General features: G+C 50.0%; 4 protein-coding genes and 1 long non-coding RNA gene across 9 annotated transcripts; 1 reads left to right on the forward strand and 4 right to left on the reverse strand.

The window, feature by feature from the left end:
- The first annotated feature begins 1,252 nt into the window (after positions 1 to 1,252).
- Positions 1,253 to 16,150, forward strand: LOC122391330. The gene is made up of 39 exons (XR_006258333.1): positions 1,253 to 1,344; positions 1,525 to 1,589; positions 1,760 to 1,817; positions 2,089 to 2,165; positions 2,474 to 2,579; positions 2,761 to 2,803; positions 2,985 to 3,058; positions 3,330 to 3,515; positions 3,725 to 3,780; positions 4,067 to 4,104; positions 4,281 to 4,355; positions 4,738 to 4,833; positions 5,006 to 5,141; positions 5,467 to 5,569; positions 5,765 to 5,874; positions 6,303 to 6,350; positions 6,527 to 6,654; positions 6,831 to 6,922; positions 7,124 to 7,189; positions 7,520 to 7,612; positions 7,788 to 7,839; positions 8,029 to 8,096; positions 8,274 to 8,534; positions 8,723 to 8,830; positions 9,108 to 9,205; positions 9,417 to 9,460; positions 9,830 to 9,971; positions 12,207 to 12,284; positions 12,475 to 12,530; positions 12,712 to 12,821; positions 13,171 to 13,240; positions 13,414 to 13,474; positions 13,666 to 13,722; positions 13,907 to 13,982; positions 14,228 to 14,339; positions 14,545 to 14,837; positions 15,013 to 15,078; positions 15,376 to 15,438; positions 15,697 to 16,150. It is a non-coding gene; the product is annotated as an uncharacterized LOC122391330 (long non-coding RNA).
- Positions 16,151 to 18,610: 2,460 nt separating this feature from the next.
- On the reverse strand, positions 18,611 to 69,260 carry LOC122391331 (transmembrane and coiled-coil domains protein 2-like). 4 transcript variants are annotated; one of them, XM_043385133.1, is made up of 14 exons: positions 69,049 to 69,260; positions 40,336 to 40,495; positions 38,339 to 38,411; positions 33,833 to 34,055; positions 31,801 to 31,954; positions 30,162 to 30,387; positions 29,575 to 29,619; positions 29,244 to 29,288; positions 27,403 to 27,485; positions 22,296 to 22,394; positions 21,559 to 21,893; positions 20,169 to 20,276; positions 19,639 to 19,820; positions 18,611 to 19,232 (listed from the first exon to the last, which is right to left on the reverse strand). In XM_043385133.1, the coding sequence occupies exons 3-14, from the start codon at positions 38,371 to 38,373 to the stop codon at positions 19,052 to 19,054; spliced, it is 1,716 nt and encodes a 571-aa protein (XP_043241068.1). In that variant the 5' UTR covers positions 38,374 to 38,411; positions 40,336 to 40,495; positions 69,049 to 69,260; the 3' UTR covers positions 18,611 to 19,051. The 4 variants fall into 4 exon arrangements, with proteins under 4 accessions (XP_043241068.1, XP_043241067.1, XP_043241066.1 ...); XM_043385132.1 differs by lacking the exon at positions 38,339 to 38,411; XM_043385131.1 differs by lacking the exons at positions 38,339 to 38,411; positions 69,049 to 69,260 and adding an exon at positions 53,679 to 53,778.
- An 891-nt stretch (positions 69,261 to 70,151) lies between these two features.
- LOC122391333 (double-strand-break repair protein rad21 homolog) lies at positions 70,152 to 84,372 on the reverse strand. 2 transcript variants are annotated; one of them, XM_043385135.1, is made up of 10 exons: positions 84,210 to 84,372; positions 82,584 to 82,687; positions 81,336 to 81,487; positions 79,991 to 80,220; positions 78,688 to 78,877; positions 75,746 to 75,908; positions 74,996 to 75,406; positions 73,432 to 74,327; positions 72,810 to 72,968; positions 70,152 to 71,319 (listed from the first exon to the last, which is right to left on the reverse strand). In XM_043385135.1, exons 3-10 carry the CDS (start codon positions 81,477 to 81,479, stop codon positions 71,194 to 71,196), a joined length of 2,319 nt encoding a protein of 772 aa, XP_043241070.1. In that variant the 5' UTR covers positions 81,480 to 81,487; positions 82,584 to 82,687; positions 84,210 to 84,372; the 3' UTR covers positions 70,152 to 71,193. The 2 variants fall into 2 exon arrangements, with proteins under 2 accessions (XP_043241070.1, XP_043241071.1); XM_043385136.1 differs by lacking the exons at positions 82,584 to 82,687; positions 84,210 to 84,372 and adding an exon at positions 83,551 to 83,629.
- A 5,249-nt stretch (positions 84,373 to 89,621) lies between these two features.
- On the reverse strand, positions 89,622 to 90,470 carry LOC122391338 (ethanolamine-phosphate cytidylyltransferase-like). The gene is made up of 2 exons (XM_043385141.1): positions 90,335 to 90,470; positions 89,622 to 89,751 (listed from the first exon to the last, which is right to left on the reverse strand). The coding sequence occupies exons 1-2, from the start codon at positions 90,463 to 90,465 to the stop codon at positions 89,622 to 89,624; spliced, it is 261 nt and encodes an 86-aa protein (XP_043241076.1). The 5' UTR covers positions 90,466 to 90,470.
- Positions 90,471 to 109,988: 19,518 nt separating this feature from the next.
- On the reverse strand, positions 109,989 to 137,325 carry LOC122391334. Its single transcript, XM_043385138.1, has 5 exons — positions 137,133 to 137,325; positions 113,160 to 113,291; positions 112,421 to 112,553; positions 112,021 to 112,081; positions 109,989 to 111,593 (listed from the first exon to the last, which is right to left on the reverse strand). Exons 2-5 carry the CDS (start codon positions 113,224 to 113,226, stop codon positions 111,015 to 111,017), a joined length of 840 nt encoding a protein of 279 aa, XP_043241073.1. The 5' UTR covers positions 113,227 to 113,291; positions 137,133 to 137,325; the 3' UTR covers positions 109,989 to 111,014.
- Between the last annotated feature and the right edge of the window lie 6,236 nt (positions 137,326 to 143,561).

The following is a 143,561-nucleotide window of genomic DNA, read 5'->3' on the forward strand; positions in this document are numbered from 1 at the left end:
GACGGTCAGTGGTAGGCCGATATATGAGGCACCACTCACCACAGTTTTTTATGTAGGGGAGACCCGGGAGGTATGGGCCGGTTTTGTGAAAAGGCAATTTTCTTCCAGTGGGCAGTGGCTAGACCCGGTTTTTCAACTGTGTATATGAAATTGCCTTTCGCCTGCAACGCGTGCCTGATGTTAGGCATCTGGGATCAACTATTTTGTTTCCAGATAACTTTCCATAAATCATGTGCTTTTTCGATCCATCAAAATACACCGGGAGGTATGGGCCATGGCCCGGGAGGTATGGGCCGGTGCCATGTTTCATATTCTTTTCTCGACAATGAGAATAATACTCGTAGCTGGTATCTACCTTGATCTCTCTTGGAGCCCAGGAACCGTATAAGCGGCCAACAGCTTGCTTCATGGAGGTCACTTTGGCCCATATGCATTTTGGAAAACTCAATCATGCACCATGAAATAAGATCAATAATATTTTTCTGTTCGAATGAAATTTGAAGTTAAATTTTCGACCTTGCGCGACAAAAAAACTTGTTGACGGGGACATTCAATGAAAGCATCTTTTTTATTTATTTAGGATCAACGGGGTGGGTGGCCCGTACCTCCCGGTTAGGACGTCAGAATGTGCATAGCATCTCAGCTCATAATCTTGCAAGAAGGCTTCAAATTGTGTATCCAGTCTAAATTTGCATGCTTTAAACTTAATGTTAGCGATCGTTTGACATCATAAAACGAGCCTGGTTCAAATTTGTTCCGAATTTTCTGTATGTACCGTATTTTACTCGAAGAGGGCAAAAACGCTTTATCACCGCTCATTGCCAAAGAAGACTGAGGAAGATTATGGAAATCACGTGGGTTGTATAACAGAATGGCTGCTACCAGTTTACGCGGTCAAATGTGTAAAAATACGCAACACTTCTTCAAAACTGCGATGGCCCATACCTCCAGGGGGCCCATACCTCCCGGGTCTCCCCTATTCTTCATCAGTAATTAGCTGAATTCAGTAGCCATGACTGTTTTGCGGGCTGGTTTTTGCGCCGGTTGATCCACCATGATTGATCGTGCTTCGCGTCGGCCCAACATTAACCCCTTCGTCTGGTACCGTGACTTGTCGCATGACAGGTCACTCTCCAGGCAAGGGATACATTGTTACGTTGTGCAATTAATTTGGCTTTTTTGAAAACCTTCAATTATCTGACCTTAAGTTAAAAGTATGTTGATTTAAAGTTAATTCTTTTTTCAGATGTATCTGGGACATTTTATCTGATACGGATGACTCCAGAGAAGATCATCTTGAAACATCAGAGTGTACTCCTGGCATTCAACTTCTGGTGCATATGGGTGAGTCAACTACTGACGTCCGTGATCTTAGCTGAAAAGTGATATTAGATGATGATAAGATCAAGGACTCGTACAATTCGTGACGATTTGTTTACATGCACTACCAACTGAGGTGTTCATTCCTTATTGCTATTGATAACACATCCATGATTTATTACTTACGCTCTTTCTTTCCCACAGCGGGGGAGCGGCAAGTGAAGAAGTCAGATCGTTCCGCACGCGTCACAAATGCGACAATCATTGAGGTACGATGTGTGATCTGTTGCCACACAATTTACGTCTGGTTTAATGATGTTCATGCTTGCCGAGGTTTCTATGACGACCTAGCTCATCACCCACTTTTGTCTGATGTTCACATTATTCCAAATTTACTTTCGGAATAGTTGCTTTTTTTTAACCCATGAATTTGTTGCAGCTTCGGTGTGGATGATAGAATATGTAGGCGCTCATCTGGATTTCTCTCATTTACGATGGTAAGTGGTCGTTGATATCCTTCCCAAATAACCGTAGCGAGGAACAGAACTAATTACTCGCTCAACTTAGTTTTTGAATACGTGCCGATTGTCGTTTCAAATTACTTTGCATGGTAGTTTTTATGCCGTATAGAGTGATGATTCTTAGCGAACGGGCGGACATAGATGCCTTACAGCAGTGCTGAATGTTCCTCAACTGACCGTAGGCAGCGTTTATTTTGTATGCATAGAAAGGAAGCGGCGTATTACAAAAATAAACTCCACCCCACAGGCGGATGAGCAGCTGAGCATGGATTGGGGAGCACTTGGAACAGTGCAGCTTCCGCTACACGGACTAAGAACAAACTGGTAAGTTGAGTCTGTAGACGTCCTCGCCTTTCTGCATTGTTTGGCACACATGATGACACTGTGATCCATTTTCTGATCGCGCCTCCGGCGCCGGTGGCCGCCACGTGGGCCTCGCAGTGGCGGCGTGCCGGCAGCCGTGCCGTCCGCTCGGGTTCTCTGAGCGGACACGCCGGCCGGGGCCGCCGCCGCCACCGCGCCGAGCGGCGTCCGGATTATAGCCCAGCCGTCTGATAATCAAAATGTCGCGCTTTGCTGCTGCTACAGATACACGTGAAGTCGTGACTGAGGATGGTTGCTTGTTCTTTCAGATGCGCTCTCCAGACTTCCAGTTTGCTGTCTCGCCACGTTGAAGTCCTTATACTTGATGACAGAATGTTCGATCCGAGGGATGCGACTGCAGCTGCTTGCTTTAAGGTACCTAACCATTCATTTGGAAACCACTTTCGGTGCAAATCGTTTTTTGTGATGATCAGTATTTGCTATCTGAGTCAACTGATTACAGAATACTTACCACCAAGATCTCTGAATATGTTCAATGCTAACATGGTAGTAGCGTGATGTTCATGGCATCTGACGCACATCCCTACCTTTTCAGCTGTTTGGATCTATCGTCATGGCTGATACTTCCCAGACATGAGGTAAGGTTCCTGTAATACCTTTGAATCGAACTGATTCATTTATTGATGTTTACAATGCTTCTGATGATTGAATATTTTTATGAATTCATTGATCACATAATTTCGCCCCTATCTGAGATACAGTTTAACTTAACGAGCGAGTATCCTCTGGGTATTCTGCTCACGGCCCTCTCTTTTGCAGCAGAATAGAGTTGCGGTGAACCGTCCTTTTGAGACGGGCGTGACATCGAGACGCTTTGGACTTGCACTGTTTCGGTACGCTCCAAGATTGGTGGGGATCTAAGTTGGCTCTGCAGTCTGCGATGACAATGCTTATACATATTGCCGAACTTTTGTTTGTCTGCTTGGTTTGTTAACACCAGATTTACATCAGTAGTCATGTGTGATATGCGAGCGATTATGATGAAACTTCCCGTCTGCCTCCTGATGAAGGAATTTCCTCGTTTCTGATGTTGGTCTTCGAATTTTGAGTAATGGCTGATCTTGAAACGACTTTAAACACGTTTGCTTTGTTTCCTGTGTGCAGGGACTGGCAACGCGCTCTGCTGAATGATTTCGTGCAGAGATCAGCTGTGCTCACTGGTGACCAAAGAGTATCCTCGTGCCGTTGTTTACCGGTGAAGTTGAAGCGACATGCCAACTTCTGTGTGGATGGATCATTGATTGGAGAAGTCATTGGGATACTCACGCGGCTGTCAACCGTCAACGAAAGGTGGGTATTTTGGTTATTTGTCCGACAAATGTCCCAATATCGTAAGTGTATTTTTTTTTTAATTACTGAACTGGCACTGCTTATGATGAGACATCATGCACCACTCTGAGTTTCCTGACGAGTATTTTTATGTTCTGACTGCTCATTGTTCACGCTGCTGTAATTTAGGACAATCAGGCTGTTGTTTGTGACTAAATGTTTGTTTTCAGGGCTTTTTGAAAACTATATTGTATGGAGTGGCAAGCAGTAGCGCATTTGATTCAAGGTAAATATGACGTGATCTTTCATTTATCTAGTTAAATGGCTTATTTGGTCTTCTTTTTGCCTTTTGTTCGGTTGAGCACCAATTTAATTTAATCTCGCGCCGTTGCATTCCAGCAGATGCTAATTTCTTACCGCTGAATTGACGTGGCCATAAGACATGATGAGAACGAACTGAGCTGTGAGTGTTCGATGAAGCACTTTTACATGCACTACCAACTGAGGATTTATTTGAAACAGGACTGTTTTCGCTATCACTGCACGCTGTCTGATTGACTTTTGTGTTTCAGGTGGCCCTGCTTCACTCCGTAGTGATCATTTCCGTCAGGTAAGCGGGACGTGTTGATAATGGTTGAATTGCTGACTGTTGTTTAATCAGAATGATGAGTTACATGCACCACTCTGCGCTATCTGATGACGATTAATGTGGACTGAAGAAGAAACAGCCGTCATAATTGTTAACGAAGAACCTAGGATGCTAACGAGTGCTGTCTTTTTTTTCAGATTCTGCTGATCAAGGGCGAGCCACGACTGAGATGTGCATCTAGTCTGGCATTTCTTAACGTTATTTTTCATAAGGTGAGGGAAACCTAAGAACCGAGCACGTCATTTCCGTCGTTTTGAACTTGCTCGTTCTAGTGAAATATGCTAACAGTAAACAGGGTGCTGATAAGTTTCAAACATTTTGTGATCAATGGTATACATTAGTGGTGCTGGTGTTAATTCCGGGCTGTATTTAAGCATTCTGAGTCCTGACCACTGGGGCAGAGTGTCAAGCAGCAGTCCGACATCATATCTGGCTCCAATAGCGGCGTCTGATCACCTCTGTCAGGCGCGGCAGCAATGCACTGGTACAATCGATAAAATCGGGCTTGAAAATAGTTTGGGTTTGATACAAGCACTGAAGTTTTGGTCTAGTTTTGTTTTCTGCTTAGATTGACGACCTTTCCCCTCATTTCAGGTGTTTCTTACAGCTGACTTGAGGTACTGCTGGGCTATCACTGAGACACCGATGTGACTACGAACATCTACGCACAGCTAGGCTACACAACACATGGTAAGTCAGGCCCCGTGGAATAGACCCTGAATCTGCCTGGTACATGATGTCCATGCTTGCTGAGGTTTCTGTGACGACTTAGCTCATCACCCACTTTTGTCTGAAAACTGACTCATTTCATGTCCCCAGTCCATGCTGCTTTGACGGCGCTAACGCGGTCTTTATTTTGCAGCTTCCTCTTGAGCCGGTGGCTTCTTTCGACTGGCTTCTAAAGAACACCCGAGCGATGCGTTTGAGATCGGTGTACCATAATTGTAAAATGATTGGATGCCTGAGCCTCAATGATCGGCGCTTTTCGACTAATGAAGGTGAGTTGAGAATGGACTGCGTAGTGCGTAGAATTATTTTTTTCCGTTTGGGGCATTAATCGATACCGTTCTCTCGTGCGTCATCTCCCGCCATTCAAAGCGTTTCATGCAGGGCGCTGCCGATTGTTTTGGTCTGGCCTGTGGACCAGAATGTGTAGCAGCAGCCCGAGAGTATGTCTAGTACTAATAGCAGCGTCTGGTCAGCGTGCCAGATGCTGCCGCTATGCTCAGATACATTTGGTACGTTGGCTTCCATAATTCATGTAATGGACACTCTGCTGCTCAAATTATAATCGTATTCACAACTAAACCTCGTCCGTTGCAGGCAGGTGCGGACCGAAGAGTGGGTATCAGCTGACGGGGCTCACCGACAAGCTCGGTGTTCTGTGGTGGCTGATAAATGAATCAAGTCGCGAACACCATCCTGGGTAGGTGTCTCATGGGTCTTTTTGGCTGGATAAGTATATGTTCTTACGGCAGTGCCTTTGTGAATGATGTTCATGCTTGCTGAGGTATCTATGACGACCTAGCTCATCACCCACTTTTGTCTGATGACGTTACTGAGAGTGAGAAAAGGCACGGTTCTTATCATATTTTTAACCAGGATGTTCTTACTCTTTCAGGAACGCTGGTTCTCGGGTCAAATGCAAGATTCGGGCAGTATAAACCAGACCAAATAACAACCGTGTGAAGTCGCACGCAAGGGGACAGCCTGCTAAACCAGTGTGTGCAGGTTAGTGACAACGGAGAGTGCACTGCAGTGTCGTTATGTTTGGGCTGTTATAAAGCGCACAGCATTCCTCCCATTGGATTGTCGTGCTTCGCGTCGGCCCGACAGTATTTCACACCGTCGATATTTCGGACTGTCCGATGGCAAGCCGATTTCAAAGTGGGGACAGATATTGTGAACATGTATCGGCAGATGGCATATGATGCCTGAGTAACTCGACGATTTTTATGTGGCTCGCCGTGGAGAATCGCATTTGTCAAAGCCTTTTCCTGGGCTAATTGTGCTCAATGTTTAAATTGAAGAAGTTGTGACAGTTGTTAAAATACGAACGGCCGGTAGCACTTGCTACTGACAAGCACTTCCTCGGTTTCGCTGGGCCTGATGATTTTATCTCAATATAGACTTTCATTCAAATGATGTTCTTTTTTCAGGTTTCGGGGACCTGTTGTGTAACAAGATCCATCCATCTCTGATGTTTGGTAAGAAACATTTCTACCTGTTCGTGTCGCTGATTGTTCGTTTGTATATTATGATGTTTGATACTTTCGTTCTTCCTATTGCTAGTGCTGGAAAAATTAATCCTCTGATTCGGCTTTTGCCGGCCGGCGATCGGCGTGCTTCCCCCGGTGTGCTCAATTTATGTAAACTGTTCCAGGTTCGGGCTAGCTATGGATGGACCCATCGCAGCTGTGGAAGTCGTAGCACGCTGAACTGATGCGACGGATATTGCTGATTCAATATCAGCATTTGCTGGCTGCACTGGTAACTGCGGAAATACCAGCGGTAAGCAAACTATCTGAAATTTTCTCGTGTGATGCCTTTTATGGTGAGATTGTGATGAGTTTTGTCTACTGTTCGCGCTCTGACAGTGTGTGGAGACATTTGTAGCCCTGATCGGTATGTTCCATTGCACATCTCATCAACGTAACTGGTTTTTAAATATTCCAATTCCCTTACAGGTATACAAATTTGGTGGGAACGCAGCTCCGAAGGCCAGCTTCGATAGTACTCAGTGCGGAGGCTGCGGACGTGCAACATAGTCATTAGTCATGTAAGTTCCAGTCGAGCACAACTTCAGCTGACGTTCATATCATATTTTACGACTGCGTTTTCATGATGCACACTCGATGGTATTGGCTGACAAATCCTGTTGATTCGCCGATAATGCTGCCTTCCTTCTGAAGTTTGTCCTAGGGCAGTAGCCGTTCTTGCTGTGACGCCCACGGTCTAAAACGTTAACTTTTGTTGGCAGATGAAAGTCGGATCCTGCTGTCGTTCGTGCCGATGTTACGGCCGAACAACGCTGGGCCAATCCATGGTGCGTGAGTAATGGGTTGTTTTGTTTTGCCTTATCGATGTTAAATTTATCGCACTTGAGGCTCGTGTTCTGTAGATTACGGGATGACAGAGCTCTTGGCTCTGATTATCAGTCTCAAAGTGCTTAGCTCTGAGACTCGTGATTAGTTGTTTTCTCTTTTCAAAATAATTGCAATATCTTACAACTTCAAAGTGATGTAGAATCAATGGTGTTGGCTGAAAACTCTTGTTGATTCGCCGATAATGCTGCCTTCCTTCTGATGTTAATCTTTTTGACAAGAGCCTTACTTTGTCAGTATGGTTCGGCTGAAGTTATTTTATCTATTTACAGGTGCGAACAAACCGATAAGCAGCATGCGGCATTCTGATCCGCGATAAGGCGGCCCTTCACTCTCCAGTGTCCACCGCCAGCGGAACATGTTCGGTAAGCATTTTGGTCCGAATGTTTTCTGTGTCTTTTAATTACTATGATGAGAACGTCCTGCAATTTTGACGCATTGCTCTGGAGATAAAACGACGCGGCTGATCGCTCATTTACTGTCGTATTTCCCAGTACAAGTCGCTGCCACCCAGCTGATTACCCCGATCTGTTTCCACAGTCTGGCGTCATATTGCCGTAGTTATCATAGGAGGAGCCGTTAATGCCGACTGGTAAGTATCACGACCCTTCCTTCTTTTGTCGGGAAAATATCTGTTCACATGATGATACCACTCTTGATCAAACGGTTAGAAAATATCGGAACCTAGTGACGATCCTAGGGCGGACTGAGCTATCGTACAATTCAATCTTGTTATGTTGAATGTGCAATTTTTCTTACGCTTTCATTGTTTCGTTTTCAGACTGGTCAGCATTCATCAGTGGTGAACGGTTGGACGTCAACGAGCGTTCAGTAGCAACCTGACTTGAGGTAATAAATACTGCTATATTGAACTTGAAGTCGATATCTACATTTTTACTGATGAGCCTTCCCAACTGCTCACTGATGATTCAATGAACATTCCTCGTTTCTGAACATATAAAATATTTACTTATACATCCTATATGGACCCTTCAGCCGTGTCTGACATATACTTTCGTCTTTCAGGCTGCCAACGGAGTGAATCTCTGTGTAGAATAAATGAGCAGTGCCGAATATTCGTGTGGAGCAAGGTATATCGGTAACTTGGCAAATAGCACTGCTTAGCGGCGCACCCGGGCCCATAACTACTCATTCATCCATTCGGATGCAATTAAAAAAAAAAACGTCCACTCTCACTGAAGCTGCCAGGGAGCTACTTGCCACTCGTCCGGCGCCGCAGGTCGTCAGAAGCTACAGGCGTCGCCGCGGCTGCCGAGTTTTATAAAGGTAAATATAGCATGCGCCCGGCTTTCTTGGGTTGGGTGACTTATGATACATTCATTCGTTTTTTCATGATGAATATTCCCATCTGCTCCCTGATGAGTTTGATTATTCCTCGTTTCTGACGATTATACTGTTCACAAGTGCAGCCGCCCTGTAATTGCTATGCCTCACGGCCCGATTTTCCTCGACAGGGCGGTGAGCAGATGTCGGACCATGCCCCGGACTTCGACAGGTCGACTCAGCTGGGTGCAATGCCGAAGATATTGTGCTTCCGCCAATGAAATATTGATTCATGTGAAGTAAGTGATGAAACATTTTTACGCGAAGTGGAAGTAGTTAGGGAGGGACAGTACCGATATGATAAAGTTCCTCCCGATGAATGCGCGTAAGAGCGCCGCGCTTTTGAACATAAGCATCTGCGGCTGTTGGCCATTTTTATGTGACTTCGTTCATGATGAATATTCCCATCTGCCCTCTGATGAGTTCTATCATTCCTCGTTTCTGACGACTTACTGTCAGCTATCGTATAACCCTGTCGAACCACATATGCCTCACAATCTGATTTCTTTCTGACAGGGTCATGGCTGATGATGTGCCGGGCCCGTGAAGCGCAGTTCGCTCGGCTCAGTGGAATCCAGCTCTGCCGTTTTTCGACTGGACTTTATCGCTTAAAGGTTAGTATAAAGTATTTCAATGGGTCTAAAGTAAACTGCACTTCATGAAATGGTCCACTGTCGACACTGCGTAACATCTGCCAATGATGAGACATCATGCACCACTCTTAGAATCTAATGCCGAGCTTTTTATGATCTGAGGATTCGAGCGCAATATGCAATGTGTTGTTGGTTTTGCTAGTCCTTGATACGATGTGTGTTCTTTCCTCAGGTGTGCTGAGAGACTCGTTCAAAAGATGTTTGCGGCCTGGCCAGGTAAAAGTCCTTGCAACATTTGCGTGTTGTTTTTGCACAACATGTCATTGCTTTTCGAGACGTCTTCTCTTCCAAATGGCTGAGATGGTTCAATGTTTTGTTATATTTGAGTTGCTTGTCGAATTGCACTTTGAGTGGCATGATGTGGATCGCTGGAGACATTCTGTAACCAGTACCATTGGTGCAGGATGCATTGAAGCGGTCCTACATTATACCTGACTCACTAGCTGCATTTGATCAGTAGCTTTCAAATGCAGAACATCAACCAGGTACACGACTCTTAGTGTTAAGATATCGTGGATCAAACAATATTTTAGCTGCACCATGACAGGTCTTAATTGTTGAAAGCTCGAATGATTTTTTTTTCAGATTGATAAATCTTATCATGAGCGTGGAAGTCCCCGCGTTCTGAGGGAGCCCTTTAGCTCGCCATACTGAGGTCCGGATAAGGCATTGCTCGGAGAGCCGCCCTGAGGATCACCGGCTGAATTGACCAGGACAATATTGTGAGGTGAGAGGCGTGACTGGCTGGTACTGATTGATGGCTGTTGTGAACGTTAGCTGATTATTTTGTTTGTTTGCTCTCGAGATCTCTTCGCGGGCTGTATTTAAGCATTCTGAGTCCTGACCATTGGGGCAGAGTGTCAAGCAGCAGTCCAACATCATATCTGGCTCCAATAGCGGTGTCTGATCATCTCTGTCAGGCGCGGCAGCAATGCACTGGTACACTTGATAAAATACTTGGATGGACCCTACCATCTTATTGTTACATTTCGCCCTGCGTAGTGTCATGACATGAGAAACAGTTGGGGCATTCCACGATAGATCGTACCACTTTTTTCCAATTTGACACCCTCATCTCTCGGATTTTAACGATAATTGGTCTAAGGGGTAATCAGGGGCTCTGAATCCTCCTGTAACAATTTCAGGCTTACCAGATGAGTGGTTTTTGAGTTATAGTGTATAACATGTTTTGGATCTTGCGTTGCAGCCCTAAGTTTGGCGGGCTGTAACTCTAAGACGGATAATCCAAATGCCAAATGCTATACGGCATTGAACTTGCATTGAAACAAAGAATAATATGCATTTTTAATATTTTGAAATATATACTATTTTTGATATATAACACCTCGAGTTTCCTTTCATTTGCATTTTTATGTCTTTGGGACCAAATTTTTTTGAATTTTTATTTGCTTAAAAACATTTTTGGATCATTTTTAAGTAGTATGCAAAAAATTAGGAAGGTGTTCTTTCTATAAATGTACTTATTTTGCGTCACCGTAATGGTCTCGAATTGTAATTTCGGAAGAGAGCCTACAAATGGTGTGGTAAAGCTGCCTAGTGACATCACTGGCTACTGGAAGTTCAATTGAAGTCATTTTTGCCTCACTTTTGCATTGTTGCGTCACTTTTGCGTGACGTCATTCGTACGTCACTAGGGTCATAAGAGTTTTTCGTCAATAACTCTCGATCAATTTGAGCTAGAGAGACGGGAAAGCTACCAATGGATTCGGGAAGACCTTGCGAATCGAATGATGTGCAATATCATCTCATTCACCCAGCTTCGTGGCCTGACCTGACTGTTAACCATCTCTGTAGCGGCGCTGTTTGTCCAGCGCCGCGCTGCTGGTTGGCTTTGCCGCGGACTCGGGACGGTCACGTGATGCCCGAGGGCTGGCTGCCGGCTGGGCCGCCTGGTCGGAGCGCGGAGCCAAATACACGGCAGTGTGCTGACCCGAGGTCAGCGACTTAAGCTGACTTCACCAGAACAAACAGTATACCATTCGACGCGCCGGAGCTAGGCAAACACAAAAATGCTAAAATCGCGGCTCTGTGACCATTTGTTGCGAAGTTATCTATCAAAAACCGGACCCGTAACTTGGGTCACTTGAAATGACCTCAGGGGTCACCAGTGAACACGAGACCTTAAAATGTGGTATCATTCGATGCATCTTGTGACGGCGCACACGCTCGTTTTTTCCGCAAGGTTCTAGCTCCATTAGAGGCGAAACGGCGAGCTGGGGTCGTACCGACCCCCCGGAAACCCATTTTGTATACATTTAAATGAGGAACTTATAGAAAGAACACCTTTCTAATTTTTTGTATGTCGATTTTAAAGGACCTGAGGTTTATTTTGAAGAAATAAAAATGGCAAAAATTTTGGTCCCAAGGGCCATTATAGACAATTCAAAAAAATACTACGACTTTTTTCAATATGTAAAGCTTTTCTTTCCAATTTTAAAAATACTGTATTAATCTTTGATTCATCGTTAGTTCAAAGCTGTTTACCGTTTGTTGCTTGCTTAGCTCGTTTTTGAGTTATAGCTCATCAAACTCACCCTTACAATCTGAAGTTTAGAAAATATTATGCAATGTAACTCAAAAAGTTTTCATCTGAGAAGTCTGATATTTTGGCAAGTGTTTTTGGAGCCTATGATTACCCCTTGTACCAATTTTCATTCAAATCTGAGAGATGAGGGTGACGGGCCTGGTACGATCTATCGTGGAATGCCCCAGTTGTCCTAAATATGGACTGTTTCTTTTTGTGTGCGTTCTGAGCGCGGTTCATGTTCAAAGTGCCAGCAACAGTCCGATATTATATCTTGCTTAATAGCTGTGTTTGACGGTATTTTGCCAAACACAGAACTCAGCCTTGAAACATGTCGATGTCGGCCAATCTAGCTCATAATAGGCATTTGTGTTTTGTGTAAGCAACGACTCACATATTCAGTGCTTGCTGTTTCAGGTGTTTCCACCAAGTGATGCTTCATTTTCTAACCGAAAGCGGTCACGGCCGGGGATCAACGTCCCGCGCATTTGAAAGGTACGTCTTACGTCGTATGCTATTTTGGTAGTCCGAAATAGTTTTGGGTTTTCCTTTGGTGAATGATGAGAATCACAAATTGCCGGAATGTAAGTGACGATTTCTTTACATGCACTACCAACTGAGAGGTCGCCCGGTCGACGCGTGTCGGCTGCCGCAAGGCCACTCCTGACATGCTGTCTGTTTGCAGGTTCAATGCTGCTGATGGAATTGTGTCGAATCTTGGACCCTCGACCAATGCCCGAGGTGAGAATATAAATTAGTTTGAAGTCCTTCTGCATTATAGCACTAACTAGGATGTTCATGCTTGCTGAGGTTTCTGTGACGACCTATAGCTCATCACCCACTTTTGTCTGATGTTCATATCATTTTGGTTTAAGTGGCATATCAATGACCTGTAATGATCAGAACGTTTTTTCTTCTTCAGAGGTCAAAGAAAAAATGGGAACGGTTGACCAATGAGATCATCGGTCAAGATTACGCCGCTGCTCAATGCGACCGGCTAAGTGAGCGGCAGGAGCAGCTGTTTCGGACCCTGTAAGTCAGTTGTGCTAAAAGGGCGTTTCCTTGCAGTCTTGTACTGCAGATTCATCTTGGGCTGGTTTTTGCGCCGATAAATTATGTTGATTTTTCGAGCTTCGCGTCGGCCCGACAGTGACTCCCGTGCTTCGTACCGCTGCGTGGCTCAGTTGGGCTCGTGGCTGTCGAAGCTGGGAAACATTGGATTAACCCGCTGTTGCTACGTTTAAGTCTCGTATTCCGTCTTACTTGTAATATTATTAAGCTGCTTTAAATAGTTCATATCAAATTTGACTGCGAACTTGAATTGCTATAACTGGTCGAGCATATGGCCCTGTTAGAATACTTTTATTCTGTCTGTCTTCAGATAGCCAACTGCTGATTATGTCGCCGAATGGAATATGGCCGGGCATTGCTCTCGCAGTTGCATTGTCAAGGTGAGTTTCCCATCTGTTATTTCACTAGCCATCGAACAGTAGCTTGCTGATGAAACAATTACCTGCCATTTTGACAGTATACCGTGGAGACATTTATCGTTGCTGATGTTTATTTCTTTTCCATTTTTTGTCGTGTTTGATGTGGTGCACTCATGTTGATTCCCCGTTTTCAGCTCCAATCTGGATGGCACTACACATCTGCATCTCGTAACACATCTTTGCTGGTTGCGGAAGGTAAGTAGTGCATGGACGTGACTTGGGGTTTTTACGAGGGTTCCTTTGCTCTGATGATACCACTCTTGATCAAACGGTTAGAAAATATCTGAACCTAGTGACGATCCTAGGGCGGACTGAGAACGATTGGTTGGCCAATTGTTTCGCGTTCTCCCTACGTCTTGCTCTAACTTTTCCATTTTCCTTTACAGTCGCTGATGGGGCTAAAAAGGACTGCGGAAGTCTCCCGATACGGCTCACATTTTGCGGTAAGCACTGAAGTCATGGAAGATTTTTCTTACATTCGACATCAACTGTGTTTTAGCGTGATGTTCGTACATGTTAGACTGTTGACTTCTTGGATGACACTAAATCTGCAGCTGATCTTGTGCTGTATAGAGCTGATTTGTGCGCCCTGTGGAATGTGGTTTCTGATGGCACGCTTCATTGCAGAGGACGTGCTCTCGAGAAGATGTGTGTGGTCTCCGCAGCATGACTCAAAAACATCAGCTGCACTGCAGACCTGGAGGTGAGTAGCTGAAACGTTCGGTAAAGGGCTAAGCTGTTGCGGATGCTGGCTCTCGTTGGCTGTTCAGGTTCACTCCAGCTTTGTTCGTTGGGCATTACATAAATTTGTTACAGTCAGCAATGATGAAAAAACTTAACGTGATCAGAGATGATCTATCAAATCAAAAGGATACTGATAAAATGTGCTGTTAAATACGACGTATTGCTTCTTCAAGTTAAGTGTTAACCTCTCTCGTCCTCTTTCAGCCACAGCAAAACAATTTATCGATGCCGAGCGAAACGTGTCATTCGGGGCAAGTGTGGAACTCGTCCAACTCACGAGATACTTGCGGATTATACGACCTGAACATCGGTTTAGGTGCGTTTGCAGTTTGTAATTTTTTGTTCAATTGTTAAAAAGCTCATTACCTAAATGATGTCTTTCCAGTCGATCCTTCACTAGCCTGCATCTCGCTGGCGCTGAATGATACTTCTTTGTACTCTCTGATGTAAAGCAAGAATTAGTTTTGTTTCTCAATGGTGTTGAATGTTTGGCTGACTCTTTTCGTCCATCTGATCCACAGGTGTTGGTGACGCGATTTGCCGACAACCAATCCTGTGAACCAAGTCCTAATTGGAGCTCTCCGTCCTGTTGCGGGGCTATAGCCTCGGTGTGTGGCGAGCCGCCTGTGCGCTGTCGGATAACAGGCACGTCGTCGACACGACTGGAGTGCTGGAGGCCACGCCCGTCGAAATGTAACGCTCCACTGAGCCCAGGACCCGCGGGCGTGGCCAGTCGGCTACGGTGTCTCGCACTGACCATCGCGCTTCAGTTTCCATCGACCAGAAACGGCTACATACACGGCATAATGCGAAGGTTAGTATTCCTTTTTTGTATTAACTGGCTGGCTAATTTCACTGTTAATTGAGCTTGATGAATTATGTTCTTTTTCGACACCGATATTGGGGACCTCAAGACGGGACTGACCCGTCCCTACCAACCTACGTGGTTGGTGGGTCTTCGCGGTACTGACTCCTCTTGTTGTCCACAGGGTTACGGTGAGACGAGCTGATGGCAACCAAAAGCTCCTACCGATTGCGGCGCATATCTTCACTAGGTGGGTATAGTGTGGGCTTATTCGTATATTCTCTGATGACATGATGACACTGTGATCCATTTTCTGAGCGCGCTGCCGGCGCCGGTGGCCGCCACGTGGGCCTCGCAGTGGCGGCGTGCCGACAGCCGTGCCGTCCGCTCGGGTTCTCTGAGCGGACACACCGGCCCGGGCCGCCGCCGCCACCGCGCCGAGCGGCGTCCGGATTATAGCCCAGCCGTCTGACAACTGTTTAAATCAGATTTAATGTCTCCGTGCGATGTGTTCGGTGTTGTAACTCGTACCCGTTTTGTTCCGCAGACTTGTATCGTGAGACTCGTCTGACGCACTACCATCTGGATTGAAATTCTTCCCAGCCAGCAGGTTAGTAAGATGCGCTGTCATTTCTCTAATTAATAGTAACGTCACCCGTGCTGCTCCATATTACTGCTTTCAGTTAATTTCTGTGATATTCACCTTACTCTGATAATTTAATCGATCCATCATTGACTATGATGATCACATACCCCATCTGTACAACCGTGACAGTATTCAAGCTCAACAGGTCTGACGTTTAGAGGGCCATCCCTTACCGTAAAGTGATGGTGTGCAGATAGCTGAACTGGCGTTTTTATCCGACAGGGCTCCTATGGGGAACTTCTGCTGGAGCAGTGAGCACCAGCCAGCGCTCCGTGACCTAGCTAATTGAACGTTCAGAAAGATCTTCGATCTGTTCCTGGCGTCGGCGTGAAGTCCGATCGCTTTCTTTAATCGGTTAAATAGTTATTCATGGTAAGTATATGTAAAGTTTATGTATATGTAAAGTAAAGTATATGTAAATATGTTAAGTTCAATAAATCGGAAATATTACATTATAACACATTTCTCATTATCAGGACTTACTGAATGAAAATGCAGTTGTTTACAGTAAACTGAATGAAAATGCAGTTGTTTACAGTAAAAATGAGTTTTATTTAATCTTTCGTTGGATGAGCTGCAATTGTTATGCGGCTCATTTTCTCGGCTCAGGCTTTCGCGCAAAGTGAACAATGAACATGCTTTGTGGTGTGGTCTGCCAATAAATGCTGATACCTTACTCGGGTGTTTTGTATCGAGAGGAGTATGAAATACACGATACACTGGTGATTTTTGGATGGTAGATTACTTCCCTTCGTAGAACGCGGCCGAGCGGCAGTGGACACTAACACTGATGTAAACGACACCGTCCAGCTAATGGCGAAGTGATCTTATCTCCGCCACTTGGCACATCACCCGCGCACGTTACACTGGGAGACCCCAATGCTCTTTATTACCATGCGTTGTTCCCTCACTCCCGCCTGTTCCGGGCGAAGAGCAGCAGAGTGGGAAAGATGCATATCGATATCACAATTATTCCCAGCAGGTTATAACCCTAGCATTGAGGGCGAACATTGACAAAAGCGTTCAATGAAATTGAACAATTGTACTAGGCGTCATCTGCGGAATATCTAGTTGCGTGCGAACGAAAATAATATGTAGTCTATGGAAAATAACATTTGTGTATCCGTGCCACACTTGTGTACCTTTCCCTGCTGCCGCCAATAGACTTGAACGATCAGAATGGGCTACCGGAAGAGCAGATAATGGGGAATTTTTTTGCCGTATTTTCGGTTTTCACGACGGCCATCTGGTACACATTTGGTGCAGATAAGTGCATATTTGGTCATTAGGTTCAGTGGATTTCTTAAAAGCTATTAGTTTAGGCTGCACGGACGCTTAGATGCCTCATTTTCAAATTTTCTGGCATTATTTTTAATTAAAACAAACATGATACGAAAATATTTATTGTAAAAGTGATATGGTGCAGATTTGGTCAAATAAGTGCATTCGCCAGATAGCCCGTCGTGAAGACGGGCTATAATTCGGCTCTCAGGAATTAATCGCTGGTGAAATGCAGAAACGGCATCACAGCAACTGACCTCGATTTTGGAAGCTGGATCGAAGGTTCTCAGCGTTTCGGTTGAAACTAAACAGCACGAGCTAGGACGACGTCAAAAAGGTAGAGCTAATAAAAATAGGGTCACACCATGGCAAGGCAGATAATGCTGCTGATCAGCCATTCTTTCATCCTTGGGTGAACGACAGGCGTGTGGTCTCTTTAGTGGCGTGTGGCAGCGAACCACGTTAATTGTCCGCTCGTAATGCATTGCGCATACGGATGTTGACTTAGTCACTGAGGGCTACCACAAACGATCATCGAGAGACTTAACCCGCGCCCCACTGGGGGGGGGGCTATTTATAGCCCCCCCCCCCCTCCCGTTTTTCTGCAATAACTTCCAAACCGCTTTACGAATCGACGCCAGACTTTCAGTACCTTCGGCTGCATCAATTTGACACCTTGTGTCAAAATTTGAACTTCGTAGCTACTATAGGTCGGCCGGAAATGACGTCAGAGTGACGTCATGTTCGTCCGATTTCGACGCAAAACATTGAAACACGGCAATCGCTCCCAAGAGCTCAGTTTTTAAGCTAGATCCAATTTCTTTGCATGAAAGAACTCAGAATTGACCGCGCTATCAAACTGCTATCTCGGATTTTCAAAATTTTGAAAATTTCGAAAATTTTATAAAATGATATTCAAAATTTATATTTTTATATTTTTTTCAAAAAGTTTTTGACTTTTCGAAAAAACCGGAATATATGTGACAGAACGCATGGTTATGACTAACTGTAGCAAGTTTTAGCTAAATATCTTCAAAAATGGCCAAGTTATACGCATTATTGCAAAAAATTCACAATTATTAATTTTTCAAATCAATTTATCAGTACGTATTTGGCATCGTACACCAATATAAATGGCACCATCGTGTTCCTGAGCTCAAACTGCATCCAATAGACACCTTTTTTGTTGAAAAATTTCAACTTCAAAATTTGACCTTTTTTGACCTGAAAGTGACCTGACCTAAGCTAATTTCGACTCAAAATGACCTTGAATGACACAGACGACATCAAATTCGAAATCTATGGCCTAAATGGACCATAAAACATGTGTCACGTGACCGACGCATGATATAATATTTTCGTGACCTGTGATGACCTGACCCTGACCTGAAAATCAAAGTACAAGTTTGGTACCCTCAAGGTATCTAGAGCATCTGTTCACAAGTGTGGAAACCAAAAATGAGCCTGATCTGACTTGTAAGACGGCGGCCAGCGCCCAAAATGTGAACAAGCCAAAGTGCTAATAATTTTTACTTTGACCTGACCTGTGACGTCATCGGTGACCTCGAGGTCAATGAAATTAGGTTTCGCTCGACAGTTTTTCCGGGGCTATCAGACGCCGTTTGAATTTTGACGATCGGCCCAGTAGTTTCGGAGTTAGGAGGGGGGGGGGGCTATGAATAGCCCCCCCCCCCCCAGTAGGGCGTGTTATACACAGACCCCAGTGGGGCGCGGGTTAATAAGTCAAACTGCAAGATTTCAAAAGTAGCTAAAGTTCCTACACCCGCCCGCCCAGTCATATCCACGACCACGTCAATTGTAGCCGGGTCTCAATTCCGAGGCACAAACAACGCCAAACAGCTTGTGCTATATTTCATCGCATCACATCCTTAACGAAACATCTGAGTACAGTCATGGTTACCACAGGAACACATTGACGCGAGTCGAAGATATCGTCCTCGTGCGCTCGCGCGCGCGCGCCGGCGCACGTGGCTAAAATAAAGGCTTTGGTTTGTGGCGCTGGATGAGCGGCTCGGCTCGCAGTTCGATGTCCGGTCTCCCGTCCCGCGCGGCCCCTCGTAACACAGACAGGTGGAGAGCGCAAAATTAACAAACACTACCGAGCTGAACACTGCCGACGCTACATGATAGTCGTGTTGTGAAAACAGGACATTTTCAGAAAATACACACCGTTTGCTAGACATCGGTAAAATTGTCTGTACCTGCTGTCGTTTAAAACAGAACGTGGAATTTCTAGCCTACCGGACGCCGCCGCGCGTTCCCACCTCCTTTGGAGCTACTGAGAAGTGTGTTGCGAGGGGCCGGGGCTGGGCGCGGAGCCCGTGAGCCCCGTCTGACCGGCGCTCACAGTCCGCACATAGTTGACGTAGTGATGGAAGAGATCGCTGAAATCGCCCCATTGCCGCACCACGAACACAATGATCACAATCAGCAGCACCGTCGACAGCGTCCGCACCCTGTGAGCGGACAGCAGAGGGACAGTCAGTGGGCGCGGCGAGATGGGAGGCAGACATGTTTTTTCCTGGCAATCTCTGATCTTTCAATAAACGTGACTGTATCCTGACGACTCCGGGCCACCGTGAAGAAGACGGTGGTGGCGACGGTGGCCAGCAGGAGATCGTGAACTGATGACTCACTAGAACGGAGAGAATACTAAGCAGAACTTAAAACAAATCCCTGTTTTCGCCCAACTCCTACCTCATTCAGCTCAAGACTGAGATCAAGATAGATATAATTTTGCCGTCCGACTTCACCTGTCATGGGTGCAGGTCCATTGTTGATTACTTAATAAATAAATAAATAAACAAATCACCCCCCCCCCCCTCCACAGACACAAACGTTATACTCCACACGTCGTCTCACCTGGTGCGCAGGAAGGGCATGGTGATGTTGGCCAGCGTGGCCACGATGAGCAGCACCACCTGCAGCACCGTCAGCACGATGTTGACCAGCTTGACGACCAGCGCGCGCGCCTGCGAGTTGCCGATCACCTCGATGTTGACTAGCTGCTGGTGCTCCACCTGCTGGTGCTCCATACGGGAGATCTGCCGAGAGGAGAGATTGGCAGTTAGAGGAGCGACGGGGCCTGTCGATGTCGATGCTGATCGCCGATGTGTAGCTATGGTGCAATGTTATGCAATACAGACCATCATACAGACGTCATCTCGCTTGAATTCCACTGCATTTATGGCAATTAAGTGAATTCCACCTGTACAACACCTGACGGCACGGAGATATTGCATTATATGGCAAGCCACCGGCCGGCTATGGCTGTGGCGTATCTGATCAGCGCTGAAATGTCAACGGTACACAAACTAACACCCACATTCACTCCTTCCTCACAGGCAAAGATCTGCCTCCTCCCCGCTGTGTGGTAAAGCCGTGTCACTCACCCGAGTATTACACTTGTCCATCATTTCGTGAATGTCTCTGACGCGTTCCTCGCTCTGGTACTGCACCTTCTCCTCCATGTCATGCATGTGCTGCCGCAGGTTCTCCACCTGAAGCGGCGCGAAACGGGACGGTCACGGTGGCTGCCACGGGGGTCATGTCACCGAGGGACGCGCTAAAACATGCCCTGGCATGAAAGATCCTTGACCACTCTTCGTAGCGGTCACGCAACATTGAAACATGTGTAAGCTCGGCAACGTATTATCCCTTGGTATGACATGGTAATATTTCGCACGCTATTTTAAAGGGACTATCCCACCTTCAAAAAAGTACCATTTAGGATTCGGAAATGTTACTCATGATATTGTGACGAATTCTGCAAGTTTTTACGCGTTTTCATTGTATACTTTTTGAGATATTGCGACTTTTATATTTCATCGTGACGTCATTTAGATCGGATCTGTGACGTAATGAAGGATTTACTTCATGTCAATGTGGGGGAGATTTGGCAGCAAATATAGGTATTTGCTCTCAAATATGACGCGGCTCATACAATAACAAGTGTCTCTGATTAGCTTATTCGTAAATCAAGTGAAACTTCACATGCTGGCGTTCAAAATGCAAATGACGTCATCAAATGGCCGTTAATAGTTAAGAGATAGGGCCTTAGCTAACGCCCACTTTTCAAATGAAGGGAACGAATTTCTTTAACACCACGAAACTGAGGATATTGCGACCAGGATATATGTATAGTGGTTTCTGAACCTGGCCGCCAACTTGGCTATCTCAACTCAGAACTAATGCAAAGGTGGGACAGTCCCTTTAAAGGGACTATCCCACCTTTACCATGGGGTTTGAGTTGAGATAGCCAAGTTTGCGGCGAGGTTCAGAAACCACTATCTATCTAGGTTGCAACCCCCGCGGCCTCTTGGTGTTGAAGAAATTCGTTCCCTTCATTTGAAAATGGGCCTTGTACAAGGCCCTATCTTCAACATGGAGCGACCGTTAGTGTGACGTCACCTCGTTTAGTCATTCTGATTTAAGTGGGTTTGTTCGTTGAAAAATCGCTTAAAACTTGGTCTGAACTTTGTTGTGGTGCCTACAGAGTAAAAAGAATCAGCTTTATGACAGTAATGTGGCCTGGGGAAGGAGGTAATTTTGGGCTGTGACGTCACATATTTGAAAGTTTGTGTTTGGAATATGGGAAGCCTAAGATGTTTAATGAAAAATAAATGCCAGAACCGTGTTCCTGGTCATCCAATCTATAAAGTCGGGCACAATTTAACTGGTTTTAACAACATTTTAGAAGGTGGGATAGTCCCTTTAACTGAGCGCATTGATGACTTTCAAATCGTCAGTCAGACACAGGCCCATCGCCGACCAGGCACCCACCTCGTTCTGATGGAGCTCGATGAAGTCATTCATCTGCTGCTCGAGCCGGTCGTAGCGGAACCTCTCCTCCTGCAGGGCCTGTGAGAGCAGCGTGATCTCCTGCTGCAGGGTGGCCTTGATGGTATCCACGTCCTCGCGCAGCCTGTCGCACTCCTCCTTCCGCTCCCAGAGCTCGGAGATGAGTCCGGCGCCGTCCGGGGGCCCGCCGCCGCCGCCGCCGCCCCCGCCGGCTGACGAGACGCTGGCCTGGTGGCGCGGGGAGGCGGCGCCGCCCAGCGCGCCGGCGTCGCTGGCCGCGCTGCTGATATCGCTACCCTCCTCGGACCGTAGCTGACCTGGGATGGGAGACGCGAGCAGTCGGTACGGGTGTGTGTGTGTGGGGGGGGGGGAGAGGGACTGCCCTCTGAGGGGAAGTCCCTGTCTCCCTGGGAGGGAGACGCGAGCAGTCGGTACGGGGGATGGACAGGGGCTGACATCATCTGACCGCAGCTGGCTTGGGAGGATAGAGAAAAGCACGCAACGTCGGTATGGGTAGACGGAAGACGGGTAGGAGTGCGAGAAAGGGCGAGATTCTTCGGAAAAGTGAGATGTTCTCTGAACAAATCACGGTAATATACCGGTCTTTATTTTCGTCCACCTATACAAAATAAGTACGGACAAAAAAAAAAAACTACTTTATGGTAAGGACTAAACTGAATGCGTATTTGAAGACGCATCGATGGACGCGCGTCACTCACCGACGCTCGTGTTGCCGCTGACCACCGAGGAGGGGATGCCGGGAGGTAGTGTCGAGCTGCCGTGGTGACTCCGCGTCGGAGTCCCCTCCGACGAGTCGTCTGCAAAACGACGGAGGGGAGACGGGTCAGTCACCGAGTAAATATGCAACAAAAAGCAGCACTCGATACACAGATTCGAAAGGAATATGATGATTGTTGTAGAAAACCGAGCCACCTCTCACACGCTGTATTCCTTACGTCATCGTGTCGCAGCGCCAACTGCCGCCGCGCGCCCGAGCCCGGCCGGAGGTCCACAGTGCACACACAGCTGTGCGCCATAAAACTAGCGCCGCAGGCGCAGGAAATGCGGCCGCCGGTCCCACGGCCTCGACGCGCCCACACAAACACGGTCCTAAGCACACACGCACAATACACACACGAGGCACGCTACATTCTACTAATTCATAACACAATTCTATTACACTCCCCCCTGATTTATAAATCACCATACTGCGTCAGTGTAGCGGGACGCCGCTCCCGCGTGCTCCTGCGAGCAGCTGCCGACTCCTCGCCATCGTGCGAGGCCCCCTCCGACTCGCCTCGAGCCGCAGCGTCGGGAGTGACACGCTGCTCATAAAAGATAATTGGGGCGCCCTCGTCGTCACTCTCACTGATCGGCGGACTTCTGCCCTCGGCCGGCTGTGGGAGAACGGCCAGCCTCAGGTCCCGCACATGGCGCGGCACTCCATCCACCTCAACACACTGTACAGACACAATACGGCTCACCGTCCCAAGTGAACTGGCCACGTCACAGCGGCGGCTCGGGTCCCTGACCCAAACCTTGTCCCCGACCGTAAAGCGGCTGATATCGGCATCAGCTGGCGTGTCTACATCTGGGACTTTCACTCGGTAATTAAACAGCGTTTCCATGGGGCTGGAGCTCTGATCCTCCGCGCGTGGCATCACGTTATAGCGATACACCGCCTCCACCACCGAACACTTTTTCCTGGCCGCTAACGTTTTGATGGAGCGGTGGTTGCGCTCCGAGATGCCATTACCGGACGGGACATGAGCTGCTCGATATCGAACGGAGACTCCCCACCGACTGACGAACTCATTGAACACGGCACTTCGAAACGATGGATAGTTATCCGTCAGCAGCTCAGTGGGAGCGCCTCGCTCCAGGAAGATTGACTCGAGCTGCGCAATGACACTCTCAGCGTCCTGTCGCTTTAGGCGCCTCCAGATCGCGTAGCGAGACGGCCCACAGTCCACTAGGGTCGGGTAGAGTTGGTTGTCGGCGTGACAGACGTCCATGCTCACTCTTTCCCAGCACTCGTTCACCCCTAGCGTGCCGCGTACCCAGCGCTGCGGCGCAGGGTCGACCGATTGGCACGCCTGACACTGGCGGATCACGGCACGCACCTGAGCCCTGGTGACGTCAGAGCTCTGCCTCCTGCATAGTCTCAGGGTTCGTGTGATGCCAGGATGGCCGCTGGTGTGGTGAATCCGTGCGATGTCGGGTTCTGTGACGACGGCACCGCACACCATCGACGCGCCCTGCGGGGTCAGCCACTTTTTCGGCACTCTCGTGAGCGCGTCGGCCCGGTTCTCAGCCGATGGGACAAATTTCACGCAGAGTTGCATGGCATATTCTTCACCCAGCTTCTTCACTGTCTCAAGACGCCTCCGAATTAGCATCTCGCTCGCTGCCTTGGTTTTTACACGGGCTCTGCCAGACAGGACGTCGGACAGCCAGTGATAGACGGTTCGCGAGTCGGTCATGATCGTCACATTCTTCAAATTCCAGGACAGTGCCAGATTGAGCCCTCGTATCACAGCATCTAGCTCTGCGAGATTGATGTGGGTGTCCGAGCTCTTCCGCAGCCAGCAGGCGTCTTCAACGACGCAGTCGTTGATCTCCAGCACGGCCCCGATGGCGAGGGAGCTGGCATCGACCCACACCACACCTGCACCGTCTCCAGAGACATCCCACCGGCCCCGCGCGGGGTCAGATGTGTTCACACGCTCCACCATCTCAATGACCATTGCACAGAGCTCCGGGTCAGTGACCTCGTCATCCCATCCACTGGACACAGCGGTGACACGCCTCTTCAGATATGACGCGGCCACGCGGAGCCAGCCGGCCACAGGAACAAGACTGGTGAGTCGTCCGCACAGAGAGAAGACTGCCCGTCTCGTCAGTTTAGGGGGCGGGCTGATGTCGGTTCTGTCGCGCCTCCAGAACAGCCCGTCTCGCTCCCCCCAGACCCTTAGGCCAAGCACACGGGCACCATCGATCACACTTTCTGGCGCTTTGCAGTCCAAGCCATGGTTCTCGAGATGGGCCTTCACCTCTGCTGCGGTGGCGACCTCCTCATTCACAAATATGTCATCGACGTAGGAGGATGTCGCGCTGTCTATTCTCTGGTCCAGCCCGAGAGCCATGCTGAGCACTTTTTTCATCACCAGCGGCGCACAGCCGATTCCAAACCCTAGTCTCGTCAGACACCACCTTTTGCCCTGAAACACAACAGTCTGGTAGGGCCACAGAGACTCGCTCACATGCACCTGCAGGTAGGCGTCTTTGAGATCCAGAAGCGACACGTTCCGTCCGAACCGGCGCCACTCGCGAATTTTCTCGCTACACACGTCTGCGGCAGCCGTATGCGAGTCCAGATACTCATTCAGCTCTCTGAAGTCCATGACCGGGCGCACTTTGTCTTTGTTCGGCTGAATCACCGCCATCAGCGGTATTGTGCCCTTTGCCTGTCCGTGGACACGCTCGTCATAGGGAACAAGCCATCCGTTTGTCACCCACTTTGTCAGCTGTCGCTCATACTCCTGCCTGGCCTCTGATGGTATTGAGTACTCCTCCGCTTTGTTGAACAACTGTCCTGGCTCATCCCCACACCATTTCAATTGCATAGACCACTTTTTCTGGCTCTCATCGTAGCTCACAATAAAGTCCTTCTCCTCCTCGCGCCATATACCCGCCGCCGCCTCCGGCGCCGCCATTGCCCGCGTCTCGGTCACTGTCAGGGCCCCAATTGCCGCTGACCCAGATTCCGCCGCCTCGGTGGGTGCAGTCGACTCGGCCAGTGCCGCCGTCTCAGCTGCCACAGGCGCCGCCTCAGGCACCCGTCTCTCAGCCGCCGCCGCCGTCCCAGCTGCCGCCGGCGCCGTCTCGGGCGCCCGTCTCTCGGCCACCGCCGCCGGCGCCGTCTCGGGCGCCCGTCTCTCGGCCACCGCCGCCGTCCCTGCTGCCGCCGGCGCCGTCTCGGGCGCCCGTCTCTCGGCCACCGCCGCCACCCCGGTCGTTTCAGCTCCGAACCTCACATGGTTCTCAGCACTCACCGTCACGCCACCCAGTGCACTCACGCCGTTCATCCCCAGGATAAACTCAAAGCCCAGCGGCTTCCGTGACACCACAAGCACGCGCACTGATATCGAGTCGCCAGATTGCGATCGCACCTCCACGACACCCGTTCCCTCGCACCAGTATCGGTCACCGCTCACCGTCATCACGCTCACTGCGTCTCGACTCCAATTTCGACACACCGACACGTGCGCTACACACAAGCTGCATCCCGTGTCCAGCAGGGCGTCACAGGTGGCGCCGTCCACCGATAATCGCACAACGGGCAGCGCCCCGCTCACTGGAGACCGGGAGAGGAGGCTGGCGCCGAGCCCTCCTCTCCACCGTCGTTTTCCGGACAGGACGAGGCGATATGACCGGGCCGGTTGCAGCGGAAGCAGCGCACACTGCGCCGACCGCCGCGGGCCCCGCCGCGCTCCCGCTGACCGCGAGCAGCGAGACAATCCCGCGACAGGTGGTTGGGCTGTCCGCATGAGTGACAGGTCACGAGGGGTGGCGCCGCCGACGTCCGCGCTGCTGCTCCCGTCGCTGCTGCCATGGCAGTCTCTTCTTCATCGGCGAGCACAGCTCGGGCCCGGCTGATTAGCTCGCTCAGCGTCATGCTTTCGACGCGGCTTCCTGCACGAAGCACACGGCGGGTGGTCTCCGGCAGTTTTGCCACGAACGCGCAGGCTAGGCCGCCGTCTGACATACCGCCAAACAGGCTGGACAGGCGACGCAGCTCTGCGACGAAACCATCAACCGGCTCGCCTCGACGGAGCTTCATCTTCTCAAACCGGTCATAGGCGTCAAACTTATCCTCTGCGAAAGCCGAAATCAGGCCATTTTTGATGGTCTCGTAGCCAGCCTTGTCCTGCTCGTCCAGCTGCTGATAGACAGCGAACGCCCCGCCAGTTAAGCGGAGGGGAACGACGACGTGCAGCGCGTCGATGCCACGTAGACGGCACACCAGCTCCACCTTCTCCAGCCACTCTGTGACAGGCTGAGTCGCTCCGTCGAACTCAGGTATGAGTCGGAGATCGGCTGCAGCGTCCGCCGCACTCGCCGGCTTCACTCCACTCTCAGGCGCACTTTTCTCGTCCTTCATGGCTCTTACTCTCTGTCTCTCACACAAAGCCGAAATAGCTTGTGGAAAACCGAGCCACCTCTCACACGCTGTATTCCTTACGTCATCGTGTCGCGGCGCCAACTGCCGCCGCGCGCCCGAGCCCGGCCGGAGGTCCACAGTGCACACACAGCTGTGCGCCATAAAACTAGCGCCGCAGGCGCAGGAAATGCGGCCGCCGGTCCCACGGCCTCGACGCGCCCACACAAACACGGTCCTAAGCACACACGCACAATACACACACGAGGCACGCTACATTCTACTAATTCATAACACAATTCTATTACAATTGTCATTTGATTCAGCATTTAGAAGCGACAGTTCACCTGATTTACTCGATTATGGTTGGTTACATATTAGGTAGTGATGTGAGGTATCTATCAAATGCAATTCTCTCCTTAGTGAATTCAAATCTTTACGTGTGACCAGCAAACGACACCCTAGCTACGGGTAGCACAGCTGGCAGGTGCAGAGCCCAACAGTCGCCCAACACATACACGTCGAGTCTTTCGCACAATGTCAACAGACTGTGTGGCAGCACACATCCGGCCCTCTTTCTCCCAAACCGAGCGTGAGAGAACACGGTGCCATGCACAGTGGCCCTTATCTTGTGTGTGCAACAACAAACAGCAGCGATTACTCACTGGTGAGGGCGGTAATATTGTCTGCGCTGCCGAATTTGTTCTTCAACAGGTGTGCAATCTCACGAGGTTTGGACATGACTGACCTGGAACAGCAGAGAATCACGTCAGTTCATCGCAGCAGTGACTATTGTGTGTCTGTGTAGCTAGAGATGAACCGATATCAGCACTCTAACGTCAGATGAGAGATACACAAACGAATTCCATAGTATCACTGAACCCCGCCGTCCTCTCCCTCACGAGTCCAGCGTCCATGTCAGCACGGCCTGCTCCACATACAGACAGGCGGGCAGACGCACTATCGCATACAGACAGACCGACGAGCAACAGGCAGCCGTCGGTGCTGACACGACACCTAGGCGGGTCCCCCGCGGAGTCTGCCGGCTGACACGGCGTGCTGCCAGCGCTGACCAGCACACTCCCGCTCCCATCGACCAGACTGAACAGTCAACACTACATACCAGCCGCCACGACTGAACGCCACAGCACTAATGGCACTGGACGGTCCGTGTCGGCTGCGGTAATGCACTAACCGTTCACCGCACCGAAAGGAACACAATGGTATGATAATGAAAACGTAGTACGAGGCAGCGGGCGTTCACGGTTCGACAATCACCGGGGTACAGCAGTTAGTTTCTGCGGCACCAAAATGTTCCTCACAGTCACAGACCACGCTAGCATGGCACCGATCACCACCGTGATGCATTTAGCTCACGCTGCTACAGCTAACGCTACCCCCTGTCCCTCGTCTGGCCCTATACACGACCACGCGTCAATTGTTCACAGCTGAACTTGCTGCTAATGACTGTATGTAGATTGCTGACCAACACAACCGCTGCAGTCCATCCTCCACTTTGCACTGAACGGATTCCACAGTCAACCGCCAAACTACTGCCCCGGCCCACCGTCTTTAACTGTCCAGTGTCCACAGAAGTACACCGTTCACATGACTCTAATGTCCACTTTCCACCATCCACTTCCCACCGACCAAGAGTCCACAATCAACCACCAGCACACTTCAACCCACCATGCACGACGCCCCCACCGCCACTGCCGCCACCAGCAGTACCTCACCTCTCTACCCTCACTGTAACCTCCACTCCAAGACTGAGCTGCCATCCGGTATGCCAGCGACACTGCTGTCCCCCCCCCCCCCCCCTCCACCGGTCACAATGCACACACAATGGAACAAACGTGACTGAACACACACACGGGTCGACCGGTGGAGGCCGGTACACTGCCACCAATGTAACAGCCGCTGCCACCCCGCGCCCCGAGCCAGCGTTCAGTGACGAATGAGAGGTGATAGCCGCAGCGACATAGGACCGGCGGGTGCAGGCCACTGAATTCCGAGCGCCGTGTGAGGTCGGGGGGCGGCTGGCGGCGGCGAACGGGTGAAATGATGATTGGAGGGTAAAACGAGTGATGAATGGAGCAGGATGTTTTGTGTTTGGCTGTGCACCCGGTAGCAGTGGAATGGTATGCAAACTGTACAGAGCGTAGGACAAAGGGGTACCGCGGCTCACCGGGTCACGAATGGAGGACATTGCAACAAAACCATTTGTACAACCTGCACGAGCTACTGTCAAACAAACAGCTTGCACAGCAGCCATGCATCGATGTAACTATGGAGTTGTCTCATTCACAACACTGTACAATGTTCACATGGTGCCATGGCACTGGCGTCTGATTTCTCTTACGCAAACACACTTTTATCAAGACACAGTTTTAAACACGCCCTCCTGCCATGTATCACAAGACGACTACCAACTTCACACTAAATTGGCCATATCAATCTATTCTAACATCGCGTCTTTGAGCGTGGGCCAGCGTTGGATACTTACTCAGCGGCTCCCTGGATCCCGCCCTTCATGTTTCCAACCACGGCCCTGGAAACGGGAAAGGAATGAACGTTAGAAGAGAGTCTGGAGAACGAAATCAATGCAATCGTAGGTACTCAACGCGGTGATGGTGCAATGATAAATATTATAAATCACTAGTTTGGACCGACCAAGGAGGCTGACGGCTGTATTAATCTATCCATGAAGACGGCATAAAAATCACCCATTCACTGGGAAGACGGTAGAGTCCGAAGCAACATAAGACATTTAGTGAAACTATTTATACAAAACACCCCACCCAGCCCCGCGGCCATGCTTCAGCGGCAGTTCTTACCCGGACAGTCCTGTGATGCCGTGCCGAATGTTGCCACCCACGTTCCTGCGGCAAACAATGGCTCCGTTACTGCCTGTCGGGCCTCTCCAAAGGTCACGGGCACTCACCCCGTACAATATGGTCAGAGCGGGGCAACATTCAGTGGTCCCACGGAACAGGGAACGATTTATAGAAAGATCGATATGTAAGAGAGGCACAATGAACTCACGTACCGGTCACACTGTAGTTTGTTAAAATGCTTCTCAGTCTGCATGCATCCGACATTTCCGCGCCGTATTGGCGTATTTTGTAGTTAACCCATTATTACAGCAATAGTCCGACACAGCTACTTAATGCAACATCACAACTACCTAATACGCCAACAGGCCAATATTCTGTCACCACCGAAGCAACTCCTCTCAGCAAACTTCCCTAGCTAATCCCTGGTCAGCACCACTTACACCGCACCTTCCCTTCACGTTGCCGTTATTGTCTTCCCCTCCCATCTAGCTTCCTCGTCCCCAAGTCTTGACTGCCCTCCGCGTCCCCACCCACTATCTGCCAGCATTTCTCTCGCCCTCCCTAAACTCCAACCTAGCGACACCCACCTAAGTCCCTGCCCGACATCCTTCAGCATCTCCTTGGGCGGCCGGTACGGCAGGCCCGACGTCTCCAGGTCCTTGGCGCGCCGCGTGTACGCCTCCAGCTTGCGCTGCTGGTGCGCCATCTGCTGCGCCGCCTTCTGGTTCTTCTTCTCGAAGAGCGCCTTTAGCTTCTGCAGCTGCGCCCGGTCCTGTACCGTCGCAGTCTGAATCAGGTACTCGTTGACGTTCTCTGAAAGAGACGACGGGTAAAGTTAATGTGAATCTCCCTAGAGGCTTGGAATGCTCCCAGCAGAGCACAGCTAGGTGTTCAATAATTTATTGTGTATCAAGTGCAGTGATTTTGAGCTGATCACACGGCGCAGCTAACGAGAAGAGAGAAGAGAAATGTCGCAAAAGTCCGGAAGACAGCGAGGTCTATGGTTTAGGTGGCGCCGCTCGACAGCGATTGAGCCATTACTTGTGTAAGAACAGCTCGATAGATGGCGGTACCATACGCCGCGTACGGTCAGCGCGAGCCGACAGACAGCACAGTCGCCACAAATAGTCTCGCATCCTGAGATGGCGACGGTCCGCTGCCAAGTGACACAGCTCATCGCCTGTTAGCGAGAAAATGAAAGGCATTCCGACAAAAATACCAACAGAAGACATCCGCTTAACATAGCTGACATCTGGCTAAAACAGTGCGCGCTCCGGCTAAAACGGTGACTTTTAGCGCATCCGCGGCATTCCTACACAGTAAATACAACGCCAAGCCTTCAGCCCCACGTTCCCACAGCAGTTCACTTCCCATACAGCTCCCATGACCGGCCCAGGAAGCGCTCCACGCCGCATCTCTCCCACCCCACCGGGCGGAACCGCACATGATCCGCTCGATCCCACCGTCCGCCGACCAAGGTCGGGGTCTTATCAAGGTCGCTGTTCCGAGAGCGGCGCAGGTCTGACCCGCGGTATCAGTGCGCTATCTGCCGCCCTCTGTGACCTACCTGTCCTCCACTCTCAGAGATCAGCGAGCAGGTGCTCAATGAACCTCTCCTTACACCAGGATAGGGAGACCCGCAGTGGAAATCCACCTAGGTGGTGTGAACACTGAGTAGCCCTTTTACTGTACTTATTTTAGTCGTTAGCATTGAGTAGCCCTTACTGTACGTTTTAGATAACAACTGATACTCGTGCGTCTATCCGTGTATGATATCTGTACATCAACAGCTGTTTCAGCTCTATACAAGTGGAACAGCTGATCTAAGCAAGCCTTGTTGGGCTGTCGAGCTTTGTGTTTGCGCTGCGTAGTAGGCTGCTCGCGGTCATCCGATCACATTCCGGCACGACACCCAGCACGCGTGTCACGGCAACTGTGCACGGTGAAACGTCACGTTTATATAAAGTCCCAATGCCATCACTGGATTGTAGCTCCCGACTCCAGCTGATGACCATTTATTACAACAGCTTTCGCTTCTTCTACCAAGGAACCAAAGCTTGAACGCTTGAATGAGACGTCCTAAAACTTTCCTAACGAAATCGAACCTAAACTGCCTAACACTTAAATGCTAATTGCACCGGCGTTCAACCACGACCTTGTCGGTGTCAGGCCCCTTCGACTCACTCAGCTCCCCATCCCCTTCCCTCCTATCCCATCCTCACGTACCATCGCGCACTCTCTGCTGTTGTTTGATGGCCTCCTTGCAGCGGGCGATTTTGGTCTGGACCGTCTCGGCGGCCTCCCTGACGCGGGCCGCCTCGGCCGGCTCTAGGTGGTCGACCTCGTCGACATCGGCCCCGGCGCCCACCAGAGGCGTGGTCTGAGGAGACGGGCAGAGGTCAGGTCACAGGTCAGTCAGGGTCACCGCGTCTACCAGAGGTGTGGTCTTAGGGGAGATCAGAGGTGAGGTCACCAGATAGCCAGACAGGGCATCAGCGCTTACCAGAGGCGTGGTCTCAGGAGAGGGGGCAGAGGACAGCGGTCAGGTCAGAGGTAAGGTCAGGGTACAACGCCCGTCAGTAGCGTTGTCTGATGGAAAGGGCCGGGTCAGGTTAAAAAAAATTGTCAGCATGTCAGGGGAGCTGCAGGCCAAACCAAATACTTGAATGTCTCAACATAAAAGGTTTGGCGTTGGCCACTCATCACACTGAAACCACTACAATTCGTGCAGCGGATGTCGTATCGAATTATAGTTAGATAGATATGTCCGGTTGCATCAGTGATTGCAACATGAGTGATACGGCATGTCAACATGTTTGACAGGCGTCGTATCGAAAGTCACGAAACTATCACGAAATGACCAGTCTCACATCCGAACCATTCGTCATCTCTCACGGCCACAAATTTAATCAAACTTGGAAACACGCGAGAAGGTTAATTTGAGTGAAGTGCCGAATTCGCTGAAAGGTTAGAACAAAGGTCGGGACAGGGCGATAAAGGCAATTAACGTCTGGGGCGTGGCCCCGGTGTAATATAATCCATAGGTTCGATTACAGATGTGCCCATAGATCATATGAGCTGCTAACGGTGCAACCCACAGGGTTACCCCAGGTGTCAGGTTCACCCCCTCAGGGGTCAGCGTCAGGTCACGTCAATACCCGCCCTCATCCAGTCAGCAGAGAACACCTGATGAAGCACGTCTCCGGGCAAGTGCGGTGCAGATTGGTCTCTGTTCAGACCAGGTAACAAGGCACGAGCAGGAAAGGCGAGCATCGCCGGGTCAAAGTCCGCGCCCTGACTCACAGAGCACAACCGCAGCGCGTGCTCCCAGTTGAGTTGAGGTCTCGAGACGGGATAACACCTGATCGACTCCGTATACAAGCGTTATCAATCGCAGTTTGATGCCGCAAAAAGTATTCATATTTATTTATATCGCCCCATGTGGCGTCATATCAAGTGCTCTCTTATGGTGATCGCAAAATCCATCTAACTAAGTCATTACACTACACAACCGATAAGCTCACGAATCCACTGCGGTCATTGACTACACAACAGATAGGCGACGACAGCCGTGTAATCCTGATAGCAGCGACGATCGTCGACCGACCCTCGTCCGATCGAGGCGCGCAGTGGAAAGTGCTGTCATCCACAGAGCAGCCAGGCAGGATCGAGGGTCAGTTACGATAACCGGGCAGATAGGGAGAATACAATCCACTAGCGACTAGCGACGATAGCGGGAAATGGTTACAGTCACCGCGGCGACCGCAGACGGAAATAGACTGACACGGAGGGGCAAATGTACAGTACACGGGATCAGAGTCGGAAGTACGTCTGCTGATGGCCTAGGGGTGTTGTGAGGTAACGAATTCAAAGTCCTCAGCTCTCACCCACGCACAAGCATTGCCCAGTTCTTTTTTGCCTTTACCAGAGTACGTCGCAGACCCACGCGTATTGGAAACCAATGGCCGGCGCTCCATAATTAGGATACATTACCCCACAATCAATCTCAATGCAGCCTACTCCATCCTTTCCGTTCCCGCCCCCTCGCCGTCGCTCCACCTACTCAACGCTTACTTGGACTCGGACTCGAATTCGGAGGGACAGACTCAGATTCAGACTCAGCAGACTCCGGCACACACTTATACTCAGACTCATACTCGGGCTCGACACACGTTTATACTCGGAGACTCGGATTTAGACTCAGACTCCGAGATTTTGACTCAGATAAAGAATCATTAAAAAACACCCTCTGACTCACCGACTCATCGTCATCGGCGGCCGAGTAGGGCTCGTCTCCCGAGTCGCGCCTCTGCCGCAGGGTGGCCGCCGCGTCCAGGTCGGAGCGGTGACGCCAGGCGGCCGGCGCGCCGCCGCCGCCGCCGCGCGGGGACCGCCGCCGCCGCGGCCGAGACGGCGTGCTGGCGGCCGCCACGCCACCGCCGCCCGTGGAGGAGGGTGCCGTTGACTCGGAGCCCCATTTGCTGCCGGCGGTGGGAGACGGTCAGTGGGCTGGAGACGATCAACATACGTAACTTGGACAAATGGCGCTACCCAGAGAGCAGCCGGTAATGATGGGCCACCGGCAACCCGGCAGCGCACGGCGCAAGTCAAGTGCATCAGCAAAGTGCAGTGGCAAAAACAGTGACAAAGCAAAAACGGTAGCGTGACGCTCGCGCCAGACCCACTTAGGATTAACGGCCCAGCAAGTAGATTCGACAGTAGATGTGACAGTTACAGCACGAGTGACGGACGGATGTCAATCAGTGACCCATACGCCGCACACGTGTCAAACACTACAAAGAGAGAAAGACCCCCCCCCCCCCCCTCAGAGAACAAACTCACTACAGAAGATACCATGTTAGTGAAAGTTCGGCCCGGCCCGCATACACGGGCACGGATAGGTGTTAGAAAACCCCACCGCTACCACTATCTAAAAACCCATCCTCAGCGCATCGTGCAAACTGCACGGCTACGAGAATAACTAGGTCGCTCGATGGATAAGTGGGACGAGGCGACATCTGTGCCGTCTGCAAAGCCTCTGCACGGATCCTCGCTAGTTCTCAGAACGTGTGGGAGACGACCGAGGTTGAGGGCGGAGGGTACATCTATCCGACAAAACTGCAACGGTACAGGTGTGCGAATCGCCGCTGCAGCCGCTGAACATTCTGTATCCAGCTGGGAGGAACACGGAATGCATACCGATGACTCGTAAAAAGCAGCGGAAAGGACTCTTCGTGCGTGACAGTGACTTGGGAGCGTGACACTTTGTATCATATCGGTTCAGCCTCGTTTATGTGAGAAGCATGTTTAAATGTTGTGTCAGCAACGTTCTCATGGTTATTTGTGTGCCAATATGTTGCAATGCTAAGCAAGGAGAGGAAAAGCGCCGCTATATGCACGGGAGGTAGCTCATGATGTACTACGTGCACATTCGATGTGTGGCCTTTCATCACATGGCAAATAGAATGAATAGCGGATCGCTGCATAGACAGACCTGACAACTGTGAATGTAGAATGAATGAACGCCAGCGGGTCATGTGGTACAACAATGAATGTTATCGGGATCCAATGAAGGGAGGACACTGAAGACACCACAATGGTGAAAATGGCAACTGATAACAGGGAAACAAACCGCCAGGAAAACAGAATGCATCGAAATGGAAAGCGGTCAGATAGACGTAACAGTATAACACAAAGAAAATATTGTATAATGGGCAGATGAAGCATGAATATGAAACAGGAAAGTGAGGTTGAAAGTAAGGTCGCAGGCGTAAAAACGCCTGGTAAACAGTCGGCAAACAATGGGGAACAATGGGGAGTGGTAAAGGTCGAGAAACGGGACACGGGCGAGGGCGCAAGACCATGGAGGGAGAGGGAGAGAGAGAGAGAGAGAGAGAGAGAGAGAGAGAGAGAGAGAGAGAGAGAGAGAGAGAGAGAGAGAGAGAGAGAGAGAGAGAAAGAGAGAGAGAGAGAGAGAGAGAGAGAGAGAGAGAGAGAGAGAGAGAGAGAGAGAGAGAGAGAGAGAGAGAGAGAGAGAGAGAGAGAGATCCGCCGCCCACGATCCGGGCCGCGTATCCCCCTCCCACCAACATTCCTAATCCTCACAGCGCACCTAACATGTCACCCAACACCATCACTCGTGGGCGAAATACGCGTCCCTCTGTAGACGGATCTGCGTGCCTCCCACGTGCCATACATACAGGGTGTCCCAGAATTACCCGGACATTTATTTTCTGGCTAAAAGTACGACTGCGCTCGCTTCTAATGATATACAAGCATCATACTTTTATAGGATATCCCTTAGCTATCGAGATTTAGGACTGCGTGCTTTTGGTGGCCGGTAACGACTCGAATCAATTGTTATCCAGAGTCAAGTAAGAGTAGTCCTTTTCCGTTTTCAGCTTAAGCCACTAATTAAAACCATGGTGAATCAACTCCCGTTCTCAACTTTGTAAACGGACTTTCGGTATGGTTTTTGCTGGAGAGCTTCAGCAGCTCATCTGCAAGCAGTTAGGATTGAGCAAAGCGCAATTATATCAGCTAACGAAGCCAGAGAGAGCAAGAGATAAACCTGATTGACAAGCTTGGGCTCGGCCAAAAAGGGCCATGCACTAGTTGTCAAACAAGTGGTTGCTTGTCATAGACAACAAACGTCACCGATCTAGCTAAAAACTAGCTAAACAATAGATCAGGATTATCTACAAAACATTAGTCTACTTTGCACCACTATCTTCGACAAAATTTTGGAATTTGGGGTCCTTCGCCAGAAAAATATGCGAAAACTACGGGAAAAGCAGCGCAAATCACTACAATTCATCCCAAAAACATAACATATACAACAAAACAGTATATTGAAGCACACTTTGTGGTCTAACGAAGGTATTATGTCATTTGAACCGCCCAAAAAAGGCGTGTGTGAACGTCCGATGGCTACAACACCCCAACAGCAGAGACGGCCAGGCACCCGTCGAAAATCAAATTGTGAGACATTTTGAGCCACCGTGCACTCATTGGGCTTGATATGATGGCCCAAAGACAACCGTTGGCACAGAGTACTACTGCGGTAATATTCTACCAGTGCGAAAACTGGATGCCGTGAACCAAATGGCCATGAATGGGTTTGTTTTGTAAACCAAATCTGTTGGAAGCCAAAGGTTGCGCAATGTTCAGACATGGAGCTTCTCCACTCCAGATGTAAAAAACGCAGCAAAAGTGGCGTAGGCAGAAATTTTTGTTTTGTGGGATAATACCTTATGGCCTGGGAACACTCTGATGTCAAGTTTATCTTATATGATCGTATTATCCTCCGGCAAGAGGTCAAAGAAAACAGGCCTACACCCAGTTTCGGGAGACCCGTAAAACAACTGAGACCAGCAATGGCTGGCATTTTCCATCATTGTCGGCTGATCTTGTAACAAGCGTATCTATTGCATGTGCTATTTCACAGCCACCCTAGTTGACTATATAGGACGGTAGAAAGAAAAAAGCGCAATCATGTTTGCCTTATTTTATACGCTAATTAACAATGTCCGGGTAATTATGGGACACCCTGTACGCCCCAGCGTTGCCGCCTGCCAGCGCGTGTAGATCTGCGCTCGGCACCCAACAAAAACTCCAAATCACTGGCAGCAGCTGTGGCGGCGGCTGCAGCAAGACAGAGATGCATACCGCCGCTGCCTGCCCCTTACAGCAGCGACTGCCGAGCAACTGTGTGTAGCCGGGTGTCTGACTCACACACAGCGCACTGTGAGCCCGCACAAAGGCGCACACAGAGCGGCGGAAAAACGCGCACCAACCGACTGATGGATAGACAAGGAAGGGCGGACTGACGAGATGAAGGACGGAAGTGCGGGCGGACGGGACGCGTGGACTGACGGACGGACGGATGGACAGGATTCCGTAGAACTTTCACGCTATTCTGCAGAGAGGCACAAGAAGTGGACAAAGAAACAGACAGGGGGCAAAGTAACAGGACAAGGTGCATAGGAAAGCCAGGCAGGGCGGACCGGCCGGCCGGCGGAGGCGGACCAGTAAGCTGGGGAGAGTGGCCGGAGCAGGACAGAGCAGACGGGGTCGGGTCACCAGGGTCACGGGGGCAGACGGCTGGGCAGTCAGCCAGACAGACACGTCTCGCCAAGATCCGGCACCGTCCGCGAATCCAGATAGGCGTCCGCCGGTGCGCGGAAGGGGCGATAATTTGAGTCAGCGAGGGGCGGTGACACAGCGGTCCATTATCCATGGCCGGTGACGGGGCGGACCGGCCGGCTGCCAGAAAATGACGTCACAGGGGCCATAGTGACGTCACAGGAGGGTCACCATAATATCCAGGGAAGGCGTATCTGCCATAGGGAATAATCAGTTCGTCTTCACATGCACGGGTTTGTATTTGGGCGTGGAGTTGAATGCAGCACACATCAAGACCACAGTGGTAGCAGTGGTAGAAAACAGTCGCTAAATTGTCGACAGATGAGAGTGGTATCGGTGCCAGGCCGCCAGGCTGCTGGGCGCGTGCAGGGCAAACGAAACACAGCGGGCGGCTACCGAGGTAGCAAAACTAAACCGTTAGCGAGAGACCAAACGAGCTGAAAACAGACATAACTCCACTACTACGAGCTAACAAAGGGTCGCCAACGGGCGGAGAGCGCCATTCCAACACAGGGCCGGCACGCCGACAAAGAAACCAGCAAGCGCGTGAGAGAGTAGAGTGTGCTGACTACACCAAGCCTGACAGAGAGACAGAGACTGAGGGAAAGAGGGCGCATACCTTTTGAACAAGGGTAAGCTATGCTGCCTGTTCATGGCCGACGGCCGGGTGGCATAGCAGCCGGTGGCTCGGGCTGCAAGAGGGTGAGGTTCGGTCACAGGGCGGCCGGGCCGCGGCAGCGGCAGGACGGCGCCACCGGGCCTTACACGAACCAATGCACAGTTACAGCCACGGACAGCGGCCCGAGAGAGCCTGAGCTCAATACCCGCAGGAAATACACAGAACTGACAGCAACCGCCTGCAAACTCTCAGAAACTTCCAGAGTACTGCTGTGGCTGGGGAAGCGACGGAATTTCATTAGGCACAGGAACTTTCGTACAAGTTTCGTTAAAATTAATTCTGACTGCTTGCTGAGACAGTGATGAAATGGGTGCAAAGAATGCAGTCGATTACTGTCACCTACCTTCGTATCTACCTTTTCTTAACTCCGCAATTATTCCACGGGTCCTTCACACGAGAAGGAGAAGTTAAACACAGAGTTATTAACTGAGAGAGAAGAACACAGCCAACCAAAACATTAGCCGAGCGGCTACACAGAACAACACACAGAAAGCGGGTTCCGCGCGGCATGTTACGCCACACAAACACACACAGAAGTAACGGAGGGTCGACGGCCCATGCAGAGACTAGACAATTAGTCACGACTGACAGGGCCGATAACAGCGGTGGGCTAACGCGCCGCTGACACGCGGGCCGCTGGCTGAAGCCGTCAGTGACAGGCGGTACGCCGGCACGGGACCCATTGACAGACACAAAATGAGTCCATTTGGACCAGCGGGAAAATGAAAGAGACGGCGAGAAGCGAAGCGGGAAGGTGGTGGGGACGAAGGAATGCAGTCCCGACTTGTAATTTAGAGAATGTGTCTGCATATACTACGAAATATTCCCTGGAGATTAGGCATTGCTCTGTAACAGAGATGCATCTCAAACTGACCAGACGTGCTCTGTCAGGGAGATGTCGGAGTGATGAGTCACAGGGCTGGTATGGACCAAGACAGTGCACGTAAGGACCGGATAGGAATGATGTTTATTGCGTAATCTATGTCAGACGTCAATCCGAACAGACTGAGTGAACCGGAACAGACAGGTCCGGTCAAGACGGAACAGGATCCAGCCTGGACCGGACCAGAACATGTCGCGCCACAGGTAGCGAAAGTGATTATTGCGTGGGTATATGGCAATAGGAGTACTACCTTATCCGGTATGACAGCAAACCGTCCTGCCTTCGGCATGTGGGAATGTGAATCACACACTACCACAGTCGCTGACCACGGCCCACAGATGTTCCCGTACGGCACGGCACACCTGTGCCGTGGTGTGGTGAAAAATGGGACACACAGCACCCGGGTACGGTTTGCTCAGGTGTGGCACACTCATGACGGACATCAGGTGGTATGGAACTGAAGCAGGGCGCAGGGTAGATAGGGACGGATAGTGGGACACTCAGCGGTTCAGACTGATGCCGACGGGTTTGGTTTCGCCACTACCACTCAACTAGAGTCGGTCTCGGAAAGGGCACACATTAGTGGTCACGCTAGGGTCTGTCTCGTTTAGGTTGGACCGGTACTGTCACCAGTGGTTTGTGTCAGGCTGTGGCGATGGCGGGGTTCACAGAAGGCACGCCACTCAGCCGCGGCTCGGCTCACGTATCGAGCGGACTCCACATGGCGAAAACCGACGGTGAAAGGGTGAAAACGGTACCAGCCGGTCCGATGAAAGCCATGATGCTGGTAGCGGTTGGATTTGGGCAAAAAAGCGTACAAATAAACCGCATACCTGGATGATTGTGGTCGGCACCAAAATCTTACAAAGCAGCTGCCGTGTGATAGGCTGAAGAGAAGACCTACCTAGAACATCCTCCCTTCAATCGATTCTGCACGCCACTAAGCCACCCGTAAACACTGCACCTATTAGCTGTAACTACCCTCACCCTATTCAATAACCCTGCTCCCATCTGCGCCTCTCTTCACCCTCCACCGGCCGTGCACGGGACGTACCTGGGCGTGGCGGGCGTGGCGGGCGTGCTGCGCGACACGGGCGCTGGCGATGTGCTTCGGGAGCGCGACGGCCGTCCGCTGCCGCTCAGCGGCTCCATACCGGGCGTTCCCGAGCTGGCTCTCCGCGGACACCAGCGCGGCACGTCGAGGAACACATCGCCTGCGGAGAGAGAGCAGATGGGGTTAGAGAGGCAGACGGGGAGAGAGAGAGAGAGAGAGAGAGAGAGAGAGAGAGAGAGAGAGAGAGAGAGAGGGAGGGAGGGAGGGAGGGAGGGAGGGAGGGAGGGAGGTAGATCGCCTGAGGAAGGGGTGGGTGGCTAGAGCGAGAAATACAGCGGCGGAGGGAAATGGAACGGTCAGGGCGAGATATATACCTAACATCCTAAGGGAGAAATGGGAGAACCAGGGCGATAACATACCACCAGACACCCAAAATGGTGAGCCAGAAATATCGAATCTCAGGAGAAAGAGGAATAATCAAGGCAAAAAATTGCGTGACGGGAAGGAATGAAGAAGCTAAACGATTAGCAGCGTAACGGAAGAGATAAGTGGGTTGTCATGCAATGACCATGGTGGCATGTTTAGGAAATGCTGAATGGATGGTTGCCGCAAAGAATGATATTGAGAGACTGTCAACTGTCAGCGTGAACAAGACCACCATTACTGGCATCCGTGCCGGATAAATCATGGAAAGGAGGGGCTTCGAGAAAGCCACTGAATGCCACCGGCAATGAGGTCAGATCAACCGGTCGATCACGATATATCACGAATGAACCACGAATAACTCCTTCCAATCACGACCAACCACAACCATCGGGACGCACCCATGCACCGCACTCACACACAAAGGCGCACGCGGAATGAATCACAGCACAGCTGCCGCCGTCACCGCTTGCAATCTCGACCGGTCAGCGGGCGGCACAGAGAGCCCCCTGGCGGTGGGTCTCGAGCGTGGGCCGCACGCGCTTAGTGCGCCCGCACTGACCCGGGCGGGGGAGGGGGGGATACGTCACCGGTGTCGACAGGACCCGTGGCGACCGTCAGAGGCTCCGACCGTGTCACGACGTCTCCGTCAACACTTCATCAGCTCCTCAAAGGGTCTCACCGCGTCTGGTCGACCGACACCGTCCACAGCACAGTCACACGTCTTTCCGCCGGCCGGCGCCCGGCGCCCGGTGGGCGGTGAGCGGTGAGCAATGGGCGGTGGCCGGCAGGCGGTGAGCGGCGGCCGGCGTTCGGTGACTCCTAAGCAGCACCGGCTGATGTCTGGGGGTGACGCCGCTGCCGCCGCCGCCCGCACCACCGCCCGTTGGCCCCGCTGCAATGAATGGGAGCGGCCACTGGACGGTAGCTCTGGCCTGGCGATCGATGGCAGGCGGCCGGCCGGCCACCCGAGGCACCGGGCAGAGGGGAGAGCGACAGAGCGAGAGAGAGAGAGAGAGCGGGGAGGCGGAAACGGCTCAGCCGGCTAGATAAGTTGCAGTTAGGTTAAGTCGATTATCGAGCTCCTGGTGCTAGCTCAGAATCCTATTTCCGTGGACCATAATTAGATAACTCATTCCCTTCAGCAGCCACCTCTCATCCTGCACCTACAATTATCAGAAAATCGAATTCCTCTGATACATAGCAGGCCCATCACCAAGGCAAATTACATTTCTCCGCATGAGGCTGCGACCGGAGCGGACATTTACATAACATCAGCACCGGATCCTCCGGCGGGTGAGCGCCAGACACGGGGATGACGCACGCCGCACTCGGTCACCTCGCCCCACTGATCGGAGCACATCAGACGGAGGGATCCAGACGAGACGGAACAGACATGCGGGTCGACACAGCGTCGCCCAGCAACAGCGACCGCTGCAGGCCACCGACTGAGGCTGAGGGTTTGTGCAGTTTGCAGCGATGCAAGGCCAGAACAGAGCAGGGCCCTCTGCTTCGCCGCCGTAACTCCCCCGGCTGAAAGTTCGTCGAAGGACTTACTGTGAGTGACACAAGTGCGCACGATGGCATATCATAAACGAGGGGCCGTCCCGCGCCGACAACAAAGGCATAATGAGATGCCAGCTGTTTTGTTTAGCGCAGCGCTGATGAGTCTTCCCGAGAGCGACCTTGAGGCACATAATGGCTGCAACGTTGACTCTTTCAGCCAGATGCGTTGTTGTTTGTGAAAAAGACCGACGTCTGTGGTATACACCCTGCGGAGTGTGGCAGCCGTTATCTCATCATATTGTTGTTATGACGGCACCCTATGCGAAGAGCCGTGATAAAATCTGGCACGAGCGCCACGTCTAGAGCAGCATTCAACAACAAATTGCCGCTGTTGACTGCGAGACCGCTGACACAGCAAAACGCAGCGCTCAGTCCCGTCCAACCAACAACACCGTTATCGAAGGCACCCACCGACGCGGCCTTTCGGGGCGGAACGGCGCCCGTTTTCACCGGGCCCCTTCCACGGGTTCCACCTCCCGTGTCCAATCACACACCACCGTCACCGTCTTCGCGTTCCATGCAGCGATTCACCCAAATTTGTCGACATCGTGCATTCCTCGATGACTCAGCCATCCTGCGAGACACAGTCATGACGGACAGAACCGGTTCTGGCGGCCGCGGCCCCACTCGGCGCCTTCGCTAGGCCGCCGAGGTGCGGGCACGTAGGACAGAGGGACTCTGTGGCAGCCACAGCTCCGGAGAAACCATCGGCCCACTCAACACAGAGCGAGCTGAGTGAATAAATGTTAGCACCCACCGCAGCAGGTCGTTCGCTCCAGCCAAGGGGAGATCCAGCGCGACGGACGGATAGAACAGACAACTCACCGCTGGTAGCCTGGAGATGAAAACTTAGAAAGCGGAAGGATTGTTCGCCAGGAAAACGGCTGCACTATTGCGGTTTAATGCCGGCATTGCATATGATCTGTGTGCACAAAGGACTGGAATGTCATGGTGCATGGATTGACAGAGGAAATGCTCCGCACAGCTGCACTATGCATTCAGCAGCTAGCGGCGGTGAGGTCATTTCCTCAGCGCGTGCAGTGGAATACGCCCATCGAAAATTGCGGATTGCATGCTCCGTTTCCCTTGAGAGCATCTACACGCTTCAGGTAACAAACCAGCCCGCTTGAGGAAAATCCGACTGAGAAAAGGAATAGGAAAGCAACAGAGAAAAACGACTTTACGAGCCATTTACGAACTGAAATGAAAAACTAAACCTGCTGGCATACCAACTTTCAAGGCAACAAATATGCCCGTGAGCATGTAAACTAAGTGCTATCATCAGAAGCAAGACAGAAATAGCCACAGCTAGCCGTCAGCAGCACGCTATGCCTGAGATCGGGAAGATTACCGCTATGACGTCAGAGCCCAAAAATACCTAACCAAACGACGGCATTACACCAAAAGCTCCTCTTCTTCAGGCTTGCGCCGCATCCTGAAACCGATGATTGCCCGAATCTAACGCGTTATGCCTTCCGAGGCGCTGCAAATGACCTGCCGCCCGTCTGAGCGACACGCCAATTTCTGGTCTATAAATAATAAATCCGCACCGTCCCCAGCCACCACCGCGTTGCACCGATCCAGCCTTCGCGTAGAGGCGGGATCAGATCCGCTTCCGACGCGTGTGATCCGGATCCCAACCGCACCGCGACCGTCCCAGCCGCGTCAGTCTCGCCGCGGCGCGTCGGGATCGTCATCGATCCGCCGCGGCCGTACCGGCGACCCCGTGCTGCGTCTGTGCTCTCCGACAAAGGCAGCGGGCGCGCACAGCTGTTCCGCCGGCGCTGCCGTACACGTGCCGCGCTGCCAGCCGGTGATAGGCTGCGTGCGGACCGAGAGCTGGCACCCGGGCGGCGAGGCGGCCCGCTCCGTCTCCTGCTCTCCCCGGGACGCCAATATACCCAGTCGTGGAACGTGCCCGGGCTGCACCGCACAGTGCATAACCACGGCGCAGACGACAGAGCAAAACTGACAGCGCGGCAGACGGTGTGCACACAAATAACACAGCGTGTGTATGTACGCACAGATGACGCGGAGTTCGCATACAAACAGCAATCTGCCGCTCATGGACATCGAACATAGCGAGGAAAACATACATCATCAAAGTTATGGAGCTCCCAGTGCAAGCACTCAGGTTAGTGCCGAGTCAGCAGGCACGCGTTAGCAGAACTCGACACGGCCTGTAAAAGCCCACTCTGAATCTGGCCCAGCAGCGAAAACGACCACTCCAGCTCGGCCCAGCCTGGGAAAGCGGCAGTTGGGCCGCAGCGCCGGTCACGTTAAAGGGGTCAGTCCAAAGCGGTCGGCACCGGGACGGCCCGGGAACGGTCCGACAGCACGAGACACTGCTAGCGCTGACCAGCTGACCCAGAGAGCCTCCCGGCTACCAGTTCCCAGCGCGGCGGTCACAAAGGCTGAGCTGACGTACCCAGCGAGTGCCCAGGCTCAACTGCCGCGCCCAGCAAACACAGGGTTGGCGCACCAAGCATAGGCAGCCAGTAACGTATCAAAACGCCCGCCGATCGTCCGACCAGCGAACAAGATGAAAGATCAGGGGCCTAACAGCTCAACAGCCACGTGAAATATCAAACCATCAGACCAACATCACCCCGGAAGAGGCGTCCGTACGCTGCTCACCACTGCGCCAAGGTTGGGAACGCGACGCAGCCGGCCAAGGTTACCTACCGCCCTGCTCGTCGTACTCACCGCAGAGTTCACCAGGCCCGCCGCCGGCGCCAGAGCCGGCGTCTGACTCGGGCGTCCCTGGAGAGGACCCTGGCAGCCACATCCTCTCGGAAACACAGTTCAACTGTCCGCGGACCGCGCTGAAAGTACCGCAGCGCACCGCGTCTCGTGACAGGACAGAGGTCGTCGTCTGGTGCAATGTCTGGGCGGATGCAAAGTTCAAAAGGCATTCACGTGTGCACCGGAGTAGTTCGTCGGAGTAGAGGCTCACAGTACCCACTGCAGGACCTCCCAGTGCTCACTGTCGCGACTCTCAGTGCCCACTGTGACGTTCGCAGCTCGCCAGCAGCCTCCGCGCTGCGCTGATCGAACCAGCGGCCCCGCCTGCAGCGGCGCTCACTCCCAGCGCACCAGCACGGCGGTGACATCAGCACCGGCGCCGGAGCCGCCGCCGGCACGGCGCTCCATCACCGTGTGCCCGCCGTGCCCTGCCGTGCCCCGGGCGGCCGTCGATTTCAGCCGGAAGGAGGCCGTTACGGCCCACACGGCTGCCGCCGTAAAAACGCCACCAAGAAAAGCCGTAACGGAAGGGTGTGCTTCGGCCGTGCCTGTGCCACTTCCGCGGCTGTTAAACGTTACGCCTCGTCACAAACTGGGTTGGTTCGGTCACGCGTCGCATCGTCACGTGCGTTACGCGCGTCACGTGCTTGGCGTTTGGCATTGGAGCGTCACACTGTCAAACTGTGACCGGAGGAGCACTTTGGCTGTCAGCGTGCGTGCACAGTCAGAAACGCGCACAAAGTCGCACAGTAGCACCGTTGGCAGATGCTGTCATCGGTCACAGGTGCCTGCCGACTGCTGATGGGGAGAGACTGATGAAGTCGAAGAAACGCTAAAGTATCGGACATCTGCGTTGGACACATTCCTGGCGTCAATCACCCGACATTTCAGAACCAACTGCGCTCTTAAGGGTTAGAATATTCAGAGCTACGCTCCGCGAAATGCAAAACCACTCTGTGATTATGGCCTGACAGTCCCATGATACGAATATGCGGCGGCTGGACCAACTATTGAATAACAGGTGGGCTCTAAACTCGCCAACTCACTCCACATGACGGTGGAATACATGAGAGGGTTGTTATTTGCAGACATCCCAGTTTTATGGACCGCCGTATGGGGAGAAGCGGTGAACGATACGAGGCGGGCCAAACAAAAGGTAAATCCGAGCTATGGTCCCCTCTATCCACTCCCTCCTTTCCCTCTCAGTTCTCACTCATCGTCCAGTTCTCTTCCTTGCCACTCCCTGATGACCGTGGTAAACCTCTGCTCTGCCCTGCTCTCCTCTGCTCTCCTGCCCCGCCCCTCCCTCTTTCTTCCCCGCCCATCTCCGCCCCCACGCGCGGCGGTGCCGGTCGGCTGCACCGGGCGGTGCCGACCGCCCCGGGCTATTGAGGTCAGTCAATCGCGCGGTGCCGCTGGCCCCTCTGTGCGGCGCACGGCCACGGGAACACAATAAGGCCGCCACGGCTGCCGCGGCCAATGACCGATCGGGAGAGGCCACACAGCGTCAGAAGCATTCAGACGGGGCACGGTGAGGAATACAGGAGGCATGATATCGGAAAGAGAGGAGGGGATGTATAGCATGAACAGAATGGTATTCCGACGCTCCACTCTCCAGTGCTTTCCCGTCTAATGATTGTCATAAATACGAAAACATAACATACCAGCCTCGAAACAAAAGATGTTGGCGATACTTAATGACCATGGAACGCCAAAGAAAACACAATTGAAATTCCCCGAAGTGGTGCCTCGTAAACATGGGAAGTAGCTAATACACTCGTCATTATTTACGGTTTTGCCAATCTGGCACACGAGTCAGGCACAGGTGGTTGTATTTGTTACCTACACCTAAATTGGTCAATTATCACGGAACTGGTCGACCAATTCAGGGCTTGCGGTTTAAAATTATACTTGGATTGGGTGAGATGTCTAGGAGGAAACGACAATACACGCAATCAGGAAGTGCGCAAAACACCTACGAAACAAAGACGCAAATTGTCTGTAATAGTAAAACATGAAACACAGCAAATATCCGGAATGTAGGTAAAGGGGAAAAAATTAATTCAAACTATAGTTCAAGGACCATCGCAAGGAAAAAACCAACCAACAACAGTTACGTAAAACACCGCCCAAGCAGCACAGTTCAGAATCGCCTCTCCCGTCTTATATTGGACTCCAGCACCCTCCAATATCGAGGCTGAGGGCCCTCCAATCCCGAGTGACACGCCTCCGGCGAGTGGAAGAAGAGCGGGAGAGGAGGGAGAGAGTCTGGGGGCGGCGCTGCACGCTCCGCCGACAGGTCACCGACTCAGTCAGTGCCGGCGGCTGCCTCACCGTGACAGCCACAGACGGACTGACACTAATAGGACACGGCTGGACGGAGAGCCCCGGGGACACGGGGGAACACCGCACCGGCGCGGTGACCGGAGGGAGTGTTATAGAAACGCATCCAGCCCCCCCCCCCCCTCCCCCTTCGAGGTAGCTAGTGCGAGATATAATCGACAGAGCATTGTAGTTGATGATGACTGAGGTTCGAGGACAGTTGCTATGCGTTCCCCGGCCCGAGCGCGAGGTCTGCGACTCTGGATTGAAGGGCAACAAGCTACAAGCGTCCAAAACACTGCTGGTACAAACAGCTCTGGGATGTAATTAGGAGCCTCAAATTAAGCTCCTTTCACTGAGGATCAAACAGAATCTCCGAGCGGATGTTGGGAGGAACACTCCAAAATAGCTTTAGCGAGGTAAGAAATAAAAATAAAGCATCGTCGTCAAAATGCCGGAACGAAGGTGAATGCGCCCTTTACCTTTAATGCCAAAATTAGCGACTATAGTTCGTTTTTCTTAAGTTTGCCCCTCACTGTAAACGTCTTTTTGAACACAGCACGAGAATTGCTAGCTGAATTACTGAGAAAACTGGTTGGCGCACATTGTATTGTAGATATGAATAATATTTTCAAAATAAGCTTTGAACACCGACGATTTAACGTTATGTTAAGCGCCGTGCAATTTATTTATTAGTTCAGACATAATTCCTGAGAAGTCGTCTATCCCTGTGGGGCTGTACGTATTGGCAAATACGAGCTACGAGTCTGTGAAATAGTAAATAAATTTGATCAAATTGATCGTCTGTCAAATCTGGTCAAATCAATGTGCGCCAACCAGTTTTCTAAGTAATTCAGCTAGCAATTCTCGTGCTGTGTTCAAAAATACTTTTACAGTGAGGGGCAAACTTAAGAAAAACGAACTATAGTGAAAATCATTAGAACCTTTATGATCTCAATGATTCTCACTTCAGTTCCTGACCGATAAGAATAAAAAGTAAACTTGCAGGAAATAGAACCCGAATGGCTAAAACCCGAGGCATATGTCCACTCTCCAGTGTCCAGTGCCCACAGCACTTTCAACAATGCAATAATGGGACACCTGAACCAAGTGGTGGGACACCTAAACCAAGTGACGGGACACCTGAACCCAGTACCGGGACACCTGAACCCAGTACCGGGACACCTGAACCCGTGTCGCGCACCGTATCGCTGCCGCCGGGTACGCCCGCACCGCGTCACAAGTGCCGCAGCGCTGTGATACAGCCACCATTCGGTGCGGCTGCACCGAGGGACGATACGCCGCAGCCCGGTGATCAGCCGCCACAGACAGGCCGCGCGCCGCTCCGCTCGAGCGCATCGCTGGCGACGCGACGGCGGCGACGACCGCTGCGGCCGACAGCGGGCGACCGCCCTTTTCAGGAGACGCCCGGGACCCGTCCGTGTGCCGTGCTGCTGATCGCGCGCTGGTCACTCGCTCGGAAGGAGACACACGGGGGCCGTAGAAGTCCGGATCGGATCACCATCCTCGGATGGGGCAGCTCGACCGGAGTCATAGCTACTGCTACTCACTCGGAAAGCGATCCACCAGGGTCGCAAACTTCTGCGCTCCGGCCGAGACGACGAGAGCCAGCTCCCGTCGGGATTGGCCGACATTCTTACTGATCGGAAAGATTCATAATTCAGACCAGGACCGAAACGGATGGAGCTCATACAATTTCACGCTTCAACGCTGGCCCTTTGATTTTAAAACGCCAACCAGTGACGTCAATTCTCGGATACCGTATCTAGAGAACCATCCAGCAGCTATACGAGGTGCTATCAAAAAGTTCCGGGACTCAGCTGTTTCCGTGCGGACGGGGTGACGGGTGGCTACCTGCACATAGAGATATGGACTAGCATTCATTGGGACGTGTCGGTGCAACTTTCGAGGCGCTACGATTATTCAGTCCTGTGCAACGCGTGTTTGAGTGACACCCTCCGGACGCCGTCCTGCGATGGAGACGATTGACCGGAAAATCGAGCAGAGATCGAACATCAAATTTTGTGTGAAGCTTGGAAAAACCACGGCTGAGACAAAAATCCAACTTTCGTCAACTGTGATTAGCCTTGACATCATGTGGATCTTCCTGAACACGTTGAAGCAGATCTTCACAAACCTCAACACGTTCCTGCCTCTGATCCGCAGTCAAAAGCCTTCGGACGAATTTGGCGGCGATGCGTAGCATGTTCAGATAAGAGGTCAAGATGATCTGGGCGGATCCAAATGAGATTCTGGCGATGTCAGCCACCTCTTCGAAAGTTATCGCGGACGATTCTGACGCACAATTCGTCCGATTTCTTAAACATTTTCAGACGTTACAGATGTTGAGGGTCGTCCTTGTCTGTCATCGTCCTCCAGTGAGGTTCTTTCATTTCTAAACCTTGCATGCCACTCATAACACCTTGTTTTGCTTAGGGCATCGTCACGGTACATCTGTCTTTACAAAATAAGTGTCTCAGCTGCTGTTTTTCCAATTTTCACACAACATTCGATGTTCGATCTCTGCTCGATTTTCCGGTCCATCGTCTACATCGCAGGACGGCGTCCGGAGGGTGTCACTCAAACACGCGTTGCACAGGACTGAATAATCGTAGCGCTTCGAAAGTTGCACCGACACGTCCCAATGAATGCTAGTCCATATCCCTATGTGCAGGTAGCCACCCGTCACCCCGTTCGAACGAAAACAGCAGAGTCCCGGAACTTTTTGATAGCACCTCGTATTCGTCCGTCGTTGACGTCACATCAAGCCAAACGCATTCCGCGTCTCCCATCACGACCGGCGGCGGTCTCTGCATCCTGCGAAGTCGCTAGGATACGCTCTGCTCCCCTGGATCGATGGTCGTCGACCGGCATACCGCCACGCGCGCCGCGCTCGTCGCACCCGATCGAGTTTGCCGCAGTTCGCGTCCCAGAGGCGCAAACAATCCCAAACGCGCAGCATCACTCGCCGTGTAAGTCCGGAGAGTGGAGTCGGGGATCGATACTGATTGCCGTGGCGCCGAGATACACTGCCCGAGTCAGAGCAGTGATTAGCGACGGCCACCCACGCAGCCTCTATTGAGTGGTGCTTCTGACGTGATTGCCGTGCAACGAGGTACCAAGACAAAGGAGCCCACGCTCACAGGCCGTCATTCATGATTGAAGAGGTGATATTGGAGTTATTCACAGCTCAAAGTAGGACATGTTGACATTGCCGGCTACCCCGCTGACGCGAAATGTCAGTTCGTATGTATAATGCATATAATCATACAGCATGCAGAGTGAAGGCTTTCAGCCATGTGATCTAAGCGTTTCCCATGTGGCGACCTCGCCTGATAGCAGTTTTATATTTTAGCAATACCCGGGCCAACTTGAGTCAAGGACAAGAACTTCGAGCAGCGGGGTTGTAAAGGCTTCATTTTTCCTTTAACCCGCGCCGGGCCGGGGGGGGGGGTGTTTGAACACCCCCCTGCGGTTTTTCGCAGATATCTCAAAAACGGCGGCGCGGAGCGCCGCCGTTTTTGGCACACCTGTTCGTGCATCTTTTCCGCACATGTTGTGAAAATTTCAGACCCAGGTCACCTTAGGTCAGGTCACCAGGTCACGCCAAGTGACCTCACCTCAGAAAAAATAAGAATGCTCGTCATAGCTACACCGATTGATCGATTGCCTTGTAACTTTCAGCGATTGATTAGAGCAGCAATATCTATAAAATGTATATCTCGGAATTTTGATATCGGTGACCTAAGGTCAGGACAATTTTGCGACCTCTCCATTATAAGTCAATGGGAGAAAATTGAAAAGCGTCTGTTTTGCACGAGCGTTATTCTAGACACTCTCAAACATCGAGATGTAGGTAAAATGGACACACTGAACCGGAAAATGGCAACTCTGACCCCTCGTTATGTCCCCGAGGTCATCTCAGGTCACGAACAGAATCTAACAGTTTTTCGCTAATAACTTCTGATAGAGACGTGCTAGAGCGCTGAAAACGCCTTAGATGTGTTCGGCTCGACGTTGCGGATCGACTGATATGCAACATGACCTTTTCCGGTCAGGTCATGACCTTGACCTGAGGTCAAATTTTCAAGTTGACCTTTCAAGGTCAAATTATAGTTCATTCGACGCGTCTCGACGAGAGGAACACGATGGTGGTAAAAGTAATGTCATGACTCTTTTGAGTCAAAAGTTATTGCCGAAAAAACGTTTTTCGTAAAAACGGCTATTTTTGGAGTTTTTGCCCCCTGGAGGCTAAACCGTTGACCTGAGGTCAAATCTGAGAGCATTACTCAGAAAGGTCTGTAAAAGGGCTATCGAATGCGCTTTTCCGCGGCGCTGTAGCTCTATCGGTTCCCGAGATAGCCGTTGGCAGTTTCCAAAATGTTGAAATAGCGGACATTTGACCTTTGGTGACCTCTGGTGACCTGACCTTTGACCTGACCCAAAAGATGACCGAAGTGTTTTCGTCCTTATTTTTGACGTTCTTTCGATTGCCGCTTACCGCGTGTCGCTACGTGGCCCAGGAGCCGAGTTAGAAGGGGGGGGGGGTGTTCAGACACCCCCCCCCCCCCCGGCCCGGCGCGGAATCTCAGAGCACCGGCCCGGCGCGGGTTAAGCTAAGAACGCATGGAATAGAATTCGGGTTGGCTTTAACGACACGATGACGAACTTTAGCAGAGAAAGACAAAACATTGCCTGAGCACTATTCACGAGTCTTTAGGAGAGCGCTGGAGCCCACTCTAGCATGAAGGAGGGCGGCGACATCCAAAGCACCATTTTACTCTTCAAAACGATCCCATTCCTGAACAAGCGGTGATGCGCCGGGGGCAATTTTTCAGCTTCTCGTGAATTTATGAGTCGGCAGTCTGTTTCTGCCACATGTCGCGCATCTTCGTTGGTTCTTGAGCGCTCATCATTCCTCGTACCAATACATTCGCCGGGTTATTGAGCGCTGTCCTTTGCAGAACTCCTTGGTTTTGTATAACCCAAACTCGGTCGTTTGTTTTTGCAGTGGTTTTGTCGGGTATTTTACTTCAAATGAAGGCTTGTCTAAACGAAGTTCCCTTTACGGCTTATTGATGTTCCCATTCAACAGTTATGCGCTATTTTTTAAACTTTGACTTTGGAAATACGCATTATGATGAATTTCGGATGAAAGGTTGTCTTTGTTTTCATATGCCCTGCCATCTAAAGAACTAAAGAACAAGCCATCTGCCATTGCGAATAACATTTGTTGCCGGTTTCCGAACGTCACGATCGGAATTTTCAGCTGCTCTTCGGCGTACGAGCCTGACGGCGCACAGATGTAGTCCGAAATGCCTTCCGTCTGTCTTGACTCATGGTTTCGTCATTCGGAAATTTGCTTCAATATTTCGCTGTTTGCCGCGTTTCACCCATCTACTCCAGGCGCCACTGCAAGCCTCATGTTTTCTCCGACTCGACCGCCCTAAAAGTTCGGGAACGAAAAGTTGCCCTTCATCGACCCTACCTTGCGACCTCACGGATGGCCGATGGTCAAAGGCAGGTCATCCCGTAACCTGATACTGACCTGCTGCACGGACAAATATTGTTGACCATGAGTGAGGTCGGCTGGAGCTAGAACATTCGGCAAACAAAAGTTTCGGAGTTGTTGCTGGGCTGGAACCAAAATTCCACACGGAATTTCCGGCAGAACGGGAAATATTGACCAAAAGCACAGCTACATAGTAACTGTCAGCCAATCATCGCGACACGGTGCTAGGCTGGGAGATGGATCGAATGCGCATTGCGCATTATTCCTAAGCATCAGTTTCACAGGATCTTATTCACCAGCCAATACACAGTTCTCATTATTTTACAGACACTTGCACTGATCAGAATTGTCGATGAAATACTCTATTCCATAATTTTACCATTTGACTTTAAGCTGAGAAGATGTCGGAAACCCACTATCATGGTCAATCATGGTCGATCATGATCATTGATCATGTTCAATGGACAAGAACCGACTATTTCCTGTGAGAGAGAGTTCAATTCACAGAGCACATCTATTAATTAAATTAATATAAGTCCCAACGCAGATCGAGAAAGCAGGCACTGCAGCTGCCGTGAGCAAGCCGACCTGGATGAAAAGAATATCCCATATCCGTCGCCATTTTCGTCATGTTACGGAGCGCCTCATTGCAGAAGTCAGGGACAATATCGGACCGGACCATCGCTTACCCCTCATAACCTCCGTTCCAGTAAAAACCGACCGATCCCATTGTCCAGCACTGCTCTGTGCTTACCTGACGATCCCACCATGGTTTCCGTCCTCGCTGCCGCTGCCGCCGCCGCTGCCGCCGCGCCGCGACACCACCTTCACCGCTCGACCGTCCGCCCCGTACTGACGCGAGAGGCGGCGAGCGGCAGACCTGGGCGGACCCGGCGGCGGCGGCGGCGGCGGCGGCGGCGGAGGGCGCCCACACACCGGCCAGATCAGAGGGCCGCCCGACGGCGTCCCGCACCGCCTGGGCAGACGCCCACCACCCGCCAGCCTTTGACGGCATGGAACGGCACAGACACGAGACGGGCCAAAGCAGAGCAGGCACGGCAGACAAGGTCCAAAGCGGCACAGGCGACAGCAGAGCGACATCAGACGTTCGCCCCTCGCCAGCCATGGGCTTGGAACGACACAGGCGCGATGGCCCACTGGAGTCCAAACAGCACGGGCCCGGCAGGTGACAGCAGAGCGACGTTAGAGAGGCTGGCCAGAGCACGCCGGTCTAGCCTGGCGTGAAGTGACGGCCATGGGATGTGAAGCAGAGAACTTTAGATGCCCCCTATGTCATAGGTAGTGGCTACAAAATTAGGACTGACTTGTGTCCTAATTCTGCAAAACAGCAATTACGGGAAAAAACATTACGAATGGAGCAGCAAAAAAAAAATCGATGGGTTGCTTGACATTGACAACAACATGCAAAGAAATAAGTAACCCATTATTGTCAATGGCCACACAATCAGACAATAAAATAAGCTGAAATTCAGATTAGAAATGCTTAACATTGACACATTTGTACCTATAGTCTTAAATGTAACTACCATACCTACCATTGCCTTTTAACTCATTCTAACAGCCTAGATTTGAAGAGTACCAAAATATCAATGGGAAACAATGGCACACCATATCAATGTCGACTCAATACCCATTACCCATGACTCAATTTCCACATTAACTTTCATTAAAGGAAAAGGGCCACCTTTAACATGGGGATTGAAACTGAGATAGCCATCTTGTAGCCCGTGTCCGAAAACCTATCTGCCTACCTCCTTACGGCCGATTTCGGCCTCCATTCGTAGTTTTTGGCAATTTTAAAAGAAAATACGCCAGGAATGCGTCCTTATCCCAGGAATGCGTTCTTATCCGACAATACAGCCACCCGCGGCGAGGCTTTGGTTTTTTACCAATCAGCTCCAACCAGCTCAGCTTTAACCAATCAGCTTATCTGACACAATCCGACGAGTCTGTCTTCTGAACGCTGATTGGCTTGAGTGTGACGTCATCGCTATGCCATCATACAGTAGGTGCCGTAGAGAGTATCAACATAGTACCAATATGTTATATAGTTTTAAATACTTTTTCGCGAATTGTGCACTTCTGGCACCAGTTTTAAAAAGAAAATGAAAAATAATAATGTCAAAACACGGACGTATAAATAAACTGGACTGACGATCCCAATGGACCTCCTATGGAAGATAGTGAAGCCGACAAGGCGCCATTTTACGTTGCCAAAAACCCGTGCTCTGAAAGGTCTACGAACCATTACAATTGGAATTGCGTCTAAACGGATGATCGGATCGAGATGCTGGTGGTACCGTTCGATGGGTAATGCTTTGAGGCAGGTGATGATGCATGACACAGGTCATTCGGTGTCACGTGGCGCGTGCCACGTGCCGACAAAGTCGGGAAGGGCAAAAACTTTTAAGCGACGCTCCAAATTAAACGGTGGACGGCACAGTTGCCAAATTCACAGGTCACATGTCCCGGTGTTTGACCATTACCATATGGTATGCTCGGCAGCAGGGGGTGCAGAATGCACGCGCCAGGGGCGAAAAACATGTTTTGAGGATGCATCCTCCGATTCCGGAAAACCTTGACCTAGGCACACCAAATTTGGCACACTGACACTACTGGACGAGCGCTTTAAGGCGCTGTGCAAATAGATGTGCTGGGGTACACGGTGCACGTGCTGTGCACGTGCAAACCTTTTGATGTTGCACTCTGTGTCACATATACGGGCAGAGCGGGTAGCGCTAGCAAGCTCAAAGTGCCAAATTTACACAGGCCACCCAGAATGCATTCCAGCATAGTTATTGAGCATATCTATCTCCTGGTGGACCCCAAAGGTGCGCTCTGCACGTGCAAAAAATTATCCGTGCCGGGCGGTGGGGATGCTTGGACACCCCATGTAGGTTTATGTAAATATCTCGAAAACGGCGTTGTGGAGCGCCGCCGTTTTTAGCACACCCTTTCATGAATCTTTTTCACACATGCTGCATAACTTTCAGACCCAGGTCACTCAAGGTTAGGTCACCAGGTTACGTCCAAGTGGCCTTACCTTAGGAAAAGTTATAATGCCCGTCATAGCTACACAGACTGAACTATCGGTCTAAAACGTTGGCCTATAGTCGATGGTCGATAGTCGATGGTCGATGGCCACCTATGGTCAATGATGACGACAACAACAACGTTCGTCGGTCCCCCTGGTCGGCTCACCATTTAGGTGCTGATCCATTTGAAAATGGGAGATGATATCACTTTTGCCTACTCCAGTAGGTACCTATCACCCTCACGTGAGGCAAAGGACACAAAACATAGACGAGCGGTGTCGCCTGAAGAAGTTCGTTATGTGCTGGCAATAGCTAGTACCACAGTTTGATAAACAAATCACCAATTATCTCAAAGCAAGAATTGAGAGTAACCGCAGATTGTTTGATACGGTCTTTAAAACGGCAAACCATTTCTTTTGTCAAATTCGGGCTCCAAAACTTTTAGCTACCCAGCAACGCAAATTTACGCTACCATCGCCCGATAGCAAAGAATAGGCATCTTTGTTTCCAGGTTGTTTGCGCCTGTAGTGATACTGTACCGCAATAACCATTATCTTCATCTTTCACCCATAGATGGCAGTAGCAGAGCGCCTGCATCTATGCTGTGCCGCAGTGCTTTTACAATACGAACTGAGCATTGAGCAAGCGCGGTGTAATACGATTATGTGGTGGCCTGGACCGGTGACCGCGGCCAAGAAGAAAGGGCTCCAACTTGACTGAGGAGCGGTAAATCAGCATCTGATATTAAGTTATTATTACGAGACCACGTTTGGCCGGAATCGTGATTCGGCGTACGTCGGCGCGCACTAGCAGCGCGTTTGCTGTCTTTTCGTGGTTTCAAGCGTTCAAACATGTGATGTGATGTTGGTCACATGCAATATGGTGATTGGTGGGTGTCAAGGTCACGCGAAAATTAGGTCAAGGTCACTGACCTTTAATGACCTTGGTTCACCTTTTCGAGTTTTACATGTTTCTAGGACAGTTTTTGGAGCTGATTTGATTTCGAATTTAGCATTCAGTTCAACATTTAAGAAGTTATAGTTTTAGTGCATTCGTAACATGTTACGACGCCATCAGTGGTGGTGGACACCTACTATGGATAAGCTACTTTACTATGGATAAGATACTTTACTATGGATAAGATACTTTACGTATACCTATATAGTATATGGTGCTCGTAATAATCGTCGCCAACGTTTTAGACCGATTGTTCAGTCTGTGTAGCTATGACGGGCATTATAACTTTTCCTAAGGTAAGGCCACTTGGACGTAACCTGGTGACCTAACCTTGAGTGACCTGGGTCTGAAAGTTATGCAGCATGCGTAAAAAAGATGCATGAAAGGGTGTGCTAAAAACGGCGGCGCTCCACAACGCCGTTTTCGAGATATATTTACATAAACCTACATGGGGTGTCCAAGCATCCCCACCGTCCGGCGCGGATAATTTTTTGCACGTGCAGAGCGCACCTTTGGGGTCCACCAGGAGATAGATATGCTCAATAACTATGCTGGAATGCATTCTGGGTGGCCTGTGTAAATTTGGCACTTTGAGCTTGTTAGCGCTACCCGCTCTGCCCGTATATGTGACACAGAGTGCAACATCAAAAGGTTTGCACGTGCACAGCACGTGCACCGTGTACCCCAGCACATCTATTTGCACAGCGCCTTAAAGCGCTCGTCCAGTAGTGTCAGTGTGCCAAATTTGGTGTGCCTAGGTCAAGGTTTTCCGGAATCGGAGGATGCATCCTCAAAACATGTTTTTCGCCCCTGGCGCGTGCATTCTGCACCCCCTGCTGCCGAGCATACCATATGGTAATGGTCAAACACCGGGACATGTGACCTGTGAATTTGGCAACTGTGCCGTCCACCGTTTAATTTGGAGCGTCGCTTAAAAGTTTTTGCCCTTCCCGACTTTGTCGGCACGTGGCACGCGCCACGTGACACCGAATGACCTGTGTCATGCATCATCACCTGCCTCAAAGCATTACCCATCGAACGGTACCACCAGCATCTCGATCCGATCATCCGTTTAGACGCAATTCCAAGAGATGGGCGCTGACCGCCGTCCCGAGCGGTCGACCTTGACCCGCAGCCGGCGCGAGGGGAGGAATGCGTGGCTGAGGGGTAGCTCGTGTGGCCGGTGACCGGGGCCATCTGTGATGAAAAGGCGAGTGTGAGCAGTTGAGCACTGATCAGTTTGGCGTTGTTGGTGGACAAGTTGATTTTGGTGTCGGGATGACAAAGCGAAAGAAGATGTCGAGTCCAGGAAGCCCAGCCGATAAGCAGGTGAGTGGGCTTAGTGAAGAAATCGGTGGCCTGAAAGAGTATATTAAATCAGAGCTGAGTAGCTTGAGGGAAGAATTTAAAGGATGGTCAGAAGCAAGACTCGCTGCTGTTGAGCATGCCGTAGAGTTCGCATTGGATTCGGTGGCAGCAGCAAGCGCCAAGGCCGGCGCAGCAGAGTCTGAGGCCAGGAGAGCGGTTGCGGGGCTGGAGTCAATTTCTGAGCACCTGAGGCGTCTAGAGGACCGCTGCGATAACGCAGAGCAGCACTCTAGGCTAGACCTGCTTGTTTTCAGTGGGAAAACTATCCCCAAAAGCCGGTCGGACGAAAATTGTGCTCTGATTGTGCGTAAGCTCCTGGAGCATCATATGGGCTACCGTTTAAATGACGAGCAAATCAATCGTGCACATCGGATTCAAAGCGGTAAAATTGTTGTGAAATTTAACCGCACAGGGCCAGGATCCGACAAGGAACAGGTGTGGAAACTCAAAAGCAGGCTGAGGGGAAAGGATTTATATGTGCAAGAATCGCTGACCGAAAGGCGCCAGGAGATATTCCAAGCCCTCCTGCGAGCTAGGAGGGACGGCAAGATATTTTCCGTTCACACTCAGGGCGGAAAAGTATTTTACAAGCTGTCGTTCCAGGATTTTCCACGCAGGGCTTCATCATTGGAGGCGGTGGCGGACCTCGTTCGGGACGCGCAGTCCGGCGATCCTGCTGCGGGCACGCAGGGGCGAGGCCAGGGGCGCGCCCGGGACGGCCGGCGGACAGAGGTGGGGAGCAGCGGACAAGAGAGGCCGCCGGGACAGACTCCTCGGGCGGGCCGGGCGCGACCGGCGGGGACAGAGTGGGAGCAGCGCCGGCCAGTGCCGCCGGACGCCGAGGTGCTGGACTCGCCCCTGCCGGCGGCTGGTGGCGCGCCCCATGGCCATGTCCGACCTGTGGAGCCCCGGGCGGGGTCGTCTGGTGTCGGGCTGACAGCTTGGTTGTCCGGGCCCCTCGGATCGCCACGGACCGATGACGTCATCTCTCTCGGTGGCGGTACAGCTGCTGCTGACTCGGGAGGAGACGGTGGGGGTGACGGCGGGTCCGGGAGGCGGGCTGATGACGTCACCTCTGAAGACTCGACCCCTAATGGATCTCCAGCTGAGGCGATCGACTCTGCTGGGCCGGGTGCGGACAATGACACCTCAACCGCGTGTAACCCGACCGCAGGGGAGCGCCCACCGGCGGGGAAAAGTAAGACAGGTGGCAGTGTTTCGGCGCCCGGGTGGGGCGGCGTGGATGCGGCCGCGCGGGTGGCGGCTCGGGCGGACCTGGCCGGCGCTGGTGGATCGACTTCGACGGGGGCCGCTCCTCGGGGCGGCGGCGCAGATCGGCCGGCTAGTGCGTCGGGCGAGACGGATGCCGCTGCCCCGGGCCGGCCGGGTGGGACGACCTCGGGCAGAACTGTGGCGGACTGAGTGAATGGAAGCTGGGTACTCCAGCCTTGAGGTGGGATTTTGATTACTGGGTATATTGAAGATTTGTAATATTTGAGGGGGTTAAACATAAGGATGGTGTGGATTACGACGAGATTTCTTACACTGTTAGCTCGCGACTTGTGTTTTCTACATTGGGGGTTCTGGTACAAGATGTTTGGGCCTTTCGGGTAACCGGCCCACGGGCACGGTCTCGCGATGTCGGGATTTTTTCTGCGGTTAGTGAAAGTGTTTGCATTTTTGTTTTGTGTTATTTCAATCGGATCATGTATGTCACGCATAAGGCCTACGGATATAACGGCACAACGTGCGCGTAGTACCAGGGAGACTTTTTGTTTGACGAATTGCTCTCAGGCCGGCAACGACGGTGGTATAGCGCTATATCATTGCCCTTGCCTGACTTCGGAGGGCATCGAGATGATAATACGACAACTTACGGGCGGCGATAGGAGGTCTGGAAGGTTAAGGGAAAAATAAATTAAACTCAAAATGCTTAAAGTAGTATCGTTAAATGTGAATGGATTGAGGACACATGAAAGAGGACCAAAAAGGCGAAAGATGTTTACCTGGCTCAAAAAGAAAAATGCAGACATATACATGCTACAAGAAACTCATTCAGAGGAGAGAGATTCTGCAAGGTGGTTAAACGAATGGGGGGAGATGGATATTTTGCACACGGCGACATAAGGAGCAGGGGTGTGTGCATTTTACTGAGACCGGGGGCAGCCATGCAGATGAAACTTGTAGAAGCAGATCCCAACGGAAGGTATCTCATAGTAGACATAGAGACTCAAGGTGTATCTATGACTTTAGTGACCCTATATGGACCAAACATCGATGATCCGAAGTTTTATGAGAATTTGCACGCAAAACTGAACGAACATCAAATCGATGAATTAGTAATAGGGGGTGACTTTAATTTTGGATTTGACAGGAACTTAGATAGAAAAACCTCCGGTAGGGATGTTTCTAATAATGATCGTTGCAAAAGAGCTGTCGAGCAAATTATGAATGAATATAATGTTATAGACATATGGAGGGAGCAAAATCCATTCAAACGTGATTACACATACATTCGTCAAAATGGTAGAAGCAGGTCTCGGATAGATTTTTTCCTTGTGAGTGAATCAGTGTTGTATGGGGATGGTAAAACGGAAGCGAGAATAGTTGACGGTTTTTTGGCAGATCATAGAATGGTTGTGTTGGAGATGCAGGTTACGGGAAGCGAGATAGGAAAATCTTACTGGAAGTGTAAAAGAGACCTCATTAAAGACAGACAATTTCAAGATATGGTTAAAGCACGAGTACCGATGATAATTGCGGACAATGACACGATAGGCACTCCCAGAACTTTGTTACTGGAGACAACTTTATGCGTTTTACGAGGTGATATTATTAAGTATGCAGCCACCCAAAAAAAGCAGAGAGAGCAAGAGTTTAAGCAGCTCGATGAAGAGATAAACTACATGAGCAATTTAGATACTTTAGATGAGGATGATAAGGATAGGTTAGAACTGAAAAGAGCTCAGCTGGAAAGTCTGGTAAGTAAAATGACTGATAAAAACATGTGGAACGCGAAAATTCGGTGGCGTATGCACGCAGAGCGAGGTACGAAATACTTTCATGGTTTGCCTGTGAGAAGTGCTGCACATAACGTTTGTAAAGCTATGGTCATGTCAAATTATGGCACAAAGAGAGGAGAAGTCACCGTAGACCGGGATGAAATATTGCAGGAATGCCGGACATTTTTTGCAAAGCTTTATGATTCGGAGCACGTTGAGCAGTGCTACACCAATTTTTTGAACGACACTGCCTCACTGTCAGAGAGACAACGGGACGGGTGTGAAAGTCGTTTTGATTCGAGTGAGTTAGAGCAAGCACTGTTTTCAATGAAGAATGGTAGCTCTCCGGGACCATGCGGGTATACTGCTGAATTTTTTAAAACGTTCTGGTCAGAATTCAGGGTTTTGATTACACAAGCCGTAAACGAGATCTTAGATACAGGTAAAATGCCCGGAGAGATGAAAAAAAGTATAACTATACTGATCCCGAAGAGAGGTAAAGATAGGAGGCACGTTGAAAATCTAAGACCGATCAGTCTATTAAATGTTCTTTACAAATTAATAACGAAAGCGATTGCTTTAAGGATGAGGAATGTGATTAAGGACTTGATTCATGAAGACCAAACTGGGTTTATACAAGGGAGATACATTGGTGAAAATGTCAGATTAATTCTGGATACTATACAACAGTGTAAAGAGAATAAGATTTCTGCTTTACTCTTGGCATGTGATATGCAAAAAGCGTACGATAGCGTGAGCTGGTCTTATCTCAAAGAGGTAGTTCGAAGGAACGGGTTTGGACCAAATTTCCAAAAGTGGATAGATATACTGTATACCGATCTGCCTGAACATTACCCTACGGCTAGAGTCCAAGTAAACGGCTTTTTGTCTGAGCCGTATGTGATTAAAAGGGGACTACGGCAAGGCTGCCCACTGAGTTGTTACCTGTTTTTGTTGTGTATAGAGCCCCTCATTCGCACATTACGAAATAACGATGAGGTCAAGGGGGTGGACCTGTCGGGCTCCATCACTGTGAAGGTTACAGCTTACGCTGATGATCTTACGGTATTTTTGGACGGAACAACGAACTCACTCAGACAGTGTATAGCGACCTTCGATAGTTTTGAAGCAGTGTCGGGATTGAAGTTAAATAAACATAAAACCCACTGCACGTGGATTGGCAATGAATCACAGACAAAAGACTTCATTTGCGAAGAAATTGGCTTGAAATGGACGAGGGAGCCGATCGAGATTTTAGGCTTGCTAATTGATACCGAACTCCAGGAGGATATCTTGCAGAAAAATTATACAAATAACATGGTGTGTCAAAAGTGGAAATAGCCGGTGCGCCGTCTGGCAACCCGGCAGCCCGCCGCCATAGGGAAATTCATGCTTTTTGTCGCTTTTTCGCTCCTTATGAGTCACTTGATCTAATTAGAGCTTAACTAGGAACGAGGCGGGTCACTTGGACGTATTCCGGAGCCGAATACGGTGTTTTGGAGCCAATACCTGGGAAACCCTACCCGCCCAATGCGAGTTTTTAAGAGTCTGCATGCCCAAATTAACGTTGAGCGCGGCCGTTTTCGGTCGGTTTTCCGCGACCTTGTGGCGAAATCGCCTTATTTATTCAACAAGGGTGGGCTAATTCGCTTAACTAGGAATGAGGCGTTGAAGAGAATTATTCAAGGAATAGAGCTGTGCAAAAATATTCTTTGTATTGTTAAAACTGTATCCGCCCTCGAACGATAAATATTGTTGACCCATCAGAAATACAGCCCCTGGTATGCGTTTGGACTTGGCTGGATCTAATATTAGCGAGTATCTGCTAATGCAGTTTCTTGGCTTACACAGTACGCACACAAGCATACATACTTCCTGCCCTTGGTTATTCCTCACTTGAATGAAAATTTTGCTATAATAACTATTCCAAGCAGTTAACAGGTTTTAGTGCAGTGCCAAGTCGGAACCGTTCAGCGCCGCCAGTCTCCCAGGCGGCGCGTAGCGGCCGCCGCCGGCCGCCGTGCCGCCGCTCTGGCAGGATGTTTGACTTCATATCTCTGTTGCTAGAAAAGTTGTGGACCGATTTACTTGATTCTTGCATGAAAAGATCCGCCATTCAATTCTTAGCAGATAACGAAAATTTGACGTCAATTGCACGATCCGCTGCCCATATTGTGGTACTGCCATCTATTGACAAGGCTGGCGAACTAAAGCCGGGCGGCTATTTCCACTTTTGACACACCATGGATTGATAAATTGCAACAACGTCTTAACCCGTGGCTGCAAAGAGGATTGACGCCATATGGCAAGATCCATTTGGTCAAATCTGTCGCATTGTCGCAATTAATTTACGTAATGTCTGTACTCCCACAACCAAGAGCCGATATGATCAAACGTATAGATGATATTATTTTCCAGTTCATTTGGAGCAAGAAAAGAGCTAGGGTTAAGAAAGAAGTTCTCAAAATGGAATACAAAAAAGGAGGCCTAAAGGTGCCAGATGTTTTGACGGTAGTAAAAAGTCTGAAGATTGGATGGGTCAAACGATATCTCGACAAAGATAATGTTTCTTGTTGGAAAAAGGTTATAAGCCCAGTTTTGACGGTTAACGGCGATGTCAGTATATTCCAATGCAACCCTGACCTAAGACAGGTACAGGGGCGCGTGAGTAATAGTTTTTGGAGAGAAACCGTATTAGCCTGGCGAGAAGTAGCTACAAAAGAATCCCTAACAGCTGGCGATGTGCTTAATGAAGTGATATGGTTCAATAGAAATATACGAATAGAGAAAATTCAGGGGATAAGGAGAAGTGTATACATTGCTAAGGGAATGGTCAAAGTGAGCGATTTGTACGATTACGATAGACATCGAATGTTGTCTGCAAATGAGTTGGCATTAAAGTACGACTTACACCCATTACCATGTCAATCGTTGATTAGGACAATCCCCGAGAATTGGCGTGAACTGCTGAACGTAGAGGAGCCTATCACAAGGGTCAGAAATAAGGTCACGCAAGAACTATTAGAAACAAAGAAAGTAGTAAGATGGGCGTATCTGAAAATTATCAGAGAAAATCAGGCGAAGCCGATTGCATGCATTAAGTGGCAGGAAGAACTGGGGTTACCAGCAACTTATGATTGGGATAGAGCATTTAACTTTGTGTACGCAATTAGTGAAGATCGAAAGTTAAGATGGTTGCAATATCAGTGTTTACATCGTTTCTTACCCACGAATAAGCGTCTGTATATGTATGGCCTAATTGAAACAAACAAGTGTCGGAGTTGTCCAATGTATCAAGAATCTATTGGACATCTTTTTTGGCATTGTCAGGTAGTGGCGAGTTTCTGGCGTCAGTTGAAGGACAGATTCAGGGTAAGAGAGGAGCTGTCTCTACAACAGATAATATGCGGGGTCGAAGGCGAAGCTCACTTTGTTGATCGCTTAAATCTACTGATTTTGGTAGCCAAACAGTATATTTGGAATTGTAGAGTTAGTAACCGACCGGTAACCTTCCAGACCTTTATCAGCACGCTGCAACAGTACAGTCTTATGGAAAAGCATGTGGCGCAAATAAATGACAAAATGGATAGATATGATGCCCTGTGGAGGGTCACGAATGCCGTTATTAGTTGATCCGAACTGCTTACGTATGTCGTCACTTTTATTTGGGTTCGTTTGCTTATTTTTTTTCTTTTCTTTTTTGCTTTGTTTGGTTTTGTGTTTTGTGTTTTTTGTTAAAAGGTCTGTTAGTAAAGCTGTTAAAGGAAAAGGGCCACCTTCGTGAAATATGAAGATATCGTTGTTTTTCATTTTGACATTATTATTTTTCATTTTTTTTGTAAAACTGGTGCCAGAAGTGCACAATTCGCGAAAAAGTATTTAAAACTATTTAACATATTGGTACTATGTTGATACTCTCTACGGCACCTACTGTATGATGGCATAGCGATGACGTCACACTCAAGCCAATCAGCGCTCAGAAGACAGACTCGTCGGATTGTGTCAGATAAGCTGATTGGTTAAAGCTGAGCTGGTTGGAGCTGATTGGTAAAAAACCAAAGCCTCGCCGCGGGTGGCTGTATTGTCGGATAAGAACGCATTCCTGGGATAAGAACGCATTCCTGGCGTATTTTCTTTTAAAATTGCCGATAACTACGAATGGAGGCCGAAATCGGCCGTAAGGAGGTTGACAGATAGGTTTTCGGACACGGGCTACAAGATGGCTATCTCAGTTTCAATCCCCATGTTAAAGGTGGCCCTTTTCCTTTAAGCTATGTGTGTCATATTATGTTGTAATTTTGTATGTAATGTTTGTGTGTGTTTGTTTTGCGTGGTTAATGGTGGTCAAATGATCAAATAAATGGCTAGAAGTTGAAAAAAAAAATAGACGCAATTCCAATTGTAATGGTTCGTAGACCTTCCAGAGCACGGGTTTTTGGCAACGTAAAATGGCGCCTTGTCGGCTTCACCTGAATGGAGGTGGTTGCGGGTCCAGTTTTAAGGAAAAGGGCCACCTTCGTGAAATATGAAGATATCGTTGTTTTTCATTTTGACATTATTATTTTTCATTTTCTTTTTAAAACTGGTGCCAGAAGTGCACAATTCGCGAAAAAGTATTTAAAACTATTTAACATATTGGTACTATGTTGATACTCTCTACGGCACCTACTGTATGATGGCATAGCGATGACGTCACACTCAAGCCAGTCAGCGTTCAGAAGACAGACTCGTCGGATTGTGTCAGATAAGCTGATTGGTTAAAGCTGAGCTGGTTGGAGCTGATTGGTAAAAAACCAAAGCCTCGCCGCGGGTGGCTGTATTGTCGGATAAGAACGCATTCCTTGGATAAGAACGCATTCCTGGCGTATTTTCTTTTAAAATTGCCGATATCTACGAATGGAGGCCGAAATCGGCCGTAAGGAGGTAAACAAGTAGGTTTTCGGACACGGGCTACAAGATGGCTATCTCAGTTTCAATTCCCATGTTAAAGGTGGCCCTTTTCCTTTAATTATACGTCCGTGTGTCAAAATGAAAAACAACGATATCTTCATATTTCACGAAGGTGGCCCTTTTCCTTTAAAATCAATGCTTAAACATAGCAAAAATGAAAGGAAAGGGCATGTGTTTTTATCAGTTTTAACCTCTATGAATATTTAAGATAATGCACAAGAGCACAACAAATTTTGTGGGAATTTGTCACCTTGTATTTCATGGTTTGATTAGTACCTGTACCAAAAGCTCACCAAAATGTCCTCATTCCTCAATACCTGTATTGTATCTATTTTATGCTTCTTCATATCTATCAGGAAAAATATTTTTTGTTTCAATTTTATTTTACAATGTTCCATGCAACAGCACTAAAGAACCTAACCAAAGTTTTGCTTCAAAGGAAACTAACCACTTTTAGCATGGGGTTTTGAAGTGGAATACCTAGCAGTTTTGTACCTTGAGCTGAGACTAGCACAATTCTAAAGCTTTTACACTCCATCAATCACCCTAGCCAAGGATATAATGATTTTAGATCCCAAACCATTTCCTTACAGAGGAATGTGGTACCTTATGGAAGAGTGTAGTCACCTCTGGCATAGGCTAATTGACAGCCAATCAGCATACTGATACAGTTGGTTCCGTTTTGAACTATGCAATATGATTGGTCAACTAGTAATAAGCTTCTGCTGCCAGCTGCAAATCCTATTTAGCCTCTACTAGTGGTGTCAATCGGAACTTGAATCTTCGGAATTCCGATTTTGTCCAATGTCCAATTCGGAATTCGGTTGGACAGTGGCAGCAGGCTTTGGACAACTTTGGACAATCGCTTGCTACACCTCAACATTTTTAAAAAGTAATCGTGTTTAACATTGATTGGCTATTAGAAAGCTCAGCTTTCCATATGATTAGCACTTTTGAGCTGGTAACAGTGCATGAAAAGCAAATTAAATAACAGTGTTGAGTGTTAACTATTGCGTAGGTGTCGGAGACTCGGACATCTTTGGACAAATGGCTGGCTTGGACATTTTTGGACGGATATTCGACGTAAGCATTGGACATCGGACGGACTTTGGACAAAGGTTTTCTTAAATTGACACCACTAGCCTCTACCAAAGATGGAAAATAGTTCTTCCTATATAAAAATATCTTTAAAATTCATGTTCTTAGCATTTAACATTTTCTTTTCTGATCTGGATCATCTTAACCCTATTCCTGGCGGGCTCCGCCGGGACAAGAAACTGGCGGGGGGGCCGATTCGGCCCCCCCCCCCTGAGATCTCGAGAACGAAGCAAGATAGCGACAAGCGGTAAACGGCATCGGATACGCACGGCCAAGATCTACAATTTTTACTAAGGTCATTTTCAGGTCAGGTCAAAGATGACGTCACAGGGGTCAAAAAAGTCAAAATGGCGGCACTAGATATGGAGAGAGTTTTTCTCGAATAACTTTCGAATTAGTCAAGATAGGAACAAACTAAGGGCATCATCGTGATCCTCTCGTCAATCCGCATCGAATGATATATATGTTGACCTCGAAAGGTCAAGGTCAAAGGTTGACCTCAGGTCACGTGACCTCGAGGTCATCATGTATATCATTCGATGCGTCTTGACGAGCTGAACACAATGAGACCATCCACGCGTCTGTATCTTGTTCCTGTACGGAGTTATTGGCCAAAAACCTTTGGTGACCTTTGATGACGTCACATGACCTCACAGCTGCCCAACAGCAAAACAGACCTCAAGGTAGTGAAGGTTGATCGTATATGAAGTCATGTATGGTATATGGGGCCATTCCGACCCGTTTTAGTGGTAAAAACAGGGAGTTGATTTTTCCCCCATTGACTTATAATGGGGAGGTCGCGAAATTGACCTGACCTTAGGTCACCGATATCAAAATTCCGAGATATACAAATTGCACATACTGGTACCCTTACTAAACCCTGAAGAGAAGAAATTGATCGGTCAAAAACTCTAGCTCTGGCGTGATTGCAAACTTTTCTGAGGTAGCGTCACCAAACCGCCTCTGGTGACCTGACCTGAGGTCAGATCAACTCAAAATTTTCAGACATGTTGCATAGAAGCCTTTTAGGAAAAGTCAGAAAATTTGAGCTTCCTAGCTCAACGCGTTTGGGAGATATAACCAAAAAACCTCAGGGGGGGGCTCCTGAGGCCCCCCCCCCCCCGCCAGGAATAGGGTTAAGCATGAAATATCAAGCTGTAGCAAAGAGCTTATTTGGGGTAAGTCAAAGTTGTATATCTATTTTAATTGAAACAGCACAAATAAACCAACATGTGTCAGAATAAGTGAGAATATAAGAAAAATACTGTGGGAAGCCAATCGATCAATCGTGTCTACATGTTAAGGCTAATTTCAGATGGCTGCTGAGTACCAATATCAGCTACAGGATTGGGATAACCATGGTCCCTGATCAGACCGTCCCTAGCTGGACAATGTCCTAGTAGGGACTAAAATGATCGCCTTACAATAAAACCCACTAACCCACCTACTTTAATTTAGTTTTGACTGGGAGACAACCCAAACACATCTTTTTTGGCATTTTTTATCTGAAAAAGTTTGAATCAATAATGCTGGCAAGGCTTCAAGGAAAAAACTTTGAATCAATGGACACACAACCCATGGAAATTGATTATAGGGCACAAACAAATGATCTTTGCATGGATCCTTACATGGAATTTAAAATTACCTTCATTCACAAAGGATCACTGCAATACTGATCCTTCAACATCCTTACCTTTTCTGATCCCTTTTGTAATGAGCTTCTGCTGAAAACCATGAAAAAAGAATTTATCTCAGCCTTTTAAGCATCCAAAGCCAAAATCTTGATCGCAACCAGTGTTTACAGTTGAATTGAATTAGAATTCCATTTAAATTTCCTTCCACTCACACAACAAACAACGGACGACGGTGAAAACAGGGCGCCTGGGGCGATTTGATCAAGGTTCGTGAAATTTACACGTGACGTTTGGGATGTAGAAGGCCCACGGAGGGGGAGCAGTTCCAAATACCACGTGACTAATATGCCCTGCGGCGCCCTGTTTTCACCGGCGTCCCAAACAACAACTCAAACTCTCCACAAACAACAAATTTGGCGAATGCATCAAGGTTTGCCTTTTAGGGAAATCTAGATCCTTAAACAGCAGCTAAATTATAGAAAAACGCAGTGAATTAACCAGCTGACGCGCGCCAAGGTGTGAACAATGAACGCTGAACATTTAACAATTCAGATACTGCTAACGAATACAAATACAGCAGAAATGTGAGCCCTATTCTTTTTTTAAATGATCTATGTCAGTTATAGTGCTTTAAATTAAAGCACATTCAAAATAAGGTGCCAAAAAGCCAAAAGGCAACAGGCGTGCATATATGATTTTTGAATGGTCGTGGCGGCCAGGCCCCAGCCGAAAGACGTTGCCTCACATGGACTCATAAAACCTGCTGCCTGCTGGGGTCCCAAATGGGCCCTCCTGGTCTTTTTGCTTACCATTTCAGCTCATTTTTAGGCGGTCTAAAGATTAGGAGTCCATTCGAAGCCCATTAGCTTCGGCCGTCTCAAATGGGCCCCTAAATTCAAATGGGAGGGGCACGAGACTGTGCGCCCCCCCCCCCCTTGCCCATGGCAGGAAGCGTAGACTCGCCGAGCCCTCCAGCAGTAACGCACACTTGTAATGACAAATGGTAGCAAACTTCTCCCGAATTCGAGCGCTCAACTACTCATGCTACTCATGGACGGGGCCTGTATGTTTCGGGAACACAGGAAATCGTATCCAAGAAAGATACATGACCTCGATGGAAAATCTGCTCACCATAGAACTTCGCATCAATAAAACTATCACGTCATGTTTCTATGTATTTCGTATGCTATCCTTGCATAAAACGCAGACACATACTCGGAAAGGCGGTGCGCCGCGCTGACAAGTGCATGCCTTCTTCACGCACCGAGATCTGACTACCGGAAGCAGCGCGACTCCCTCCCACCTCCCAAAGTCCCCGCGGCGCCCGGCGGGCCGCTGCTCGCTCGGCACAGAACTAGCGACACACTACAACAGCAGGCAGCCGGACACCATCGCATCGTCAGGTCAGGTCAGGTCGGATCAAACGCTCGCGGAGTCGGTCGATCGCTGATGCTCGAACAACCACGCATCTGAGCTCGAACGGATGAAACTGGGTCATCTGAGCTCCCAGACGCGGGGCCACCCCGAGAACGGCCTCGCGACAACACACAGCGGCAGCGATCGAAGAAAAACGGCTAGCGACGCGGCCCGGCCACACATATGCGCCGAGCGCGTGGTGACGTGCTAAGAACCGCTCCGTTAACCGGTCACGACTATCTAAACTACACAATGATTTACATCCGATGTAACAGGGAATCGACGGTGAAAACGGGCACCGGCACCATCCCCGGTGCGCGGCCAGTCGCCCACGTGAGAAACGGCATCGAGATGATGAGAAACATGCAACTTCTGCTCAGTGTGGCCTGTCCCCCCCCCCCCCCCCGACAAGTTAAACGTCACTTCACCCCACGGTAATGTTATAACCTCCACGGCACTGTGCCTCGCACACGTCACCCACGTATTGTCCAAATCTCTTCGCTGCATGTCGCGGAAACGCACGTGACTCAGTTCACGTGCATCGCTGGCGTAACGCGCCGCCGTGTGTTCGTATTCCGCACTCAGTTCGCCGGTGACTGTTCAAGTCACTGTTCAAGTCACCCCGCCAGAGCCACGACTGTCTGTCTCCTCGGCCTCTCCAAAGCCGACATTGACCTCACTGTCCAGTGTCCACCCATCACGTGTAGCGCGGCCGGTCCGGCCCGGTCGCTCCGTGACGGGAGTTTGTACTGGGCGCTGCCGCCGAGCGGGCTCCGGCTGAGCGTGGCTTACAGCTGCACAGAGCTGAACTTGGGCCCCTGGGTGAGGATCAGGTCGGCGTAGGACGACTCCTGCTCCAGTTCCAGCACCCGTAGCTTCTTCAGCACCAGCGTCGTGTAGAACTTCTGCGCCACCTGTTGACAGACGGACAAACAGAGCGGTCAGCCACCGGCTCACTCGGTTGTCGGAACAGCTCGGAGAACGCGACAGGCCAGTGGGAGGCCATTGGTGAACAAAATGTAATTATAACCCAGTAACCTGAGAGGTTTTCATAACGCTCAATATTTCACTGGATGTTTGAGCAGTCTAATGCGACTGTCAAAAAACTGTACGTGAGATACGACACAAATATTACGGTGTGACAAAGAACCATTAGTCTGACAGCGAGCGTTTAGCAGGCTGCTGACGTTTGCGTTTGTAACGCCAAAAAGATGCATGAAATGAACAAGAAAACAAGTAAAAACATAACACACAAGAGACGAAAACGGGCAAACTTCGCATCTACTTCGCGGCTGCTAGACTTTCGCGGAACGCCGCTAACCAGTCTAATAGCATGACCAACATCATTTCCATTTTCTGTCGTGGCAACGCTTTTCGTTCAAGCCCCCGCGGGCCCAAACGAGAATCTCTCCTCGTACATCACATCCGTAGCGGCGATTTGTTCGTGGCTGGAATATATAATCACGGCCATCCAGGGCTGGCCGGGGGCAGATATAGTATGGGGACAATCGCGCCGGGACGGAGCTGGAAATCTCCGCCGAGCGGCAAATCGGCCGGCAGTGGTCCAGCTGTCCATATTTTGGCAATCTCCGGCTGGTGCAGGGCCCGGCTGACGAGCCTCATCACTCACAATGGTCCCAAATGAAACCATTGAAGATATGGAACTCCCGCAACCCAAAGCTTCACTACAAGCTGCGGACTGTAAAATGTCTGAAGCAGCCGCGACCATCTCATTAAGGAAGATTTACGTAGAGCACAAACTCATTACAGTCAGTGGCATGATCCATGAAGCTAGTAAGAAAAGATATTTGCAAGTTCTAGCAAAAGCTGATATGGATATGTTTGGTTATAGTCTGCGGTTGTTATGGGCGAGATGGTCGCATCTGATAGGGCATTTTGGTGGTATCGAGCCACGCGGTCTGGGTATGTCCCCCTAGAGAAGTAGCTCAGGTTGGGATTTTCAATAGAAAATCACAATTCTAGAGAATAGTGATTGTCTTAATTGAAAAGTCCCAACCTTCGGATAGAGGGAAATAGGTGTCCAGCAGACCGCTGATTCCGTTGATTATTTCAGCGCTGCTCGTTAGCCATTTCAGAGCGAACTGCGAACGTAACACTTAATTTGACGATTTGCTCCAGTTCGGTACATAATGATGGGAGCAATCTGACGATGGCAGTCAAATGATGAATACTTTCAGCCTTTTAATGAAAACGAAGAGATTTAATTTGCAGGACGCCCGACTTAGCATCGCCGCAGAGCCGACGAAGAGACTTGCTGCTCGCGTATGTAGAAGATGTCGTAAGAAGCGTTGGGTAAATCATTGGAAATATCTGTAATTATACTGTCCCATTTCCTTCGCCTAGTGCCATCAATCAATACCACAGGCACTGCCTAATATCTGACCTGTTTTCTGTTGTTGCGGCGGCAGAGGTCACTGAAGACCAGCCTGTCGCTGGTCTCAAACTTGGACTTCATGATGCGGTGCATGACGGCGGCTCGCTTGTTGTTGACGCGGTCCTCGTACTGTTCGTACGTCTCGCCCTCCTGCTGGCCGTCATCCGGCTGTGGAGAGGGACAGGTGTTAGTCGTGGGGGCAACGAGGTAACGGGTGCAGAACGGGTGCAGTGGATGGGCTGCTTCAGACACACTTTGTGACTTTAGGGCAAAACTGTAAGCTGGCGTTAAAGCAAAAGTAATCGTTTTTTTAGGACAGAGCCGTCAGTCAGCGTTTGAACCGTAAATAAAGTAATAATCAGACATCCGATTGCGAATGAATTCAAACTCAGCTGTAACAACGTTAGCACAAACATAGCCCAGGCAATGACAATAATTGTGTGTATGAAAGAGCATACGAACTCAAACTTGGTCAAACGATTCGAGCTGTAACGGCAACAGTTTTGGCCTAATAAATTATCAGACACCAAAAATAGTCCCAGGAAAATCACAAACCCCTGAGACCATCGTCTGCCACCAGACTGATGCCCCATAGCCAGGTTACCTCGCCACTGCGCGTGCCCCGACTGACCTGTACGGAGGCCTGCTCCTGCAGCTCCTCCTCCCAGGGAGTGGCCGGCCCGTTGCTGTAGACGCTGAGCGGGCCGCGGTCGGACACGGCGCCCGGCGTCACCGGCGGAGCGATGTTCTCGTCGTAGCCCATGTTGGCCAGGTGGCCGGACGGCTCCTGTTGGTCGTAGCCCATGTTCTCCATGCGCGGGATGGGCGGCGGCTGTTCGGTGATGGGCGGCTCGACGGCCGCCTGCGCCGTCATCACGCTCTCGGGCTGCTCGGCCGGCACGGGTGCCGGGGTGGCCGCCGCAGTCAGTGCCACGGCCGGTGGCTCGGGCGCCGCCTCCTCCGGCGCCGGCGGCGGCGGGGGCGGCTCCGCTGCCGCCGCCGCTGCCTCCGCGGCCGCCTGAGCTGCTGCCGCCGCAGCCTGCGCCTCCGCCGCCGCCGCCTCAGCGGCCGCCTGCTGCTGCTGCTGGAGCTGCTGCTGGTGCTGGAGCTGCTCGTGCTCCATCGCTGCCATCTCTTCCTCCGGCTCCGGCTCGCGCTTCCTCTTGCCCTGGCGTCCGCGGGTGGCGGCGCCGCGCGCCGGCGCCTGCCGCTCGGGCTGCGGTTCCTCCTCGTCGGGCGCGCCGGCCGCCTCGTCACCGTCCTCGTCCGCCACGGGGCGCGACGTCAGGTGTCTCATGTACATCCGGCTGAGTCCCGAGGCCGGGATGGTGCGGCCCGGCAGCGCGAACAGCTTCTCCACGCCGCCCGTCTCCTTCCAGTGCATGAGCCGCTTGGTGGGCGGCGCCAGGTCCAGCGAGGTGACGATGTCGGCCGTGTCAGACAGCTGCGTCTTCATCTCCTCGCCAGAGATGTTCTTCACCTCGTCCACGATCAGCTTCCGCTTCCGCTTACTGCGGGTCACACCGGCTGGAAGGAAAGAACAGTGTTAGAACGCACTTCATAACATAACAATCCATCGACTGACATTGCAATGACAATGCATTTAGAATGAAATTTCAACAACAATGAAATTTAGTTACTTAGGGAATAAGAATAAGGATTTGCACGACCGTCCGACTAATTAGTCACATCACGCCGTATTCTTTAACAGCTCGATCACAACAAGCAATGGCCCTAACAAAATATATTTATCGCCCTAAGCATCACGCTGCGCCGTCGACAAGATGTGACATTTGAAGGTTTGGCACCTCTGAACCACCGCCGTGTCCACGCTCCCCGACCCACGGCGAGTCCCTCACCTCTAATGGCACTGGTGTACACTGCTGGCAGAAGGCCCGAGTACCCTCTAAGCCACTGTCTCCCCACCCTTCTTCCTATTATGACCGGTCGCCTCTCACCTCTGATGGCACTGGCGTCCACGGGCGGCAGAAGGCCCCACTCTGCCCCCACCCCTCCCCCTATGACCAGTCGCTGGTCGTCGGTCGCGTCTGTCTCTCACCTCTGATGGCGCTGGCGTCCACGGGCGGCGGATGGCTACCAGCTCCTGACCACTACCTAGCTGCCCCTCCCGGCTCCCCCTATCTACGAGTATGGCCAGTCGTTGGTCAGTGGTTACTCAGGTCGGCGTCTCTCACCTCTGATGGCGCTGGCGTCCACGGGCGGCAGCGCGAACGTCTCCTCCTCGTTCTGCAGCAGCGTGGTCTGGTCGTGCGCCGGCGGCTCCATCTCCGGCTCGGCCGGCGCCGGCGGCGGCGGCGGCGGCTCGACGGGAGCGTCCGGCCCGGCCGCCGGCTCGGTCAGTGGCGCCGCGGTGACGGCGGTCTCTGCGGGCGGCGCGGCGGCGGCCGCCGGGGAGGCCGGCCGCGAGTCGTCTGAACTGTGACCACCGCCCATCGGACTGGCGTCCATGTGGTGGTCGAAGTCGTCGTCAGAGTGGTGGTCGTCGAGCGCCGGAGGTGCCGGGGAGTCGGCCGGCGGCGGCGGCGCCGGCGGAGCGCTGGCCATCGGAGGGTCGTCGAACAGGCCACCGTCGAAGAGGCCGCCCGCTGCCGGAGGCGGGAGTGTCTCAGAGGAGCTGCGGGTACTATAGCATGGTTCGACGGCAAAATGGTGTTGAAACCAGTTAAGAAGAGCAGCCATGTGGAAAGGCAAAAACAAGTAAAACAAATTATTTACGTTTCAGCATGTTCTTTTGTACTTCATGCCCGCCTTTCCCTGCCAAATCAACCTTAAGCTCCGAACGGTGACATCCTGCCCAAGTATCGCTCACCCCTTTTAGGTAAGTACTAAGTCTCAAAGCCCTAATCATGATAGTATGATCGAGTTCCCATCCCATCCCCCTGGTCGCCTACACATGATGTCCTGTTCCCATCCCCATCACCTACCCATGATGTCCTGGCCGAGGTTGCCCCCGAAGCCGTCATCCCGGATGGGTGCGTCCAGCTCGAGGGCCGCCGGGGTCTGTTTGGAGGTGGACTGCTGGCTGGTCTCGCCGGGCGCCGGCGCCGCCTCCGGCTTGGGCGCGTTGCTGCCGTCAAACAGCAGGTTCTGCCGACAGAGGGTGCATCGTAAATGAACGTAATGGGGAGGTGTTGAATAAATTACAGACGAGGTGAAGTAGAAAAGCCGATCAGAATGTCGCTCAAAGGCTAAACAGTTCGTACGATTAACAAAACCGCGTCAACCATTGGTGACAGGCGGGAAACACATATTGTTGAATGCGTTGATCCGTGAAAAGAAGAGAAATCAGACATCCACAAACAAACGACCGTGGTACATGTACCCAAGTCTCTGCGAACATCAAAACAGGCCTAGGATACCTATTCAGTGAACACATTAATAAAACAACATGATTGGGATAACATCCATCGAATCTTGATTCATATAGCTCTACAGAATTCCTCTAAAGTACCGTAAACTGGGGTGGCTTTGAACTTCCAGGTGACTTTTAACGCCGTTCACTTCTTAGAGGGAATCACAAATATCTTAAAAATGTGAATTATAAATGCAGCCATGTTTTTTTACAGATAAGAATGCACATTTTTTGAAAATGTACATGACATATTGGAAGATTTGTACCTTAGTACATAGGAGTAAAAAATCAAGAACTAAATCAATGTTTTTAGCTTTTTGAGATATACCCGTAAACTTCCATATGTCATGGACTAGTCATTATGGTCATGGAACGGAATGACATATTTTTGCCATCCTCGATGGTTGGCTTATATTGCCCCATCAATTTTTTTTAGCTTGCTTGAGCATGGCCAGTGCTGTGAAGGGATTTGTAAAAGCATGACATTTTTGGAACTTCGCTGGGGTGACTTTGAACGTGTTCAATGTAGCCCCGGTGACATGCATGCCTGACTTGTTGTTCAAAAGACTTGTTGTTCAAAGTAACACTACCAAAATACACTGCATACATTTTGCGCTACAAACTTGTGCCATATCTCGGCTCCAGTCACCTGGCGTCCTCTATCTTAGGGTTGCCGCAGTTGCTGGTACCTCCGGCAGTTGCTGGTACATTCTACCTGGTCAGGTTCGTGACAAAGGCAAAATATGGGTGCAAGATGTATATAGCAATGTTTGTGAGCACTGACGATGGCGTAGAAATGGATTTCATGAGGAAATCCTCAGGAGGCAGCTTCTTTTGGCCAGAGAATCAAGATAGGGGTGTAACAGAGATCGACCAGCTGGTGTGCAAGCTAAGCCAGCCTGACATGGACAGGAGGGGCAGGCTCCACTTCAAGAGTGAGGAACTCTCACCATACAAACTGATGCTGGGGTAAACTCATGACTGACGTGTTCTGACGCTAGCAGGTGTACCTAGTGTTAAGTGTTAGTATTAAGGTGTTAAGTCGGGTGTCAAGTGTTAACTGTGTCCAAGGATACTCTGTACTCAGGTGTTCTCAGGTGTATTTCATGCACAGACCTAGTCGAGTGCATGCATTACACTTGAGTTGAGTTGAATCGAGTGATTTCATATCTTGTGAGTGTTGCTCCACAGTGCCTATGCAAGTGTTAAAGGTAGACTGCCACCTTTTTTTCCACAAAACGGTTTTCACTAGAGCTGAGCCACCTATGTCCCAGACCGAAGTCGGTTTTCCGAAATTCGAACCCGTTTGCGAGAAATCGGAGACCAAAGTTCAGTTTGATGCCATTTTTTTAGTCCAAGAAAACCGACATCTCTACTGTTTATCGATAACTTTGAAACATGAATTTTCTTATCTTTTGGTAAATATATGTTAAAACTTTGATTGTTTCGAGATCAGAGAAGAATTTTGGAGTGTCAAAATAAAAGTTAAACTTATATATTCAGTAGTTCATTTTTTCCAAAAAAAAGTGTGGGAAATGGGGTTTAACATGGGCCAGACCCATTCCAAATGAGCCATGATTTTTAAATGTTTTACGAGCTTAAATGCAAAATAAATTAAACATGGCCAATTTCTTATGAAATCATATATTAGTAAATCATAAAATACCTTACTTTTTCAAATAAAATGTAATAATCTTATGACTTTGAAGTCTAGTGATGTGTAAACATTGTCGCTAGACATTAACCGATTGATAAATGTATGATAATCGACAATTTTCTTCGCGATTTACGTGATGATACTTTGTCAGGTGAATTCTAAAATTTTGTTTTGTCCAGGGAATAAATCATAGGCCGATCTGAGAAAACTTTTTGAAGGTGGCAGTCTTCCTTTAAGGTGAGTAAGTAAGGTGTTTTCCATGAAAGATGCTTCTTTTTACTCACTGTGTGTGTGCTAATTTCTGTGAATATGGTGTTTGATTCATCAGCAGAGGCTGTTACAAGAAGTTGTGTTTTTTGCTTGATGAGCTCGCCTTGTTTTGACTACTACCCCAAGAAGGACTTTTGCAGGTATCAATTGTTTTTTGCCTCTTTTTTAAAAAGCATCAGGGTGTTGAAAGCCACCCCAACCGGCACGAGGAATTGCACACCTAATGAGATAAATGATGAAAAACACTGTTCCAAAGTCACCCCATTGCGTGGTGACTTTGAACACCATATATTTTTTTAAATAGGAAAATGGCTATACCTAATTTTTTGTTGACACCATGGATGGATAAGGCCAGACTCAGCCCACAACATGTCCATGTTTCACATTTCTATCTACAGTAGTTTTCAAGATATTCACCGATAAGTCTCAAAACTGTCCAAAGTCTTAATACGTTTTACGACTAAAAAGACACTTATTTACAACACACACTTTTCACATCATAGCTGATAGCACACATATGCTCAAACTCTTCCCTCCAACGTCAAACCCGCCCTACCCCTGGGCCGGACCAGAGCGCCCCGACTCACCGTGTTCTCCAGAGTGGGCTCGAGCGAGTTGGCGTCTCGCATCAGCTCGACGGGCGGCTCGGCGTCGAAGCCCATGTCGCCGAAGCCGTCGTCGCCGGTCACGAGCGAGATGTTACCGTAGTCCTCTCGCATCGTGATCTCCTCCGCCCTGGACTGGTTGAACGAGAACTGCGCCTGGATGTCCACGTCACTGAAAACGCGGAGCAGTTAGGAATAACTATGTGATAACCCGCGAGTTGCTGGGGGGGGGGGGGCGTTAAACGCCCCCACTTTTTTTTCGCCGGGCCATAGCATAAAAACGGCGCGCCAAATTTTGGGTACCTGTAGACAATTGATTGATGTGTGTTGTGACAAAGTTTCAAAAAAAAAAAAATCGGTCGGAAAATTTTTGAGATATCGAGGTTTTAGTGACGTCATGATTTCTGAGTTTTCGACCAAAAACGGCATATGTTCAAAAATCACATAAAATCACAGAATAGACATACAGACATGCCGTAAACGCCATTAGACTGCCAATACCATGAACAATCAAATGGCTATCTTCGATTATTGATTATCGATCCGCATTTCGCAAAATCTTGAACTGAATCTTGGCAATTTCTCGTGACTACTTCACGACCATGATACATGTATTTCTTAAATTAAACTTTTTGAGCCAAACACGAACACATATGACAAAATGAATGTCACCATCGTGTTCTACGCCCCAAATTACCCATAAAACATGTGTCACAGGCTGCGAATATCAGTTTCGATTTTCGGGGATATGTGCCTACCCGGTTGACCTGACCTTGACCCTGGCCTATGCTTGACTGACCCCTACATGGAGCTGACACTCTTGTAGGCCGTATATGATGGATTGTGCACCGTTTGGACAGAGTTTATGACGAGAGGCGCCCATTGCGAAGTCCTGAAGTCCATGCTACTGAAAGCCCGATTTCAGGTGTTTGACCTGACCTTGACCCGACCTGTGACCTCAAAATTCAACTTTAAAGTACTCATCTGAAGCGTCTCGTTGCGTTCTTTCGTTTGCCGCCTCGTGCGTTTCGCTGCGCCTATTGGTTCTCGAGTTATCGGCTGGGGGCGTTTCACGCCCCCCCCCCCCCCAGCAAACGGTGGGTGGCGAAATACCCCAGCAACTGCCGGGATAATAAGCAATAAGGGGAAGGGCAAACAAGCTATTTTATGGAAACGTTTCATCACCCTTGTGACACAACATACCTAGTAAATATACCATGAGTGGAAAGAGTAAGCTAAATGGGAAAATGCTGAAAAAGACTGCTCCCAGTCCCAGAAAGCTTACTTGAGCTCTGGCATGGCCGTGTCGAAGTCGTGGAAGACCTCCGGGAGGGTGATGGCGTTGACGGCCGCCTCTCGTTTCTCCTCCGGCAGGTCCACCATGCCCGGCCGGAAGGCCATTTTGATCTTGACGAATGCTTCATTGCAGTCGGCCAGCAGGTACTTCTCCTTCTTGGAGTAGATGCGCACCACGCCCAACATGAGATGTCCAGTGGTCCGCAGGGCGAGCTTCACCTGGGGGCACGGAGACAGGTGATGATACAGGACTAGTGCAGATACACACAGACAGGCGATGCACTGGTAACAAGATAGGATGTTTGGTTATCAAATATGGGTAAAATGCGAGCTCAGTGTGATAATTTACGAGTATAACTATTACGGGCCAGCGAGATATGAGTCTTTTCAATCTAGCGGGGGAAAATATCAGCATGAGCGGCTCAGCCCGACCCGGCCGGCCTGTGATGCTTTTGAGAGATTTATATCTTTGCAATCGTACATCCGTTTGACGAGCAGTCCCCTCAGATGGCTAACCCCGTCCCTTCTAACCCAATATTGACGACTTTCGATGCATTTAGAAGACCGTCGCGGCACGTGCCACCTGTTAGGTCAGGGGTATTGAAACTGTTCAGCTTACATAGCGCTCTTGCGTTGATTTCTTCTGAACCATACATACGTTTGACAGACTGTCAGTGCTCTCTTGTCCCTCCCCATCCCTCCGTCCTACCCCAATGTCGACAATATTGATGCATTTCGGTGACCATTACGGCGTCGGCATGTGCTACGGACAAATCGAGGACGTCAAAATTGTTCTGCTTACAATGACTCAGTAATGGCTGTGCCGATTGTGCTGAAACTTTACCTAGCCATGAGCGCCAACCAAGCAACGCATTCCTATTTGTTATGGTTGGGGTGATAATGCACATCTGCAGTGCACAAGTGCACTTGCTCTCAAAACTGGTTGGGTTCATTGTGCTAAAAGTATGTATGCTGTTGGACAGAGTGCATGACTCACTATTGTGTTCACTTCTTATTCGTCCAAAAAGTGTTTTTCTGTTATATCAAATATCTAATACATACCTACACAAATGACAAAACCAAGACTTGATTTTCAACAAAATACTACAAGAAGTGGCAAAATATTCTGAAAAACTCCAATTAATTTATCATTATTTTCTTCAGGTGTTCAGGCACCTGAGCAATAAATTGCCAAGTAAAATATCCATAGGTACCTGTTTTCAGAAATATAATGAATGATAAAATGTAAACAGTATAACCTAACTCATGCACCATTGAAAAAGCAAAATGCAACAAGTGCAGCAATCAGACAAACAGCAGTTCATGACACAAACCTTTGGCTGTAGAATACCATCCACAGATTTCTCAATGTTTGTTTCAAACACATTGGCTTTGGTGAGTTTCTTGTCCCAATGGGCCGCCAGCCAAATCCTGGCCAGCGGGCCCTTCTTGTTGAGAACATACTGGGCATAAAACATGGCTCAACCTGAAAAGAAACACAAAATTCAAATGACATTACACTTTATAGCAAACCTTAGCCTCTTTCCTGTTCAAGAGCTCAAAGCTAGTTGAAAAGCTAAATGCATCTAAAAGAGATGTGATTTAAGCCTGGAATATTAAAATATTGGCGACAAATATTCAATCTTAATTTTATATGCACAATACAGCTATTCAATTAGCCATATCTAGTGCAAGATATTGAACTATAGCAGGACTTAAATTAGTCTTCAAGGACATTCAGAGGAACTTAGTTTGGCATTAGTAGATCAGACGTCACACGAAGGTTTTCCAACCAAGGAGAGGCGCTAGGTATAGGTTTGTAGGTTGTAGGGTAGGCTTGTAGGTTTGTAGGTTGTAGGTTTTTAGGTTGTAGATTTGTAGGTTAGGTTAGGTCAGGTTAGGTTAGGTTTATTTAGGTTTTGTTAGAAAGAAGTACCTCCAGGCATAGTGCCTCTCCTTGGTTGGAAAACCTCTGTGTGACGTCTGCTCTACCAATACCCTAAGTTTGTACTATCCCAATTCCCAATTGAGTTTTTAATGACTGGAATCAGATATACTATATAAATTCCATAGAACAGGTGCTCCAAAACACTGAAAATATTAAATACCTATTGTATATCATAAATTATCATCCATTTTGATTTCAGCATTTTTTTAGCTTCATGATATAATATGGTCCCATCATAAGGCTACAACACAGATATATCAAGTACTAACCACTTCTCACTCCTCTTATTGAAATGCACAGCATATTTTTTTGCTTCTAACTCAAGTTTTAGGTGAAAAATATGCCATGTACTCAAATGAGAGGAACGAGAAGCAATTTCCACACGACAGCTGTGTTTCAGCCAGTAAGGTTCACCAGGAGTTTAACAAGTTAATCATCATCATACCACTGATTCAATAGACTGTTTTCTGTTCTAACATATTACAACCCTTAGCAGATTACAACCCTATGCATCTAAGTCATGTCGGCATAAACCACCAACGACTCAAGTCTCAACTACACTAACTAACCAATCTCCTGGACAACATGACTACATGTTTATGATTTAAAACAGTAATGCTTCACCAGCACATACCTTTCTATGGATTGTCCAAATTCAAATTGAAATGAGATAAATACTTCAGTTATCACTTCACTTGTCAGACCGAGACTTAGGTCATTTTGAATAGGTACTTCAACCTCAGTAGGCGGAACTATGGTCATGAGTACCCAAATATAGGAACGTTCCCATTTTTGGGAACGGAGTTCCCAAATATGGGAACGGGCGTTCCCATTTATGAGAACGGAAGGCAATTTTTCGGCCGTTCGCCCACTAAAACTCATAAGTGCATCACGTGTCAAAAAAGTGCACGCTGATTTAAGTATCTACTAAATCTCCATAAAGTTATCTTTAATCTGACCGTGGAACAAGGAAATTGACCGTAGAATGATATTTTTAATGATTTTTTAAAAATGACGGAATGGTGGAAATATGGGTTATACGACATTTAACATGCAATTTTAAGGAAAATGAAGCATTTTTTAGTTTGAGGTAAAGTATAATAATTTTTGCCTGGTTATGAACTTTCATACTGTCGACACCAGATGCTGATAAATGCAAGCGAAGACGCGGACGGTCCCGAGGTAATATTGTTGACTTTTGGTGTCGGGGCGGACGACCGCGTGGAACGTGAGTGAATTTACCGAACTACTGTTGTAAACTCAGTTTAAGCGGTTGAAAATTATTCAGCTGTATTTTATTAACCCTGAAAGACATATTTTATTTGGATGCTAGCTGTTTAGCGTTGCTTTTAAGGAGCGTCATGAGCGTGGTTTTTGCCTTCGGTATTTTTAAGCACGATCGTTTTGGGGGAATTTCTTTTATGCAGGTCGCCCTGTGTGGCTTATTTATAATTTTCATGCTGATTTTGATCATTTCTCGTGCCCATCCTACCAGGCTTTTTGCCACTTGCACTCATTAAGAAAGGAAAAAAGTAGATTTATATTGGGACTAGGTGTTTTGAGAGTGAAACATTTCAGCGTTCCCATTTTTGGATACTTACTTGTGCTCGTCAACTATCGGTGATAAATAGACAGGTGCTTGACATGTCTCCACCCTCGGCGCGGACGGTGGATATAGGCATGGAAGACGTTGTTGAACATCGCTGAGCGTTGTGAATTACGTAATCCTGCAGAGGGGGGCGTGCCCGCTGCGAGATCGACGGGAATAAAAGCGCAGAAGACCGGGCGAAACATGCGACGGTCTAGCCGGAAAGGTCATCTGATGATTGTTGCGTTAACAATAATTTGCGGCGTTGGACGTGATGCTTGTTAATGAAAAGAGACCCTGAAAGGCGTCGGTGAAATCGTTCCCAATTTTGGGTACGCCGTTCCCATAATAGGGAACGCTTGCAGCGCCAGTGTACGAGAGCGTTCCCAAATTTGGGCTCGCGGCCCGGATGATGGACTGCTTTAGAAATAGGGGAACGATTAGAAACTACGATGGGCCTTACAATATCAAACTCTTTCCCAACAATATTGAGACAAATATCAGGCGGTTCACGATCGTTTTATATTTTTTGGACGTCATTTAACGGTTCTTTTTCTTGTTTTAAATAATGCCTACATGGCGTTCCCATATTTGGGTTTATCGTTCCCAAACATGGGAACGAAAATGCGTTCCCGAAAATGGGTACGCTTGACCATAGTTCCGCCTACTGACCTGTCAAAAGGTAATCTGCATTTTGCAATTAGCAGCAAATGCGGTGATTGTGGCACTTCTTCCTGAAAGATTAGTGGAGCGCCACGGCTGAGCCCAAGGCAAATATCAAATAATTGATCCAAAACAAGCTCTATATTCGCAAAACACACTCGCACAGACGTTCTCAAACAATAAACAGTAGTTTCGACAAATCTGACGCAGAGACGCCAAATAATAACGGCGCAAGTAGGGATACCAGATTTGGAACTAGACTAATTCCAAAAACTTAAAAGCCAACCTTTTTCTATTTTCCCTTATGATTTGCTTTCAACAAAATTTAACTTTTAATCTCTTTTTCTGTTTCATTTAACTGTTTTATTTTCAAAGCAAAATTTTCGCATTAAAATAATTAGCTTCTCATAAAAAGCTAGTAGATAATTTTTCCCGCGCGTTTTGGGTAGTATATTATGCATTATGCAAATACTGTGGCTTAGTGCCCTGATTATGGCATTTTACCCCGCGTTCGATGTCTCTCGGACGGCGAAGATTCTACGCCGTCCGGCCAATCACGTTCTATAACCGCAGCCGAGCCCCCGCTGACCTTGGACGGGATTGGCCGGACGACGTAGAATCTTCGTCGTCCGAGAGACATCGAACGCGGGGTTAAATTAGTTTGGTACCTTAGCATATTTTAGCAAAACTGAGCTAATGCATGATCCCACGGCACTTAGCACTAGCAGCGCCAACCGCGAGCGTTATAAATACGTATGCGGTTTTAGCTGTTTCGGTCCGTCCTCGGTCCTCGCCACCCTTAGGATTAACCTGGTGGGGTCTGTTTATAACGCGACCTGATGGGGGGGGGGCTATTTTTGCCCCCCCCCCCGTATCTCCGAAACTACTGGACGTATCCGCAAAATTCAAACGGCGTTCGAAAGCCCAGGGCTGGTAAAAAGCGCCGATTCGCTGATAATATCTATATCGGAGCCAGAACAATAGCTGTACAAGCTATTTAGGGAGCCAGAAATAAGCGTTTCAACGCAAGTATGCATGTGCAGGATAACTGTTAAGTTTTGTTTAATATTTTCATTTTATTTCTACGACAAACCTTTAAATACAAGATGCCTGAGCACAAATATATCCTATGGCAGCCATTCTATAACTCAGGAACTACTGGGCCGATCGTGACGAAAACACCACCAGTCGATTCAGCGTATGCGATTTCATCAGCCGTTTCGAATATGGTGACCTCAGGTGACCTCGGTGACCTTGGGAGGTCACATGACCAATGTGGCCTATGGCAGCCATTCTATAACTCAGGAACTACTGGGCCGATCGTGACGAAAACACCACCAGTCGATTCAGCGTATGCGGTTTCATCAGCCGTTTCGAATATAATGACCTCAGGCAGATCCTTGTGACAGCACAAGAAAAAAGTGAGCTCGCTCAGCTCAACTCCGTCTTATCCGCTCCCGCTCAGCTCCCGCTCAGTTTAACGCGGCTCAGCTCAGCTCACGTTCCGCTCAAACCGGCTGCGCTCCGCTCACGCTCAGCTCAGCTCAGCTCAGTTTCCGCTCAGCTCAGCTCAGCTCAGTTTCCGCTCAGCTCAGCTCAGCTCAGTTTCCGCTCAGCTCAGCTCAGTTTCCGCTCAGCTCAGTTCAGTTTCCGCTCAGCTCAGTTCAGCTCAGCTCAGTTTCCGCTCAGCTAAGCTCAGCTCAACTCAGTTCCCGTTCAGCTCAGCTCAGTTTCCGCTCAATTCAGCTCAGCTCAGTTTCCGCTCAGTTAAATTCAATGCCACCCATTGCCGAATGCCGAATGCCACCCATATCTCCGTAACGTGTCGGGGTCCGGCCAATGACGTCACGGCAATGCGTGTGCTGATTGGTCATGGACATCGAATCATCGGGACACAGGTCGGGACATCACGCCGCAGTGGATAAGGATACCTACCAACCGAACGGCTTACAACGGTGCGAACGGGGTGCAATAGAGGAATGTAGCGATTTCCCGACCGATCGCTTCAGTTTGCGGTGTCGAACTAGGTACATGGCCTTTCACCTAGTGACGTCTTTGGTTTGTATATAATATTATTTCCAGTTTATCATGTTTCTAGTGTTTATAGTGTATCAATATTCAATGCACATTGCATTCGGTTTTATATTTTTATCCGTTCTCATCATCTTCCAGTGTACCTACTAGAACTGGATCTCAGCTCAGCTCAGCTAAATCAGCTCAGCTCAATCGGCTCAGCTCAGCTCGCTCAGCTCAGCTCCGCTCAGCTCAGCTCAGCTCGCTCAGCTCAGCTCAGCTTAGCTCAATCAGCTCAGCTCAGCTCAATCAGCTCAGCTCAGCTCAGCTCAGCTCAGCTCAATCAGCTCAGCTCAGCTCAGCTCAGCTCAGCTCAGCTCAGCTAAGCTCAGCTCAAGCTCATTCAGCTCAGCTCAGACAGCAGCTCAGCTCAATGCATTACTGAGCCGGCTCAGCTCACAGCTCAACAATTTGGCAAAATGTTGAGCCGGCTCATGAGCTGAGCTGATTTTTGAGCGGGCTCAACTGAGCTGATCACAAGTCTGACCTCAGGTGACCTCGGTGACCTTGGGAGGTCACATGACCGTTGTGGCCTATGGCAGGCGCAGCCATTCTATAACTCAGGAACTACTGGGCCGATCGCGAAGAAAACACCACCAGTCGAATCATCGTATGCGATTTCATCAGCTGCTTCGGATATGGTGACCTCAGGTGACCTCGGTGACCTCAAAAGGTCAACTTTACGTTTTCGCCTATTGCAGCCATTCTATAACTCAGGAACTACTAGGCCGATTGTGACGAAAACACCACCAGTCGATTCAGCGTATGCGATTTCATCAGCCGTTTCGAATATGGTGACCTCAGGTGACCTCGGTGACCTTGGGAGGTCACATGACCAATGTGGCCTATGGCAGCCATTCTATAACTCAGGAACTACTGGGCCGATCGTGACGAAAACACCACCAGTCGATTCAGCGTATGCGGTTTCATCAGCCGTTTCGAACATAATGACCTCAGGTGACCTCGGTGACCTTGGGAGGTCACATGACCGTTGTGGCCTATGGCAGGCGCAGCCATTCTATAACTCAGGAACTACTGGGCCGATCGCGAAGAAAACACCACCAGTCGAATCATCGTATGCGATTTCATCAGCTGTTTCGAATATGGTGACCTCAGGTGACCTCGGTGACCTCAAAAGGTCAACTTTACGTTTTCGCCTATTGCAGCCATTCTATAACTCAGGAACTACTGGGCCGATCGTGACGAAAACACCACCAGTCGATTCAGCGTATGCGATCTCATCAGCCGTTTCGAATATGGTGACCTCAGGTGACCTCGGTGACCTTGGGAGGTCACATGACCGTTGTGGCCTATGACAGCCATTCTATAACCCAGTAAACATGACGACGTCGGCCCGAGGCTCGGCCCGACGTCGGCCCAAGGTCGGTTCCACCTCGGCCCGACATCGGCTGGACGTCGGATATGCCCGCATGTTCCGACGTCCAGCCGAAGTCCAGCCGACGTCGAGCCGACGTCCGGCCGAGATCGTTTGCCGAGGTTGACGAGATCGTTTGTCGTTGGACCGACGGGACCGACATCGGCATGTTTATTGGGACAACGCGCCAAAAATATCAACCGGCGGCGGGATTCGAGCCCCCCAGTCGCCGACGTCGGCATGTTTAGGGGAGAGTGGGGTAATTTGGCCGCTTTTTTTAGAAAACGATAGGTATAACTTAAAATTGACAACACATTTCTGCATTTTCTCAACGCTGGCAGGTGTCGCATTCATTTTACTTTACTGGACAGTGAACTTGAAATGATAGAGTAATTACTTATATTGAAATTGTGACGTATTGCAAAGGTCTGCAAGGCGGCCAAATTGCCCCACTAGCAGGGTTATTTGGCCGGGGGTGTGGGGCAATTTGGCCGGTGTTAGTTTGCGGTCGGGATTTTCTGTTATATTGCGAGTCAGCTTCAGATTCAGCAATGACGTGTGTCCTATGACGCATTTGCCGCATTTTGGAGGTTGGCTCAGGTGTCACAGGGGTCAAAATAGCCAAATTAGCGGCTCTAGAGGCGATCACAGTTTTTTACGAATAACTTTTGAAGTAATGAAGCTAGGCCAAAACTTCGAGTACCATCGTAATTCTCTCGTCAGTCCGCATCGAAATATATATGTGTTGACCTTGAGAAGTCAAGGTCAAAGGTTGACCTCAGGTCACGTTGCATCAGGTCGCTTGACCTCAAGGTCATGTGATTTCAAGGTCATCATGCATATCATTCGATGTGCCTTGGCGAGCTGAACAGAATGAGACCATTTGTGCGGCTGTACCATTTTTATGTAAGGATTTATTAGCAGAAAACGTTTGGTAACCTTTGATGACGTCACATGCTCTTACAGTTGACCAATCGGAAGTAGTAGCAGTCAAAGTTGGTCATGAATCATGTCATTTATGGTACAATTGACCATGAAAACTCGGCTGTCCCAGCATAGTGACCATGAACGCACCGGCCAAGTTGCCCCGCTAGTCCCGGCCAAATTACCCCATATTGCCATTCTGAAAATTTTTGTCTATAAAGTCATCACGGCTTTACGGAATTAGATGAAATTGCTCTTGGAACCGCTGAACACCCCCAAGAATGGCGCTATAATGTCTGAATTCGTTTTTAGCCCAAATACTACATGTTATACAACTTTGTAAACAGAAGTAAAAGTTACCATTTTCTAATGAAATTAACGTTTTATTAATTTTAAATCAAACTACAAGGGGCAAAGTTTTGACATTTGTCCTCCAGTTATTTCTACCCATGACAAATGAGTAGAGACTAGAGTTATTTCACTCATTTTATTAGACATCGTACAGGTGGGGGCGGCCAATTTACACCACCGGCCAAATTACCCCACTCTCCCCTATCCATCCATGTCAGATTAGCTTCTGCATAGGGGTTTCAATAGTTTTCACAGCTTCGCACCCTGGGCGTGTTATTTGTGGTAACAAAATCACGAAGACTGTGCTCATATGAAAATGTCGGCTTCAACCATTTCAGTAATAGACATTTGTCAATTATGTGGGTGACTAATGACTTTCTAATGAGGTAATAAACCACCCAGCTTACCTTTATGCAGTCTCTATGTTTCTTGGGACCCGGTCTCACCGCGGGATCTTCAGCAGCTGTCACAGAGTGCAAACTCAATTGGTGTTGATTTTGTTTGATTTTGAGTTTCTTACATTACGCAAATTTCCTCAAGAGTGAAAAAGTTACACTTGTCCCAGAACGCGCTCAACGTTCACAATGCATCCATATAAAGTATAAACGTGCCCTAGTTCACAGCCCACCTCCAGATTTATCCACACAAACGTGCCCTAGTTCACAGCCTACCTCCAGATATATCCACATAAACGTGCCCTAGTTCGTAGCCCTACCTCCGTTTACGCAGAAGTCACACCCGTACTTGTCCAAAGTCTCGAGGGTGGTAACGTAAGGAGCGGCTTCCACTACCTCGTCGACCCATTTGATGGCGCGCACCATTTTGTATCTGGTGACACGGTCGGGGTGGGTCAGGACGTGGTTAGGGAGAAATACCGTCACATATTTCTCCCTAACGGTATTTCATAATGTTTTGACGGTACTTATATTCACTGTGGGTATTTCATGCCACCCCCCGGGGGCGAAGGGCGTGAAATACCGTCGGATCATCCCATAGACACCATGGCGAACACCATGGCGATATCGGGATAAAACACCGTTACGGCACATAAATAATACATGTGATGCAGTGCGCTACTCGTTTCGCTCTGTAGGGTTACCGGAAACATGAATCATTTGACGGCCTACATTCCACTTAGAGTTATGTTTTATGGATCTCAAAATAAACCCACCCATAAAAAATACCGCAATTTGAAACAGAGTTTACTTATTTACAGGTATGCGCAAATCTAAAAAACAGCAATTTTCTTTTGTTTGTGCTTAACAGTTAACACAGTCATGCTTCACTCCATTTCGGGAAGAGAGCCAGCACTCAGGCATCCTGAGAGGCACTCAAGGCTCACCCCCTACAACCCTTACCATTCGCCCCTCCCTCACCTGCGCTTACCGCCATCTCCCGTGGTGTCACTGACCGTTCCTCCTCGGTGAACACGGGCGGCCCCTTGTGCTCGGTGACCTCTGCGTCACTGTGCACTCCCACCATCAGGTAGTCGCCCATGGCTTTGGCCTGGCGCAACGAGTTGGCGTGACCAAAGTGCACCATGTCGTAGCTGCGGGAGAGATGCTCGACAGCGCTGCATTTCAGTACTGTGGACGAATATTGACAATAGCTTATGCATCGTGATTGACTGTCCCGTCTGCAACTAATTCGAATAAGGTGTGGCTGTTGGTGCAATTTGCCCCGCGGCCCGCACCAGAGCTGCCCCTGGTATATGCTGTGCCTCGTCGCCTCATTTCATAATTTGTATTCAGTGTGGCAGTGCATGATTGATGTTGTAGATACCTTTTAGGTACCTTAGGTACCTTCATGTAAGATGTCGGGCTTTTCATTGTTGAAATGTGACGGAGACAGCGTTGGTGTTCACACAGCTGTTCTTGGAGTCTTGCTGGACCTCCCCCGTACCCCGCCCCCTTCCCAATACCCCGGTGTAGGTCTGGGGCCCCACTGATGGACTTGTGTTGATATCATAGGAGAGTCACTGCCCTTATCCTAGTCCAGTATTTATTGTAGGGGGATTGAAATACACGCAGTCCCTACGAGTTACAAAATCTGGTGTGTGTACTGCGTCTCGAGGGCATATATGATCGGAATGATCGTGTTCAGAATTGTTACGGAGCGAGCGAAGCGAGCGTAGTCTTTCCTTAGATTAACGGAAATTTCTGAGTATGAGCGGCCGGCCGGCCGGCCGGCCGTGGTCACGCTTTTGCGACGCTTATATCTCAGCAACCACTTGACCGATTTACATGCGGTAATTTTTATAGGGTAGCTTCATTCCTTCTACCAAGTATTGGACTATTCCCGATGCATGTGGGTGACCCCTTATGCACGTGCCACGTGCAAAACGAAGAGGTGTCACTTTTGCAATTGTTGCAATATCTCGGTAACTACTGGGCCGATTGCGCTGAGAGTTGGCATGTAGGTAGGCACCCACTAGGCAATGCATATCCATGTGCCAGAGTTGGGGTGCTGCTGCACGTGCGCACGTGCAGGGGTCGTTTCCAGATCTCGAGAACGGCTGGACCGATTGCGCTCAAATTTGGTACACGGTTACGGAGCAGTTAGTAGGGTGCCGTGCACAAGTCAGTTGGGACCCATCTTGCACGTGCGCACGTGCAGGGTGCCGCTTCCAGATCTCGAGAACGGCTGGGCCGATTGTGCCCAAATTTGGCACATCGCTAGAGACCAGTTAGTAGGGTGCCGTGCACAAGTCAGTTGGAGGTACCCCCTCGCAATTTCGCACGTGCAAGGCCCACCCTCTCGCTCGCTCCGTTAGTCGCCCCAAAAGGCGTTATACTGGTTAGCATATCGTGAACATTTTACCTATACCTATTTGTGCCATGTTCTAATGCCTGAACAATGCGATAAGTTATGTATCAAATCCTACGCGTCAATGGTGATTAATTATGAAACCTTCTGAAACAAAATATATATATTTTGATATGCATGTATTTGTTTGAATCAAAGATAAAAATAACAAATATAAGTATTAAAATAATAAACATATTTTGATGTATTGATCAAAATGTAGGTACACAAACTATATAGGTAGGTACATACAGTCTATATACACACATATTTACAGAAGTATTTACAGATCACAGCAGCAACTACCACACGGGGTAATACAAATGCACAAAATCACAAATACCAATAACTATGCCTACGCGTGTATGTAGGAACAACGTAATAATAGGGGAAGATGGGGGGAACACCGACCCCCTTAACCTTTTAGGGTCTAGTCACGTAATTTTTGGCCAAATGATCAATCTCTCAGCTACATCGGATTGTCGCATCAATTTTACATACATATCAACCAATTGTTTTCTTGTAGTTTCGTTCATAATTGCATTATTCCACATTTAGTAAATGTCTACATTTTTCGGGGTAACACCGACCGTTGGGTAGCACCGCCCGAGCTCAGCAGGCAACGAAATTTGATGATTGATGGTTAAGCTTTTCTTCTTATAGTAAATTTCGAGGCGTTTTAGTATATTTATAAAATACAGTGGAAACAATTTTGTTATACCTATCCCTGGTACAATGTAGTACTCATGTATATGTATGGACGACTAAAAGTCGCAAAATTTCATTTTCTCGAAATTTTTCATCATCCTCTAAAAAGAAAGCATAGCAACTACGTTCTTTCTTTATATGAAATGCGTCACTCCTGGGTTAAGTGTCACAATGTGCTATTCAATACCAAACTTCCCAAGTGGGCGGTGTTACCCAAGTGTCTGCATTTTTCTAAAAATTCCTTCAATATCGCAGCACGACAAAAATTTCGCTCGAGCAGGAGCACGAAACGTTCGGATGAGTCCTAATTGTGGCAAAAATGCCACTTCAGGACTATTGTCTGTCAAATAAGATAAGTTTTTTTCCTGCTAAGTATGCTAGAAAAAGTATAAAACGTATTGACGAAACGTAAAATTCGGAATTTTTCGCAAATCACCCAAACCAATGCGGTGCACTGCCCATACCTGCACTTCTGTTGACGTCACGCTGCCAGAAGACAGTTAGTTGCCGCCCTACACTGAAAAATAATGACACCTAAAAGGGGTGTTTTTTGAAGCGTACCAAAAACGCGCAGTTTTCTGGAGTCCGATTACACCCGGAATCAGACACTTTCTAGGGTATTATGACACTGGTTGAGGGTGTATTTTTACACCGTACGTCGTCGAATGATTCCCGGAATCATACGCCTTATGGAATAAAAATACACCCCAAATCAGAGTCATAGTACTCTAGGAAGTGTCTGATTCCGGGTGTAATCTGACTCCTGGAAACTGCGCGTTTTTGGTACGCTTCAAAAAACACCCCTTTTAGGTGTCACTTCCGGAAGTAATCGTATTTTGAGGGTGTATTTTGATCCCACACGGTGTATGATTCCGGGAATCATTTGACGACATGTGGTATAAAATACACTCCCAACCAGAATCAGATTACCTCGGGGGTGTCTGATTCCGGGTGTAATCGGACTCCTGGAAACTGCGCGTTTTTGGTACGCTTCAAAAAACACCCCTCGTAGGTGTCACCTCAACGGTGTCAAATGACTCTTGGGATGGTTTTTCTATACCGGTTCAGAGCCTGTTCCTACTTCCTGTTAGCGTCATACATCAGCTAATATCAATATTACCGGTACTATTGGTCTCTTATATGAGAAATACCGGTAATATTCGAGTGCGGGGATTGGGTTGTGTGCAGGGGTGAGCGATGCACTCGAACCGAGCTGCGGCGAGGGTATAAAGGGTATATGTATTCATCGCATCAGAAAAAAAAACAGGTCGCCTGGGCCCTTATCTTGAGACCAATACATAGTATGGTACAACTAACCAACATACCCATGGGTATGTTCTGCTTCTGAAGCTTATAGGAACGATTAGCCAGACTGCAACGAGACTTTAAATGTAGCTTACATGTGTCTTCACCCTTGCAGCTACAATTTTATCTATTGACGATGACGTCTTCTTTTCAATCAGTCTTTATACCAGATATTGTCAAATGATTCTCGGAATCATACACCTTATGGGATCAAAATACACTCTCCAACAGAGTTATAATTGCCGTTGTTAACCACGTGACGCAAATTAACAATACATGCATGTCATTCTTTATTTTATATGCAACAATAAATTCCAAAAAATTTGGGCACGAAATGTATGGCGAAGTCTAATGAAAACTTATCGTAAGGCGCATGGGTCCGTGACTCCATTCACCGTAAGGAATTACTCACATTTCAACAATGTTCCATCAACCGGTGATTATTGCTACTTACTTAGGTAGAGTTATTCTGCAGCTTAATGACATAAAAACTTACCTCCGTTTCCATAGTGCGTTGCAATCTTACTGTCCTCACTTCATAATTTCACCGAGTGCAGGGCGCCTCCTTATTTGAATACGTACAGAGCAAGTTACAAATAAAAACTGAACTTTATCGTTAATGCACTATCACTTGAAACAAAACTACACTTCAAACAACGTTTTGCGACATTACAAGCACGTAAATTCAAATAATTCCTGTCCTCACTCACACCTCACACACCACGTGGCACACCGCGCGCGCAACTGAAGTCCAACGGCTTTCTAACGGTTTTCCTCAAGGTCGCACTATTTCGTCTTCGTGGTGGACCGACTAACACAAATGACGTCACAAGACAATGCAGCCTGCTGATTGGCCTATTTCATCTTCGTGGCGGACCAGCAGCACACACATGACGTCACTCGGGGCATTGACTCAAATCACTGAACCTAAACCAGGGTTATGGAGTCAGAGTCGGAGTCCGTTGGAGTCGACATTTCTGCTGGCCGTAGTCGGAGTCGGTTGGAAACGACAGTTCTGGCCGTAGTCGGAGTCGGAGTCGATATTGGAAGCCGGAGCTGGATTCGGAATCTGATTCACCGAAAATCTCTTGATTCTGCAGTGTTGATTCCTACCACCAGTGACGTCAAAACAACTTCTGTAATAATGTAGTGTTTTTTGATAATATCATGTGGAGTTTTTGAGCCCTATGGGTGTCATTTCACTCATTTGAGCGTTTTCGTAATCCGTGACTCGCTTATTAGGTGTAATTTGACCCTCAGTGGTGCCATAATATTCCGGTGTCATTTGAACCCAATGGGGCTAAAATGACACCGGAATATTATGACACTACCGAGGGTCAAATTACACTCAATAAGTCATTTGAACGGAATATTATGACACCACTGAGGATCAAATTACACCTAATAAGGGAGTCACGGATTGCGAAAACGCTCAACTGTGTGAAATGACACCTATAGGATATAAAAGCTCCTCATGATAGCGTCAAAAACCCTTAGATGTGTCATTTTACACTGACACCGTGCAGGATCTTTTGACACGACACCTAAAATGGGAGTCAAAATTTTGGGAGTCAAATGACCCTTGGGTATGTGATTCTGACCGAGATCAATTTACACTAAAAAACGGTGTATGGACACTGTTTTTCAGAATCGGATTACACCATGGGTGTCAGGTGATTCCCAAATAGGGGATCGTGATTCCCGGGGGGAGTAATTATTTTTCTCCGTGTAGACCTTTTCATATTTCTGATATCGGGGTGGGCGGTGTTCCCCAAAGGGCGGTGTTCCCCCATCTTCCCCTATACACAATAATACAAATCCGACGGATTGCGATAGATACACAAATATGGGTCATGACATCATAGAAGCTTTCCCTGTCATCACAATTCATAGCGAATGTCCGCATGCTGTGAGAAGGCCACCCCCCCCCCCCTCTTCACATACACTGCACACATTGTCTCCGGGCGGAGTCAAGTACACAGTCTAAACGGCCACGGGGCAGTCTGGCCCCGTCTATTACAAAGATAACTAAAAGCAGAAAAGCACGAATACCTACAGCCTAAGCATGTATATGTACATACAATACACATAAATGAAAACCAACTCTCCACACATTATATACATACCAGGCACACAAACGCCTCAGGGAAGTCTTCCCAGCCACCACAGTGACTGTGAGAAGTCTACTACCACCCTCTCCTCACAGTTCACATTACACACTGCTCTCCGGGCAGAGTCGAGTACACCTGGCCCCGTCTCGTATGGGTCCATTGTTCGTCAGGCACTAGAATCTGAGGTAGTGACACGGTCCAGATTGATGGAGTCTGAAGTAGTATGGCCGTCTAGACTGGCGGAGTTTGAGATAGCCTGACCGGCCAGTTTAGAGTCTGGGGCAGTCTGGCCGTCCAGACTGATGTAGTCTGCTCTCTCTTCATCTATGTCCGGGTCCTCTTCCTCGCTTCCTCTCTCCCTTGTTCGGCTGTGTCGGTGGTGTCTTCGCTCCCACTCCCAGTCTTCATCGCGCCGGTCACGGAGCCTTCCTCATCTCCCTCTCCTTCTGTGTCCTTTCTATCTTCCTCCTCTCCCTCTCCGTCCTTGTCCTTTCTGTGTTCCTCTCCCTCTCCCTCGCTGTCCGTGTCCCAGCCATGCTCGGCGAACCAGTCGGGCTCCCTGCAGCGCGCCGGCAGCGACTCCCACCGGAAGGTGTCGAGGAACAGCTCCGACCAGAGGCGGCCCTCCACCGCCGCCGGGTACAGCAGGCAGCACAAGTCATGCGGCTCAATATTCCTGTCATTATACGGGTTTGTCGGGTAGGAGTCGTCGACTTTGCGCTTCCAGCAGCACCAGAGCATCTGCTGCGCGTCCAGAGGGAGGTTCAACAGGTGGCGCATCAGCGGCGCCTGGCTCGAGCTCAGCAGGCCAGCCAGCAGCAGCTGGATGGCGCGCGGCAGCAGCACTCGTAGCTGTAACACGTTTTCCCCTTTATCTTGTATCACGTCCCTTTTGTTATGCATTCCCCGCCACAGGTTGATGTCAGGAGAGAAGTAGCATAGCAGAACACCCTGTTTGACACATTCGAAGAGGAAATCAATGACGGCCCTCATCGACTCCAGCATCCCGTCAAACGTCCAGAGCTCTGGCGCACGTCGCTCGCAGACCCACATCATCGCCGTCTTCAGCTCGTAGCTGCACAGCCTGCTTCTCGTCACTACAGCGCAGTGTTTGAGCAGGACCAGACAGATCCGCTGGGGCTTGGTCATAGAGCGGATCACCTCCGACTCGAGACGTGAAAACGATTTACGAAATTGATATTTTTTTCCAACCAGGTAGATTGGCATCTCACTGAGCTTCTTCACCAAGACCTCGCTCGGCTGTCCCGATGGTCGCTCTCGGTTCACAAACTCGTCACTGACCCTCTCGGGGTACTGGAAACAGGGGACGAGGTCATTGCTGTCACCATCAATGGTTACTTCAATGTTCGGTCCGCCACGGTTTTCAATGCTCTCCACATGTCCTTTCATCGCTTCGGCTATATGTGATTTGAGAGAACCGAATGTAAATCTACCTGTGACAGGGGTGTCGCCCTCCCGCCGGAGAACCTGATTGATCTCCACGAAACCTGGCTTATCTTTTATTTCTTCTGCATGAAGAGTTAGAATGTTGTCGGAGCTGTCTGTTCTTGTGCTGCCTGTTCTATTTGAATCATATTTTTGCACAGTGTCGGAACCATACTGTTTTGTTCCGGAGCCAACGTGCTCGCTACCGGAGGACTCACTACTCTCTGAAGAGTTAGAGCTGCCAGAGTCCCTCAGCGGTCCTTTGTCCCATTTCACTGGTCCGGCTTGAAGCATGAAGTCAATGTCAGATGCATTCTCGAATGTAAGAGCAGATGGTGCGTCATCGTTTGGTTCTCCTTTCCCTGTCGCCATCCGCTCCTCTCTCCTGTCAATCCAATGCGGCATAGAAAAGCCGTCTTCACTCACCCACTTAAACGCTTCAGTTGTATCAATAACTTCTAAGTCATACTTGGTGACATGCACCTCAGTACCTTCACTCACGCTTCCCGAAACAAATATATTCTGGATCGCTATGCATCCATGTGACCCACATTTCCAATGGCCATCCCGGACATATTTAGAAAAAATGTCTGACATTAACTCGCATGAATGGCATTTTATGACGAATTTGAGGCCATGTAAAACGTCTTTAAATTGTTGCTCGTAATCATGCGCCCGATGTCTGCTGTGTGACTTGGAGAGGACTTGCTCCCTCCATCGTAGGACTCGTCCTAGAGCTGAGGCCATTTCGGCCAGTGACCGCGGAGTGTCCATCGCTCTCCGGATTCCCTCCAACTCAGGAGCAGTCGTGCAGCTCTTCCCGGGTTTCTGTCCGGTGTTCTGGGACTGGGCGTATTTTGTGTTATCAGGTGAGTAAACCGTGACCTTCTGCTTCACAACAGGCTGCCTAACCTCTGTGACAGCTCCCATCGTGAGCCCGAAGAGGTGACTGATTTCTCTTTCATGATCGAGGTTTGACTTGAAGAATTCGTTTTCATCGGCTCTGTATTGAATCAACAATAAAAGGATGGATAATTTCTCAGCCTTGGTGACACACGGGCTTGTATAGACACGCATAGCACCGTAAATCCTTCTAATCTCTGGTAGGCGTAGCCTTCTCTTGGTATTTGCAAGCAGCTGATCCTCCGGTTGATCTTGTTCATCTGTTTGAGCCGGCCGTCCAGTTAGACTTTTGCTGCAGTCCATACGAACCTGCTCTACCTCCATTCTTTGGGCAGCAGTTCGGGCTGCATTGAGGGATGTGTAGAGGCTAGCTTTATATTTTGATTGGCGTTTGAATTTATCCAATACATTATATTCTGTAATACTATGTCTGTGTAATTTCTGCGCCTCAAGCTCGATCCTCAGTTCTTCCTTGTCCCAGGTGTCCTCGCCAGTGGACGTGTTGCACTCGGCCTCCCCCGGCTCACCTCCGTTCAGCAGGTCCCGGTACAGAGCCAGAACGCACGCCTCTTCATTCGGCAGCACACCTCCGCCCAGTACACTCCTGTATGTTTCTCTGGTGCTTACCTCAAAGGGTCTCCACTCTTCAAGTTTCGGGTAGGCTTTGGAGCGCGCCAGCGCTGCCCGCGCGGCCGCCATCTCAGCAGGATCATCGTCCGGTGCTTCCAGCACTCGCGTCAGAGCCGCTATGCGCTCATCGAGACTGACGTTTAGCGCCTCACTAAACAAGTTAACCTCCTCATCGGACGCAACATCCCAGGAGCCTTCCATACTGGGTCCATCTGTCTGTGGCACCGCCCGCAGTGCCGCAGCCAGCGCGCCAGCCAGCCTGGGTTCCTGGTCGCAATCCGGCGAGACAGCCATGGCGGCGTCCACCGCGGCAGCCGGTATTTCTCCGCTTAAATCCGTCTGACAGGTCCGCGGCCGCCTCGTCATGGCCAGAACCTTGATGATGTCGTCAGACATTTTCAGTCCCCTCGTTGCTCGTCTGTACAGATACGTCCCCTGACAGAACAGAAGCCCGTCTGTAGAGCGGTGTCCAGACTGGTGCGTCAACGGCTGTGCTACCCGTCGGCCTCCCTCCTGCAATCAGGACCATTCTCACTTCATGTCCAGTCTTCAGTCAGTATTTTTGGACTTCATCACTACCTGAACTCTCCGTCGGCGCCTCCAAACTTGAAGTAAACCTTCACTCTTTGGCCACAACTTCCAGCCTCCAGTCAGTACCTCCAACCTCCAGTCTCCAGCAAGTTCCTCCAGTGTCTGGTAAGCACCTCCAGACTCCAGTAACTAGCTCCAGTCTCGTCACTGCTTTCACTTTTCAGTCTCCTCGCTAGACGCGGAACACGTCCTCTCTTCACGGACCTGCACACACCACTGAAGGCATCCAGCCGGCTTCCACCCTCCGCTGGCTATTTTGCATGGCAGCGCTATTTTGCATGGCAGCGCCGGTGTCGCCTGGCGGAGCGATACGTTGTTTTGCATACTCGGGCCGATCTAGCTGGAGGTCTCGGATTGTAGCACCATCATTCCGAACTGCGCCGGGGTGGTGGCCCGATCGTAACACATTGATGCGGTTTTTACGTCCATTCCGCCCATTTGAATCGGTTCAGTCCAATCTTATAGATGTCGCAGACAAGACTTGACAGCAATGGACTGGGCTTAGCTGCAGAAAATGACTGTTGACTTTTGACTGAATGACTGAAATCACTATAACCCCACGCTGGGCCGATTACAAGTCAGCCCCTGAGCCGCAGTGACTCGCGGTCGGGGTAGCAAAAAACCTCGAATTGTTTAATTTTTTTCATATTAAACAATTAAGGATTGTTGCCCTTCCCCATACAATGTAACAAAAATGCTTGAAAAATATTTGCAAGGGTTAAAAACAATATTTGGCATAGTAGCAAAGTCACCCCTTTTCAGTTAAACTTTGCCACAACTCATGTTCTTTAAAAATTTATATTTTTCGGCAAGATATAAATACGATAGTAGCAGAACCCTAAGAGCTAATCTTCATCTGTGTTTTAAGCAAGAGTCATTCCAATAAGTCAACAAGGTTAACCCGCGCCCCGTAGGGCTACCGGCGGACCCTACCACCCGTAGGGGGGGGGGGGGGGGCGTTTCGGCCCCCCCCCTAAGATCTCGGAAAGTTACCGGCTGATTTTCAAAATTCAAACGGCGTTCGATAGCCCCACCCGGGAACTACCTTGTGACCAAATTTCATTGACCTAGGTCAAACCGATGACGTCACAGGTCAGGTCAAAGGTCAGATTTTCACCGTTCACAGGCAATTCAAGAAATGTGCTGTGAAAGCGAGTAAATTGGTAATTTATTGAAACCCATCGATGGTACATTGTTCGTCAAACACATACTTTGCTATCTGAGGTCACTGATACCAGGTCAGGTCACAGCGAGGTCAGGTCACCGGGGGTCACAATATGAATGTGTCGTGTGATACATGTTTTATGGTCCATTTTACATGACAAATGCGATTATGTGGGTTAGGCAGCCTTTGGGGCCAGCCTAGGTCACGTTTTTGTGAAGGTCAGGTCAAGGTCAGGTCAAATTAGGTCAAATTTCAAAGTTGATATTTTTGCATAAAATGGGTATTGATTCGATGCAGCTCGTCACGGGGAGTCTAATGGTGGTCTTCGTTTTGCTCTACGAGTTCTAGAATTGCCAAAAATTGAGTTTGAAAATTTGACGTCATCATTTTTGAACAGTTTTTTCGCTATAACTTGGCCAAAAAACGAGGTATCGATCTGAAATTTGGTATGTAGATAGAAGACGGTAGGCACTATCACATATATTCCGGTTTTTTCGAAACTAAAAAAAAATGGATTTCTTGGCGAATATATAAAAAAAAGCTTTTTTGATTTTTGGGGGTCTAAACTCAAAAATTTCAAAAATTCGAGATAGCAGTTTTGTAGCCCTGTCAATTCTACACCTTTTATGTCTTGATCATTTTTCTGTATCTTCAAAGCTGTAGTCCTGACAGGTCTTCTCGCGAAGGTCTTTTTTCGGTCGAAAATGACAGAACATGACGTCACTCTGACGTCATTTGTGGCCAACCTATCATAGCCTCTGGAAAAATTTTTGGTCACAATGTGTAAAATTGATGCCCGGAGGGGTCCTGAAAGTTTGATGGCGATATCTCCAGCCGTTTAGGAGATATCGACCGAAAAGGAGAGGGGGGCCGTTTCGGCCCCCCCCTACGGGGCGCGGGTTAAGGAATACAAGAGTCTAAAGTTGAAAACATGGCAAAGTCACCCCCGTTTACGGTACTTTAGAACAGTTTAGCAAAAAAAACATTTTTCTCAACAGCAAAAAAAAACATGCGCCCTGGCCCCATGAGCTCAATGTGGCCATCAGCACGAAGGAAAACAAAAGTAGCTGCTGTACATTTTCAGTACCTTTTCTTACATCTATTTGACACGTTCCCGGAAAATTTGAGCGAAATCCCTCGGAAATTTTTTGAGAAAATGACGTTTTAGTGACGTCATGTTCGCCATTTTCGCCTCAAAAACGGCAAAATTTCAAACGCCGCTAACATCCTCATTTTTAAAGGAATCAAGACGTAACAAAAAAAGGTTACACGTGATTCTACTTTGTCTATAAAATTGCTATCTCGGTTTTTTGAAAATTTTTGATTTTAACCCAATTTTTTTTCAAAAAACTGACTTTTTTGGGAAAATAATTATAAAATCCAAAATTTTGCGTGTATCGAAAAACCCGGAATATATGTCAGAGAAGTGGTATATGTGCACCTACATACCAATTTTTAGAAGAATTGGTTCAGAAATGTCGAAGTTATTCAAAATTTTATGACGTCACGACAAACAAATTTTTTGAAAAATGTTTTTTTTTGGAAGTTGTAGACCTCGTAAGGAAACAAAAACAGCACCATTCGATTCGCCGTGACAAACTGCATCAGATAGACACCTGTTTAGGCCTTAAAAACCAACTTCAAAATTTGACCTCACTTGACCTGACCTTGACCTGACCTTGACCTGAAATTCATCCAGAGGTGGTCCATATCACTAATTGAGTGTGACTATTGAATTCTATGAATAAAATGACCCATAAAACATGTGTCGCACATGCCCTTTTCTATATTTTGTTTTTGGTGACCTGACCTGACCTGACCTGACCTTGACCTTGACCTCTGAATGATATTGTATGCAAGGAATATTGTCTTGGTAGCCTAAGAACACGTTTTGGGCAATCAGTGTCAGTCCATGACTCCATTCTTCGGCAACTACGGTGCAAGGCCGATACTGTAGAAACTTTCAATTTGTACCCTTGACCTGACCTTGACCTTGACCTCAAACTTCAAATTAAGTACATGTTTATAGTTGTTCGTGATGAGATCTTTTAATTGGCGTTTGAATTTTCCAAATCGGACCATTAGTTCGGGAGATAACAGGGGGGGGGGGGGGGAAATTTACACCCCCCAGCCCCGCACGTTCGGCTGGAGACCCCAGCCCCGCGCGGGTTAAGACAGAGGCCAAAATCAGTATATCCCGCATCAAATAACATATACCTTACGGTATATGTGAATTTGTCCTGCAGAGCGATACATGGCGATACGATAGCCGCTGGCTCCCTCCGTTGCAGATGCACGGCGTTGTTTGTGACTGCCCCGCAGCTGCTAACTAGTGACATGCACTGCGGCTGTGTCCGCCGTGACGTTCCATGAGCCAACGCTGCAGTTGCTGACTTTCAAGCGACCACACGCCTTGCACTGGCCAATGGCAGCGCAGCGATTTTGCGACGTGTCAGTCGCTCCTCGGACTAAGTTGATTTTAGTCTGCTCGGACGAAGTCTGCTCACTGCTGAGCCTCGCCGGCCGACGCCTCTGCACCCTCAGGCTGGTGTGTTTGGGGGGGGGGGGAGGGGAGGAGCTGACGTGGCAGACGTCTGCGGGCGGCTGCACGTGCGGGGACTCCCCGCCGAAACCCGGTCCTTGTTAGCGTCAGAGGCTGGCGTGACTGTCCCTCGGGGAGGCGTCGCTCCCCGCTCACGGCACAGCAGCTCGTTGGCGGGGTGTGGCCAGACGTGGAGTCACAGAGTCCGAGAGTCACGGAGTCAGGGGCGGATCCAGGAAAACTCCCAGGGGAGGGTCATGAATCGAAGTGGTGCCCCTACCTATACCCAAAATTAAAAACTCAACGGATTTCGTCCACTTCATTTTGGTGGTGCCCCCATTTTCAGTTTTTATTTTTATTTTTTATTTTTAGTCAGTATCTTACCTCTTAGCCACAACCACATTTACCAATTGTAAGCAAGTATATATGAATGTGCTATGTGTATATATGTTGTGGACGCTGAGTAATGAGTACTTACCAGGAACGTTATCAGGTAAGCAAATCGTTGTCAGTCCGACGAACTTGACCCTGGCGTCTAAAGGGTCTGTCCTTGACACTTCAGGCTTGTCAGGGGCACCAAAGTCCTTCCAGGGACACCACAAACCTGTCAGGGGCACCTACGGCCTTGTAGGGGCGCCACAGGCCCGCCAGGGGCACCACAGGCCTGCCAGGAAGCAGGGGCACCACAGGTCTAGCAAGTATACACGACAGGCCTGTCAGGGGCACAACGGGCCTGTTGGGCCCATGAGCACCCCTAGGGGCAGGGGCACCACAGTCCTTCCAGGGGCACCGCAGGCCTGTGAGGGGCACCAGCGGCCTAGCAGGGGCACCAGTCAACACAGGCCTGCCAGGGGCACCACAGACCTGCCAGGGGCACCAGAGGCCTGCCAGGAGCACCACCGACCTCGCAGGGGTAACTTGGGCCTGTCAGGGCCCAGGGGCACCACGGGCCTGTCGAGAGGCACTTCAGGCTTTTCAGGGGCACCATAGTCCTCTCAGGGCGCAGGGGTAGCAGGGGCACCAGAGGCCTGCCAGGGGCACTACAGGCCTAGCAAGGGCACCACTGGTCTATCAGGGGCACCACGAGCCTGTCATAGCCAGGCATCTCAGGCTTGTCAAGGCCCAGGGGCACCACAGGTCCGTGAGGGGCACCAGCGACCTAGCAGGGGCACCAGTCAACACAGGTCTGCCAGGGGCGCCACAGACCTGCCAGGGGCACCACAGACCTGCCAGGGGCACCAGAGGCCTGCCAGGGGCGCCACCGGCCTCGCAGGGGCACCTTGGGCCTGTCAGGGGCACGACGGGCCTGCCGAGGGGCACTTCAGACTTTTCAGGGGCACCAGTCCTCTCCGGGCGCAGGGGCACCAGAGGCCTGCTAGGGGCACCAGCGGCCTAGCAAGGGCACCAGAGGCCTGCCAGGGGCACCAGCGGCCTAGCAAGGGCACCAGAGGCCTGCCAGGGGCACCACAGGCCTAACAAGGGCACCACGGGCCTGTCAGGGGCACCTCAGGCTTGTCAGGGCCCAGGGACACCACAGTCCTTCCAAGGGCACCGCAAGCCTGTCAGGGGCACCAGAGGCCTGCCAGGGGCACCACAGGCCTAGCAAGGGCACCTCTGGCCTGTCAGGGGCACCTCAGGCTTGTCAGGGCCCAGGGGCACCACAGCTTCCAGGGGCATTACAAGCCTGTCAGGGGCACCAGAGGCCTAGCAAGGGCACCACAGGCCTGCCATGGACACCACAGGCCTGCCAGGGGCACCACCGGCCTTGCAGGGGCGCCTCAGGCCTGTCAGGGGCACCACGTGCCTGCCGGGGACACTTCAGGCTTGTCAGGGGCGTTACAGTCCTGTCAGGGCCCAGGGGCACCAGGCCCGTGGTGTCCCTGCTAGGCCTGTGGTGCCCCTGGCGGTCCTGTGGTGCCCCTGTCAGGACTGTGATACCCCTGATAGGCCGGTGGTGCCCCTGGAAGGTCTTTGGGCCCCCGGGCCTCAACGGGGGGGCCATGACCCATGTGACCCCCCCCCTTGGATCCGCCCCTGCACGGAGTCCCTGAGTCACGGAGTCCCTGAGTCACGGAGTCCCTGAGTCACGGAGTCCGAGGACCTCCTGACGACGCTACCCTACAGCATCAAGGTGTCACAAACAGATACAGATACAAATAGATACAGATATATTCGAGCCAGATTCACTCATGTTCAAACCAGTGTAAACTGAATGTGGTTTCGGAAATACAGATACAGATATATTTTCAGAGTGGTGAATCGTCTCGGCACTGAACAAGTGGATAGTATAGTACACAGCAGACATGTGCATGGATCCGAGTGATCTATGATTCCACCAGATCCGGAGTAAACATCTTGGATCTATGATCTCATAGGATCTGACGATAAACCAAGAACATGAATTTATTATCTGAGTGGATCCCATGCTATGCAAAACATTTGCAACCAGGTTTCCAAGAGTTTATATGTCAAAAGTGCCACAAAACTATAAATTATGAAGTGCAATCTCATAAAATCACTAAAACAGAACGTTTGTGAGTTGGAACATGTGATTTTGGGGGGCTTTGTGTGTTGACAAAAATAATAAATGATCTATGATCTCACTGGTTCTCAAGCAAAAAATTAGACTCGGATCTATGGTCCGCACGGATATCTCGATAAATCAAAGAGCTGGATCTATGATCCCGTCGGCCGTCGGATCCGAGATCAGGATCTGTGGGAGCAGATAAGGTGTGCCAAAAACGTCGCGAAAAACCGCAGGGGATGTTCAACCCCCCCCCCCCCCCCAGCAAGGCGCGGGTTAAATACACCGAAATGACCAGTTGCTTTGAGAAGGTCACGGACACTGAAATGTCTCCACTACACTTCCTATCATCTAAGTATGAGAAGTGTAGAATGGCATTTGAAGTTGACGCCTGACGGACGGAAATAACAGTTAAGTCCGAGTCACGGGGCTGATATTTCAGAAGGCGACAGGTTTTATTGGCTCGCTAAACATTAGTTGTCACCGTGATTCCGTGATGACTGAACGGTGACCTCGTGATCAAATCATCGCTATGCATTAGGTAATTCTGCGCCCCCGCAGTTACGTGTGCAGCGTACAGGCCTTTCCCCGAATTTTGAAGAAAAAAAAAACAAATCGACGGAAGGAGGCAGCGTGTGATAGGTAATCCAGTTTTCGGTCAGATTAAACGTAATCGCCAACGAAGCACTTACGCTAAATACCAGAACGGCAGAAGTGTAAATGCAATTCAGAGATGTAGTCAAACAAAAATATTGCGAGATTAGCCGTTTTCACGACGGCCATCTGGTACACATTTGGTGCACATCTGGTGCAGATTAGGTGCATATTTGTTCAAATTAGGTTCAGTGTGTCTCTTAGCAGCTTTCAGCTAGGGTTGTACTAATTGCTTATATGCCTATTTTGTCATATCACCAGAGAGCATCATCGATTAAAACACTGAAATAAATTCATAAAATGAAGATATTATAAGAAGAGATTAGGTGCAGATTTGGTCAAATTAGGTGCATTCGCCGGATAGCCCGTCGTAAAAACGGCTAATATCAGTTTCAAATCGGATTGCGAGATTCGAATGGCGTCTACGTCCTTCGCCATTATTTGTAACTACGCCGTGTCCGTTCCTAGCATTGAGCGGGAGCCCATGACCTCTGCAGTCGGGTGATCAGAAAACTTTCAATTTTCAAACTCAATTTTTAGCAATTCTAGACCACGTAGCGCAAAACCAAGATCACTATTAGACTCGCCGTGACGAGCTGCATCGTTTTGATACCCATTTTATGCAAAAATATCAACTTTAAAATTTGACCTTTTTTGACCTGACATTGACCTGACCTCCACCAGGAAGTGACCTAAACCGTTCCTGATGTTCTTATAACCAACACCATTGCAATTTCGTTTGAAATGAAAAATTGGCCATAAAACATGCATCACAAAGCCCTAGTGAAATTGCTGACCCTTGGTGACCTGACCTGTGACCTGACCTGGTATTATCTAATAGCAATAGTATGTAAGGGAAAGTTGGGTAATATCGGCCAGTAGGCAATATCGGACAGGCAGTTATCTTCTGAACTCTCCCCCAGGTGCATAAGCAAATGTTTCATTTGCAAAAAGGTAGCGCTGGATTTCCTTTGGCACCACCTCCTCTCGCAGGCAGTTTGCCGCTAGGCTGTCAGAATTGTTTTACGATAATCGCCATTTGTCCTTCCATCCATACAACTTATTAATTACCTGTTATCGCAGAGATAAAGAAGTTGTATCTGCCAAGTTGTATCTTTTCCACTTACTTCAACATTTTGTTATCGATTATGGGCCAACTATCTGCGTTCAATGTGTTTGTTGCTCCCATTTTATAGGGGGGGGGGGTCGGGTCGTTTCGCCTCTGACCGAGCTAGAGCTTCGCGGAACAAACGAGCGTGCTGCCCAGAGCCCGTGACGGGAGGAAGCCGATGATACCCAATTTTAACCCTCGCCGGCACGGGGGGGGTTGATGTAACCCCCCCTAAGGTTTTTCGCGAATAACTCGCGTAAAAAGCGGCCGATCGCGACGAAACTTTCAGTACCCTCGCATTGATCAATTTTACACCTACCCTGAAAATGTCATGACCCTGACCCCAATGACTTTTGACCTGTGACCTCTTTTCTGTGACCATGTTTGGCCGAAATCGCGGTTCGGCGCATGTCGGCTCCCATTAGCCGCGCGTTTGCAAGCTTTTCGTGGTTTCAAACGTTCAAACATGTGATTTGATGTTGCTCCCATGCATTAGGGTGGGTGTCAAGGTCACCTGAAGGTCAGGTCAGGTCATTGACCTTTGGTGACCTCGGGTGAACTCGGTTCACTTTTTCGAGTTTTACATGTTTCTAGGCAAGTTTTTGGAGCTGAATTCGAATTTAGCAACTATTTGAACATTTACGAAGTAGTTTTGGTGCCTTCGTAACATGTTACGAAGCTGTCCGAGGCGGTTGACACGTATTACGAATACCCGTCACAACCCCTACCGGTTGACCTGACCTGACCTGACCTGACCTGGTCTAAATGCTTAAAGACATCATCTCTGATCAAAACTAACACGATATTTGTGATCAGCACCCCGGAAAACCACATAGCAGCCACACTTTACGACTTTCTAACAGATCCCGATTTTCCCGGTTTTCGGGTCATTGACCTGACCTGGAAGGTAACCCGATGATCTAGGACCTTAAAATTGGGTATCATCGTCTTCCTCTCGTGACGGGCAACACGCTCGTTTTTTCCGCGAAGCTCTAGCTTGATCAGGGGCCAAACGCGAGGGGGGTCGTACCAGCCCCCCCCCCCCTTGTGCCGTCGAAGGACTCAAAATGGCCTGTGCCGGCGAGGGTTAAGGTCCTTCATTGGTTGACCTTCCAGGTCAGGTCAATGACCCAAAAGTCGGGATGATCGATGTTTATCAAGACAGTCCATATTCAGCCCAGATTCGGGACACCTCAGATCAACCTGAAACTCACGAACACAATGTAGACCGTTACGTGGCCCAACTTTGCACAGCAGTTTATGGCCATTCTAAGTGGAACTAGAGCGCTAAAAACGGCACCAAACGAATTGCAGGCATCTGATCTTACTTTCCCACCAGCAATTTGACCTCCCGCAGTCATGCATTGACCTAAGGTCATTTGCGGGCTATATCGAAAATAGATACACTGCACAGCGGTTCTGGAGTATATGGATTGACCGAATTCCAAATCAAAGCATACCATCGGGTAGTCCATGAGACGTGGTAACTTTTCCACTTAACCGGTTCTCGCTATGTGACCCCCTTTGACCTGGGCAGGTCAAAAGGTAAGATTCTCCGACTCCCCCTAGGTCGCAGCCCGGATTCAGCTCAGACTCGGGACACCTCAGATCGAGCTGAAACTTGCTAACAATGCAGGCTGTGATGTCCAATCCACAGTCCGAATCATTCGGTGGCAATCCCAGCCGTTTGACCTACAGAGGTCAGCAAAGGTCACATGGCTCAAATTTCCACAGCAGTTTATGGCCCTTCCAAGTGGAGCTAGAACGCTAAAAACGGCACCAAACGACTCGCAGGCATCTGATCTTACTTTCCCACTAGCAATCTGACCTCCCGCGGTCATGCGTTGACCTTTTTTGTTTGTTTTGTTGGGTTAGGCCCTTTCGGTCGACAAGACCATTGCAGAGCCGGAAGGATGATAGGAATTAGGGGGAGACATTGGTCTGGGCAGGCACCCTAGTGAGTCGCCGGGGCTGAGCCCGTCCGGAGGACAGGCCACCCAGCCCCAAGGCACTCACTGCACCCGGCTACGGGGTGCGCTCCCTCGGGAGCAGCGGTGCCGCTCCAAGGGAGCAGCCCGCATGAGATAAAGTTGCCTGTCCAGCCCGGAAGGGGGTTGTGGCGTGGAGGAGAAGGATTTCAGTATCCTGAGGATAGAAGCACGGATAGGTGTGCGTTGACCTAAGGTCATTTGCGGGTGACACCGAATGACTCGGACTGACCTTACCGTATGCCGTTCTGAATGCGGTGGCCTCCGTGACCTGGTCAAGTGGTCAACTAAACGATTTTCGGTAGTAGAGTCAGCTTCGGCCCTGGGCGCAATTTAAATCGCATCAGTTGTCCAACAGGTCTGACTGCATTTCTTATCCTACGTTTTAACTGTGAAAGCCGTCACATTTAGGTATCAGTCATCGGCACAAAGGCCGTTACGGGCATTATTGGTGCAACCCCCCCCCCCGAGGTGCCAATGTCTCCAAACCGTACAAATGATATGATTCATCTAGCAGAACATTCTTCTCTACAGAATTTGAACAAATTGCCAATGTGTTCCATATATGTACTTCATAAGCTATTTCAGCATAACTTGTTTATTGCACATCCGCATGAAAACCCTGCCTATTGAAACTGTTTTTTTCAGTTCATCTGTTATGCCCTCCGATGATCTGTACCTATAAATGATATCGCAATTAACAAATAGTCACTCGTCAGCCGTCATCGGTCATACAAAATGTAGTAGTCAATATGTAGTCGGCAAAATGACACGTAGTTTCATGTTGCTCACTCCCGTAGTTTCCAAGTATCAGTGCTTTTTACGAACAGCAAACCAAAGCCCAGCGCATTTTACGAACACCTGACCTCAAGGCGCATTCCAACAATCGGGTTTACTGTGAACAAGCGTAGATGTAAGTGACTGGGATTAACGTCATGCCGCTTTTTGAACACCGTGCTGATTCAGTTATGCACCCGTTTAACAATGGTTTTATTTTCGTAATCTAACACATCTGACTGATATCACTGCTGCGATTTTCCCAGCAATCGGACCCCTCGGCCGTATGACCATCGTCTCGAGCGACACACAGGACACACGGCTCGCGGGGCATCACCGCCCTGCGACCGACTTCGCCCTCCACACACTCACAGGAACAAACACAACATGCGACCGCTCTTCGCACGCCTCTCGGTGAGCGCCGCTTCCTCCACAAAATAACGACGCGTTCACCGGGTAGGTACCGCCCTCCGACGGGGGAGGGCAGGACGCAAGAAGGGCAGTGGGAGTGACACTCGGCCAGGGGGCGGCTCCCCGAGCCACAATGCCTCCAGGACCGCCGTTCCAGCCGCTGTGGCGGCGGTGGCGGCGACTAGACGTCCGAAGGTGGCAGCACCGTCCGATGGCGGCCCCGATCCACTGTCCACGACAGACCAGTCGCCCCCGCACGTACCACAATATGCGGTCAATCTTTTACACTTCAGAGAGACTCCATCTTCGAACGGGCACCGTCTCGACACATCAAATCACATCGCACTGGCCCTGTTACGACCGCCACTCGAACAGAGCACGTGCCGTTCTGCGCCTGTGGCCGCGCGCACACTCGGCTGACTAGTGGACCTTATCATCGAGTACCGTCCGCAGCACCAGGCTCGACTTTCCGTACTCGCCGCGCGCGTGCGCCGCCTCGGACTCCTCCAGGATGGCCGGCTCCTCATAGTTGCTCGAGCGCCGGCCCAGCCTCACAAAGCTGTCTGGATCGTCGGCGTCCAGGTCATGCACGTACGCGTCGCCGAGCTGGATCAGTTTGGTCACCAGCTGGTTGTCGTCGAGCGCGGGCGCGGCGGGGACGGTGGCCGCGCCCGCCGCCGCCGCCGAGGGAGCAGGAGCGCTCTCCTCGGTGGAGTCAGCGCGCGCGCTGCGCATGGAGCGCCGACTGCTGCGCACGTTGCGCTCGAGTCGCGGTCCGTCGCGGGTGTCCTCGGCTCCCTCGGCGGCCGGCGGCAGCGGCGCACCGCGCTGCGCCGCTCCGTTAGCCAGCAGAGAGCTCGAGTAGCTGGAGGCGAGGGAGCACGGCCGCGGCCGCGTGGTGCCCGGACGGGAGTGGATCACCTCGTCCCAGTGCTGTAGCAGCAGGGCCATCCGCGCCCGGGTCTCCTCCTCAGCCTGAGCGGGGTCCAGGTCCTGGCCCTGCGGCACCGACAAACGGACTACAGGTCAGCCTGACAGGGACAGAGGGTGGGGAAATGATACATACACAGCTCGGAGTTCAGGTCCCGGCCCTGCGGCACAGGGGGCGGGGCACAGGTCAGCCGGGCTGGGGAGTGAGGGAGACTCGCAACATTACGAATACAGCCGAGGGTCCAGGTCTCTCTCCTGCAGGGGTAGGTCACAGCGTCAGCTAGAAAGAGAGGGCGGGTAGACAACAGATTTCACAAACAATACAAACACAGCGATGGTTCAGGTTTCGGCCTTGAGGCACAAGGCACTGGTAAGCCGTGCAGCGTTCGGGGCTGAGAGCCCACAGATCTCATAAACGACACGGACGTATCCGAAGCAGATTGATGAGCTTTTTACGCACCGTGAAGCATTGCTCTCACATGGATGAAGCCCATACCTGTTCGATTTTCTGGTCGAGCTGCCGGAAGAATTCCAGTTGGCTGGCAGATAGGACCTTACTGTAACAGAGAGACTCAACGTTAGAACGATATTTCTGTGAGATATTGATGTGAACTGCAAGCAAAATATCCGCGGAGTTACGCATTTACAAGAAAACTCCGATTGAAGAGGCACATCTGATTGTAAATTATATGTAATAATCTCAGGGTGAAAGTTATTAGCTCTAAATAGATGCACTATGTTGATCACAAAACAAGGTGATTGCAAATTTAACGAAGTTCGAATACCGGTATTCATTTTTTCGGTGGTTGCAACTGCCACTATGACTCCTATTGACCCCAATAGCCGTATATGACGAGCGCACATTATTCCCAACCCCCTCCCCCTGCGATACCCACGTCTGATTGAGGACGGGTGTGGCGACGACGGGCGTGCGGCTGTTCTTGGCCTTCTTGGTGTCGTTGACGACTTCGCCGCCGACGCTGGTGTCGTCGGCCGACACATCAGCCGCCGATACACTGCCGCGACGCTCTGCGGGCGGCGAGGTCAGGTCAGAGGTCAGAGGTCATGCGGGGTGCGAGGGTGGCGGGTATGTGTGACGCGTTTCGATATCCGGTGGGTGAGTCGGGTTAGGTGGGCGGATACAGCTGAATAGTAGGCATACAGGATTGAACACACACTGGGTGATCATGGTAAACCATTACCACAGTGCCCTCAGAGACTTACAACTCTCATAACGTTTATAACGCTAACCATAACATTATGCCTATATCACTTAGCTTTTATCATAACGTTAAAATTGTGTGTAAGTTCCTAAATTTATTGAGACGTCCAACGTTAATTATCTCTCCAATAGTGCCACCCACTTCAATCCGCAAAGAAAACTTACCATTGACACATAAGGAACCATAGAATCTCAGCTTACTCGACTGCAACGGTCCCTAATTCGGCGCCAGCCATAAAGCCCATTCACACGATTCAACAGCCCACTGACACTCAGAGCACGCCATTTCACAGATCCCACATCCATCTAACTCCGGCGCTGCGCTACGGGTCAGGTGGGTCATCGTCTGAGGTCACAGAGGTCATCGTTAGGGTCACGGAAATCAGGGACTGTCCTCGTTCGAGGTAACTCACTGGATCCCTTGCGCCGTTTCTGCTTTGGGCTGTCTGAGTCGGAGGACTTGCTCAGTCCGCATCCCATTGCTCCAGAGCCAGGTCACTCATGGCCGGGCCGGGTCATGGCCGGCAGAGAACGCCTCCACCTCCCTGCAACAGAGGTCAGGTCAGGTCAGGTCAGTTCACACGGGAGCAGACTGGCACACTGTTCAGGTCACTGACAAACAGCTGACGATGCCTCTTTTAGGTAGGTACATGGAGCATACACTGAGCTATAAGCCATTCAACAAATGCCATTAGATGGACGAATGTGTGCCCCTGATGCCGGCGGATGGACGAATACGTCCCGCACTGATCACCACAATGCAAACCAGATGAGTTGGGTCGGATTCCCAGGGTTTATCTGGGCGCGTTAGGCCCATCACTGAAACGTATGACACCATCGCGATGGTGCCGATGCATCGGCAGGGGCCAAGTGCTTCGCTGAATGGTCATGTGTTAGAGGTGTACGTCTGTAAAGTCAATGATATCAGGCGTTCCATTATCATTTATTTAGTTGCTTTTTTTCTTCACGCCTGACGTCTCACGTATGTTAGTTCGATGGGAAGATGATAATACCGGAGAAAGTGTTCCGAACCGGTTCAGCCGCATTTGCATGGCCCGCTGTCCCCGTATTTGATTGCAAACCGTTAAAATATACCATACCCTTCGGCCTTCATATCATTCAACGGTTGAAGCGTGAGCGTTCGCCGTTCAATTCACGTTTGATATTACATTATTTACCTAGGCAAGAAATGCAACAGTTCTTAGTAACGATTAGGAAAGGCAAGATGTCGTCATAGGCCGAAACTTCATGTTGATTGCAATTTGCATTCCGCTGGTCTCGTGTCATTATTAAATATTAATGACAACTCGAGTTGACAGCGACTCCGCCACGCCAGGCATGGTTAGTGGTTAAACGGTTACGATTTACCAAACAGACCTGAGCGAAAGTCGATTATACCTAAAATGCCCGTAAGTGACGGTTTAGGTGCCTACATCTCTCGCTCTCCCAGTAGCAGGACCCATAATTATTATTTTCTAATCGGATGCCAAATGCAGATTTTGCCACACAACTTTGACTCTCATTACAGCCGACCACTCGTGCAAACGTCGGCCAATATAGCAACTACCTTCAATCCAATCAGCCGATGACGCTCGCGTGCCGCAAAATCGCTCACGAAACTTTAACTGAACTGAACCGTTCAGCTTCACAATTTATATTTGGGGCTGCGACATGCTAAAGAAATTATCCACTGATTGCACGACTCTCACGTGTTTCGGAGAATTTCAAATCGTATAACGAGGGAAATGAATTGGGAAGTTCTCTTCGCTGAGTCACCGGCCACGCTTCCGCTCGTCGCCGGTCTCGGCTCATCCAATTCGCACATGCGCCCCGGCCGCTCTCAGCGAAATGAAGCCCTCAGTTTCAGGATGGACCCGGTGAACGCGACATAATGTCAGGGCCTACAAGGTGGAACGTACGAGTACGTTAACGTGCATAAGTTTATGGGTAGGTAAAAAGGCTCGGAGTTCGATTGGAAATTTAGGCCTACATTTGTGCAATCAACATTATTCGGTAAGGGGTTGCTGCGTTTTCGGTGCATGAAAACGGGAGAGATAGCACTGAACCGTCGTTTGTGCGACTTCTCGCGGCGAAGGTTCAGTATTGTAACTCTTTATCACAGCGAAATGTCAAATAATCGCGTTTTTTTTTTTTTTTACCAGAAAAAGAGACGTGACTTAGCAGTTTGAGCTATCGTGGCAAAGTGCCGCATCAGGGCTGTCTTACGATTCAGTACCAAAACACATCATCGATGGTGTGCATGGGGTGTTGTCATTGGCAAGAGCTTTTGGCACTTATTTACTCATTGGGGCGCGGTGGTTGAGTGTCATCACTTCCTCTTCCGTTCTGACCTGACCGCCTTCCGGCCAGCTTCCTGACGTCGGACCTACGTCATCCTCTACCCCCAGCGTCAGTTCCGACCGAGGCTATGACCCTGATGTCACCCAGAGCGTCACGAACAGCCGGACCTCCGGTGATGACGGAACGTGACGCACCGATCAGGGCACCATCCCGTGCAGTGAGTCAGTCCTCCGGGGCCTCAGCAGGACGGTCGCACGTCCAGCCGTGACCAAACGGGACGGTACGGGGCCGGGTGACTCATCCAGGCCAGTCACGAAAAGCGGTGCATCGTGAGCCATGTGCGCGTCGAGATGACGAGGCGCCGCGCCCAAGTTGGTAGTAGTTGTTCAGGTTTTTCGGGAAGGTTACATCATGGTAGTAATACCGGACTCGGACGGGCCAATCATCGAATGTCATCACGTAACGTTTTCAGAAGCTTCCAGCGCTCGGTCGGGCCAGAGACGGGTTAGTTATACATACAACTGCGATTATTTGACATTTCGCTGTGTTTAGCAACATGCTGAAACAGACTGGTTTAGACTGTGGAGTGTCGTGATATTCCTAAAGTCACGTAGAAACACGATTCCCTTCCGCTGCAGACACAGAAGCCCTTCCGAACCTCTTCCCTTCCTGGAAGCCCGCGCGATGCCCGCCCGGTCGGCGATGGGTCCTAGCCTCGGGGCAGATCAGGAAGAAGACCGCGCCGCCGTGTCGGTCGCATGGTTTCTCGGGTCGATGGGACTCACGCCGACCGTCTAAGAGACTACTACGTCAACTGGCCCGTCATCACATACAGGAAGGGGGCTTTCATATCTCAGTTAAGTCGCATGGTGACAGCCGTACTAGCGATCAGACACGATACGTCGTGTCGTTACTCGTCAGCTTGCAATAAAATTGTAGGTGGAATATCTGTGAAGAAGGCTACCACGGTGGCCTACTGGCTGGGCCACAATACAAATTCATGCCGGTCCCTTCATGATCTGCAGTCTGCACTATTGAGACGGTTTAGTCGGGCGACTGAATACAACGCGACGTGTTCGGTAGGCATTTAATTGGACTATAAATCAACGAAACGCTACAGCCAATGGATTTATTACGTGCATTTGCCATATTCGAGGCTGATATTTCATAGTATGTAGCTACCTACGTCTTCCAACTCAATGATATCAGAAAAATATACGCACCTACCATTCCAAAGTTATATGGTATCCCCACCCGTCAAGCGTTTATTCGTGCTCAGTAGTTGCTCATAGCTGGCATGCAAATTGTAAAACGAGGATGTGCTGCGAAGTTCATTTCCGCACAGTCCACAACGCATCAACAAACGTCATGCTTTAGTGAACAACGAACACTAAGGACCGCTAACAGGGCGGTGCCCCGACCCGAGTCTGCAAATTTTACACGGATGCCATCGTGTCGATCAATAGGCCTGCACTGCTATTATATAAAACCTGCATCAGACTGCAGCTTCTGACAAATGTGAGTCTGATATCTGACACCAGATTATGCCCTGGGCGGTCATCACACGACTTCTCACCTATATCAAACGGCCCTGCAGCCATTAATATTGAATAACGCCACCCGGAGGCGCTTGAACCCCGACGAGTTACCATTAGAGGTGGCAAAAGATGAAAATTTTGAGAACCAGACTCGAACCAGACCCGGCTGGACATTTCTGGCACCAGTCGGACCCGGTCTTAGTTGGAATCGGAACCAGTTGGACCCGTTCCCCAAAAGTCAATTAATACAAACTACTTGTAGGTATCATTAGTTGCATCATGTAAAACAGCCTATTTCTCACTGGGAATACTCATGAGCTACTTCGTGCAAAGAAACATCCACTTCATTCACTTCATATTTTGCTATGTGTAGTGTGCAAGATGTATAGTTCATGGTAGGACCCGGTTGGACCCGTCAGAAAATTTCCAGGAACCGGTCTGGACCCATATGGGTCCAGACTGGTTCTTTGGACCGGGTCCCCGGGTCCACATTTTGCCACCTCTAGTTACCATCTTTGCTACAAACCGCCTGTAACCTATAGGCATACCATCTAACTAAAGCCCATATTAGCGTCACCGCTCATCAACTTCACAATTCGTCCCTTTGCATTCGACCGTCACCCCCCCCCCCCGCGTGTGACCTTTGGCTTCGTCTAATCAGCGCCCTGCACTGTCCCATCACCTTCGGCCGTCCTCTGGGGAGCTGCCCGGGGCGGCTGCCGCTGACGAGGCCTGCCACGGCACAGGTTCTCTCTCTCCCTCCACGGCGGAGGCCGCCGTCGGCTCTGACCTCAGTAATGGTGCCGATCAATAACCGCGAACTGAGGCGGGCTGAGAGCGCAGTTCGCAGCCGGACCCAGCGCAGAAAATGGCACACACGGGAGTGCAAGGGCATGTGCTGCTGCTGGCTCTATATCAGCGCAGAGTAACAAAAAATGTTTTGAATATTGGTGTAACTTTAATGGTTGCTAAAGCTTTGTAAAACGTCCGATGCGATAGACGGATTACCTACGGTTAACCGTTTGAGGTAAATAAATATATAGAATTGGGGCTAATTAGTAATTAATATCATAAGGCTCGGGAACCAGTCAAAGAAAGGCGAGTTACTATTTCATCTTAAAATAAATGTAGATAGGTACGCCACAAAAATGGAACACCGGTGCCAGCTCCACTCCTAAAATGAGTCGACGAGACAGACCGATCTACGCAGAACTGAACGCGCCTCGGAGATGATCCTCTAATAACGCACAGAAGCGACGGCGCCAGCGATCTCAATGCCTCTGACCCGACATCGGACCGTCTCCCGGCAACCCCACGCGTCAGTGTCTTGCCGCGCAGAACAGACGGCTCGTACCAACTCAATATGGGAGAACGGCCCGGTGAGATGACACCTTGTGAGCTCGTGGAGCCTGTGAGACTGAGGACCAGTATTGCGAGAAAGACGGAAAACTTCGGATATCCAGTATTGTGGACCGAGGCGGCGGGGCATACGATGTTAAGATGCTATAGCATTGACGGTCCTTTGCACGGCCCTCAAATCTAACGATTCAATAGCGTGATAGACAGTTGCAAGCAAATGTGAAAAGCCGCTATTGCATGCAGCGATTAGAGAAAACAAGTAATCACATCGGGAAATAGCCTCTCATTTCCTAACATCTGGCAATTCAGATTCTATGTAGGAATATACAGCAAACCTGGTACGTTTCAACAACATAATTTACGTAATCCATTGGACTGGACCGGTATCTTGGCACCAGCCCGTCACGGTCTATCATTGCGGAAACACAAACGACATACAGTTCGCACTGGAAGCCAGCGGCAGCGCTGCTCCCCGTGGCAGCTATCGCGTTCCGTATAAATCTGAGGCACAGGTCCGCATCCTGTCGCCACCAGCACGTCCTGCCTTCGGCCGAACTATCGGTGCTGCACTTCCTGTCTTCTGGCGATAATTCGGTCGCCGCTGGTCGTCCACCGTCGCCGCACTTGCAGCGTCGTCAAGTCGTCGGCGACGCGCTAACTTTGGTCATTAGGTCGGAGGAACAGGGACCGACGGCGGATGTTTCGGACTTGGTAGCTCGAAGAAAGAAGTGACGGAACCAGCCAGGCAGCTAAAATAATGCATTGAAAGTTTCGAAGTAAACTGCATGAACAGAAAATAAGCAAAAGGATGAAGTCCCAAAGGCGGTGAGCAGTGTGTAAACATAAAGTATAATTGGTATTGATAATGTATTGATAATTGATATGAGTTCGTTAAAGGGACCCTCCCACCTTAACATTAGTTTTGAGTTGAGATAGCCAAATTGGTGGCCATGGCCTGAAAATACCGGTTTGGGCATTCACAACATCGAAAAATGCTTTAATTCGGAGATATGGAATTTCAAACTTGCAGTTTTCGGATTCTAAGGGGCTAATGCATTGGTATGCCCCCTTAGAATTTGTGACGTCAGCGGAGATCTAACGATTTTTAAATCTTTTACTAAAACGTTTGGCAGCACGCGGTGGTATATGCTGCTTTGCGCGCAACAAATGTCGCACTTTCAAATAAAGTCGCTAGGAACAGCGGAGATCCCAAAAAGTAAACAAAAGTAAAAGTCTAATATCTTGAAAACCGGTGAATAATTTTCGATGAAATTTGGTAGATATTCATTTTTGCTCTTTCTGAACCGAGCGACATCACTTTCATGCCAATTCATTAACTTTTTTGAAGGTGGGAGGGTCCCTTTAAAGCTTTTCACAGACATGCGCATCCACACATTCACGTAGGCAGAGTGAGGGAGTTGCATTTGGCTCAGGCCACCAAATGCCAATACAGAAAAAATATGATTTAAATGCACGACGTCACCATGTGTTGCAACGCTCAATCTAGAAGCTTCCAGCTATTGCCATATCCTTTTATTTGCACCGAATCGGATGTAATCATGTTCAACAAAACAGCTCGATCCAATTCTAGGAAAAAGAGCTCTTTCTGCCCAGTTAACCAGAAGAGAGCATATTATGGAGCGACCAGAAACACGAGGTTCGCTGCCTCTCGAACTTTTATCTTTATCCCGGCAGTTCCATCCCCCAGAGCACAGGTGCAGCTGGCTCAACTACTCTCGGAAGTTGGGACTCCCGGCCCATTTAACTCCTTCCCGTCGGCTGCAGCCAACGGTCATCCTGGTTCGACCCCCGTGACCCTGCCGACGACCCGACTGGTAGTCCGCCCGGAGCGAGGCAGCACCCGCGTCCCGCCTGACCTCCGGGCTGAGCGTCTGGACGGGAGCCGACGCACTTCCGCGGACTATCCGGTGTCCGGAAATCCCCGGAGGAGTGGCGGGGGGGGGGGGGGGCAATTCGCCGAGTGGCGGCCGTAGGATGCTGCCCGCTCGGGGCAGAAGTCCTCTCCATTAGACGGTATTATGGCGGCGGACGGCGGCGGACGGCGGCGGTCGGGTGTCCCGCAGAGATCGGCTGTATGCCCCGGGGGCAGAGAGGTCGGTCGACTGCCGCCGGCTCCCGGGACCGGCCCGTGTTGATAAGGCAGGCCGTCGGAGGGCGGGAGGCTGGCGTGAGCACACAGCCGCGGCCAGACAGACAGGCCGGTACACAGCGCCAGACAGCTGGATAAGGCGCTACAATGTGAGCTGTAGCTCCAGAGCAGACGGCTCTATCGCAGAGGCAGTTCATGTCTGCGGCCTTTACCGTACGGACTCGAACGTTACCGAGCACTTTAAAGGTCAAAATCTAAAACTTACCCACACTTAATCAAAGCAAATGAGCATTTGCAATATCAAAATTCTAGCAATTAGATATTTTTCTAGCATACAGTCAGATTCTTTAGAGGCGGCCGAATGTCCAATGGACAGGGACTCCTTAAAATCTCATGTGAGTTACTCACTCGGTGTCCTTGTGTCAAATTTATCAATTATTTTATATTGGGTCACTGCCGTCCTTTTGCAGCTCAGGATTCTGTCGCTGAGCGCGGTCGGAGCCGAAGCCGGCACCGCACAGTGGCCCTTTTTCAGAATTAGCACGCATTAATTCCCACATTAGGTACCTGAAAGTGGTGCAAGACATCACCACGTGATCAAGGACGTATTCCCTGCCAACGCAAAGAGAAGAAAAGAAACGAACTGCCCAAGGAGATTCGGCCGAACAGCGACAGGCCGCTCGGCCCAAGATTTGGCGCACGTTCGCACGGCTCGCCCGCCGGCCCAGGCCGCTCCGAACGCAAGTGTGGCGAGCCCGCCAGCCGACCACGCTGCACTGACCGCCAGGACGCCCCAGGGCGTCACGTGACCGCATCTACAGCTGTTGCCAGCCACCGTTAGTCGGCCCCGGCCGGGCAGCAACTAAGGTCAGCGCGACGCGAACAATACAAACACATAGGCGCTTTTGACGTTAGATCTTAAGCCGACCACGGGACTTGTGCGGCTTGGACATCAAACGCGACAAGAAATTGGACAGTTTTTCTTGAGCACAGCGTTATGCCTACATGACATTTCAATAAGCACATCTTATGGCAAAAGTCAAGCGACATTTAGGCGCACACCAGGTGACACCAGCTTCGAGCCAGGTCAATGAGCTTAGTCGTATCGAACAGGAGTCACAGCCGCTCGCGGACTGAACTGGCTCACGTAATCCACCGTAGAAGCAAAATGGCGCAAAATGGCGCGATGCCCTTTGGTGGACATGGTCAGAAGAGATCGGCGATTCGAACGATGTATAATACGACATGTTCCAGAGTGTTCTACTTAACATAAAGCTTCATATGTATGCCGCCATCTCCAGTTGATAATTGTCCTGTTATTATGTCCACAATATTCGGCAAAAGTGGTCTATTTAAGTTTATACAATGGAAATTGTGATTTCTAGGGCTTCTACGTAAACTCAGCTTCACAGCCATGCCACTAATTTTTAATATTTTCTCACCGAAATCCTTACAAATTGATGTTCATCTCACCCTACTTTTTAGGATCCGCCGGTGGTGTCCGCGCGCCTCTCGACAAACTTCGATTTTGCGGTCAGTTTTACCAAAGATAATTATTTTTTTAGGAGGTAAAAATGGCACCATCGGATAGTTTGGAATGTTTTGCACACGATTAGACTGCTTTTTACTCAAAAGAAGAGAAAAAATATTTTGAATTTATGCGTGCTAATTCTGAAAAAGGGCCACTGTGCACCGTTCAAGCTGCGCGCAGTTTCCGATTTCTCGGCTATTTTCCGCCCGTCACGCTCCTCGGGCGGCCGCTACTAACTGCCAGTATAAATAAGCTCGACCATCGGCGCTGTCACACCGTGTAATATCAATAAATGTCGGCCGGCAGGCAGGGAAACCGGTGCCGTGCGCGTTCCACCGGGGGGCCCGGCGAGATTCCGCGGCTCCTGCCGCCGACAGATAGCAGTTATTACCGGTCATAACCGGTCATAGGGCGTCCAGTCGCCCAGACGGCTGGCCGCCTCGCCGCTCAGTGATATGGGACACACTCGCGTGGGCCGGTGCATAGACACAGTCTGGGCGGAGCGGCAACACAGCAGCTTCGTGTCGGGAGTGGGACTAATCAATAGTGGCGGCGCTCGGTGATCGCGGCAGACGACCCGCCGCCGGAGGCGTCAGCACCCCCCCCCCCCCGCCCCCCCGCGGAACAGCCGGAACATGGACCACTCACGGAGACAGGGGCCGGACGAGCCGCCGTCTGGGGATACGGGCGCAGGAGTCCCGTGGTGGATATCACTTCTTGGAGCACCGAACCGACCATTGCTCTAAGTTCATTGTGCACTGCGCATATATGAAGCACGAAAGACCCTGAAGCTATACCATTTACAAAAGTCTCGGAAATAATTTCAATCAGCAAAATCCAAGGTGTAATTGTAACAAGTTGTGGAAACTATGGCTCGTGACGTGCACCAGCTTTGAAACTTCACAAGTTCGCGAACAATTACGGCGTTATGGAAGGTTCTCGCTGCGAAGTCATGACAGCGATTTATCTATTTTAAGCCCTTGATCATGAATCATGGCTTTGGAGTTGAGACGTTCGGTACTGGCGGGAACTGGTGGTGGTTTTGGAAGGCCCCCAATTGTTGGTATAGTTTCACAATCATATGTTCGTCGAAGTACGGAAGGGCTGCGTACTTAAAACGTAACACTAACAACATACCTAGGTAAGCGCAATAAAGTACATGTAACTATGCACTCATATTGCACATATCGAAGCGCATGTAAGTGTCGAACCGACTCGATGTTTATCAAGTATCAACTGATGCATGCTTTTGCTTGCAATATTCTGTAGGTAATATTCGTGATACAAAGTAATATTATAGTCACCGTGAGTAATATATTACGCATCGGCAGTGCAGAAGGCTGATTTGGTGACACGATAATCATGGAAGTGATGCGTTTAGTTTAATTTTCATTTTTCATTCTTTCGTAAGCCTACACAATGAGCTGAATGCAGTTCAGCAACAATCACCGAAATGGGTTTTAGCGGTCAGGGATATTATGGCGTGTAGTGGCACAAATCCACCAGAACGAACAAAGTAGTTCACTGCAGCGGGGCAGCACCGTATCATTCGCCGGCTGGCGCTTTGACGGGGGCCCAAGGTTCACCATCACGGTTCCGAGAGGTCCAGACTGGGCTCTGAGGTCTGTACAAAGCTTCAGACGGGCTGCTAATGAACTCTCCAGCCCTCCCCGCTCCTGTGTATGCAAATGCTATCCTCGCTGATGACGTATGATTCGTTACAGTGACCTGCAGTCTCCGTCCCGCCCTCAAGGTCTCCTCACTAGCGCTGCAGCGGCCGTCGCCGCCGGCACGGGGTCAAGGTTCACCTGCACGAGACCCACCCGCCGCGACCGCCTCGCGACTCACAACACATGGGCCACCGCCGCCGGCTGCGGCCCATATAAGGTCATGTCAGCTGACAGTACGCTCGGCAGACGTCAGCAGACAACACGGACATGAGAGCCCGCCGCACTGCCGCGCTGCAGACGACCAAAGCGGCCTCGAGGCCAAATCAGGTCTGCGGCGGCGGCACAGGCCCGCAGGGGAGGCACGCTCGCCTCCGGTCGGCGTGAAGGTCGGTAACTGTGTGTAAGAGCTGCTCAGAGCGGCGCGACCTGGATTCAAAGTCAAGCAGAGCGGGAGTAGGTCGTAATGATCGGGCTTGGTAGGGAATCAGTATTTCAGTGCTGAATGCAGGCAGAAGTTGCTGTGCGAACCTGGCCGCAGGTGTTCAAGAGACGAGAGAATATGAGCTTGATTGAATCTGCAAAGGCTTCGTGTTTACGAAAGAATATCAAACATGTGGTGTGTTCGTCTATACGTCTATACGCGGGAGGATGCCAACTGGCACCCGCCAGACGCTCCAACAAGTTGATGAATGCCTGACCTTTGAAAACATTGATAAATTCGATAATGTTAAAATGAACATGCCTCATGGGCATCTTTTCGGGCTCTGAAAGATCGTGACTCCGAGTTGAAAACGTGCTTTGGGTGAGAAAACCTGAAATTTCATATTAACGTGATCAAGAGCTGAGCCCCGCTCAGCCGACGTATTTTCCCAGACGTTCCCGTAGCGACCGTTCGTCTCAAAGCACGGGCCACGAATGACCACCGATGCAGGTTCGGGGGTCACATTGCTAGTTCGATAAATCATTCCGTACCAATGCTTATCCTGAATACTAATGCGTGGACCAGTCGGACGACAATCCTATGGTCAATATTCCGGTGTTCGGAAATCAAATAAACAGCACACGTGTTGAGAATAATCGAGCATGCTTACGACTGAGGTTCGCAATGCTTAGAAGTCAGAAATGCCTCAGACCGTTCCGTAACGGTCTTGCCCGGTATAAAACGGATAATTTCCAGCTGTGATTTCCACAGGTTAAGCATAATACCTGGGTAGCTCATTGTTCTCCGGGAGCTTCTCTCGGAAAGCTGAACGGCCCTGCTCTCTCATCAAAACCAGCTGAGCGAGCGATCCTGTTCTTTCACCATTGACGTGCTACGTCGGGCTTTTGACGGGCACCAGATCAAAGGGATGACTGCGTTTTGTCATCATCTTTAGGGCAGCTCTGATCAAAGGACGCACAGCGGCTGACACGGACGCGCTGGTGTCGGAACTCGGACGGCGTCGATTCATCAGGGGCGTGTCTTTTCCCCTGCTCTTTTCACCGGCGCGCGTCAGGGCGGCCCATCCAGTACATCGATCACCAATAAGGCCGGCCGCGCCTCTGACCCGTAATGCCGAGAAGCCGTGCAATGGTCACGGATCCGGGATGTGCAGAGTTATCGCTCTGTGAAAAGGTGTGGGAGTGGTACTCATTGCAGTCTGGCAAGTAGCGAAGCTTTAACGGGCAGCTGCCATGTCGAGTGAGGCTTCGTTCCGAAAAGGATTGGCACTTCTCGGGACCATTCATTGGCTGTACCTTTCACTGGTCTCTAGTGTGATGGTGCACACTGCATTTGGATGTTGACCAAACCGTAAATGCTGCAATGAAAACAAAAATATAGACAACAGCCATTTTAAATGGTCCTTTCCATATAGCCGTGCTGGGGAAGGCGGACTTCAAATTGCTATTTGTAATCTCGACTTTGCGAGCAAAATCAAAGCATGACGATTAACATTGTTAACGTCAACTGCACGTGACGATTGATAACCGTGGTTAAAGTTGTTACCCCCTCACCCCTCCCTATCGTAAGCTCCGTCTATGGACATCGGTTTAGTTCCGTTATAGGTACATATATCGCGACGGGTTTATTCTTTGTTAGGTATATGATCGAGTACATACTAATCTACGCATCTTACACAGCCACACGCTCCATTTACGACAGAAAGTCGTGGAAACAGACTCATTTTCCATTTATATGAAGATCGACATGCAGGCTGGGCTCGGGCTGATCTGTCCCGGTGGGGTTTCGTAAAGACATTTTCCATTCAGGCTCAGAGCACGAGAGCCGAGGGGCCGGGGGTGACCTCTGAGCTCGCCGAAAATAAACCGTCGCATCCTTAGGCTCGCTTCGTGTTAGATCTTTTATCTACGATGGCTGCCAAATGACCGGCCTTATTAGGGGAGGTCAGCATTGACGGTGTTACCATGCTATTAGCCGCCCTTATTAGTGAAGCCATAAATAACAGCACGGCTGAGATTAAAACCATCCAGTCTATATGGAAGCGAATGTACCATATCAGAGATCATACGTCAAACATATCGCACCAATCGCGATAAATCAGTCACACCACGACCGTTTACAGCGCTGACCGCCCGTTCCACTGACCTCGGCGGCGCGCGTGACGTTACTAAAACAATGCACGTCGTCGAAGGAAGCGTGTGGATGCACGAAGAGCGGCCGTTCCAGGCAGTGCAGAATCGTGTCGTAACTCGCGCACGCCGCGCAGGAACGTAAACACGACTGCAACTGCGCACAATGCGCAGGCGATCGGCCATGCCCGGCCTCGCCTGCTGCCTTTGCAGCTCTTCACAACAGGGAAAAGGCCACTGGGCTTGATCGGTGAGTCCGCCTGAGCTACCACCGTTTAATCCCACTATGTTCTGCCTACTTTGATCTGCCCACGCATGTGTCCGGCGGGCCGGGGAAGCTCAAGGCAACTCAAAGCGGCTAGGCAATCCAGGCTGATGTCAGCCCTACCGCAAAGCAGCGGACATGCCGCCTGGCCCAAACAGCGCGGCGCTACTCAAAGCAGCCCCCGTAGACTATATAACTACGTGACGTCACTGGACAGCTCGTGACGTTACTGGCCATGCCAGCAGTAGCTGAGCTCGACCCGAGGGCCGAGCAGCTCCGCTGAGACGGAGGAGCGGAAGCAGTTTCGCTTTCTGAGTCGCGTCAAGGAGGGAGTGGAGGGGGCAGCTGCGGTGGGCGGAGACTATGTTGGAGGGTACTGGGTGGAGGCCGCAGTGACCTGTCATAGGGCACTGAGTGAAGGTAGCGGTGGGAGCTATGTGGCGGTGACGAAGCAACGAGCGGGGTGTCGGTGGACGTCGGTTGGAGGTGGCGGCGGCGGCCGGGTCGCCCGTCGAGCAGCCGCCCGGGGCAATAAACGACTGGTATCGACCGCGCGGCGGCACGGGCGGCAGCCCGGTCGACGAGGCCGCCCCGCCAGCGCCACCGACCCGCGACTGTGTCCACCGAGGCCAGCGGCGGACAAACGCTGCCGCCGCGATACTGCAGTAAACAACGGAGGGGCCAGACACGCATCACCGTGGAGAGGGGGAGTCCTGCTGCCTAGGAGCCGTAAATGTGTCTTCACGACGGGCTTGGATAATGATAGCAATGTTGTTTCATGGGGGCGGTACCGTTGAAGCAGCACTCAAGCAAGACTTAAGGCTCCATTTCGAACTATGCGACTGCAGACTACGCTGCCGAAAGAGTCCTATCTCAAACTTTTCGCATGCACCCAGCCATTCCCAGATGGGTGGATTATTGTATGAGCTGCTTTTGAACAAGATCAGCCTTTCAACATCAGCCGCCATCGTGTTCGCGGTCGCATGCAGGTAGGTTGAGCTGTTTTCACCACCGCTTTGATGGCGTGGCCGCCTGTAGTCGCCTGCTGCAAAATGCATGGGATGCTATCGACAAGCGCAGCGGGCGCTGTCTGCTCGCCGCATCGGCCGGCATTGCCGCCGGCAAGGTGTTCAAAAACGGCACGAGGCCACAGGAGCGGAATAACAGCGGCCGCGTCCGTTACTCTGTGGTCAGTCTGGACCATTTACAACTGCCGCGGCCTTATCACCGACGTGCAGCATATGAACTCCCCGCGGCTCGACTAGTCAGGGGGATGGTAATGGCGCACCGTGGAGCTGTGCAGGCTCTGCAATGTAGTGCAGGATGAGCCTGGTGCTACCAGGGCCGGGAAGTGGTTTCACCACGAACGGCGTTGCAGCGGGGTAGGTAATCGCGTGGAAGTGCATTCGTGAACCGGACGTCCTTTGTAGAACTGGATACTGGCGATCCTAGCAAGGTGAAAAGAGGGAGGTAACATGATCAAAATTATTTGTTGGGTTCCCGATTCCTTCCATGCATTGCCATTGGTGTGGACCGTAGGTATCGTCTTATGTAAAAGACTACCTTACTTGTGATCGGTCTCATGACCTCTGATGGCACTTGCTCATGCAGTCGTCCAGTGATGCAGCAACCTCTGGGGGAACAACATGGAGCTCAAAGTCTGTAAAAGGTCCCGGTGAGCCAGCAGCCACGTGACCTCTCTGCAGGGACTCCGGGAACATTGTTGGCTGGCTGTAGTGAGCCGGCCCGGCCGTCACGTGACCTATCCGCAGGGGCGCCACGGGGTGGCAAACACTGATAGGAAGCCGACCACGCGGCGGCGGATAGTTTTAGACCGGCGCCGCCCGGCAACCGGTCAGACCATCACATAAGCTGGCCACTGACGGTATGCGATATGCCAATAATACAGAAAAGGCCATGGCAGAGGCACCTAATACATTTACCTTTATTACCTAAACATCTTTTAGTTTCCATCATATCAATATCTGCCAACAGATACTCAGTACGTATGCAGTTGCATCTATTATTCATCCTCCTCCTCGTACTAACTCAGCAAAATCCCCTATTCAGCATTCACCATGTCCACGTAACCGAATCATCACGCTGCTCAGTTCAAAATAATATATACAGCATGCACGACATCAGACGTATCGACACCATTCACCGGTGGCACGCCATCCATTCCGGCTATCACTGCGCCCGGGACGACAATGCATCACTTTTCTGAGAGGCGGTGCCGAATCCGCACCACTTCAGCGTCCTTGAACCACCCAGCCACCCACAATGCATCAGCAATTGAGTCACCCACAATGCATCGGCAATTGACGCGACGCGGCCGTGACCGCCGTCCGCCATTGCGAGCCCTACGCCGGCAGAAGTAAGCCGCTTGGATTGTCGGAGGTGACAAGCGTGCTGAACCCAAAGAGCATGAGTAGAGGCGAACTGAAGGAGTGGCAGGGTCAGTTATGAAATCTAGATATGTGGACGGTAGTGTCGTTCGCCACATTTCCTGATAACTGTTACACACACTGAATACCTATCAGTTAGTTTCAGTTTAATCGGCTCCGTTAAGTATTAATGGTTGCGTCGTTTTTAGTCGAACTTAGTTTGGTTGCTTCGGTTTTAACTTTTACTTTGTTTGATGTGTAGCTACGGGTCCGCCTGTAACTCCGTTCGACAAGTGAGACAAGAGTGAGACAAGTGAGACACTTCTCAGAGGGCGGCCTGTGGGAATCACCTCGTCTACTCCGCACAGCAGAACTTTTCTCGTTCAGCTCCCTGTGGAGCGCTGGTCAATCTGCGACTGTTCCCCCTGGCTCGCTTTCGGTTCCACCTGACTGGGAATTGGGAGGTGCTTGGTTTCGTCTGGTTTCATTCCAGCACAGACTGACTATATATTTTGGCTACGTCACGCTCGATTTCACATAGTTCCGTCTCACATCTGGATTTGTTTGATGTTAAGGCTCCGTCTGATTTGGTTACAGTTCTATCTTGCTCTCCTCTATCTCCATCTGGCTCCATTCCGGTTCGCGTTTGGCTCTGCCGCGCTCCATTTCGGTTGTGTCTGCAGCTCTGTTGGACAAAGCCAGTCTGTGTGAGTGCGATGGAGGGCCGCCGTGCTCCGTTTGGCCAGTCGGCACCTCTGCTCGACTGAGACTGAGAGTGACGACGACAGACACCCGACTGGGTCCCGGCCAACAACGGGAACAGATCGGTCCGGCCCGGCTCGGTCCGGTGGTCGGATCGGGGTGAGTTTATCGGCGCCGATGGCAGCGCAGCGACCGGACGGCACTCTCGGAGGAAAAGGTGGAAATAAATATACCTAGAGTCTACCGTAACTAGCAGTCAGATGGGCTAAGCGACGGTCATGCTGTGGTGTTAGCGAATTCAGGACGTCCTCTAAGCCTATAGACTAAAAAAGCGTTGCGATTGAAGACCGAAGGATGCTCAAAACTAAGGCCAAACAGCGCCAGAGGGGCTTGCAATAGCTACTGAAGTCTGAAATGGCCCCAGCCATGGGGTTGCGGTCTGCTGCGAAATTAAGAGAGGTAAAGTTAAAGAATGGAGTTTAAATGCAATTGACAAGCATGCTGACCGCTGGCAGACGCTGCAATTTTGTTCAACCGGCGGTGGTGTTTCAATTTTGATCGTGCCGACTGGCCCCCATAGCCGACTGGACTGGCTGACCGCCGACTAAACGACTGCATGGTAAGCAAAGTCAGCAACCAAACTACGTAGTCCCGACCAGAATTTGAGCTGTTGTCAATAGGCGACAGACAACCTGGCTGTTTGTCTGTCTGTATTCGTCGGCCTTATGCTATTTATAAATTCCACGACTGTCATGCCAGTCTCTGAAAGCTCTGACGGTAAGTCCAATTTGTGCCACCCTGAATTTGAAATCAATACATAGCCCATGCCATTTCCTCACACTTGTAATTTGGTTACACGCGATATGACACTCGCGGAAGCCATTTGGTGCAAGGCGTGAGTCACTGATTCAATCGGTTTCGCCAAATGTCATCGTAACCCTGTATCGCCCTTTATTTATCACTCCGACACAGCCCGTGTCACTCTTGTGTCAATCCAGTGTCAGTTCATCTTATGGGTTAACTTGTGCCGGCTTGCCGTCTCTGTGTTTCTCAATTGTGTCACTCCGACGTCCCCTAAAGTCACCCCTGTGTCAGTCCACCGTTCCGTCATTCCGCCGTCCCGTGTCACTCTGTGTCAGTCCACTGTCCCTGCATCGCTCAATTACGCCACTCCACCGTCCCTGTGTCACCCTGTGTGTCAGTCCACTGACCTCTGAGTCAATTACGCCACTCCAACCGTCCCCCATGTGACTTTGTGTCAGCCCGCCGTCCCCGTGTCCGTCTGGGGCCGAACGTGCCCTGCCGGCGGCCGGCAGTCACCAGCCGAACCATAAATAAACTGACACACAACGGGGCCGTGTGGCGTGACACGACAACCGGCCGGCCGGTCGGTCGGCCAGCTGGGGCGGCGGGGAGCCGAGAGCGGTGCGGGGAACAGAACGGTGGGGGGGGGGGGGGGGGCGACGCGGGGCGGTGGGGTGGAGGCATGCACCGGCCGCTGCACCACCCACCGCTCGCCGCTAGCCGAGCGGTTGTGTTGGGTGTCTGTGTCCCTTTGAATGCCCACGTAACGGTGAAGGACAATGTGGTTCATCAGCACACATGCGGAGGTGGGATGAGAAGACCTGATAGATCTCAGTAGCCGGTACCCGGCATTACCCGTCTAAAGACCACTCTCCTGAGTAAGACATACGTCATGACCCGCTCTGAGAGCCTGCGGTGTTCCTGATCCGGGGGCCCACCAAGGAGCCTCCAGCCGCTCTCACGAAGCTCTATTGCACCTGGACTTCACTTCGCAATCGCTTCGGGCCTCAGTGCAGCCGCGCAGCTTCTGGCAGAGAACCAGGTGCACTCTCTCACGTCACAAAACAGCCGCCCCCGTCCCCGCCGCAGCACGCGCTACCGCGACATGGCGCGGTCGGCGGGACAGCTGGCGTGCCGTCGCGCCAAAACTGCCCGCCGACGCGCCACCGCACGCGCCAAAAGTATACCCGCCAGCGCCAAGCTCTGGCGCCAAATCTGACCGCCGGCCGGTCGGCCACAAAGCACGACTAAATGCAATGTGCAAAACTGGACTGGCAGCAGTGTGGTGCGGATACAAATGGTGTTCGACAGCACTGAAACGCCGGCAGAAAAGGTCGCCAGGCAGTGAGAGCGATCCGTAGTCCGTTCGGTAGGCAAACGGCCATACTTGCTACCTGTTCATAAATCAGATATCTGCTTCTGCATTCTGCAAAGTGCAATCTGCATTACCTATATAGACGAACACGTGATTTTGCGATGGTATCTTGTAAGCATATGCGTTTGCAATGGTAAATATGGCTTGGGCTTTGCACAGTAATCAATAAACTGTAAACATCGTACGTTCCAGAACTTTACTTAAAATCGTGTGTGTTTGTGTACGCATTCCATGGATTCCATCTACCGCTTAGGAATTCCATCGGTCACCAAGCGGTATGCATTACCTAAACGTCCCGAGATTGCAGAATGCGAAGTAACGTACGAGGGTCGATGTATGTGCCATGGTAAGCAACACACGTTATTGAAGTTATATAACCAGACATTGTTGATTACGTGCGGTAAAGTGAGTTTCGCAATAGGTCGAGAAAGAGTTGTGCGGACCGGATATACATTTCCCTAAAAAAAAATCAACATGACAGCTGAGTTATTAAAAACCAGTGCGACAAAGCGAGTATAAGGACAGGGTATGATATTCATCTCACTGTGACAAATCATTTCATTCTCATTGGAGATTTGAGAACCTTCACGTCTCTGGTGATACACCCATGCAGAGGATACGCCACCGACTTTGAACATAATTCCACCTCATTAGCGAGCAGATTAAAATTCATATTACCCTAATCGCTTCACAAGAGATGGCTGTTTGCTTTAAAAAACGTAAACGTAGGCACCACGGTCGTTGCGATTTTCATTCGACAATTCTAGAAGAGCACTATGAACCTGATGGATGTAAGCCTTTACTAGCTACAAATTCAATTATACTTAAGTAGTTCCTGACAAGTGACAACCTATGCAGAAGGCGCGCGTAAATCGTACACCGCTCGCATGCGAATGGTGTCATGCAATGCGCCCAGCAGTATGCCCTTGTTCAGTGAGCTAAAGAACTTGTGCAGTCACTTTCCCCAGTGCAATGTTGTGACCCTGCGGTTTGGGTCCCACCGATGACCACTGTAGTCCGGGCGCCCCCCCCCCCCGCGGTTTGGGTCCATTGTTCCACCCATCATACGGCCTTCAGAACGGAGTCACGGACCACGCACACGAGAAGGCAAAGTTTCACTCTCTCCCGTTTTTTTTCCTCTGCTGCACCTTACGTGCTGGGTCTCCTCAACTCGTTTTGTTTTGACTGCGCCGGGTCTGCCCGGTCAATGGGTGGGCCATATTGACAGGTCGACAGCAGCCCCCGTCGACCCGTTCCCGCTACCACGCGCCATTTGCAGAAGCGCGCCGCCCAGGTCACGTGACCGTGCCGATATCGGAAGGTCCCTTCCGGCAGCGGCGGCGGCGCGACGGGACCAGGGACTGATAGCACGGGGCGGAGGGGGAGGGGAGGAGAGGGGATGCAACGCCCGCCTGGGAATGACAGCGTGCAGCGCCGAGCGAACAAGGTGTTGTGTAATCCGAGCCCGTTGAGTGCCGCCGCTCCCCATGAAGTTTCTGTCGCTATTGCGAAAGCAGCGAACCGCTAGTGAGCCGTCCTAACGACCGAACTGTGGTTCCGATGGACCGATGATCGGAAACCGTGGACCATCGACACCTCTTCTACGGCTACATTCGCCAGCCGAGGCCATGGCGTGGTTGGCGAGGCGCCGGGCGCATCCGCCCTCCCCCCTCCTGACGTCAGGTCAGCTGGTGGGGCGGGGGGGGGGGGGGAGGAGGGGAGTAGGTCGCGCGCCAAGCCTCCCATTTCGCACCCCAGCCGGCCGCCACTCCAGCGTCAAATTGCGTCTCGCTGTCTGGCAGCCTGGATACGATGTCTACGAGCTGGAAAACCCGGAAGCTGAAGCATCGGTAACAAAGGGGTCCGGCTGAGGCCGAGCTCCAGAAGCAGTGGCCGGCTACAATGGGGTTCGCCTGGGGTCGGGTCGGGTTCATTTTGGGGCCAGACGTCGGCTGGCGAACGCGAGCCGTGGTCATTTCCTCCCAGAATCAACAGGCAGCAGACAGCCGCCGGATGTTTGCCAACGGACTGAAGTGAGCGGAGAGGGCCGTCACGAGGGGGAGAACGAGCCAGAATCGCAATATCGGCGGAATAAGGGCCGAGTTAGGCCGAGCCGAGTTCACATAACGACCGACGAGGCATTATCCCTCGTAGTACCGATCACAGGCGGTAAATTCACACATACTGACCGAAAGCATATCCCACGGAAGCCGGAACCGCACATCGGTATAAAATTCCTCACAGCACGCGTCCAGAGTTGCCGGAAGGTAATCAGGAAGCCACCAGGCATGCCATCTCCCGAACTTTGCGCTAACTGTGCCGCAAAGCAGCCAATTGCGCCTCGCCGCCACCCGCAGCGGTGTTTGTGTGGACATCATGGTGTGTTGTATTCACATTCCTCGACCTCTCGCGGCGTCTGGCCTCCGCATCACGGGCGGCTCGGATGGTCGCCAGGCCAGACTGCACGAACTGGGCCAGTGACCAGCGCTGTAGCGCTGTCCAGCGTCCGAGACACGGGCCAGGAGCCAGCTGGATTCCCGTGACATAAACAAACAGTCGTGTCGCCAAGATTTGATTCCCATGCCATTTTGGAGTTTTTCATAACTGAAATCTTGTGAGTCTGATATAACGTTCGTTATAGCAATGTGGATATTCGACATCCCAATTTGTTTGGATTTATTTTTAAATCGTGCCGGTACGTGCAGTAAACTGGCTACATTGCGAACCAGTTGGGCAGCTAAGCCGTTACCCTCTCCCCTTCCCATGTTCCAGGAACAATTCCTATCCCCTCTGCCGTCCAGCGCTGCAGGCACGCTTCCGCCTCCCCTCAGCCATAATGACTCGGTAAATAATTAAGCCGATCGGCATGGCTCCCGGCAGTCCTGCCTTCATGACGTCACTGCAGCCGCGGCAGCTGACCGGGCATTGACCTAGAATGTCGGGCTATGGGTCGGTGCAGGTATATAAAACGGCAGCTCTGAATAGGCCGGCGTCCAGGCGGCTGCAGCGAGACTGTTTTATATCCAGTGCAGTCCAGCCAGAACACTGGAAAACTGCCAGACGACCAGGAATAGGTCAGCTCTGGTCGGTGAGGTGCCTTGGTGAGAAAGGACCTCTGTGAAAAGAGCCTTTATGAACAGTGTCTAATAAAATATACACCGAGATGAGTGTCGAGTAGCTCGTCATCGCTGCCCCTCCGGCCTCCACAGCCACGTCTGACATAAGCCCATACGGCGGAGAGCGGCACGGAGTGACGAGTAACGGAGTGACTGTCCGTGCACTCCACTCAGCTGAGCACGTCCCAGTGCGTTCACCGCCAGCTCGTGGCACCCGCAAAAGCGAACGACCTCCTCACCAGTCACCACCCTGGTCCTACTCTCCGGTCACGTGCCGGCATAGCGCGCCGCGACAAAGGTCACGTGGTCGCACTACCGGGCTACGTGACCGGCCCTGCTGAATGTCGCACACATCACGTGACGTCCGAGGGAACTGTGTCCGCCAACAGGGCCCAGTCACGTGACATTCCGTAGTGAATACCGCATGGCGTTGAATGCTGTTCACGTTGGTTGTTGGACGGTAGCAGATCATGCGATCATTGCAATGTAATGCCGTGGCCGTGCTATCAAGCCAGAATATGCTATGCTGCAGATTGATAAAGTTAGGACAGAACGTAGGTATACATCCTAAAATGTGAGCAAAGCAGGACGAAAGTTAATCACCCCAAGGCAATTTAAGTCGATTTTAGAATGTCTGTGCGCATGCATTGACTCAACTTCACTGCTTTCTAAGAGCCGCTGCAGTTCTTGCAAAATAAGGCACAAAGTAAGAAATTAGTTCTTAGTCCGTTCAACACTTTCCTTACGAACAAAGCATGTGCTGTTGAAATGGGACGAAACAGAGAAACGATTTCGACAAATTTTGGGCTCTAAATCGCACTATTTCTTTTGTTCTTAGTTAAGCGCAACATCGGTTACACGAAATCACGATTTCAAAAATCGCACCAAACGGTAAACTGAACAATGTTATGGCGATCACAACAAACATAGGGGAGAGTGGGGAAAGATGCCCAGGGTTTTGCTATGTCGTATATTATTCGAAAATGACGATGGGAAAGCAAAAACTTGGAGTTTCAACGGAAGCCGACATCATTTTTCTCCAAAAATATCACACTTTCGTGCCTGAAATATTATAATTTTTTTTGCTATTAAGCATTTTCCTGAAGAAGTGAAAGGGGGCATCTTACCCCACAGGGTGGAAAAGACGCCCCCTGACGTTGGGAAAGATGCCCCCTGCACTATAAGTGACATAAATGGGCACGTGAATCGCCTGAACGAATCAGTAGTCCCTTTGAGCCTGCAGTAGACACCAAACGTCATCATAAGAGCCCTCAAAAGTAGTCGTGAGGGGCTTCAGAGGTCATCGTTAGGGCCATCATAGTCCAGCGCGGCCAAACAAGCCTCCGTGGTGGCGTTCGGAGACCACTGTGGGGCTCTTATAGGTCTTCATGATGCTTGAGGGCCCTCGAGCCCATCGTGGGGACCTCCGATGCCAGCGCGGCCCGTGGGGCCAACGTGGGAGCCCTCAAAGGATGTCGTGAGGGGCCCTGGAGCCAATAATGGGGCCCACAGAGGCCGTCGTGAGGGCTCTCAGAGTCAGATGCCGCCCAAAAAGTCGCTATGTGGGCCGAGAGACCGGCATGGGGAGCACCCGACCGTACTGGACTCTCAATAGTCCCAGATCGGCTTTTGTCTACATCACAAGTATTTAATAAATGATTTGACGGGCTGTTTGAAGGACAGCCTACGGATTTAGGGGGGCGTCTTTCCCCATCAGGACAGGGGGCATCTTACCCCAAGGTACCGAAGTAACATTAAATCAGTACAATTTGTTAGCCATAAAACTACACCCTGAAACAACCAGCCAGCCGTTGCCCAACTGAGCTTCGCAATTTTTTGTGCAGTTAACAAGGCAGGCTTCCGCTTTACGCTAAGAACATTAATTGCCAGGTCCGATTCTTTGTTTCGCCGCTAGAGGGGGTGGGGCGTCTTTCCCACCCTGGGCATCTTACCCCACTCTCCCCTAATAAATATCTGGGTCGGTCAAGTTCAAGATCAAACAATGGAAATAACGCGCATCATGATCCCACGATCAACACACCTCTTCGAGAGACGGATTGATAGGCCGGCTTACTTGAGAATCATGTCGTATCTTGAACAAACACATGTCCCCATGTGAGACATATTTGTAGTCCTTCTTATCATTGTGGCCGTTAGGGAAGGCAGGAAAAGGTAGATGCTTTCTCAAACAAAAAAACTGTCTGATGGAGCCGTCTCTGCTCAGAGCAGAACAAATACCTCGGCAGCGATTGGGAAAACAAACAAGAACACAGGCGTCGATTTGGTCACACGATTGTTCTTGTTGGTCGATGTGATCACTCACATTGCCACGCATTCCTCAGCCAGCGGCCATCTCGGGATAAACGAGAGTCATCTTAACCTAAATTGCACATGAACAGGGCATACGGGCACCCCCTAGACATTGCAATGGCTCCACAGTCCACACCACGTTACACGGCCGGAAGAAACAGTAGCGGTGGAACACCTTCAATTAAGTTGGTGGGGGGAGCGGAGCACTACCGACTTTTGGTCCCATTCTTTCCATGCAACGCCCGTAGGGCTAATGTTAAAATGCCGAAATCAAAGGGGGGCACGGTGCCCCAGTGCCCTCCCCGTTCCGCCACCTATGTATTAACCCGCACGATGATGGCCCATACCTGAAGTGCATCCACAAATAGCCGCTCCTTCCTCTCTGCCTCCGTTCCGTTTCGCCCGGTAGAAGCGCACCGCTCAGCACTGTTCGCCTCAATTCCAGGGCTCTTACAGCCGCTCACTTTATCAAGTAACTCCGAGCCCACTCACCGCACTGACCACACCACCCCCTCTACGTCTGCCACGCGACTGACTGCGCTCCGCGTTGGAGCAGCCGGGCCGCCGACGAGCGCCCCGCCCCTCCCCGTCCCCTCTCCCCTCCCCCCGGCCGGCCGGGCGGGCGCACTCCAACTCCAGGCACCCAGACTGAGGCTAATCGATGGCAGCCCAGCCGGCACCTGACACTCGGTCACGCCGCGTCGGCCCCACCGCTTCCATGTGACGCGTGTAGATAGGCAGCCACGCACGGAAGAGGGCTCTTTTGTTACGCGCGGTCGGAGCGTCACGCGTCTCCAGTATAATTCGACACGCGGGTGCGTTGCGTGGGTAAATGTGGACGAAGCTTGTGGTTGTTTCTGTATGGCGGCGGTAGGCGATAGATATGTCGAGAGACGGTCACATGAAGTCGATGTTAGAAATGATAGTTGCTACTCGTAGTAAGTGACTGTCACGCAGTGAAAAGGGACCCACCATGTCGGCCGTTGGGCTGAATATACCTTTTTTAGATACAACGCTTGATTTGAAAAGACATACACATAAAGCAACACGAAATTCGGGTAATAAAAACAAAGGTCTGAGGTGTTACGTTGACGGATCAAATGGCCAAATGGGCACTGACTCTGGGAATGACAAATGGACATCTGGATAACTGAGCATACGGGCACCAAATATTGACGCTAAAAGTTATCATTCCGATAAAATTATGCGAGAGCAGATGGCAGAGTAATTGAGTGAACCAGTTAAATCGGTAAACACTACATTGTATTACACTTTTGTTCACAAGCTCAGGCGATTAAAGCGAATAAGGCCTGAAAGTGTAGCTCAAGGCAGCTCAAGTGATAACAATTTACAATACGAGTAGGTACTAAATTGCACTCATGTGTTATTCTTCTCATATGGATCCCACCGCTGTCAATATCCGCTCAGCGATGCGGGCGACCGTTAGAGCCAACCATGAGTGTGTTTGTGCTCTTCCCTAGAAATGAATTAGTGCGTTTAAAGGTAGTGTGCCAGCTTTCTTGGACCATATGGAGTTAATGACCCGGATAAGGAGAACCGGATTTTTAGAACTTATCCATACCTTCAAAACTTATGGAAACGTCTTAAATTCTTCAAATTTTGAGTACCCCAGTGCGAAATTCGCCCCGACGGGTTGTCGGTCGTACCCCAACCACATTTCACACCACTATTTACATATATAAAAATCAAAACGTCTGTACGTATGTATGTATGTATGTATGTATGTAACGCGTCAGTCACGCTTGGCGGGCTATTGCTCCGGAACGGTGCGGGCTACGGGGGTGAAATGTTCGACGCAAGTCGGACGCGTGCATCTGTTTGTCGTATTAAATTTTGGAGGGGGTGCGTGCAGCGGTGTGCACGTGGCGGGCGCATCTTTGCGGGATTTTGGGCCGCGGCCGGCACCGAGCGGAGAGCACGCGCCTTAGGCTCAGTTTCTTCGCTTGCAAAACTGGGTGAAATCAGAGCCGGCAGGTCACTGACCTTTGGCAATGAATACCGGAACAGAGCACCGCCGGCCAAGAGGAGACGCAACATTTATTCTGGCAATAACTCGGCCGCTACTGGGCCGATTTTAATGAAAATTGATTCATTACGCTGCGCGTAATGCTGGACACCTAGTTTACATATATAAAAATCAAAACGTCTGTACGTATGTATGTATGTATGTATGTATGTAACGCGTCAGTCACGCTTGGCGGGCTATTGCTCTGGAACGGTGCGGGCTGAGGGGGTGAAATTTTGGACATAAGTCAGACGCGTGCATCTGTTTGTCGTATTAAATTTTGGTGGGGGTGGGTTCGGTGGTTTGCACGTGGCGGGCGCATCTTTGCGGGATTTTGGGCCGCGGCCGGCGGCGAGCAGAGAGCACGTGCCCTAGGCTCAGATTGTTCGCTGCGAAAATGAGGGAAAACAGAGTCGGAGGTCGTTGACCTTTGGCAATGAATACCGGAACAGAGCACCGCCGGCCCAGAGGAGTCGCCAAATTTATTCTGGCAATAACTCGGCCGCTACTGGGCCGATTTTAATGAAAATTGATTTATTACGCTGCGCGTAATGCTCGGCACCTAGTTCACATATATAAAAATCAAAATGTCTGTACGTATGTATGTATGTATGTATGTAACGCGTCAGTCACGCTTGGCGGGCTATTGCTGTGGAACTGTGCGAGCTACGGGGGTGAAATTTTGGACATAAGTCAGACGCGTGCATCTGTTTGTCGTATTAAATTTTCGAGGGGGTGCACTCGCCGGTTTGCACGTGGCGGGCGCATCTTTGCGGGATTTTGGGCCGCGGCCGGCGCCGATCAGAGAGCACGCGCCTTAGGCTCAGTTTCTTCGCTTGGAAAACTGAGCAAAATCAGAGCCGGAAGGTCACTGACCTTTGGCAATGAATACCGGAACAGGGCACCGCCGGCCAAGAGGAGACGCCAAATTTATTCTGGCAATAACTCGGCCGCTACTGGGCCGATTTTAATGAAAATTGATTTATTACGCTGCGCGTAATGCTGTCCCTCTTTACGCTGCGCGTAATGCTGTCCCTCTAGTCTATCTACTATTTATAAATCCTAAAAAGTCCGCCGCCGGTTACTCCCAAAAAGGCTTATTGCGGCGCCGTCGATTGACGCACGAGGGTGAAATTTTCACGGCTCGTGGGTCACGTCGTTCAACAGGTCGTATTAAATTTTGGGCACGATGCGGCCAGGGGTGCGCCCGTGGCGCGTGCTCACGTGGTCTGCCATAGGGTTAACACTAGAATCGGCAACAGGCTATTGCTCGGGAACGGTAAGGGCTACGGGGTTGAAATTTTCGCTGTAAGTCGGACGCGTGCACTCAATTGTCGTATAAAATTTTCGAGGGTGTGGGTTCAGCGGTGTGCACGTGGTGCGGCCGCGACCGGCGCCGAGCAGAAGGCACGTGCTTTAGGCTCAGTTGTTCGCTTAGAAAACTGAGTGAAAAGCATCAGAGCCGGGAGGTCGTTGACCTTTGACAACGAAGGCCGACACAAGGCACCGCTCGCCAAGGGGATTCGCCAGTAATTACAATTAATTTGTTTTTGCAATATCTCAGCCGTTTCTGGGCCGATTTAGCTGAAACTTGGACTGTTGGTGGTAGTGTAGGATAGTGTAGTGTAGGGTATGGTAGGGTAGGGTAGGGTAGGGTAGTGTAGGGTAGGGTAGGGTAGGGTAGGACAGGGTAGGGTAGGGTAGGGTAGGGTAGGGTATGGTAGGTAGGGTAGGGTAGGGTAGGGTAGTGTGAGGGTAGGGTAGGATAGGGTAGGGTAGGGTAGGGGTAGGGTAGGGTAGGGAAGGGTAGGGTAGGGTAGGGTAGGGTTAGGGGTAGGGTAGGGTAGGGTAGGGTAGTGTAAGGGTAGGGTAGGGTAGAGGTAGGGTAGGGTAGTGTAGGGTAGGGTAGTGTAGGACTAGGGGTAGGATAGGGTAGGGTAGGGTAGGGTAGTGTAAGGGTAGGGTAGGGTAGGGTAGGGTAGGGTAGGGTAGGGCAGGGCAGGGTAGGGGTAGGGTAGGGTAGTGTAGGAGTAGGGGTAGGGTAGGGCAGGGTAGGGGTAGGGTAGGGTAGGGTGGTGTAGGGTAGGGTAGGGGTAGGGTAGGATAGTGTAGGGGTAGGGTAGGGTAGAGGAGGGTAGGGTAGGGTAGGGGTAGGGTAGGGTAGGGTAGGGGTAGGGTAGGGTAGGGTAGGGTAGGGTAGGGTAGGGTAGGGTAGGGTAGGGTAGGGTTGAATTGAGTAACATCCTAACTTATGCAAAGGGCTCGAACAACTCGCATGCATCACCATCATACTTAACAGTTCAATTAAAGCAATTACCCAGTTCTACAGAAGTAATACCAAAAAAATGCAAGTTTCTACACCCAAACTAATGCATCCGTTAATCATACGTATCAAAACATACAGTTATCGCGTAAACCTGTACCTCTAGTGAACAATAAATGCACACACTAAAATCGCTATTACCGATAGGCTCATCCAATCAAGTTTCGATAAACCCGTTCATCATCATCTCCTGCGGTTTCGAACACGCCTGTTAGGTGGCTTCTGATGCTCGTCGAGGTCGGAATTTCCAAATACGCGTGGTGCGTCGGGCCGCGCGCTCTGACTTCGGCCAAGAAAAATGCGTCAGCTGATCATTGTCATTTCTGCCACTTGTGTGTGGTGTAATGGGGTCATAACTTAAGAGACGGCTGTTTCATATCAATTATTTTACATAAAATCATATTTCAAACCACAAATTAATGTTCGACAGCCAAATTTAAGAAACAATACCAATACAGGCTTACAGTTTAAGGCTCGACATTGTGTTGTCTACGATTAGACAGCTGATAACTCATTCCCGTACGTCGTATGGTCGTAACACTATAATGACCTTTGCTTATTGTCACAAGTGCGCCGCATTCGCGATTGTTGCCCGACGCCTGTTTGCAGGTGAGCCCACTACAGTTGTTATACATATATAAAAACCGATAAACTTTTAGGCGAAAAAGGCACTATTCCAGGCCCATTTTTGATTTTTTTGCGATATTAGGTAAAAACAGAAGCTTCTTATCCTAGGAAAAATAAAACGGGAAATCTTTCAAAGGTAGCACACTACCTTTAAATGTGTAGTTATTTGTGCGTGAGGTATTGTGAGCACGAGCAGTGTTAGTGACTGCCTGTCTTGCACTTTTATTCCTGCTGTTTTATTGATTGACGTGAAAGACTGAAAAGCATCGTTTTGCTAAATAAATTTGTTTTTTTTGCTAATAAATAAATCTGCTTCTAAATAATAAACTGATTGTTTGTATTAATTAGATCAAACAGCACGGAAAGGCTTTATATGCACATATGTTATAATGTGCAAAGAATCATGTCAGTTACCGCTAAGATATCAAAGAAGTTATACATCAGAGGAGATTATAGCATTTGAAGAAGCAATGACCGATGCTGAAATGTTCGTTTCAAATAGCGCACCGTTCTTTAAGTTATTAGAACTAGCCATTACCTCTGAGTTGCTTCTTTATCAATTGCTAAGCATGCGCTGTTTGCAGGCGTCGACAACGCGGCGGGAGCATAATTTTCTAATGGGTGCTGAGACAAACACCGCCATTTTGCTACAAACCACACTACAAAAGCTGTACCTACCTCAGCGCTGTCATGAGTTGATGGGGATTCCTTGTGTGATATCGCTGCCTAAAAGGAGACAATAAAAACGGCATAATGAAATACATCACCTGAAAGTATTTCTGTGTTTGTGTCACAAAAGGTGAGCGTCGAAAGGTTAATGTAGCATTGATGAGACCCGCATGGGGACCAGGGAGCCCGCCGCCACCAAAGGTAATGCATCTCAATAGCACATGGGAGCAGCCGGGGGACATTGGGTGATAAGGGCAAAACTGAACGGTCCTTCGGAAGCTATTTCTCCAGCCGTCCAGCGTTATACGATAATCATGCAGATATATTGGTTCAGAAAAACGATGAATCATTTTCTGTAAAATGTACATCTTGAAATAAATTTAATTTATCTATGCTTTTGCCATCAATTCAACCTCAATTCCTATCGTATGTTGAGTCAGTTATCATAAAGTCCAAAAGACAAATAAACGAGTCCAGTGAATGTAACCTGAATGTTACCAGCTCCCGTTGTACAGGTCAGCCCCCTCTCCGGCAACGAGTGTTATATCTGCACTTCCCTCGGCACTCCGCGGCATGTTGGAGGTAGGTACCTCGTTTTAATTCACAGCCGGGGCGATACGGAGTTATCTTTACAACCGTGCCTGCCGACGCTCAGATTCGCAATCCCGGATCAGCGGCTGCTTGGAACGCGCGGGCGTTTCAATGGCGCCGCATGCGACGGCATTTAACGATGTGAAAATGGCGTTTAATCCTAAGCTTCCTTCCCCCTAAGCGACACTTTGATTGCAGAAATGTTAGTTCCAGCCTCACATTAATGTTTAATATCTCAGCAAAGCATAAACGTTCGTAGAACACGTACCGATCGCCGGGACCTGTCAATTTGACAAGTACACTGGGTTTTGAAGACAATTCAATGAAATACTACGTTAGTGACTTCATGATATGAGTCGATTATCACACTCATTGAAGTACAGATTCTTCCACAACTTGTCCTGCGCAGCCGTTTCAACGTTGCCGTTCTCACGAATACATCTACAAAGGTGTATCAACTCATTGCTCGTGCGTTTGCAAAGTAGGCAGTCATTTGGTAACAATGCGTCAAAGACAGCCACTTACCTCGAATATTCAGAA

The sequence above is a fragment of the Amphibalanus amphitrite genome, unplaced genomic scaffold (genome assembly GCF_019059575.1).
Source record: "Amphibalanus amphitrite isolate SeventyFive unplaced genomic scaffold, NRLGWU_Aamphi_draft 000432F_arrow, whole genome shotgun sequence".
Lineage (NCBI taxonomy): Eukaryota > Metazoa > Arthropoda > Thecostraca > Balanomorpha > Balanidae > Amphibalanus > Amphibalanus amphitrite.

Coding starts and splice junctions, on each gene's coding strand:
- LOC122391331 (XM_043385131.1), bottom strand. Junction 21,894..22,295: donor CAGCGGCAACACGAGCGTCG/GTGAGTGACGCG, acceptor CTCCCATCCCAG/GTCAGCTACGGTCCGAGGAG. Junction 19,233..19,638: donor ATGCCCTTCCTGCGCACCAG/GTGAGACGACGT, acceptor GTCCGCTCACAG/GGTGCGGACGCTGTCGACGG.
- LOC122391338 (XM_043385141.1), bottom strand. CDS start 90,465: ATGGTGCACTTTGGTCACGCCAACTCGTTGCGCCAGGCCAAAGCCATG. Junction 89,752..90,334: donor GTGTTCACCGAGGAGGAACG/GTCAGTGACACC, acceptor CCGTGTCACCAG/ATACAAAATGGTGCGCGCCA.
- LOC122391334 (XM_043385138.1), bottom strand. CDS start 113,226: ATGGGATGCGGACTGAGCAAGTCCTCCGACTCAGACAGCCCAAAGCAG. Junction 112,082..112,420: donor ACACCCGTCCTCAATCAGAC/GTGGGTATCGCA, acceptor TCTCTGTTACAG/TAAGGTCCTATCTGCCAGCC. Junction 111,594..112,020: donor TCGACCAGAAAATCGAACAG/GTATGGGCTTCA, acceptor TCGGTGCCGCAG/GGCCAGGACCTGGACCCCGC.
- LOC122391333 (XM_043385135.1), bottom strand. CDS start 81,479: ATGTTTTATGCCCAGTATGTTCTCAACAAGAAGGGCCCGCTGGCCAGG. Junction 78,878..79,990: donor ACGGCCATGCCAGAGCTCAA/GTAAGCTTTCTG, acceptor CCGCGTTTTCAG/TGACGTGGACATCCAGGCGC. Junction 74,328..74,995: donor GGACGCCAGCGCCATCAGAG/GTGAGAGACGCC, acceptor CTTTCCTTCCAG/CCGGTGTGACCCGCAGTAAG.